The sequence below is a fragment of the Phymastichus coffea genome, unplaced genomic scaffold, assembly GCF_024137745.1.
Source record: "Phymastichus coffea isolate CEN01 unplaced genomic scaffold, Cenicafe_Pcof_1.1 PCOF00112, whole genome shotgun sequence".
Lineage (NCBI taxonomy): Eukaryota > Metazoa > Arthropoda > Insecta > Hymenoptera > Eulophidae > Phymastichus > Phymastichus coffea.
This window is the reverse complement of record NW_026706923.1, coordinates 657677-768325: the sequence shown is the minus strand read 5'-3', so window position 1 is coordinate 768325 and position 110649 is coordinate 657677. Positions and strand designations below refer to the sequence as shown.

The 110649-nt window shown below is 36.8% G+C and overlaps 5 protein-coding genes across 8 annotated transcripts; 2 read left to right on the top strand and 3 right to left on the bottom strand.

Annotated features, from left to right (window-relative positions):
* Positions 1-8771: 8771 nt before the first annotated feature.
* Positions 8772-10360, bottom strand: LOC131670618 (uncharacterized). The gene is made up of 2 exons (XM_058946339.1): positions 10160-10360; positions 8772-9971 (listed from the first exon to the last, which is right to left on the bottom strand). The coding sequence occupies exon 2, from the start codon at positions 9932-9934 to the stop codon at positions 9050-9052; it is 885 nt and encodes a 294-aa protein (XP_058802322.1). The 5' UTR covers positions 9935-9971; positions 10160-10360; the 3' UTR covers positions 8772-9049.
* Positions 10361-23498: 13138 nt separating this feature from the next.
* On the top strand, positions 23499-57535 carry LOC131670572 (laminin subunit alpha-1-like). The gene is made up of 30 exons (XM_058946279.1): positions 23499-24118; positions 44814-44920; positions 46757-46940; positions 47358-47701; positions 47979-48176; positions 48507-48677; positions 48751-48911; positions 48981-49115; positions 49187-49451; positions 49787-49958; positions 50143-50364; positions 50478-50731; positions 50817-50928; positions 51009-51153; positions 51227-51539; positions 51634-51933; positions 52007-52247; positions 52314-52487; positions 52551-52717; positions 52798-52956; positions 53040-53188; positions 53258-53545; positions 53620-53788; positions 53862-54284; positions 54626-54814; positions 54886-55217; positions 55301-55610; positions 55679-56117; positions 56221-56589; positions 56657-57535. Exons 1-30 carry the CDS (start codon positions 23713-23715, stop codon positions 56797-56799), a joined length of 7041 nt encoding a protein of 2346 aa, XP_058802262.1. The 5' UTR covers positions 23499-23712; the 3' UTR covers positions 56800-57535.
* A 423-nt stretch (positions 57536-57958) lies between these two features.
* Positions 57959-61921, bottom strand: LOC131670616 (aminopeptidase N-like). The gene is made up of 11 exons (XM_058946337.1): positions 61401-61921; positions 61169-61324; positions 60620-61091; positions 60123-60361; positions 59691-60058; positions 59308-59588; positions 58894-59075; positions 58591-58764; positions 58350-58496; positions 58193-58271; positions 57959-58117 (listed from the first exon to the last, which is right to left on the bottom strand). Exons 1-11 carry the CDS (start codon positions 61919-61921, stop codon positions 57959-57961), a joined length of 2778 nt encoding a protein of 925 aa, XP_058802320.1.
* Positions 61922-74489: 12568 nt separating this feature from the next.
* LOC131670599 (uncharacterized) lies at positions 74490-98098 on the bottom strand. Of its 4 annotated transcripts, XM_058946316.1 has the most exons (13): positions 87601-87701; positions 87221-87510; positions 86876-87130; positions 83852-85876; positions 82807-83577; positions 81433-81646; positions 80641-81066; positions 78527-78768; positions 76103-76154; positions 75964-76010; positions 74904-75078; positions 74740-74839; positions 74490-74672 (listed from the first exon to the last, which is right to left on the bottom strand). In XM_058946316.1, the coding sequence occupies exons 6-13, from the start codon at positions 81635-81637 to the stop codon at positions 74594-74596; spliced, it is 1326 nt and encodes a 441-aa protein (XP_058802299.1). In that variant the 5' UTR covers positions 81638-81646; positions 82807-83577; positions 83852-85876; positions 86876-87130; positions 87221-87510; positions 87601-87701; the 3' UTR covers positions 74490-74593. The 4 variants fall into 4 exon arrangements, 2 of the variants coding, with proteins under 2 accessions (XP_058802299.1, XP_058802300.1); XM_058946317.1 differs by lacking the exons at positions 75964-76010; positions 76103-76154; XR_009302463.1 differs by lacking the exons at positions 74490-74672; positions 74740-74839; positions 74904-75078; ... (3 more) ...; positions 80641-81066; positions 81433-81646 and having other exon boundaries at positions 82813-83577.
* On the top strand, positions 92290-93528 carry LOC131670615 (ankyrin-2-like). The gene has a single exon (XM_058946336.1). The coding sequence runs from the start codon at positions 92290-92292 to the stop codon at positions 93526-93528; it is 1239 nt and encodes a 412-aa protein (XP_058802319.1).
* Positions 98099-110649: the final 12551 nt, after the last annotated feature.

Here is a 110649-nt window from a genome sequence, read left to right as displayed (position 1 = left end):
CGATCCCTTTCGTCTCGCGCGAGAAACGTAACGCGGAGCCGCGCTCTTTCGGTACTGGTCGCTCGGCACGCGTAGGCCGAAGCCACTTTTTTTCCTCTCTCTCTCTCTCCGTTTTACGATTTTCTAGCGACGCGTTCGCGTGACGCGCCTGACGCGGCTTCGAGTTTATTGAACGCGCTTGAGTGATTAATTTCACGAAAGGCAGCTCTCGCAGCGAAAATGCACCGATACGATAAGTTGTTGCTGTTTAATTTACCGCTGGCGATTTCTCGCTCTGCCGCCGTGCGATTATACGCGTGTTAATAAATTCGCCTTCTTTTTACTTTGTCCCTCCGCCTGATTCGCTGAGTTATCTTATTAAGAAGCGATTGCATGATGAAAGTTTTAATTGATCTATTTGTGAGATATGATTACACGCGGTTTCATTTGCTGTAATTGCAGTGCATTTACTGTTATTGAGATCGTGCCATGAGTTCCGCGAGTGACAAGTTTATTTCTACGTTATTTATTACCCGACATCTACTACAATCGTGCACGGTATGCATTTACATTACTAATTATCGACGTGTCGTTACATTGCGACCTTGTGTGCAAAAACAAACTTGCGCTCGTTATAGGCATCTATAACTACAGCATTTCTTGTTGTCGAATAAACAGAGCAAACGTCAGCGTTGAGGAAACTAGCCAATGTCGTTTCATTTTTCTTCTCGTTTGGATTTCAATGAAATTTTAATTGATACTAATCCAATATCTCATTGACCTAGATATGTGTATGAAATATCTGACGCGAGCGCCAAGTTGATTTTTGCAACCGACCGGATAATATATGTATACGTAATCAACGCAGAAGCGCTAGCATCAGGATTCGTAGTGACTTAATCCTTCCGTATCAAAGTACACCTGTAATGTAAAACGAATTATCTGAGAGGATAGCGTGTCCTACTCGCAACTCTACGGTTATCGCTGCGCTACGTATCGTTACACGCGGTGTCGTACGACGTGTCACTCGGAAGCTCATTCGCAAAAATTAATTCGTACCCGGTCACTCCACCATTGATAATCTTCGGGATTAAATTTTCATACTTGTTATAGGTTGTTACTTCAGCAAAGTCAGATTTTATTCGTAAGCTCATTCAACATGGGACCCATAAAATATTTGTTATTAATGATAATGTTAAATTAATTGAGAGATAATACGACCATAGCAAAATTTACATCATACAGTGCATCATAAAGCACTGAAAATATCGACCGAGTCAAAACTGCATACCAACCAAGCCTATCGCAAGGCTTACTTACATCACGTACGTTTTACGAAAGAAATCAGCTATAAATGTAATACATTTAAATGAAATAATTTATTTTGTGAAAAAATACTTCATGTAATTCAATATAAACATTTGTATAGCTTGAGAAGAAAAAGATTTGCCTATAATTAGCAATTACGTAAATACGCCTACGAACCAAATCATGTTTCAAGTAAAAATTGAACTTTATCATACTTCCTAAGTTATGATAAAATTATGATCACGATTATGAAAATTCAACAATAACAGTGATTCGTGCTGCAATACCAAAGAGCTTATTCTACAGCATCGTATGAAACCTTGTGCGTGAAAGTGAAATAATGGCACAATACGCTACTATCGCGTCGCTCATGATTAATTTACATTTTTTATTTTACACATGTACTTGTTGTTTTAATCGTACAATTGCTCTTTTGGAATTATTAAAAATACCATTTGTAAGTCCAATAGAAGTCATGCTACAGACATTTATCAAGGTGTACATGCATTCGAACGCCCGCAAACGTTCAATTTTAATTAGATTCGCATAACACGTGGTCTTGATAATTTACAATGAAAGAAAACTTTTACTATGCAAATTTATGTAATACGACGCGAAAATATATTGTAGATAGTAAAAATAAATGCCATAAAACTATTTACAGCTCTTTCAATATCTAACCAATAGAAATGTTTCACATAATTTCTCACGATTCTTTATATATAAAATTAGCAAATTCTCTCAAAATCTTTCTCATTAGCATGGTTGCTGGTGCAAAAAAATGCTAAGTATATACAGAAATTATCAAATACATATATAACTACACAATTCTTAGATGTCGAATGAAGTTCATATCGCCTTTTATTGATAACCGAGGCGAAGGCTTTTCAACATATGCTGCGTCTGACAATTCGAGCGTGTCACCTTATATGCCTGATATAGATTGGTAACTTGTAAAATCGGATATCAATGTAGCAACACTGTAAATTTTTGCTTGGAGAACGGGAAGCCCGCCAAGTGCTCCAATTCGGGTTTTTTCATTGGATTAACGAAAGTAGCTTCGTCAGGTGTCTTCTCCCAAATTAATCGTGGTTATGTAGGAAACGTCATCGAATCCCTGACTATAACGTGCTTATTAAATGGCATTAACAAATCCACACAATATTGAAGCCATGTACCCTTGATTCTATTGATAACGGGGTTATGGATTTGACAAATAGCATTCAGCGACATTGCTTTGGATAGGGATATTTGTATATTTTAATCGCGCTCTTCAGACTTGTCATCAGTGTTTTTTTTGGACTCGATCACAACTTTAAACTTATTTTATTTATTTGCGATACAAATTTTAGAACTAATTTTATTTTGAACGGTTGATATATCGAATCTGCAAGGCCGATTGTCAATCGGCGGCAACGGATTTTTAAATATTGCATATATATTTAAAAATATCATATTGTATAAGTCTCGAAAATTTTAAGTCACTGAATAAAATGGTTTAGTTTTAGTAACAAGCATTGATACATTTTCACAATCACTGTCTTCAAATCGAAAAGCTAGTTAATAAGAGAAATATTCTTCGAAATCGTGCTTTGTAAATAATATTAATTATATAATAGATGTACTAGGGATACGTTTCAAATGAAAATTCTATACACCGGTTATTTCAGGAAAATAAGTCTGAAAATTAGATTCGATTCGACAATATTGATCCTGATGTTGTAAAAATATTTTCGACACTCCGTGCGCAAAGTGCGTCTTTCCCGCACGCTCGGCAGAAAACGTGCGTTGAAAATTGCACTTTCCACACGTCGTAAGTTTCTCGTCTCGTGTTCCCTTCCACCCTCGCTTCGCTCGGGCGTAAAAGCCACACGAGACAAGAATCTACTTTCCCGCACTTGTATCGTAATGTACTATTTCAGTGTTGAAGTCAGGCGTATAGTGTTATAGAATATTGTAAAATTAAGTGACTTACAGTTGGTAGTAAGCACAAAGGATCGTTTTATGTCTGCAGAATGAATAAAATAATAGTTTTTAATAATTTTCGACACTCCGTGCGGAAAGTGCGTTTTTCCCTCACGCTCGGCAAAAAACGTGCGTTGAAAATCGCACTTTCCACACGTCGTATAAAAAAATACGGTACGGCACATGTTCGGGAAAGAGTTTCTCGTCTCGTGTTCCCTTCCACCCTCGGTTCGCTCGGGCGTAAAAGCCACACGAGACAAGACTCTACTTTCCCGCACTTATATCGTAATATACTATTCCACACGAGGGAATATTCCTGTGATATTCTTATTCCGTGTGATTTTGCACTTCCCGAAATATTAGTATAGCTCATCATCGAACTTCCTATACATAATCAGTGGTTTAAGAAGTGCAGAAGATAGATGATGAACTGTACGAATGTTCCGGAAGGTACAAAATCACACGGAACAAAAACATCACAGGAATGTTCCCTTAGGGTGGAAAGGCTCTACACTACGAGCCGTGTTATGCAGCCGCTAAACTGAGGTCCAATTAGACCTATCCTATAAGTTTGTGTCTATCTTCGTTGGTGTCGCGCAGGTACTGTCTCCGGCATACATGCCGAAGTTCCTAATCGAGACCCTCAATTTTATCATTCGCCCATAGATTAGGCTCGAAATTGAAGTAATTTTAAGACGTTCTTCCCCAATAAAATGTTTTCGAAATATTTATACGAAACAAACGACATTCCTCTACGCAGGTAGAAAATTCATATTTCGTTCACCTTGGCGTTACTATTCTACTTCTAAGAGTCAAGTTGTTCGGCCACTGCTACTACTCGGCTCGAAAAAGTATTATCCTTGACAAATTTCTACTCTCCACTTATACTATAGACTCACCCGCCCCTATTTAGTCAGACGTTTCTCCATTGATCACTATACATAGGAACACTACCGTATCGACCACTTTATTTCTGCCCAAGTCAGCCCATGCTCATTAGCAATCTTCCATCAATTATCTAAATAAATAATTTTTCCTCTCTCAAAAAAAAATCAGTTAGATGGTATAATGTGAATGAGGCGAAAAGACATTCAGGTAGCAACGTTTTGGAAACTGCGAAATGAAAATAAAGATAAAGTAGGAAGGGATCAGCGAGAAATCTGGTTTTTTGTTCCATTTCTGCATTTTTCTGTCATGATGTCCAATCAAACCAGACTCAAATAAACTTTGATTAAACTGAATAAATTTGATTAATTTGAATAAATATTAATCCAAAACGGAAATGATTATGTTTGTACATACAATCGAAAGCTTTTAATTCAATAAAAGAATTATTTATTCGAGCAGTCATTTATTTGTGTTTAACTTGATTGGCCTTGTTGAAGCAAGTAATATACACATGTATTTTATGAATATTCAGTAGATGTGTACTTTATGAATATGCAATGAGAAGTCGACTGCCCTCGTTTCTTTTAATTCAAAACTTTTAATACGATGATGAACAAATCCCACAATATTATCACGAAGATAACCGCTTAAAAATCTATTTTCGTTAGTATTATTTTTATACTCATCGAATATTTGAAACTTTGCAAGTACGCGCAGAAAAAATAGGGACGGTAATTAGCATAAGTAAATGTATTATTTTGTCCTCTTTATGTTAATAAATGTCCTGTGAAATCATAAATGTGCTTTATTGCGATAGTAAAATGATGTGGCTTTTGTTAGCCTAAATGAATATTATATTTACGCATCTGCAGATAATCCGAAAAAGTGGTATTTAATAATATTCAAACTTTAGGTGAAATTGATGCCAATATTAGAATAATTGTATACAATAAAAAATTCAAATAATCAGAAACTATTTAAGCCTATGCAAGTCGTAGATACAAAAAAGATAATTTGACGTTTGTGCACTAGTATTCCTATTTACAGGCCGTGGTACTTGACAAAGTTTTTGTTCTCGGTAATGCCGTATTCGGTTTTCGAGCAGGCGACACTCGTACCGCGCAGCTAAATCTGTAGTACTATCCTGCTTGCAAACATAAGCTCTTCGAGGCTCGTAGTAAGATTACAGTAGGCCAAAATACGAACGAAGAGTGCGATGAGTCATTTTTCTAAAGTGTGATGAGTTCAACACAGCTAAGGAGCTACCGCCCTCCCCTTCCTCCTGAGTTTTAGTAGCTGCGAAACAAGTCGAAGCGTTCTTCACAGGTAAGTAACCCCATTACATATTGTGCGTTCTTAGCGCGAAAAAACACGAATACGGTCGCCTAGATCGGTATACGTTATGCTACTAGGGAGTACACGAAGCAAAGTACACACTGTGTGATGTTGCCGATCAAGTAAAGCGAGTTCGGCATTTCACATAGTGCGTGTTTACCTAATTGTACCCGTATTGCTTATCTTCGTTTTCCATACACCCCTATACAGGGATGATATTGCGCTGTTAATGAAGTAAACGATATCTTGCAACTATTGCACAGTTTTTGATATTGAGCGTTCAATTACCTATATTACAGGTTAGAATTGACTGTTTCTAACAGTGTCAAACGAGATGTCTAACACCTCCATGAGTTCTATGTTGCAACTGCGGACCAACCTTAGTCGGGCCCCTGCTAGGAGACCATTGTATGCGCAGCGTGGAGAAAACCCCAGTACTAAAATGAACTGTGGAAACCGTTAAACTTCGAAGCAAATAATATTTTGAAAATGTTCTAGTCACATTTTCTTTACAATTATAAATGTTATATATACCGATAATTCAACGAATTACATTGTTATCACTGTTATCAAAGACGCTAAAAAGACGCACTTACGCCCAACTTCCTCCTTTTTGAATTTCGCAAAAACTGCCTCCATTGAAATTAAGTTTGGCTGCTTTTAACGTGTCTATAGCAATCCTTTTTAAAATCCTCTTTAAAATAACGATTTGAATAAAAATTTCTATCATTGCATAATTATAGTTTACATTTTTTTGTATAATTGTAGTGTATAGAAAAATTAAATCATTATTTTCTTAATATTATCGCTCCTTTTGTTGCTTGAAAATGCAATCAAATAATTTGTAAAGTTTCGCTTGAGTCATCGTAGACAATATAGGTTTTCAACCACAGTGCTCACAAATTCCGTTGATTTCGGCGCAAAAGAATGAGCTTTAGGTAACAGTGAGTTTTAAATGTAAATTTTCTGTGTTCATTTGAAATACGCAGCTTAGGTAACTGCCAGATTGTGGAGGGCCAAAGTGAAATAATAAAAATAAATGATTTGGTATTTTACTATTTACATTTTAAAACTGAAACTCTTTCCGCGTCTTTTAAAAAAAGAATCATGTTCATATCTTTATTAGTCTTCGAGAAATCGAATTAATAAAAAAAAGTCCAATATTTTTTCAACAGTTGATAAGTCGGCCCCTTATCAATATTTTGATCTAAAACCCTGCACACATGTTAACCTCTGTATAGGTAATAAGTCTACCAACTTTGAACAAAATTGATGATTTGATGTTTTAAACTGTTTGAAATAGCCAAGAATTGCCCAGTAGCTATAAATCGGAGGTTCCAAATTCTTTTATAAACAAATGGAATATCTTCTGTAGTAAATAAGATTGTTATTGTCAACCGCAATTGTCATAAAGTTGGAATTTTTTGACGATTGTACAAAATAAAATTACTCACTTAGTACAATAAGAGCAAAGATAGAATTTTTTATTTTAAATCACCTCTAACATTAAGTGATGAAAATTTTATCAATATTTCAAACAAGAATTATCAAAATATAAACATCAATGGATTGACGAATCAAACTATTGATCATTACGAAAAATAAAAAATTATACTTTTCAATTCAACCCAACCACCAAATTCCAAAGAAGAGGCCAAATTCTGATTACTAAACTCAGGATGGGACACACACCACTAACTTACCAACACCTACTAAGCAAAGAAGAACTACCAACAAATAATATCAAATCAGACTAAGTATAGAACACGTCTACCATTTCATCACAAAAAAGATGGTAATACTGGAAAATATTCAGCTGATTCTCTCGTCAAAGACTTTCTGAAAACTTTCATGAACTGTAAAAGTAAAGCAATTTCTTTGAAACTGAAAATAATATTAATAATAATAATCCAAAATTAAAGGTAAATTATATTTTGAATATATATTAAACAAGGCCAAAAATCTTGGTTCCATAATCTGAATGTTAAAAGAGATCTAATAACCACAGTGAACAGTATTACAGTAGGTCAAATCATTATAACCTTGTAGCCTCCTTAGCTAGAGTAAATATTGTAAGCAGCCTCAAATATTGCAAAACAAACATGGTAAATATAAATCATGTTTTATGGCAATATGACCTGTACATTGAACAAAGAAACAAAATTCTCAGAGATTTGTGTAAAATGAAACAACATTCACCTTTCAATATTATTGGAGCATTTGTATCAACGCCAGATGTAAAGACACGTAAAGGTATGCTCGACTTTTTAAAGTGCAAATTCATAATTTATTATAATTGCACTGAAACACCGTAAATATTACGAATACACATCGTATGTAAAACTTATGTTCATATATAGCTGTATTAAGCCTAAATTAAACCTGTATTAAGTCTAAAATGCTCAAATAAAAAAATTATAATAATACAATTCTCCTAGAACTTAAATGTTTTAATTAAATAAATGCTGATAAAAATATACAGTGATGATCATCAAGTAATTGGTGTTATTAAATGAAGCAAACGATAATAGTTTATGTAACTGACATTGATTTGTCATGTGCATTAATCCTTTACTTATGAATATCTCATAAAATGACGCTATAGAAAATTCATTATCTATAATTGGGAGTACGCGCAATACGCATATAATAATGCCAAAAACAATGAAGGTCAAGTTTAATTAAATTATAAAACGAAAGTGCAAATGTCTAAATAATATCCCATCACAAGCTTATCTGAATTATATTGTTCTCGCTGTGCGTACGATGAACAGGCGTCGATTATCTGTCTGATTCCTGCAGGCCGAGTGTGTACCGGTGTCCGTGATGGTGAATTCCAATGGTGCGGCGTGCGCCTCAAAATATACTACTATCACAATAAATTTCTGGATTACATTACCGTTTGTTTTTACGGTTATCTTTTAATCGTCGAAATAAGTCATGTGGTTCTATACCAAATAGTGTAATACTAACTTAATTGAATCTCTAATAACTTCTAATTATCGAAATTTACAATATTTAAAGATGTTTTTTTCGCGACAGTACCCAAGGAAACTGTTGAAGATTAAACAACTTTTCTTTCATTTTATTTTGAAGAAAATGATGATTAACTGATTAGTATGGATTTTTGTGAGGAATATTCATAATAAAGGAACGGTCCTGTTTTTTGTTCAAAATTTTTATTAATATTTCCAAAGCCATAATATACATTTTCAAATAATACAATAAATCACACAGTAAACACACAAATCATAATCAAATATTTTATAATTACCACACCCTATGTACTAGAAACGCTTATGCTTTTCACTTCGCCGAGTACTTCTATCAACTTTATATTTATCTAGTTAATAGATATAATCTTAAAAATTTATAATATAAATTTAATCTTAAATTTAGAAATTCCAAAGAAACATGTAGTTCGCGGCATAGAACGACAACCAGTATACGTCCACGATTCAGAAAGTAAAATCAATTGAAAGTTATTCTAATGAATATTACGCCACAATGTACGTTATAGTATTAAATAAACAGTACTCGGATCTGGAAAAAGCAATCGCGTAATAACAATGTTTTAGATGCGCCATGTCATGTTACGCTTATGGCATTCTGTCTGATGCCATCTCTTCTGTATTACATCGTAAAACAACATTCCACATGAACTGCATCGTGACAGACCACGTCGAAGTTCGTCGTCGCGATGACGCTTCATGTGCATTAAAAAGACCGTAATCTTGTACATCTCGGAGGGACAGTAATCGCACAAATACCTAGTTGGTTTGAGAAATGGATTCCCATAAAGTTCCTGTTTTGATTTACCGAGGCCGTAGTTGAACCTGCGCCGATATCCAGTGGTGTCGATATGATAAGTTCGTCTGCGTATAACTTTGCCACATTGACTTCTGGAACAATAGTCCGGCATGAAATCAGGAATCAATTCATCAGGTACCATCGGTTGTACTGTAGTTTGTATTTGATGATTCAAGGATTGTTGCATCTGCAGGAACTCTTCAATTTCTTGAAAGAAATCCGTCACTTCAGAAGACTTAATCTCGGGAAGGGGAGCGTTGTCTTTAGGAAGTTCGGTCTTTTGCAATGGATTGGGGTTAATAGGTTGAAGGCATCCTGTAGGCGATTCGACATGTGGAAGGGGTTCATCGAATCCGATGATTGCAACAAATTCCGATGCTTCGTTGTTGATCTCCGGTTTCGCTGATTGTACTTCTGACATAGGCTCGACAGGAGGCTCAAAATCCACATTCGCAGGCATCGTGGCGTATGTGCGCGATACGCTAGCAGCATCGTTATTAATTATTGCTTCCATCTCCATCAGAAAATCAGGAGGAATTCTGTCGACTAATTCTTGCACCACCTCGTCGGTCAAGTATATATCGGAGAGCTGGTCCACCATGGCACTCGAATCTAATGACCGTTCGGAGGTCCAAGAGTCGTAACCCATATGACGATTAGGCTAGATACTTAAAGCTGAGACGTACCTAAACACACAAGAAACACAAATAAATTAGTTATCAATAATACAAAACGTTGTGTCTCAGGTGCGGCTAGACATGAATCGAATTTGAAAAAAAGAAATAAGATTTGAAAAAGAATAATTTTTTGACAAATTTTAAACAAAGGCAATTTTTAAAAAAATATATGCAATGTGTATTATGTAAATACTTACAATAGCAATCGGCTAATGTACGATCAGCTTGACGAATTGTCGTGGCAAGACAGGTTGAACGCCAAACGAATGCCCAAATAAAATCCTGTGTAGTAAACAAAAGCTGCGATGATCACTAGCACAGAGACCGTTAAGCACAAGTCAACGGAAGAAAAACTGTTCATCGGTCAAGGATGTCAGTGCTACTGCGAAAAATGCCGATGCGCCCCCAGTATACACTATCCACTGATTGTCGACTAACCAGTGAAACCAAATAACCAATAAGCTATACTTACAGTTTTGAAGACAACGGAAGGGCCTACCTTGTTGGGACAGCCTACTCTAGAAACTAGCCAATGATGTTGCGGCACAGTTTTCCGAAATGCAGAAGGGACAGTGGGGGTCAGTGTTGCAGATTAACAGACTTTCCCCCATCTCACAATTTGTTCACGTGGAAGGGGTGTACGTAGTTTCGTTTGATTTGTAATCGAAACTCCCATCCGAATTATTAACCAAATTGACGTTTATTTACTTAAAAATAAGGTTAGCACGTAATTTTTAAAAATGTTGCGCATTTACAATCTAGATTATTTTTAATTCTTAACCCAATTATGGAAAATACCATTTGTTACAGATTGACGAATCATGAGGGAAGAGATAAATAACTGAACAGACATCTTACGAATTTACAAAACTGCAATAATGTTAAAAAAAATACGAAGCGTGGATGTCGCCAAAGTTGGTTAGGTAATGAGTCACGTGCGGCACCTTTTTGAAGGCTTTTCGTTGCGCCAAGCACTATAGTCTCTGCAGGATATAATCCAAACATTTCCACGGCAAGGTCGTACTCGCTGAGCTTAACGGCCCTCCACGCTTACTCTTGTATTCAAATCAACAACGTACATCAAACGTTCAGGCAATTTCCGTAATTTGCAAATTGAATTTTACCGATCAAGCGACAATAATTGCATCGTGATAGATCAAAGAGCGTATTAATAATGCAGCAAACGGGGCTGCCATGAATTAGTGGACAATGGCAAAGAAAATAAAGCATAACGGGTAGAGATGATGGGTACACCTGTATTCATCCTCGCAAACGAAGTCCAGTGCGTGCACGTGTGTGCAGCTTCGTCGAGTCTCTCCTTCCATCTATATGTTCACAGAGTCGGCGAACCAGTGTATTCTCGCGCGCCCCTAGGCAGCTTTAAAAGAGATCTAGGAATGTTGCAGCTCATGTGCTTCGCGCACACGCGAGCCCCGCGAGAGAAAGAGAGAGAGAGAGCGATGAAGTGGCACGGATAGCACCTCTCAACCAGGTGGTCTTTACTCTCGCAGAGTCGCGCCAACCCGGTGACACATCCGTCTCGTCACGTTTATCTGCGATTTAAACTTGTTTTTTTTTTTTCGTGCGAAACTCTTCTGCATAAGTGGGTTATGCATCGTTCGCTATAATGATTGGCAAAATACAGCTACGCGAGCTTATCGAATACACACGTCGAATGATAAATATTCCACGTATAGCGTTTCTTTCTTTTTTATTCTGAACTTTAATGGGCTATCGAGAGATCGTCGGGAATCACGCCTTTCGCTTCGCGGCTGCAACAAAAGAGCCCTCCCGGCGGTATACTTTCAAGCGCAACGCTATCTTTACGCGCTTGTAATTGGAGGCTAAAAATCGGGCATTTGCGAAGGAGCGTGACCACGCGCGCGAACCGACGCCTAAAAAAGCGAGCGCAGCGCCGCTTATACGCGGGTAGGAGAGCCGTTCTTCGCACTGCGCACCCCCCCCCCCCCCCCGTAAACAAACGATTTCAAGTTACTCGCCTAAGGTCGCCTAAGGAATTGGTTGCGCGCCTACGACCGCTCCATTAGCACAAGCCAAACTCCACTCTGCGCTGAAAGTCAGACGGTCTGTAGATGGGCGACGATTTTCATTCGTTACAGATATCGATGTCGCACAATGCAACGACCATTGGTCCCCAAGCGCGCGATTGCCCGCGCATTGCGCGGTACGCGCACGATTTTCCAGCCAGCGAACTTATTAATAAGACGACAGCGTGTCGGAGATCGCGGCGATTTTCTCCCGCTCGCTCTCTGCAGCTGGGCGCGCCGCGCTCGCCGACGAGCGTCGTCCACTTCGATCGCACGATCTTACCCGGCGTTCTCGACAATTGTACTTATTGGCTAATGCTTATTGATCGTGCGTTCGAGTCTTTTAATTACAAACGCCGCGCATTACTACTACAGTTCATCAAGCGCAGTGCCTTACACTGCAGGCTGCAAATCAGATCTGACAATTAGTCATGGTAAGCTAATTTAGCGAGACATCAAACTGACTTGGATTTCGCTACGAATTAATGAATTCATAAATTTACCGGTTACGAGAAACCAGTTATTCGTTGACCAGTTCCTTGAGAAAATTAATTATTGTCTATTTACTTTGGGCGTTCTAAACAAGACTATTAATGCTTCGCGAAGATCAACTTCGCTTTCGCAGAGAATTTACGGACACGCTCTCTCCTGCGAGTCACTTCGGAGACTAGATTTTTAATTAGCTTATGTTTTGCGAGCCTGAGTCGCTCGCTCATGTGCGCAATCAAAGTGACTTTGGGAGAGAGTCGCGTTCGATCTTTGGTTGTCGGCCAATTGGATTCGCGTTGCGAACTGCACTTAAAATATCGGCCGAACGAGTCGAGTGCGTTTCCCTTCTCGACGTGCGCACGCGAGAAAATACGTTTCTCGGCGTGTTTCTATACGCACCAACGGCAAGCAGTGCGCATAGCGCGCGACTGCGAGCAGGTCCGCGCCGCGCTCACGCGAACCTAACGAGTCAGTTATCCATCGGCGCGTCATCTAGCGCTCGCGCGCTGTCCGTTGCGTTCGCGCTATCTGATCGACTTGGACAAGCAAACGAACGCCCGAGCTGGACCTCAACACCGCGCGATCGAGCGTGCGCGAAGTGCAAAGGCGGAAACGCCATCGGCGCGATTTGCCAATACGCTGCTCATTGTCTTACGCAACCACATCCAGTCGAATTTTTCTTTGGGTTGGGTTCGAATAGGAAAAAACCGTTTGTGTAATTTTCCTATTCGTAAAAGTGCGCTGCTCGAGGTGCACGTAATCGCCGCAGGACAACTACGTGGAATTTGTCGAAAAGAAAGTCGAGGAAGAGAGGCGCTGTTGGCGATCCAATTGCTCGCCATTGATAGGGTGAAAAGAGCGAAATGCCACACGCTCGGAGCCGTCGAGAGAGCGTTGTTTTGAACGACGGCGACGGGCATGGGCTCCCGGTCGGTTTGCGCTCATTATCGCCGGCGTATAGCTGCGTGGCGCTATCTCGGCATTCTCCAAGCGTTAGTCAGGACGCTGCGGCGCGCTGCTTGGATTTACATTGAGCTGAGTTAAGCGTATGAGCGAGCGAGAGCCAACAACCGCGTGAAAACATTGACTCTCCTCGGCCCCGACTTCCGGAGTGCGGCAGCGCGCTCTCGAAAGTTGTTGCGCTTCGAGCGCAGGCTCGTTTCGCTGAATTTTCCTCGCGCCGTTTAAGACGTAAACTTGAGGATCTTGAAAAGGTTTATTACCACCGCTGCGAGCTCGCGCTGCGCGGTTCCATTTTACGAGGCGCAACACGATCCACTTAGCTCGCGAAAAACCCCCATCCCGAGTGTCTATTGCTTATTTAAAGTTACTTCAATGAATTACTTTATTGCGATGTCATGAGAGGCAACGAGCCAACGAACAAAAAGTCAAGAAGCTATCAAGTTTTCCTCGTCTCTCAGTTATACACTTGCTGTCACTTTTACCCGTAAGCGGCGCATTTAATGTCCGCGCGGTCTCGAAATCTAATATACACGACTGTTTTGCGTGTATGCACATTAGAATCCAGGCTAATTTCTTAATTGCACGGTACTCGCTCAAATCGAGCTGCGGCCGCACATGCGCAGGCGCACGCGCAAATTCGAGAGAAAAAAAAAAACGGCACGAAGAATTAGCGCATCGGTGGGTCATTTATCGAGCGTAGACGGTGCACATTGACAGGCGGAAGCGAAAATGGCAAAACACGGATTTCTCGTTCTGCCAAGGTAGACACACACACACACCACACACGAGATAAGGCATATTAGGTGAGAGTTGTGCTGCGGCGAGGGCAGCGAACGTGACCACTTTGCCGCGATGAGTCGCGCGGGACCTTCGCGTAGGCGACACGGAGCCTCTCTCATCGTGCAGCGGCGTTACACGGCAGTCGTGTGCAGCACCCCGCCAGCCAGGAACGCTCGACCGCGGCGAGCGAGGAGATTCGATTGGCATCGCAGCTAGCTGCTCCTCCCGCGCTCACGAAATTAGCTCGAGATCCGTTATCCCGTGCATTGCCTTTTCATTGGCATCGCGCAGGCATCTGTTTCGGTGCCAATCTGCCGGCGCTGCAAATTCGACGATGAGTTTATTGCAAAGTCGGAAGTTAGGCGTATCCCCGTGATATTCGCGCTAGAAGTGCGCGCAATCTTGGGATCTCGTTGAAGAGCAGGCGAGATAACGACAAGTAAAAAGTAAGAAGGCGATGATGAGGATGATGAGGATGATGATGATAGGCACGCGAAATCAAAGGTCTTCGCACTCTCGCTCGCGAGAGTGGTACCGTAAAAGCGTGCTCGCGCGACGAAATCGCTATGACTACGAGGCCGTAAAGTGCTCCGGCGAGTAACAGCCAGATAAGCGATATATCGTCAGCGGCACTTGCAGCCAAGTGCGTAAACGATATATGTGCGCGTAAGTGGCAGGCGCGCGACCACCTGTTGAGAAGCTGCCGCTGTAACGCTTAGCTTCACTTCTCTCTGGGTCAATTTCACGCCGAGTGCCGTTCATTTCCCCGAGCGAAGATTCCAGATTCGATAGCCGATGCCAATTACCGGCCCGGATGGGATTAGACAAACACCGCGCGAGCAATTATCCATCCGATGTCGGTGAGTTGCGTAAGTTCGCGGAATAGCTCGTTGCTCGAATCAATCAACCGGGGCGGCGTCTGCGCGTTCCACATCGATCAGATCCACGCGCCCGTAAATAGATCAGCGCAACTGCGTGTAGGGCCGACGCAAAGAAAAGCAACTCGCGGGCCGCGGCGCGCAGACGCATTAATCGCGGCACCGAGCCGAATAAATCTCACGGGGAGGGAGGAACTTTGGATTTGAAGGATATCGCGGGCCTCGAAAAACTGGGTTCATGTAAATTGAGCGCGCGAGGCGCACCAATAAAGTCAGCACGCCGTATAGCTCATCGGAAAGAGAGAAACAATAAATCGCCGGGAATACACATCGAGAACAGCAACAGCAGCAGCAGTCGGCGGTAATGAAAGGCCTCGCCGCGATTCACGATTGAATGTATCTTCCTTCCCTCATACTAGCGTCGATGCATAATGTAACGGTGCGCGCGGGATTACGAAGATTTGTACAGCACCAGGGCTTCTATTTTTATCAGACGCCCGAGCGACAACACAATAACACTGGTAATCGATTGCTTTTCTACGGATACAAACATAATCGCTCGGAAAATCTGAAAGCTCGCTCGTATCGGACGAATGTATATGCACGATATCCATCGGCTATTTTATTGCAACATGAACAATAGGCGAATTTATCAATTGCTAATTCGCTTATCTCAGGCGATAAATAAAACGAATTGAGTGCTGAACGCTTGCGCTCGAGGTGCCCATAGAGAGACGAAATCGCTGCTTCAATATTATTCAGAGTTCCTCAATAAAATCCGTGATTTAAGCATGAGAAACTTGGAAAAGATTACGAGATTAAGCGGGTTTTCCGTGATCGAAATGAACCAGACTGTTCATATGAACTTTGATCAGCCAGGCCAGTTTTTCTGATTAAAAAACGCTTATTATTATACTTTTATATGTACTAATTATCAATTCGAACAAGAATTTATACGGATACGACTCGACGGACGTGGTTGCAAGTGCTTCAAAGAAAGCCAGTGGACTGCCGCAAGCATGCATTCAGCGATCCCTCAACAAATCTCTGCTATTACCTAGAGTATAGACGTATTGCAGATCAATGGCTACATAGTTTTGCAGAGAAAATGGAAAAGCGCCTACAAAACTCGTTATCGCACGCATGTCTAGGATGCTCTAGATAAAGCCTGATTGCCAGAGTTCCAAGTAGCGAGATTGGCTTCGTAACAAAGCCATGCGACTCTCTTGTGGTAGCGGCGGTTGCCGCTTTGCATGGCCAACTTTGTTGCCGCTGTTGCCGCTCGCTCGCTACGACGTCTTTTGTCGGCTTGATAACAGACTAAAATGCAGTTGCTCGTGTTAATTATTCCGCTGGGTGTGTATATCTGCGTATGCCGTTTCAAAATATTATGTGTGAAAATAAATAAAGTTTCGTAAAGTGCAGATGCAAAGAATTTCGGTCACCGAGGAGACGGAATATGCAATACAGCTAAACTCATTGACTACGGCAACAAGGTTTCCAGAATATTCAAATGAAGAGCATTAACAAAACTGTAGTACCAGGGTCTGTTTGGCAAGAGACAATGGCGAGCGCAGGTTATTTTCTTAACTTACTGCCGAAATACGTCGTAATTACTGTAATAGTCTGATGCTGACCTTTGGGTTCGGGTACTCCAAACTGCAGTTCGGAGGGTAGGCAAGTGGATTAGCGCTAAAGGCGTGGTTGTGTATTATGTTAATAAAGAAAAACCCACGAATCTCACGTAAAAATCGAAACAGGGGATTTACTTTCTCTCTCTGTCCGTCTGTCTGTCCCTCTCTTTCACGCACACACTCTCATTCTCTCTGTCTCCTGTCATAGATTTTGACCGTTGCTTTATGGTTTTACGATCTAGTAACACGCGCACGGGCACTTTAAGGCTGCCAAGAAGGGATTTTCCTGTTAATTCCTGACCGTTTGGTCAGAATAAGTCATAAATTTTATTTTAGAAATTCTTTGACATTTTTGAGTTTTACAACTGTCGTTATTGCCGTCTTCGGACACCGCGTAATCGTTGAGATCTTTACGTTTGGCATTGGACTCGACAGTCACCAGTAGCGTAATTTCTGAACCAAAACTCTGGTATTGCTCGCATTTCCGCAATAAACTCGATCAATTTCACTGACTGCCGGCGTATTTGCATCCGTTGGTCCTTAATCTTCCAAGATTCCGCGTTGCGGAGTTTGTTGATGATAAATGTGAAAGCGTGTGCGCCAGTTCGTTTGTCAATATTTTCTACGAATTATTCGGTGTTACATGACGTTGCCAATCCTCGAGATAAGACTCGTTTTGTATTTTAATAAGTGCACCCTGTAACCGGTATACCTCATTCGGGCACGTTTCAATTTTGATTTTTCCAGCGCGCAGTTATATTGCAGTAGCAAGTATATGAATCGTTTAAAGTGGAACGGCAGAGAGCTAAACGAAACGCGGCTCTTTAAAAATATAATTATCGCGCAGGAAACTGGTATTACTGTCGGATAATCCGAATAAATTACATTGTCATCTTAATTAGCAGAAATATCAGTTTTGCATTATGCAAGCGCGTATCGCACACCTCGCCTGGCGTTGGATAAGCAAAAATAATGCCGAAAAAAGGAAAAAAGAAGTGGCCCGCGATAACAGTACGCGATAGCTTGGGCGGCTGGCTAGTCAAGGGGCAATAGCGGAGATAAATCACGTCGGCGCGTCGTTGCAGCAAACAAACAAATTACATTATTGCCGAGCGCGCGCTCGCGTCAAGTATAAGAGCGCGACGGAGAGAGCAGGGCCTTGATTAGCCGGCGTATCGCATAGCCTCGGCGCTGCTGATATGCCTTATGGGCCTGCTTAATTGAATGGGCGAAGGCCGATGTGGGCGTTCTATTATTATTGCGCCTACTTGGGGGTCGCCGCCGCCATGCGCCACCTGTACACGTGTGGTCCGTTTCCTTTACCTCTTCTGTACTCCACTTGTTCTCTCTTTGTTCGTCTGTGATTTGCGCACGGACGCATGCCGAATGCTTTGATAGCATTATACATGTCCTGAAGAGAACGTATTCTATCCCTGGTATCACGCAATTATTAGCGTATTAAAATACAACGAATTTATAACAACAACATTGTAGTCGCTTGGCGTATTCAGAACAGAGTTGCTTACAAATCACCACTTGTTTGATTTTTATCAATAATAAATGAGACTTTATGGATGTCCTGAGAAAGAATTGAAGTTTGTTAAAAAAATATTTAACAAATTCAGCGTTTATATAAACACGACAGGCATAAAAATAAAGTTTTACGAAAACTCATTAAGCATGCGACGAACTCGTTAACGTACCCTGTCAAGTCAATCGGAAATTGCTACTTTCGGACCGCTAAGCAATAAATTCAATATTTTCCCCTACATATTCGGGGATAGAACCTTCTCTCGGTCATATTAACTTTGTACCCTCTCCTGTCCCTCTTATGTTTTTATCTCTCCGCCTCTCTCTACCTGTACAGGTACAGAACTATAAGGCACTTCGATCTCATTGTTTACCTTAGAGAATAATTAAGCGAATTTCTTTTATTTAATTAGTTGGGGTAATTTAACGCGATGATTATTTTTACGGTGGTAATTCTGTTGAAAACCCGCTTCTCACTGCAGCAATTTTCATGATTGAAAAACAATGAAATTAATGGAAATGGTTGTTAATAAAATTTATTGTATAATTAAGCCGTTTATTAACACTATGAGAAAAGATTAATAATATTGTTGAATAACAATTAAATGAAAAACAGTCATGACAGTTGCTACAATGAAAAGAGTTTATTTTATTTATTAGCCTAAGTAAAAGTTATTATTTCGTGAAATTACTCTAAAATAAAAACAAATGAAGACATTCCATAATTATTCCCTGAGATAATATAAATGTTTCACGTGATTTCATGCTCGACGCAGTAGACCTCCCCCCTGTTAGACTGCACTCAACATTTAGAAAATTAAAATATATTGTCTGGCAATTAACGGTGAATTTGTTAAAAATTTTTCAAGACAATATATACTTTTTTCTTAAAAAATTTTAGTTCTTTTTCAAAACGACCTTAAAAGTCTCATTCTTAATTATAATATATAATATATTATAATAATAACCTATTAATGACTGTAGATGTAACTTTTTGGAACGTAGATGTAACGTTTTTATTCGCAAAATTCACGTGTAAAACGAACTAATAAATTGATCCACGGTACTCTTTTTTAAGTTTTTGGGTACGTTAAATACCAATCCGGACTCAAAATCAAAAAATTTTGCTTGTAAAATTAAATATAGGTTTTTTACAAAAAAAATATTGAAAAAAATTTTTTCTTATCAATTATTTTCTAGCAATAAACGTGTCAATATCGAAATCTTTCTTGAACCATCGGTGCACAAAATTGTTTAATTTTAACAGGAAATGATTATATATGAGCTAATTTTCCAAAATGACAGATAAAATGCAAAAACTTGAAAAAAAATTCTTTTCTAGTTAACATTATTTTTCTTAAAAATTTGAGGTTTAGGAAAAAAATGTCCTAAAATTTACCAAGAAACACTCAAATTTTACCAAATTTTTTGGAGAACGTTTTTGACTTTTCAAAAAACCATAAAAGTGATATTTCCATAAAAGTTATCAAAAAAATTTTAAAATATTCAAAAGTATTCTTTGGCTAATTCTAAGACTTTTTATTCTTAAAAATTTTTTCCCAAGCTTATAGTTTTCAAACAAAATATTATTAAACATTGTGCTAATTTTTTCCAACTATATCAACATTTTTTTAAAAATCAAAAATTTTCTCTAAAAAATTTAAGTGTTCCTTGATAAATTTTAAGATATTTTTCTTCTACAAAACTTTTTCCAAAATCTTATATTTTTTAAGAAAAAAAAAACAAATTTTTTTTTTCGGGTTTTTGTGATTTATCCGTCATTTTGGAAAAAAAGTCATATATAAAAAGTTCCCATTAAAATTCAAGATTTTTGTGTACTGATGATTGAAGAAAGATTTTGCTATTGACATATTTTATGCTAGAAACGAATTGATAAAAAAATCATTGAATTTTTCACTATTTTTTTCCATAAAACCCGTCATGTTTAATTAGCAAGCAAAATGTTTGAATTTGGAGTACAGAATCTTATTCAGCATATCGAAAAACATAAGGAATGGTACTTTGGACAATTTATTATTTCGTCTTACACATTTTGCAATCAAAAACATGTCCAAAAAATCACATATGGTCGATAATAGGTTAATATCAATAATCAAATCAGCGGTGATTTAACGAAAAATAGAATCGTCTCTGTTCTTGATCTACTTAACAACTTTTTTTTTATAAATTTCGAGAAAAAATAAGAAAAGTTTATAACGTAATTCTCAACATTAAATATGTAACTATTTTTATGATATCAAATTAAAATTAACGATCACTTCAGTATATTTGTTTAGTTGCATCTATTTACGAAGCGATCACCAAATTAATATCTGTATAGTTCTCCCAACGGTAAATAACACAGGCCTATAAAATTCAGAATCTAGAAACGAAACAAAGTGTAACCGAAGGAATTTGGTGTGCCGAATTTTAATCCGGGCTCAGAATTGGCTGAAAAAAACACTGTTTTTCACAGTTTTTGGACTTTACTTACATCATGAATTTTGATTCGACTGTAAATCTGGAAACGACATCGGAAAGAGCAAATCTTCTATTTCGAAAAGCACTGTTTAATTTTTTAGACCGATTATTACAACTAGAAATATCATTTATTAAAAAGAAGAAAATTTAGATTTCACGTAATATATAGGAAAAAAGTTTTAACATTTGTTAAGCGCAGTTTGGCAGTTCACGTGATAAATTTAGATTCAGAGGTGCAAAATAAAAGTTTGGTCTGTTATTTCATTTCTGGAAAAATTTTTCTCATATGTTACGTGTAAGCTGAAACCTAAATTTTCTACTCGTAAATGATAGATATCTCTAGGTATAATAATCGGTTTCAAAAAATTAATTATTAAATTTCCACGAGAATAAAAATTCGTGATGTAAAAAAAGTCCAAAACTATAAAAAACAGTGTTATTTTCACTTTGTGGTTAAGATATCTCAAAAAAACTACCTCCGGTTTCTAGTTCTGAAAAGTGTTGGCCTGTGTAATAATAAATAAGATAACAGATGCTAATTAGCAAACAAATTTATTAATTTTTTTTTAATTTAAAGGATAATTTTTTTTGTAGAGATCATATTTTATTGTTTGATTTTGATGATTGTCAATGATTTTGACATATGTAAATATGTAAATGTAATATATAAATAAGAATCGTTTCTTAGATATTTTATTAATTGAAAAATTATGTATGTACCATTCTCTTACATACCAAGCTTCACTAACAAAGTTTGAAAAAATTACATCAAATTACGTGTTTACGAGTTTTTCTTTCATTGTTTATCCGCGCGGACTTATTTTTGATTAAGCATAAATTGATTAAGCATAATATATACATTTTTCTGTTTTTGATCACTGTAAAATTTAATTCAAATGCAGTTAAGAAAAGTAATAAGGTTACACTTTGTAAAAGCTTTCACATTCACATTTAACGAATAAATCGATATCAATAATAAGGCAGTACCCTAAACTCTCTGCAATTAAACCTTAATACAATAATGAAAAGCTAAAAGCCACACGAATCGGCATAAAAAGACGTATGAAAGCTGCAGTTCGGAAAAATTCTAATATTGCATGTCGTGCAACATAAACCACAGCCAATTAAAGCGTAGGATGTTTATGCGATTATCATATTCGTCCATGTGGATAAGCACAATTACAGGAATAATTGCTAATTACGCTCGCGGTGTGCTTACTGCTGACGATAAGCGTGGGCGGTCGATGTCATCGATTAACTAACCCACCTTCGGCACATTTGCAGCCCCCGGAGTGCACGCTTTATTTTTTTTACTGGAAGCTTCAACCGCTCATTAAAGTCATAAATGCCGATCGGAAAATATATACCTATTCTTTCTTTTTCTTTCTCCATTTGTTAAAATTACTCATGATGTTCATAGAAACGAAATTAGATAGGAAAATTTCGTTGTTATATTTTGAATGATTGATTATCAAGATTTGCAAGTGTTTCTGCAATCTATTAATTGGAATGCGAAACTCTTCATGGGCAATATCGACGAAGAGTTTCAATCATGGAAGGCGTCGAGCGGTGATCAAACATGCAGAGCAAAAGTCAAACAAATCTTGAATTACTCGCGGACCTCGACCGCAACCTTTTTTTCTTTTATATTCCTTCGCCCGAGGTACAAATAGAGCCAGCGCCGTACATGCACCGACGTTATCGCTCGAGCGATCGTGAAATTGAATCAGCGAGCGATAGACGTCTATCGAGCGAAGCGCATTTTTATGGGAAATCCATATAGCTGCGAGTATATTGCGTCGATTACGTAATTGCGACATCTTACTCGAATCATCCAAAACTTTTCGTGTAAATAACTCGTATGCCGCAGTGTTTGATTAATAAAGAGTTGTGGAATCGGTTCAGCCAATATAGCTACCGTAATTGCACATGTCAATCAAACTGTCAATAAAAATAAAAAACATCGAAGGACAAAAGCAATCCGCCAAATTCGAGCGGTTATATCGCCAGTACAGACCCATAATCGACTGTTGGTCGATTCTCAGAAACAAGTAGCAGCGAGTGTCTGCTGCCTCTGTAGCGGGTAGGAAATCGCCGTTAAAGCGGAGAGAGAGAGAGAGAGAGAGAGAGAGAGAGAGAGAGAGAGAGAGAGAGAGAAAAGCGGCGTGCACACCCACGTGTGTGCGTCGCCGGTAAACACAGCAACAGAGGAGCAAGCACAGCGAGGGCTCGGCGGTAGTGCATCTTTGCAGAAGCTGCAACAGGCGAGAGCGCAGCGCACACGCGAGCGAGAGAAGGAGCGAGAGCGCATGTGGGTATATAACGCGAAGTGGGGAATATAGGGCCGATGGCAAATGGCTTAAGCGCGCCGTCGCGGCGCAGTGCCTCGCGAGTCGCGAGCCGAGCTACATACGTGCTGGTGCGGACATCGGCTTCATATGTTCACTGCCGATCAGACTCCAGACTACCCTTTTCCATTCACTGTGTGCTTGATTTTTATCATTTTTCAATGTCTCGCAAGCTCATACGACAAGTTTTTCATCTGTCGGTCTTGACAACGCCGATCGTTTCATTGTTGCTTTTGCTGTAAGTTAAAAACACTGTAACGATTAAGCACTCGCTTGGAGCAAATTATTGCATTAAATGATAGGTTAGCTGCGACATTGTCTAGTTTAGTCGAATTGAAATTCGGCGATATTTAAAAGCCTCGTTCTGCAAAGAGGATGTTAGCAACGAAAGTCGTATTTCAAGTTCAGTGCAGTGAAGTTCGGTCCAGGTAGTGAGATTAGCCAACAAGCCATAATTGCCAAGTGGGAATTGAATAAAGTCGAGTAAGAAGCTGTCGGTTGATGAGCAAAGAGAAAGATAAATCAGTTCGTCCGTACTCCTAGAAAAATATGCGCGTTCGACGGAGAAGACGTAACGACGGCTAATCAGGCCGTATATAATGTGGCTTGGCAAGTTTATACTTTTGCTGTGGCTGCTGGTGTCGCGTTGCCAAGTCCTGCACGGCCGTGGTGGAAATGTCTCGTCGCCAGGAAGAACGCGAGCACGAGGCTTGGTCGTCACCACGACCATCTTCGTCGACGAGAGCAGTCGCGAGCGCCGCGATGCCGCGAGAAGTCGCGACCTCAACAGTATTCCACCCTCGGCCTTCATTTTCATCAAGCCGAGCAAGTACAACTCCGCGCAAAAGCAAACCACCGTCTACAGCCACCGGCGCAAGTGCACTTTGAGATGCGTTCTCGTGCTCGAGGAGCAAGAGCCATTTCGAGCCAGACCATGTCCCGGCAGCATGCCACCCAAGTATCAGTACAGAGCGCCGCCAATACAGTGGCCACCTCGAAAAACTGGTAAGTCGATATCGATCGCGCAGCTTGCGGAGCGCCTTTGTTTCGCTCGCCTAAAACTTGCTAAAGTTTTGCCGACTCGATTGCCTCTTGGCCTGCTGCTTTCTCCAACTTTCCGCTGAGCTCATAAGTTTATTAGGCGAACGTCATAGAAATCTGACGCTCATTGAAATGTTTTTTCAAGATCTCTTTTATATAAAGTTCGGACGAATTCGAAGAAACGTTTGATGAATTCCAGACGTATTATGCGTCCACGTATTGGTCACTGACGATTGACATTGCTCAACACGCGCGTAGAATTCGATGAATTTCGCTTGTTTAGGCTGGGACTCACTACGAGAAGAAGAAAAAAATTGCGCCCACGGAAAATTTCTTATCGCGAGTGCCATTTACTGTAGAATACATTTTTTTATGACTCGTGTGGATTCAATCAACGTTTACTCCGCACAAGTGTACACAAAGTTCTATGACGATTGTCTTTCTATGAATCTCGTGTGCAGTACTCTCGATCACTTGCCGCGAACGTGAATCCAACAGACTTTACATATAAAGATCATTCGTTTTCTTATTCTCAGCTTTCTTACACGAGCCATTTGACCACCCAAATATTCAATTGGGCTTCGATTACTGTTCGCGCGTATATTTCGCTGAGAAGTAAACTATATGCAAGGGCAAATATAAATTTTTCAGTAAAATTGCACGTCTCGAAAATCTCTATTTACTGTCGTAGAGCCAAGAGTTATGGGAAAATTTGTTCTCGAGCGGCTTTATGACCGTTGCCTGCGCACTAGTGCAAGTAGATATTCCTTTGTACTCTCGATCATTTGACATGAGATTTATGGGATAAGCACGAAAATATACGGAATTCATTTCTCTCTCGCTCTCTCTCTCTTTCTCTCTTCCCCCGTCTCTCTCTCTCTCTCTCTCTCTCTCACTCTGTTTGGCGGAATAAGCCTTCGTTCGGACATCGGTATAAACTTGTATTAGCACGTGCATATTATAAAGAACTTCATTCTAAATGGAAAAATTCTGTTGGATAGACAGTTTCCTGTCTCTCTCCTTCTCTGTTGTTCGTTCGTTATGCATTTACCGTCGCCTCGGGCGCTTGCTGAATGAATCGTTGCTCTCTCGCACTTTATCCTACAAATCCAATGAAAATACGCTTTTATTGGAGTTAATTAGATACTTTCGATTTTTTTTGTCGATTTTACCTACCGATTAGCAATCCCTTCCATGTATTTGATTTGTAACTGTCAACTTTTGAAATGTACAATTAGTAAGCTACTGCATTCATGAGTTCTTTTTTTTCCATAAATTTACATGTGATTGAAACGCAGAAGTTTCTTTTTTTATAAGTAGAAGTTAAATTAAAAATACATCGTTAAGTAATATTGGTGATAAAACTCACTTATAGACTAATAAGTCTCCAATTAATCAAATGACATATTGCTATTTACTCATCTCTACATATAGGTTAACGCGAGTCTAAGCCAATAGCATTCGCACACTGTGATGTTGCGACTGCAACGTCCTTGATTCCGATAAATTATCAGCGAAACAACGCCGACTGGTAATAATAATCAACGCTCTATGGCAATCAATGGTCAGCGCATCCGCACGCAAGAGGCATTAGAGAAAGCGAATGAAAGTAAAAGAAAATAGAGAATCTCTGTACGTGACTGGTACGCGCGACGCTCTAAAAATATATCGCGGTTATCGACACGCGCACGTATGCACCCCAAGATTCTACTCAGGAGACTCGTCGTCGTCGTTGTCGTCGTCGTTGTCGTCGTCGTCGTCTCTCTGCCTGTGTCATTCATAGACCGAGTGAAAGCAATTCGTCGCAGGATTTCGGCGCCAAGGCACGTATGCTTGTCGAAAATTGCCTTCCACGATTGAGTAATAAACGAGACTAAAAGATACTACTTATTCTCATCTCACGATAATATTGCATGCATGGCAAACGAGATTAACCGCGACGTTGAGTTATCACACGTATAACTGCTTATAATAGAACATTTGCATTTGGAGAAAATTATGGACGTTATTTATTTGAACTACTTCGCAATGTATAAATACATGTGAACAGATTTGCAATATTACGCAAGCTTCGACATTTTACCTTTGTACGGTACACGTATGCATTTATCGAGATGGAGAATTCGTTCGGAGTGATGAATGCGACGAGCATGCGAACAAACGCTCATCGAATTAATGAGAAATGCGCGGAAAAAAGATAGCATCGATGTCTCTTCGACGTGCGCTGCAAGCTCGCACGTGTAAGCTTCGGCCATGCGTGAATGCCAATAGCTTACTTCGCGTCCCATTTGTACCCCAGTCGTATCTTTATTTGTTCCTTTGATGAAAAAAAGAAAAGCGAACGTCTAATTTAGCATGGAAGACTTGCGCGTCAGAGCTGCACTCGAGGTCGTCATGCACCAGTTAACTGCTCATCTTGATCGTGCTACGCCCCGCGATGGTACACGCCGTCCTATGCCTTGATTGAAAATTCGAATACCCGAGCTTGGCAATACAACTTTTTCAATGGACTCACTGCTGTGGGATTAGGCGTACCTCAAAGACTGCCATTGAATAGAATAAGTATAGCCGTAAAGAATTTATTTTAAATTGTCAGTGTGAGGTGAGTTTTGAGAAAGAATCCATGGAATGATCATATCGTAAATAAGACGCCGAATGTTGGCTAGATTCATTCCCACCCGTCACGTCAAATAGTCCGCTCACTTTGGAAACAATGCAAAAATCTCGCTCCCCGCGAACAGCTCGCAAAAAACAATTTCTCCCGGATCCCCTTACACTTGAATCTCATTCTCATCGAGGAAGATGAAAGAAAAGGTTGAACGTAAAGTTATATAGCGGTGACCAAAGAATGGCGCGAAAGAGAAGAAAATGAAAGGCAGACCGACCATTCGAAATTCCCGGGCGTTGCGGCGTCCTTTGAGAGCATCCTATTGCGGCCCGATATCTCATCGCGCGCGTGCCCTCTAGCTTCCTTCCTGTCGGTATAGCATGTGTGCGTCCGCGACTTATGCAACACAAACTGACCGACACGGCGATAATTGCTGCGTCGCGATATGGTTTCTTAGAAAATTACGCGCTTGTATACCGACGTTTCCGTAGTTTTTTGTTTCGGCGATTGCTTCTTTCATTTTCTTTTCATCTGCTCTTTTTTTTTCGCCGTGGCGCTCGCTGAAAATGTCGATCGCCGTGCCGCTGCACTTTCGCACGCTCGAATCTCCATTGAATCCGTATCCTTGGCAGAATCAATTTTGAGGATGAATTGCTAAAAAATGTCGATTGAATGAAGCGCTGTTAACTGCTGACAAAGGCGAGAGCGCGAGAGAAAGGAGTTTGAGAATGCTAAAATAAACAATCCATTACGTGTCCATAGACGATGATGTCAACCTATGTGACATACTTTTTGTAAATCACGTATAGTGTACTTTGTAAAGAGCGAATAACAATGCCGGAATCTCGGAGACCGAGTTTATTCACAGATGAAAACCAATTCTTCCAGCCATATTTTTCACAACGAAAGGGACAAGTTTGAAGCTCAAGAGGCTGCTTGGCAGAAAACAAGTTCTCAAAGGAGAGAAAGAGAGAGAGAGAGAGAGAGCGTATGAATGAAACGGCGAGACGCAGATTGATAAGTCGCGCGGCTGCGCTGTGGTCGAATCCTTGAGCCGCAATCAATCGGGACGCGACGAGAGAGAGAGAGAGAGAGAGAGAGAGAGAGAGAATTGCAAATCTACCGCGGCGTGCGCAGCAGAATCTGTCGCTCGAGCGTAATGCCGCCGCTGGCCGGCGAGACGAAGAAAGGAGAGCGAAAAGCGCATACCGCGCTACACCTGTTATTGAATAATAACACGTGCGCACCCTGCCCTTCGCTTTTAAATGCCCGTTACTCTCTTTGTTGCAATTTCGATTCGCTGCGCCGCAGCGCGCGCTGATTAATGGTCGCTCTCCGCGCGAGAATCGCGCACAGGGCTGCGAGTTCTCTTTCCTTATCCGCCAGGAGTACCCGCTGTAAGTTTCTGTGTCGGCGGATATCGAAAGTCCCCGATCCCTCGTCTGTTTTCCTTCGCAGCGGGTCCGTCGCGATCGATTTTCATTTGAACTTTTTTTTCAGCCCGCATCAATTTTCAATTAGGCGTCTCGCGACAGATAATAAAACGGTCCGAATCTACAAGCCATAAAAATATACAGCGCGGCCCTGTTTGATCTCGAACGCGCTCTCTCGCGGCCTTTGATCGCGACCAAATAGAGACGTGAACTTGTATGCGCGTCTCCTGCTTGCTGTGTATCTTCTGCAGCTGTATTCGCGTTGCTTGGTTACTCGGTGACATTGTTTCGGCTATCGTTTGTCGAGTCGAACTGATATCTCCAATTTCCCTAGTTTCATCGCTGCCTCTTCCAATGATTGGTTGTATGCTTCCACAACACTTTACACAGAAATGATCAGGACAAGGGTGATGGAAATTACAAAGCGATTCGCGGTTCAGCTGTGTGACGCCGCTTTAATTGAAACAAATCGGAGTAAAGGTCTTCTGTAGCTCGAGTAAGCAGCTACGCGTGCGAGCGATCGAGAACGAGCAGGTCTACGTCGATGGAAATGCAAGAGCCGCAAGCGTACGCGAGTATTGTATATTCAGCGCGCCAAGCTTTTTCTTTAATTCAAATACAAAAAAAAACAGAAACAGAACGGAAAATACGGAACGCCGAGAGAGAGAGAGAGAGAGAGAGAGAGAGAGAGAGAGAGGAGTCTATTTTTCCGCGCGCTTTCATTCGACAAAGTAAGACGTATGCGTGCGGCCGCAGCAAAGCCTCGCGGAGAGCGAGCAACGCGATACGTGAAATCGCGCTCAAGTGTTGAATTACCGAGAATCCGCCGGTAAGAGTTTCGACCGCATTCAGCACAGGCTGCGTTTGACCGCGTAAAAATTTATAGCTACCGCGATTCACCTGCGCGCACAGCCACTCCGACGGCGGCAACGAAATATGGCATTCGTCCGCGCGCCGTGCGTCGTTCTAAGCCCGCGCGGCTTGCCGAACGATGCCCGATGCCAAAGTTGACTCTTAAATAATGGGACGTTTGTTGGATCAACAAAAAAGATCCTGTTTCGCCGGCGTAAATACGTTTGAAGTATGCTCCCGTATGTATACGCACGCGAACGCGCCGCACGCGAACAGCCCGCCGGCGAGATCGTTCCGGTGGCATGCGTCTTTTTTTTTTTTTTTGCACACACGGGCGCAAGAGTCTTCCATTTAGCGACAAGTTGTTTCAATTATTATTGTGACAGGTCGAGTTAGCCTGGCTTGCGGGTTTCCTTTCCACCACCTATCGCCGACTCGGACGGGGCAGCCCTTCCACGAACGATCGCGTCAAGTGATTTCTTTCATTAGTGGGAGCGTCGAGCCAACGTATTAAAAAACACTTTGGCTCGCCTTGGCGCGAAAGCACTGGTCTGGCGCATTACGCTCTGTCCGAACCGTTACTTTCAATTAGCGAGAATCTCACTGCAGTTGCAATCTTGCTTTTCTAAATTAAGAGACTCGAGTTGCCATTAAGCTCGTGACTGCTAGCTGAGAAAAAATAAAAGAAAAATAAAAGAAACGGCCGAGCTTGGAAGCCTTGGAAATCGTTGATTCGGCTGGCCGACTGTCACACTTTCCGCAATTAATGCGAAGCGCCTGCTCGCTGCGCACTAGCTCTATATAACCGAGCGCGGCTAAGTACACGCATACGCAGCGCAGCAGCAGCCTACGATGCGAGTTGATGCGGGAGCTTTTTCTCACGCTCGCGCGCATCTTCTACTTGCGCGCAGTGCCTTATCTGATTTGACTGGTTTCTCTTTTGTGGCTAGGCCAGAGCTGACAGTTGCCGAGAAAACCCCGGACAAGTGCCGCGCGCTCGTAATCGCGTATTTCCCGATTAAAAGCGAGCGCACGTAAGACGGTGAAATGGCAGGGTGGCGAAGCGCAGGTCGAATACGCGGTTCGGCCTATGATGCGCGATGCGCTGGCCAGCCGTATGTACACGTCAATCAAGCGGCGCGGCGGAAGGGTCGGCGTAACCAGCAATCGACGCGCGCGCGATGATCGAGCACCGCGAGGCGCTGTGTCCGCGCAGCCCTCGCGAGAGAGAGAGAAATCAATTAGCGTGGGCGAGCATCGCCGCGCGCGCGCGTCGGCCTCGGCTCCTCTGCTTATTTTAACGGGACTCCCGATCCGATCCGCAGATACTGTGGCGTGTCTCTGGGAATCAGGCTGTTCCGATGGCAGAACTGGGCGCGCGCCGGCGACGCGGACGCTTTTTCTTGACCCCGCTGCAGTATACGCTGATCGCTCTATCGGCGGCGTCGTTCGTCAAGCGCCGCGCGCTTGTCTTTTTATGCCCCGGCTCCAACGTGTTATTTAATCGAAATTTCGTCGCGAGCTCGCATCCATTATCGGCGATATATAATTCGTACCTGCGCGCCGCGCGCGATTTGGTTAAGTGCAGCTGGAACGCCTCTGCGTGCGCCGGAGCAAACTTCCTTTTCGCGTTACTCACCGTTGCCGGCTATCGATTGCCGCGGCGACGACGTCCACTGGAAAATCTCGTCGATCCTGATTTTCCGCCGTTCGCATGAATTATTAAATCACCGCCGCGGCAAAGCAGCCACGCCGGTGTCTATTGGGATAATGGTGGTTTCTTTTGCGACCGCGAACGAATCGTTAGCGCGCTATTCGTTAACCTCGCGCTCGCCGCCCACATCGCTCGTACGAGATCTTTCTATCTATCCCTCTCGGCGCAAATAATAAAAGACTCCGCTCATATATTCGCAGCCCGGCCGTGTATTTAATCAAAGCCCGGCGAGCTTGAATGAACTCGTGCGGGCGCGCAGGGGAGAGAAAACCATGTACCCATGGCTTCGGGTCACGCCGTGGATTTTGATCAGCCGCAGCTATTTTCTCGAACAACCGATTTTATCTTGTGTAGCTCGCCGCTGCTGCTCCGTGCAGCTACGCGAATTTTACGGTCACTTGTTGCTTCGCACGGCAATCCTTCCAGCTTCAGGCTCTCTCCCTTCTTTTCGACCGGTCGTCGTAAATCATCTGCTTTACGTATTGTCAGAGGCGATACTTTTAGAAAAATTAACGATACAAATTAACAGAAGCTATTTTGCGATAACTTTGTGTCTTTGATGTAGTTCAAACTCAAGAACTATTCCACTTTCAATAATCTGCTTCGCTGATTTACAAGTGACGTGACAGAAACGAATGGCCTGCAAGTGAGACTCATACAGGTGATGCATTCTGTACCGCATACTTTTCGCAGCTTCGTAAATAAGTTAGTGCAACCGAGACTAATATGATTACCCGAGCATGCGTATTTGTAAATTATAAGATTTATTTGTTATCGAGCTACATTCTAAATTTCGATTTTTCTGAAAATCGAACGCAACTATCGGCAGATATATTTCCAAGGAAGTACCAAGTAAAATATTTTCTGTAGTTCTGCGCAGCTAAAATAATTGTATTGATATCTGTAATAAATTATATGGAAGTTAAATCAATATATAGTAATTTGTCAAAATGCCAACGAATATGCGGGACAAAATGATAAACGAAAATAACACTCTTTGAAATCGAATTACCTTTCCATTAGAACTTTGTAGCTCATTCGGTTCTTCTCTTCAGGCGGATCACTTTTTCAAAACGCACAAATAACAAAATGTAAAATTCGTCGCAACTTACCGCAATGTCCGTCTGTGCGCCAAGTTTTCGCGCAGTGCCTGCTTCACATTTAATGTGACGACTGACCGGAACGCTTGTCAAATCAAAATAAGAGAAACAGATCTGAGTATCAGCAACGTAAACACTAACTGTATGAATTTGGGGCAAACGTCAAATTTGCGATAATTAATCGAAACCACGCAATTTTATACTCAGATGTCAGCGCTTGACGCCTGTTTATCAATCCACCAATTTAGAAGCGATCAAATTATATTACTTTTTTTACGTCAGCCATTTGGCAACGCGTCCGTTCAAAAGATAATTTAATAGCTACAAGTGTTATTGTTTATTGCTTGAAAATGAATGATACCGAGGTTGTGAAAGGCATAACGGCAACATGAATAATTTAATAAAACAGACATAAAACCGAATGACAGGGCTTCTGCCCGTATAGGCAGTAATCAACGATCTCTATCTCACTCGCTCTCGCTCTCTCTCTCCCTCTCTCTCTCTCTCTCAAGGATTGAACGATCAGCGAACGGCAAATAGCCCGGCGCAATAAATAACAGCGCGCGTCGATGTCTATCTCGTCGTCGAAGCAACAAATTTCAATCGAGCGCGGCGCAGACGGAAAAGAAGAAGCAGAAGGAAAGCGAGCCGCGGGTGAGCGGCGAAAATCGCACCTGCGCGCGGAGATCGAGCCAGCCATAACGTGATCGAGCGCACGCCTCGGGCGTGAATGAAAAACGAGCGGTTCCTCTTCTGCGCGCGTCGCCGTCGCCGCGCACGTGCAGCCATACGCGTGTCGGCGTGCCGCCAGGCGCAATCGCTCCGTCGTGCTACATACGACCCTCCGCCTCTCGCTTTTCTCGGCTCTTCATTCAACTGGAGGTTTTACGCGCGCGAGACCTTACGGAACTCACTAGCTGTGTCGGAGAATACTATCGAAAAAAAAAGGAAAGAACGCCACGTTGTCTTTGTTCCATTTGAAAACTGTTGATCGATCGTCTTTGAACTTTAATCGTTTTGAGAATTCATTATTTTCTCTTCGTTTCTTGTTCATCATTTCTGCGAGTATTAAAGAAAATTAATATATACACGCTTCATTTGAAAATGTGCTTTCTACAAGTTCAATAATTGAAATAATGATGTACCTCCCGAGAACGTAATTAAATATGCCGGTAAATAAATAAAAAGAGAGAAAACCCGACAGTCGCATTACCGCGGCATAATTATCATTGTGAATTTGCATTAGAGGACTAAACAAGCGTCAAGCGGTATATTTATGCAAACACGCAACTGGTTCTCTCTTTTCAATTTTTTTGTTGGGCCTCAGTGCGACTGCAGTTCCTCGATATACAAATGGACACGGATATTTTATCGACCGCAGTTACACGCGAAGGGCCTAGTGCAAAAGATCGTGAAAATATATACCTATAATTACCAACAACTTGTCATCGGCCATAAACATATATCGCATGCATACGTCGCGTGGAATTCTTTTGCTTATGGAGTTTTGAGAAGAATTGGCTTGCGCTACCCGACGATAAGTATTTAATGACTATTTTGCCGCAAGTGCGAACGATTTTTGTCTCATCGATATTTGAACGATCGTTGCGCCGATCGTCTCACTCTCTACAAATTGCTATGGCCAAAACCGTGCAATTTTCAAGCGAAGCACACTTCGACACATTGCTTTTGTGATGTTTTCGCGACTAAAGCCGATAAATTACTATCATCTGTATTCACATCCAATTTTTTTTATGAAGTGTTATTTTCCGTTAATTTAACGAACGAGTGTTAACTTTCGCGTGATATAGTCAAAATAATGACTTGAAATTTGTAGATTCACGTAATAACCTCATATTTTTACTTCAAATAGTTTAAATTGTGTACATATTTTTTCTCAATTTAATATTTTGATTAGATCCTTAAATCTTAATTATAGAAAATACTAAATTATTTATAAAAATATTTGCGACTGTTTCCATTAGGGTATTCGAAACTGTTCAGAAACTTGAAAAATATTTTTAGTAATAATTCAAACGTAAATATTTGATAGCAATACTAGTAGTAACTTGAAAAAATATTACTCCTGTATTTTAGTGAAGTTACGGAGGACATTTCTCATTGCGTTTGAAGAGCTTCGAGCTCCTATTTATTTTATACCAATTTATATTTTTTCGATGGCATACTTCAACATGCAAGACAGCTCACGCGTCTTTAACAAAATCAAAAGACAATAACTGCAACTACAATAATATTACAGGGTGAGTATGTCTCAATACCCGGTAGTATAACAGGTTTCCGATCAAGCTGTAATTAATAAGATTGATACATATACCCTACAGTTGAAATTTGAAATAAATCACTCTCAAGAAATGCCGAATAACAAAATGACATAATTTTTCATTAAAACAATACGGAAGTTAAACCGGCCTAGCTCGAGAGTACCCGACTACTTTTTGTATTTTTTCATTGATTCTTGTTTACAATACGGCCGCTTTAATTTTATCATATTTTAATCAAAATGATTAGTTTTGGTGACTTGTAATGATCACGTATAAAACGTGTTCTAGAATAAAAATGGCTGCAGGGGCATTAGCTTATGGCCGGATGTAGGGTTATTATTCGAAATACTATGAATTTCTGAAAGAGTTTTAAATTCCTTACTAGTCTAGTAATTTCAAGTATTTTTAAGTGTAGTTCGGCCAAATTTCATCGGTAATAGAACAAATAAATATTTTTAATTTTTTATCTAAGAAAAAACCTTGAATTTTCGTGACACGTCATTAACCAAAATCTTATAGCTTGTCAAATGGGAAAGACACCTTCACATTGTTTTCAATCACTTTGTAATCTTTTTTATGCATCTCAATGTTTCTGGAAAAGTCACGTACTTCCACATTGCAAAGTTAAAAATCATGAGTCGCGCGGCTGTAGCTGCTAGCCACATGCGAGTAGCGCGAGTACGGCAGAGGTAGACGTCTGCAGCGCGGGGTAGGCTGCTTCGCTAGCTTCCTCGGCCCCATGCCAAGGAAGTTAATGGTCTGACGAGGTGTCCGTCTTTGTTGCTTACAATACTATCCCGTGCTTCGTTTACTGCCAAGGCCTTATACTATCCCGAGCTGTAAACATCTTCCTCGATCGTACTCACACTTCTATTAGCTAAGGTACATAAATAACTATTTCCAAGTGTTGATCTGCTTAACACTCGATAGTTCGAACTTGTTCTACAATATTTCAAGGTTACTTTGCTTGTGAGAAATACTTACTTACAAGTTAATTCTCAGACGAGAACTTGTCTAGAAAATTAAGATTTTTCGATAAAAAAATTGATATTCACGAAGTATAATATTAATCTTTATATATCCATATATATACGAGGATAATACAACTAATATTTATCTATTATTTCTAGCAAAAAAACAAAGAATTTTACTGTTGGTGCTTTATAGAGTTCCATAGCTTGACTTAGAATAAGCTGAGTGTTCCTCTTCATAAAAGATTTTACCCATTTATCACCAGTAAAATTGTCTTTGAATTGATGTTCGATTTAATTTTTCTCTGCTAGATAAAGGACGATTTCTTTTGTTTCATAATACGTCAAACTATATAACGAAATTCATAATATATCAAACTATATAATATTTTCTACATATGTATCAGATGATTTGCCAGTCCTATCTCTTTTTCTATGGTAAAAATAGTACTAAAACGATCCAATCTTTTTACAACGACATAATTCACATTTTCTCTCGTCTTAGCAACGTGCTGTGCTAAAGTTGTTCGTAGCATATTAAAAAACATGAAGTTTTGTAATGAGCCATGGTTTCACTGATTACTTCATTTACAAATTTTACAAAAAATTGCTATCTGTAAATTATTACATACGATTATATACCCATAAAAGCTTGTTAAAACTTTTAAATATGCATGACAATCGAAATAATTAGAAAAAGATTTTAAACCGCTGGAGTTACGACTCTCTGTGTTTATGTACGCTAACGTTAACTTGGGGATATTTCTCGTAGCTTAGTGACATGATTATTTCTCATCAATTATTCAAAAACAAGATTGAAACTACAGTCAATATACATTTTTTTATGAGTTTAATTCATTTAAAACGAGATTAAAACTATATTCTTGAAACGGAGTTCTTCACCCTACTTTGCTCTACCCCGCTTCGCCCGAAAGTTATATTAATGTAGGTAGAATTTATAGAAATGAAAATCTAGTAAGTGTTTTTTAAAGCTCAAAAGACGTATTGAAAGGTGATATATGATAAAATTGTAATACCGACTAAATTTTGGTGTAAACAGCCGGAATTACACCCTTGAAGATTATTTGTAAGAGGATCGTTGGTCCGGTGAAGCAAAACTATTTCAAAAAAGAAAATTGTGGATTAAAACCCACTTTCTCTGAAACTCTCTTGTGTGTGTGTGTGTGTGTGTGTGTGTGTGTGTGTGTGTGTGTGTGTGTGTGTGTGTGTGTGTGTGTGTGTGTGTGTGTGTGTGTGTCCTTGACTGACACCTATAATTGTTTTAAATAATCTTTCTGCTTTCTGAAAAAATGTTGATAAATATTAAAAGGAAAAAATGAAAATAAAAAACCTTACTGTTTAAACATAAAGTTCAAGTTCATGATCTTGATATATTTCGAATTTCAGTTTTTAATATAATATTTGTCCCTTACATTAATGACTTCTCACGCTATTATAGTAATAAGTTAAAATAAAGTTAAAATATTGATAGAGTTTTCATAATCATCCTTATAAGTTGATTGGTATCTGCATTTGATAGGATGAAATGTTGCTTCTTTATAGTGTGTAATGATAGCGTGTATGAAAAAAACTTGAACGACATTATCGTTAGAGCAATTCAGTTCCACGCTAATTAGTAGATTACATAGCTAGGCCGGGAAAGTGTTGGTAAGTCCATAGCACGTGAGACGAAGCCTCGGTCGTCAATTCTCACGTGCTATGGGCTTGCCAATGTCCCGGCCGCGGTGAGTATACTATTTTCTTGAAAATGCCACTTTCGAGCCGCTGGGCGAAAAAGCTCTTTCTGTCACTCTTGCACGGGTGTGCTACTCATTGTTTCCGGCCGTAAAAGCATTCTCCTCGACGCGAAACTCGCTTGCGACTTGTTACGCAGCTCCGCGGCATATCAGAAAATCGATGCTTCGCGTCGGATTAACACAACGGAACATAGAAATGAACTCGGTCGAGCGCGAAGAAGAAAGTCAATAAAGCCCACGCGCGCAAAGGTGCATACGGCGAAATAGAGAATTTCCCTTAAAATAAATCTTGCTCTGTATCCTCCTCCTTCTCCTCCTCCGCATCTAATCGCGCGCCAAGGGCCTGTTTTTCAAGTGCATACATATACGACGGGACTCGCGCGCGCGTTTATATGGAGGATTTTCTTATAGCGCTGCTCGGCAGAGAAAGAGAGAGAGAGAGAACGCGTGGGCGTAGCGGAAGTCTTCCCTCGCAGAGGCACTCAACCCGTTTGGAGATCGCCCGGATACGCGTGTTCCCGTGTATTTAGAGGCGATCTGCGCCGTGTGCTTATTCTAATACATAACCGATAGCACATATAGATCATGTATTCGTTTGTCAGTGATTGCTGTTGTGATCAGATTTCAAATCAATTCAAGTAATTGCCTATTTATCAAATCTCCCGAATGGATCTTTGTTTTTTTTACAAGTTCATTGGTTCTAGTATTTTTAGTGCTATTCAATGCAAACTACTTACAGCGGTATTTACAACCTTCATAAGAAAAAGGTATAAGAATACAAATTGAATACTTATTGAATAGATGAATCAATTAAATTTCGCATTTGGAATTGTTTTCAATTACTTATTCTATTTCAAATAAATAACTAGTACGAGTTTTCGAAAAAAATGTGAGTGTTCAAACTCTATTTGAAGGAGACTGTATCCAACAGTGACGAGTCGATAGGTATACTTCAAAGATGAGCAATCACCTGTCGAAGTGCAGCTACTCGCTCATCTTATCAGTGACCTAAGAATATAGAAAGCGTGCATTTGCCTTTCTATTTTTTTTCGTCCGTCCTCGGGCGACTTTTGCCTACGCGCAGTTCAAGAGATGCTCAGTGGATGCACGACGACGGGCCCGCTGCACGGCAATGATGTATTCCGCGCACGTAGCAGTCAGCAGCGGCGCATCAATCAGCGCCTGGCGCTTATCGCCGCGCGACTCCTCGACACCGTGCACGCGCAGCTCTCTCGGAGTACCGCCGAGTGACCCCTCGACAGACCGACCGATTGTTTCGTCCATCGAGAAGCCCAATGGACTTCCCGCGGCTTCTATCGACATTGACGTATGTCTTTTTCAGTTGCTCAATTAATATGGCTTACCGCTATATCTTCCAATTAAAACTTCCGACTATCTCTCCGCATTTGTCAGGCTTGCGCGCTCGATTCCACGCCGCTTGCAATTTATAGCCTTTTCAGGATTCGCGGGATGAATTGGGCATTCAGTCGATATGCCGTATACATCGCCGAGTGAATTGCAGAAATACGTTACAGTCGATTCGATGAAGATGTAACTCGACATATGCAGTATAACGCAGTAGGAAAGCACAAATAATATTGATGGTGCAGGTATGATATTTGGAGGTATTCGAAAAAATCATGGACTCGTAAAACGACGAGAACGGTAGAGTCGAAAGTCTGCTCGGTGGACTCGTTGGCGCGGACGCCGAGGTCGCAAGAACAAGTCAAATGTTTTTGATTTTGGCTCTTCACCAACGAATAAAAGACTCACCGCGTTACTGACTCGAGACGCTCGCTTCTCTCGGGATCCTTCACGTTAGGCCGCTGCCGCGTGAAAGACAGATCGCTTTGCCGGAATTTCGCTTTCTCACGAGAGGTCTTTTCCCAAGGTCAATAGGCGCGGCCTTTGCGGGCTCGTTAGCGTCGCTTTTCCGCAGAGGGGCGCATCGAACTTTTTCAATTGCGCGCTGTCTCGGATCCTGTGATTTTTCATCAATAGCGGTCCACAACAACGACCGATGAGGAGGAGGTTGTACAGACATCGACGTTACAACTGAGAGGCTTATAAAAGAGCCGACGCGCACTGGAAGAAAAGAAAACGAGCCGAGATCACACTGGTAGCAAGGATAAACAGCGTTACGTCGTGCTCCTCGGCTGCGATAAGCGTAAACCTAATTTCATGCTTCGAACAGCTCGCAGGCAATGATTCGGCGAGAGAGAAGCCCGCAACTTTTATCTTGCGCACTGATGAAGCTGTAACTCATTCCACCATAACGCGCGCAAAGGAAAAGTCTAGTTTTATCGGGTTCTCTTTTGCTGTGTTACATAGCATATGCTGAAGTGCAGCCGTCACTTCGGAATTTCATTTATCATGTAGGCAAGCAGACGAATGCGGAAATCAGCAAAATACTTGTGCATCCATGGCTCTCCAACGATCATATATCATCATATCAAGAAGATCCGATGTATTTGTGAAAAACTGCCGGGAAAGACTGGACACTGTTTCGCACAACGCGCTCGAGAGCCGTGAATCTCTGAAATAGCATTTATACCTCTGATCGTTTCAATATCATTATTCAATATTCATTCGCGTGCGGCAGTGCATTGATCGTGCAATTGATGGTAAGCAATCGATCGTATACATTGGCAAGTCGAGCACGTAACAGAAATAGGCTAAATTACTATTTCATGCTGAATACACATGAACGCTAATTACGCGAAACCTTCATCTCCGAAATAATCTCCTTAACGTTAACCACATCAATGAAACCGCTTTATCTAAATGTCGATATTCCATTAAAACGAACTGCATCGGCGTAAACTCGATACAGCCGCAACGAACAAGCGTTGCGCGCGTAAATTAGAACTCGCCGAAGGAGAAGTAAAAAATATAGAGAGGTCTTCGCCTGCAGCGTTAGCATTTAGAGGCTTGGTCTTATACGTGAGACGGGGGGGAAAAAAGGCGAAACAAGAGCTAGGAAACTGAATCCGCGGATTGCGGATAATCGAGAGGTCGAAGGCGTGTACCTATTATGGTACTGGCGTGTGTGTAGCACTTCCGCCACTGACAAGGCATCACGCGGCGAAACTACTCCGACAAAGTGACGATAAATCTTCCCTCTCGGTCAGAGCTCGGCGGACGCTGCTGAACCCCGTTATCGAGCCCCCCTCGCCCGCCGTATCCGTGCGAAAAGCGCGCGCAGAGCTTTTTCTTCTATCCTCGCTTGTTTTTCCCGCCAAAAAAATAATTGCCTCGGAACACTGGCGATTGCTCTGGAATACCAATTAACCCGATGGAATCAGCTCGATCGAATGACTCGGAGTGTTCGGCAATTTTTTTTTCTCAATCAAAGTGTCGAGCGAGGTCCAGTTAATTTATTGGTATATTCAACTGGATGATCGGGAAGCTTTGTTCAACGAAACCTCGCCCCTAATTATAACTTCAAGTAGTACGTGGTCAATTAAGTATAGATTGATTGGCGCACAGCCGTCAAGTCGAGCGCGTATATAAAGCTGCGCGATGGCTAGAGAGAAGCGACGTACTGAAATTTAATGAATGAATTAGTCTGAGCGGAGTTGTTGGCCAACACGAAAATTCACTTGGTTAACGATCGGCTGTCGAAAAAAAAACGACTATATTCAAATGCAAGCATCTAACAGTTTCTCGCGTCGCGAGACGCGCGAAAATACTATGTTTTGAAACGAAGCCTGCAGAGCTGTGGAGCTCTAATGAATGGCGTAAAGAGAGTGCACTGCTGCGAGAGAGAGAGAGAGAGTCGAGGAATTTGCCGCTCGCGAGTGGTCGTAAATCAGCATATAAATTGTGCATCGACGCCTATATATGCGTGTGCAACGGTTGTATGTGTGTGTGTGTGTGTGCGTGCGCGCGCGTGTGTGTGTATGTGTGTGTGTTTACACGCGTGTACGCTGTCCACCCACTAAACGTATTCGCGCACGCGAGAGCGCGACGAGTAAAAGACACACAAAAAAAGAAGAAAAACAACGAGAGCATCACGTCTTCCGTCGGGGATAGAGACAACCGCGGATGTTGAAGTTTTCACTCCGGCCGAGTGATTTAAAGCGCTCACGAGGTTTAATTCAACGAGAAGGGCGCGCTGTGAATTTTTAGGCGGCACGCGTGCAGGAAATCCAAATGCGCCGTGAAATGGCTTTTAATTACGATCGCAGTTCTCACCAGCAGCTCGTGTTTCGTCACTTTCACGAGCGCAGGATGCAATTGCCGATCGATGCGGAGAAGCATATTGCAACGGACACGAAAGTGGCTTTTATCTTCTGAGATGGTGTTCTTCTATTTGGCTCGATAATCGTGTGTTTACTTAGGCGCTGCATCTTTCGCGGCTTTTACGGCTGCCTCGAAGAACATAAGCCACCAGTAAGAAAATTTAGCAGACGCGGGAGCGAGAGAGATCACTTCCCTCGGCGACCAGGGGGAGAGGAGGCTATGCCATTTTTGAGGCAATAACTTATATACGACCTCTTAAAACAAACCAGTTTTGCATATGCTTATGCTCCATAACTGCTTCTCCCGCGCATAACGATGCTACACTTTTATTTTTTGCTTTTCTTTTTTTTTCCTAATAGATTGCACATTTTTGTTACGTTTTTGCATTCACTCGAGAGTCTCGCGTGGGAGGATGCAAGTACCTTCTTGGGCAACTGTTATTTCACGCGAGTGAATAAACGATGATCGATAATTGATTTGCTGATTCTTCATCTTGACGTCAAACGCTCGTGTTTCTTATTTATTATTGAAATCGCTGGAGAGAAATCAACGGCATCTGACATTGATCAAAATTACGCAGGCGCTTCTTTTTGTGGCACAAGCAAGTTACACGAGCGTGTATTTTATCTTCTCGCTTTGAAGGTGCAATAAAATTTTTTTACTCGCTGTAATTGTATAAAGTGCGATGCAGCCTGCTCACTTAAAAATCAATTTTTCACCAATGCTACAAGCGAAATGAAGTGAGTAATGGCTCGAGGAGTAACAAACGTTATTTATGAAGTCTTGTACAAATGAAAATAACAGTAAGTGATAGCGTGGTGTTTTCAAAACAAAAGACCAAACTTTGCGTATGTAAAATAAAGTTTATCGTCTTCGTGTAGCAATAAGTTTGCGATTTGTTTAGCAGGCTGTCGTCATTTTCCCGTCGTCATTATAAGTACAAATTTAGTCGTGCGAATGTGCTTTCACCAATTGTGTGTAATGAAACTAAACACAACCGAATACTCAATAGTCTCGTGCACAAAGAAGTATGCGCAATTCACGCTTTAAATAGCTTGGAAGTGTCGATAAAAGCTAAAGTGAATTGGACGAAAGGCAGTAGGCACATCAGTTAGCAGAGCTTTTTCTCCGTGCAGTGAGCAACGACTGAATTCCATCTCCAACTGGGTCAGACGCACTCTCGTGAAAGCAGCAGCTCTCGAGCCGTGCAAATAGGTCCAAAATGAAAAATCCTCTCTCGGCTACTTGTGAATCGTAAAGCCGATAAGTTAAAGTGGTTACGCGAAGAAATGCATGTGCCAGCGCATGAATGACGGAAAAAAAATCTGCGCGCGCGCGCCGGCAAGTGATAGCATGCCTTCCGCGCGAGGGAAGCATAACTTTATTGCGCACGCTGTAATTTTGTATTTGCATGGACGACCTCGTTCCTCAAAATACCGTATCGCATCTCCCTCTGTATGTACAAGCGTAGCGTCTTCCTTTTCTTACCTTCGTTGCCGTCGGCTGCTGTACACGCAACGAGAGCAATTTTATTAAAGCTGTAAAATTTTGTACACAAGAATACTTTTTCCTGCTTCCATCACTGCATGCTAAGACCGATAATGAGATTCACGTCCAAGTCATTCGCAATAGAAGTAGCCAGAAATATTATTATAAAATAATAAAAAGCTTCAGAACGGCCTTGAAAATCCTGGTATTCATATGAAAATTTAAACAGGAATCGTAATATCTACTTGATATCATGTGTGACAACGAGTGCGTAATTCACGATTTAATCATTAAGTTATTTATGTATTGTTATTTATTAATGGTTATTCGCACAATAAACTATACGGCGTAGTATAAATACTTGTCAAGCATTTTAACATAAAAATCAAATTGTTTTATAGATAGGAACATCAACATTTCAATAGAATATGAATTCTACTCATAATAAATAATTAGTAATATAATCATTAAAAAAGCGATTTCGATTCTAGGTAACGGAAAAATTAAGTGGAGGCAAAAAAAATATTAAGTTACTGGAAATTTAAAGAGACACGCGGCTGCGTAAAATTTGTTGGGCCGGCAGATACTGCGCGTACGACTTAACGACAGTCGATTTATCGGGCAATAAATCAAAAACTGGCCAGGTATCACTTAGTGCGTAATGCTACCTTCAAATCATCCCCCACACTGTTTCGTTTAACTTATACGGTGCATCTGTCTATGTATAATGGAATTACGAAGTTAGTCAACTTGGAGTGAAAGAAAGCACAAGTACATAACAGTAATGATATGGAAATGAACAATACGTTTTACGTAATCGAAAAATAGAAAAATATTTACGAAGTCAATTTTATTATTACATATCATAGCTTTCTAAACGTTTTGTGACGATACACGGTAGAAGGAATAAATGTGATAAAACATATCACAGTCGATTTGTTAATTGTACTCTGTAAACAGTATTATTAAAATGCAACGTAAATCATACCATCGGTAAGACTTTCAAAATTTATGTGAAGAGAGCGACGACCTATAATTTCGACTTCATGAGAGAAATTTGCTCATTTTTCAACGTTAACTCCAATTCGGCATTCGTTCTGTGAAATACTTCCTAAATTTTTTGTCTCACTTTTTCCATCAATTCCGGAATGTCCTCAGTTGTCAGCTTTTCAGTTGAAATTGCCGACAACGCCGTAATTATTACTCGTCCTTGAAAACTACATAATATAAAGCTTATTTTATTCTTTTACGTCAATTATATTATTTTATGTTATATAATCATTACCTGGCTTGGTAAGCTCTTCCAATTTTGACATGAAATAATGTCTATTGAAAACATTTGGCATTATCAGAAATTATCTATTAGCAGCAATTTGTAAAACGCGCTTTTTTTCAAATCGCAAATATTACCCATATTCCATCCAGTACCTTCAGGGAACATTCACATATTCAACTACAAAATGGAAACGTCAGTTATTACTAAATTGAAAAATGAGTGACATGAATGTTTTAATCGTTAATATTTTTTTATTTTTCAAGTAGTTTTGCTAAGCTCACCTCTATAATATATCCAGCTGTTAAACGAATGGCCAAACATAGAAGAGTTCATTTTTTATTACAGTTGCGGATCTTTTCAAGTCAGTCAATGAATGATATAGTCACAAAACCTAGTAAGCTTTGATAGTTAGCTATCATAGAGGCCGTTCTTCTATGTTATGTTTTTTTCCCCGACCATTCATTTCACTTCGATCATCTAACTCGCGTTACGACCAAATTTGACTACTAATTTGTATTATTTTATGAAATTATGTTTTAATTCAGACAAAAACAAAAATCTATATCAAGACATAGTTGTTATGTATTATTATTGATATGTTAGATAATACTTTTATAACTGAGACTTAAAAATTGACTACGTATTTGAAAAAAAAGGTAAACAATATTTTGTATGAGATATGATATAATCAAGTAATTATTATTTTTTGAAAAGATTTTACCTTTGTGCAGTATTCAATTAGTATAATTCAACATAAAATTCTTCTTAACAAAATAATTATTGCAATATTAAAACATTCATCAAACAATGTAAAACTATGTTCTCATTATTTGAAATTTATTATTATTTTAATTACAATTATAATGTTTAATTATTTAAGTATCGTCTCATAAAAAGCAAGAAATTGAATCAATATTTATCTTTCTGTTACAGTGTGCGGATGTCATCCTCTAGGATCAATATCATCTTCTTGCGATCTTGTTAACGGCCAGTGTCAATGTAAAACAAACGTGATTGGCAGACAATGTGATAAATGCTTAGTGAGTATCAATACAATTGGTCAACTAATTAGGTTATTTTTATAAAATAGTTAGTCTAGTAGATTATATATTTGTATACCTACACGACAAATTTTAAATCCGAACTATTAATGCAAATACATTTGATTTCAAAGTAAATATGTCATTTAATGAAATTACGTAAAAAATAAGCTGTAAAAATGTGTGTTGGAATTCGCAAAGAAATTCCTTATCGTTCATGCACACATTGCTTATTTCTTATCTATATCCCGCAATTGAGTTTAAACGTAATAAACTCTTGAAGTAATTAATTCTTTTCGTAAGCCTATCATACTCAATAAGAGATTATACCGAAAATTAATAAGGAATTGTGAATTAACGTTACAATTACGTTCTTTTTATGTTTTAGTTTTGAATTTCTGTGCATAATCAAAGAAAAGACTTGGCAGTTAGCCAAAATAAATTTATTTGATCTAGTAATTAAAGTTAAAATATCAATATTTATCTTATTTTTTAAAAACAACGTTTAATTTGAACTATATGAGATATAGTAGGCTATTTAATGGTCCCATATTAGACCCACTATTTTTGCATACCCGAAACATGGGAGTTCGTTTAAAGTATAATAAGTCAAGCTGGCTATTATTAAGAAAATCTTGCTACGACACGTTTTGAAGCTGCTTATAAGCTTTAAAATGTACTGGCATGCGTCAAAATAGTTCATTGTTAATCAAAATTTACAGCAGCTTGCGTATAGTAATCTCATACATAGGGCCCAGCTATCTTAAATAATAAATATTTCTGAAATTGTTACGGACGAATGTTTACGAAAATGGCAATATTTACCGCGAGGTAAATTTTCAAGCCCGTGTGCAACGTTTACATGTGATAAAAATCCAAACTTTGGCCTTTGGCACGCCAAACTCAATCAATCTTAGTTATCGCTTTGACGCGAAATAATGCCAAAACTGTGAATAACTTTTCTTCTCAAATACTGTTCACGTTGTTTATAAAACGAAAACACTCAATTGTACGAATTTTGCTAAAACAACAAGCTGCAATTGGTGGCATTAAGAGCAGCCTGCAAGCTATTACAAAAATTATACTGAATCAACGCATGCGCAAATTATACTCATTCTTATTTTGCAACGCCTCGATGTTCATACACATGCAAATTGGCTGTACCCGGCTCTCTCAACCCGACGCCCAGTCGTTTGATACTTCCTTTTGTTTTTAGTTTTGTTATCGATGAGATGATAAATATTCTAGATACATTATATACTTGATGTATCATAGATTTTTGAGAATTCTGGAGTTCAATCGTACATTAACAAGAAAAATATATTTTTCACAGGAAAAATATATCAATTCGGCTTCGTTTTCTTCGAATGTTCAAATTCTTTTCATTTCGTTTCGTTCCGTTTCATTATTGAATAGATTAAAGCATAAATAAAAAAAGTAGTTTGAAGTTTTTTTAACTTATCTTGCTCAATTTTATTATTATATATATATTATTGACCATCCGAATAATTTGGCTCTTTATCTCGCATGTTTAGAGTTACATGTATACAATTACATTTATCGATCTATTATTTTAGTATATATAATTAGAGAACTTTAGTAGCGAGCTGTCCGTCTCATCGATGTTTTAAATGCAATAATTTCGATTAACTGGAAAAAAGTAAAAAATTTTAGTTTACCGGTTATGTCGGTGGAGATGCCGGTTGAAATGAGTCTGCGCGATACGATTATCCAAGTTACGTGAATGAAAGCAGGTGTATGCAAAGTCGATCGAGTTAACAGCTGTCAGACATGAATCCTAAATTACGTCGAAGCAAAAATACATTTTGATTGCAGCCGGATCATTGGGGCCTTGGTACAGGAGCCGGTTGCGTGAGCTGCGATTGTGACTCAGTGGGCTCGCACAATAATTCCTGCCACGACGCCGACGGTCAATGCCAATGCAAACGCGGCGTCGGCGGACCTCGCTGCGACTCTTGCCTTCCGGGATATTATGGATTCTCCCGCAGCGGATGTCAACGTGAGACTTTTAAACGTTTTGCCTTATTGTTCTCGCTCTGGCGAGCATTTCGCGTGTAGGATTATGACTGTTTGCTTTGTTTCGAGTACTCGTGAGGTAGAAAAAGGCCGCACATTGTGGGCTGATACCGTTGGAATGCAGTACCGCTTTCAGGTCATTTGAGTTTGCCACGATAATGAAAATCGTTCTTGATGACAAATACATTATCTTAACCGCACGATTGAACCTCGATGAATTTTATTTGCTTGTTATTTTTTTTTTTTTACGAAATAACTTGTGTGCACTAAGGTAAAAAAACCACGCAAGTTTTTTTCATTTTTAACGTGACGTCCAGAAGTTATCGCCCGGAAGCCCGTTTGAAAACAGCCAGACATTTTGTAAAACGACGTGTAAAAATGAAATAACAATTCCGTACAGCATGCGAGCCTTGTACGCGTGCCGGTCACATCTGCGACCAGGCGAGCGGTCGTTGCTCGTGTCCACACTTGAGTTACGGCGAACGCTGCGACCGATGTCGTCCAGGCAGTTACGACCTTCGGCCAGGTCTAGGATGCCGTGCTTGCGGCTGCAGCGCCGCGGGCTCTTTCAAGCAGCAGTGTAGTCCTGCGGATGGTCAATGCCCTTGCCGAGAAGGATTCACCGGGCGGAGCTGTGACAAATGTGCATTTGGATATTACGACTATCCGCGGTGTCGGCCCTGCAATTGCGATCCTCACGGCTCGCTCGGGCAGTGCGACGAGAGTGGACAGTGTCCTTGCAAGGTTTGTTCTTGTGATATGTTAATTGGTATTGTGCAAGCCCTCGTACGGCTGCTCACTTTTTTACCCACGTATCGCTCATTACTCTTGGCCTATCGAGTAAAGCCTATATCTGGCATTGCAAGCGTTGTCTGTCAAGAGTAACGTGATGGAGCAACGGATTTGAATTTGTTATTATTGATGAAATGTTAGAGTTCGACCAGTCACTCTTACTCTTATGAATTCACGCAAATATTTGTGAAACATTGGTTCGATTGAGAATTTATTGGATCGTCCACAGCCAAACGCGGTCGGTCGTCGCTGCGATGAATGCCGAGAGGGTACGTTTGGATTGTCATCGGAGAACCCTTTGGGTTGCACCGAGTGCTTCTGCTTCGGCAGGACGAGTGAGTGCCGACAGGCGAGCTTGAGTTGGGGACAACGCCGATTACCAAGGCCTCGGGTCCTCTACGTCAACGATACCGTTAACGAAGTCGTTGTAAGTCGACGCCTCGACGCTGATTTATCTACCGATAGCTCATAACATTCTATTAAGCAGCCGCCGTCACCTTTCCTTTCAATTAGCGCATTCTTACCCAGCTTTTCTTCCCCGTGCATGCGCAGCTCGTTAACTTGTTCTGCTCGCGAAGCCACACTCTATTTCGCCGCTGGCTACTTTGCAAGTCATGCGCTAACCTTTTCGCGCTTCTGGCACTTTTAATAATATTTCGAGTTTCCGGCTAAAATCTGTTCTGTCGAAAGCTATTTTGCCAGGCCTACTAAATCATTGCTTGTCAAATCTTTCGTTCACACGTACATTTTGTCACAGGTTACAAATTACGGATCATCAATTGTACTGCCATATTTCAATAGCGGATTGAATAAAACGAATACTCTGTACGCGATACCTGGCATCGACGGGGACGTGACGCTGCCTATGAATTTCTATCGCGAGTTTCCAGTTTATTGGCAACTACCAGATACCTTTCTCAGAGACAAGGTAACCAATCTGCACTTGGTTGGCCGACCTATTATCCATCATTTTCTGATAATATCCATGTATTTCTTCGAAGGTTGCATCATACGGGGGATTCCTTCGATTCACCACAATAACCGAGGGTGGATACGTGTTGCGATCAGGACACAAGTTTCCGCTCGTTCAATTGCAAGGCAACGGACTTATATTAGAGTATTTCCCGCCAAATTCAAATAACGATAGTTGTTACGTTATAAGGTAGGGGCTTAGCGCAATGAGAAACCTTTCGTATCGTGACCATTAATTTTCAATTGCTGATACGCGCAGATTCCACGAATCATTCTGGCAGTTCAGAAACAGACCAGACGTCAAAGTTACCAGGGAAATCCTAATGATAGCTCTACAAAACGTGCAGCACATCCTCGTCAAAGCCTCGGACTTTACGGACTTTTCGCGAGCGACGTAAGCCAATTACTCTCATCATGACCGTTCGATAGCAGCGATCTCAAACGAGTCGTCCACGCTATTTTCAGATTGTTAGAGGCGTCTATGGACGCAGCGGTGCTAATGGCAACGCACTCGCCGCCCTTGGCGATCGGCGTCGAGCAGTGCAGCTGCCCCGGCGAATACAACGGCACTTCTTGCCAAGACGCCAGCCGGGGCTACTACAGGTGGCACGAGACGAATGTCAGCGTCACCACGACGACGACCAGCTATATCGAGCTGGTGGGCCGAGCGAGAAGCTGTCACTGTAGCGGCAGGTCCGAAATCTGCGATCGCGAAACCGGATACTGCCTGGTAAGTGTTGTCTCGCCGTCGCGTCGATCGTGTCTCTTTGTGGTTTCCGCCGGCGGCTTAATCGCTTGCAGCAAAACGATTGCCTTCGTTATGCGCACCTTATTGACTTCCACGTACATATACATTATTTTCGCGGTGCGTTCAATCTTTCGACTCACCTCAGAAAAGTACAATTAATCCTCCGTGGAGTGAATACATTTGCACGCAAGAATGAATGTCCTGCACTATATAATCCGACGTGAGAGTGACTAGAAAATTGCACTTTTTTCCCCCAAGCGAACGACCGACGTTTGCGCAACAATGCATTGATTTGTAAAGAGAAATAATAATCGCAGGACTGCAGAGACAACACGTCGGGGCCACGGTGCGACGCGTGCGCGGAGAGTTTCTACGGCGACGCCGATTACGGCGGATGCAAGGCGTGCCCGTGTCCACAAACCGACAAGAAGTTCTCCAACACTTGCATCGTGCGGCCCGACAACGAGGTCGTTTGCGTCTGCAAGCCAGGTTGGTTGAAGATTTTTGCCAGCAACAGGGTGCGAGAGACACGACGTAGCTCGCGACTTACTTCGAAAGGAACACAAGCGCGCATCGCAGGCGGAAGAGCGCGGCAAGGCGGCGATAAATCGAAGGCGAGCGCGGCGAGATGCAAAACGAGCAATTTGAAAACAATGCTGAGCCTCTGTTGCAGGGTACGCCGGTTCGCGCTGCGAGCGCTGCTCGTACGGCCACTACGGCTACCCGAGCACACCGGGAGGCAGCTGCACGCCGTGCCGCTGCAACGCCGCGGGCAGCGCCAGCGACGAGTGCGACATCGAGACCGGCCAGTGCAACTGCCGGCCCGGCTCCACTGGGCGCGATTGCTCGCAGTGCACCCAGGAGCGACACGTTTTCATCGGACAATTCTGCCAGTGTGAGTACACGTTCCCTCTATGATGTGGTCGTGACCAACGGTACTCGCTACCTTTTCGAGCATTATCCCACGTTCGCATCGCAAAAGGCACACTCCATTTTTCAATATCGTAGCGTGCAATGACAACTGCACTGGTCTGCTCTTGGACGAGTTGGATAACTTGAAATTCGATCTGATAAACGCAACCACGCACATCTCCACCGGTTACATCGCGCCGCCGTGGGAGGAGTTGGCCTACATGGACGACAACATTACAATTTTATTTAACGAATTGGAGTCCAAGAGGGATATCGAGCAAAGAGTTCAACACTTGCCACGAGAGCATTACAAACGTTTAGCTAAACAGGCAGAAACCATGCTCAGAAGTGTGCGTAAACGTTATCTGTACATTAGTCAGTTATATTCATATTCATATATACGTATTCATATTCATTTATGATTAATTTATGCAGGCCATTGAACAAGCAAACGATGCAAGAATTTTGAAGTCTCAAAGTGGTGACATTGAAAATAACGTTTACAGTTTGAAAATGGAACTTGAAAGTTTAAGAAAGGAACTCAATGGTAAAAATTCATCGAATATTTCAAAAGATTTACAGACAATGTTACGACGAGCGGTTATTATGATTTTAAATGCTTTACAGGCACTGTAATGGAACTTTCCTCTTACGAGAATGATCACAAAAAAGTTGAAATTAATAAGATTTTGAAGGAAGCTAAAAGAATTTTAGGTGAAATAAAACAAATTGATATTCCAAAACAAACGAGAACGTTCGAAATTTTGATAAGGTGCGTAAAATAATAATATTACAACTTGTTAATCTCAAATTTCGCATAACAATACTTTATTACATTATAACAGAGAATGCACAGATTCGATCAAATGGCTGGATGAATTGCTTTTATCAATGGAACCTTTAGAACAGTGCAAAGGAGAAGCCGACAAATTTTCTCAGAAATTGAACGATTTGATGAAAATTATGGAAAACACAATGGAAACCATGTATTCTTACGATACTTTGTACAACGAGGTGAATTCTACTTATGAAATGTTAGCCTATCATCAAAATGATATCAACCATGAACATTCAGAGATCAATAGTGCTGTGGAGGAAGGAAAAACTTTGATCGATAAAGCGAAAGGTTGTATCCTTGATAGTGAAAATAATTTACAGGTAGGCTTCCGTTCTCTTCTTTGCAATTGTTTAAAAAATATGTTGCAATTGTTTTTTCTCATTTATTCCAAAATTGTTATTTATTTTGTTTCAGAACATTCCAGATATGAAAGAAATATTACTGCAAGCTACGAATGAGCTCGCTACTAAAGAAAAAATTCTGTACCGACTGAATTACGAATACAAACATAAATATGTTCTTCCGGCAATATTCCACGCCCAAAATCTCTCCGATTACGTAGATCAATACGTATCATTATTTTTTGAAACGAGAGCTCAAGCAGCCAACCCTTTGAAAGCTAGTCAAGCTTACAAAAATATAGTGGACGGTTTAACCGAAGCAAGAGACTCTGCCGAAGATGCTAACGTGATTCTCGACAATGTCAATAAAGAAGTGAGTAATGCAAATTATTTTCACTTGAGTCAACCTGTGTAGTGAGAAAGTTTACAATCGAATTTTCTGAAAGGTATTTCCTAACGGAGCCGATTCGGAATCACTGTTGGACAAAACCTTGGCCATTGGTTTAAAATCCGGCGAGCAGTTAGAACGAACAAAAAACCATAGTGGATTTATCGTGAGTGCGAGAGATCAACTAGAAGATCAGAAACAAGCTGTTGCGGATTTGAAAGATTCATTAAACAGTACCGGTAACAAAGATAATCAAATAAACGTTAAGCTTCGGGAGTTACAGAGTGATAGTCGAAAATGTAAGTATTTGCAAGATTGTAAAGACGTAACTTTTGATAAATCGGTTCGTTTTCATTCATCGGTAGTGGAAGAGAGAATACATACTATATTGCAAGAAAATGCAGCAACGGCGAGTTCCATTTCCGAAACAAGACAATTGATCGAAGACTATCAGCAAGGCATCGCCGAGATTTTGAATCCTCAATTATCGGAACTGAAACGCGAAGGAGATTCTAGAATAAGCCTTGCCAGTGAGAAACGTAAGGGTCAAATATAAGTCCAATAAAATATGAAATTTCGTGACAGTTGTATATTTGTTTTAGTTGCGGAAGCACAAAGTAACATCAAACGAGCAGATGCCAAGTTAACAAGCTTAGCCACAGCTTCGGTGAAACGACAAGTGGAGTTTGATAAATGGAATGGAACTCTCGCTGCAAAACTACAAATTCTCAAGAACAAAATTGCTGAAGCAAGAAATACTGCCGATGGAGTGAGTGCTAACTAGATATATTTTCAAGCTTGACCCTTAACGTAAAGATATGCTCAAAATAATGTTATTCGTATTTCCAGATTCGAATTTCCCTAAAGTCTGCAGAAGGCAAACGGTGTACAAGATCATATAGACCGAAGCATATGCAACCGTCATCTACTACATCTATAGTGATGACACTTGCCATTCCTCATTACCAAAGAGAAGGTTTATTATTTTACCTTCCAAGTAGTACAAACGTAAGTATTGCTTATAACTTCTTATGAAGCATGTTTCAAAAGTTTTAATAAATAACACTTTGTTCAATTTCATGAATCCACAGGATGATTTCGTAGCTCTCGAAATGTATAATCGTAAGATAAGGTTCGTATGGAACGTCGGGGGTGGTACTGGCGTAGTCACCCATCCTGAAATCCTGGATGCAGGAAATCCTAATAACGAGACATTGTGGTATCGCATCGAAGCCGAAAGGTAAAATTATACTTTTATCCTTTGTAATCGTCTAAGAATATCGACTAATCGTGAAATGATTAATGGCAGGATAAGAAACTTAGGAAAACTAACAGTGAGCAAGCAGGTTGCAAGGTTTAGCAAGGTCCAATCTGTAATCAATGCAACGAGTCCCGAGTTTGGACGATTTGACGTTACGATGGTGGATCGAGTATGGTTAGGTGGACTACCCGAACTACAATTGAAGCCACCAGAACTTTTGTCGTCGAGCGGTTTACCAGGTTGTGTGCACCAGGTCATATTGGATAATCAACCCATCGGCCTGTGGAACTTTATTACCAATTCACCTGACGATTCATGTCAACCATGTGTCGAAGGGTAAGTTAGCTTAATTTATATTTAGATTAATAATACATGGCATTCAATCGACAATCTACATCTTTTATATACAGATTTGAAAAGTTATCAAGCGACGTGACCTACAGTTTCAATGGTGAAGGTTACGCGGTGAGGAGTCGTGTGATGTCTGGTCCCTACAATAGATACATTTTCGGCGTTTCTATAAACTTTAGGACATTCGATGAAAATGCCTTACTTTTCTTAGCAATCGATCCGATCCGTGTACGTTGCATATCAATCTGTGGTAATAATAAAAATTCATGAATCTTAAAAAGCTAATTGATATTTTTTACAGCCAAATGGGCATATAATAATATTCTTACGAGATGGACATGTTGTAATGCAAATAATATACGGCGGTAACGTGAGCTTGGAAATGTCCTCTACGTTCCGTTATAACAACGGCAATTGGACGAAAGTGGATGCTTTCCGACAATACCAACAACGGAAAAATATCGAAAAGTGCAGTTTCAGTGTCGACGGCGAGAACGACAAGAAGATCGGTGCACCCACGCCACAGCCTCGAAAGGAGGATATACCCGACTTATCAAATGCCAAGTACTTCATTGGTGGTGTACCACCTAGTTTCCAAGTGGAAGGACTTGATTTACCAACTCGTGTATCGTTCCTTGGATGTATGTCCAATATTTTCGTGCAGGAGGGTTACGATCCTATGGCTGAACACTACTACGGAGTTGATAATGGTTGTCGAAATAAGGTACAATTTGTGTTCACTAATGACAATTTTTAAATAAATAAAAATACTCAGATGACTTTTCATCAAATTACTTTATTGACTATATTCTGAGATACACGTCTTTGGCGGTCTTTTTCTCTGCAGACATTAAACTCTGATTACGTTGCCAAATCCTCGATAAGCTTGAAGGAGCTCGAAATATGTATCTCAGAATGGTCGCCAAAATTGCTATTGCTATTTTATAGTCAATAAATTGAAATGATGAAAAGTCATCCGAATTTTTTGATTAAGAGGTTTCCACTATCCGTCATCAATATCGATTACAAATTTAACTAAAATTAACTGAATAATTTTCTTTTTAGCCATTGTCGATCGTAGGTCTATACGGGGACGGATACTTAGAGATGCCAGGCCTCGAGCTTCGTAAAATATCGTCATCTATTGGATTTTCATTTAGAACGTTACAAAGCAATGCCATGCTATTGCTTTCAACCTTCCAGGGACCTGAAGAGAGACTTTTTGGCATTCCTGATCAAGAGTCTGAACTAATTGTATGTATTCTTTAAATATTAATACTGTGAACGACAGAAATAATATAATTACTCGATCTGTACTTTTACAGAAGGATAATTATTATTCTGTAGCTGTGATCGAAGGCCGCGTAGTAGTTTATCTGAATGCTGGCAAAGGCGAAACTGTACTTCAATCGAACGGCACGTTTAACGACGGAAAGTATCATACAATTATGCTAACGAAGAAGCGGAAAGACGTTGAGTTGTGGATAGATGACGTTTATCAAGCTAGTGATAAAATGACGACCGGTGCAGCAATCAGATCTCCTAAATCAGGTGGCCTGTACTTTGGCGGTCTGCCTAGTTTGATCAACAAAACCAAACTAATTGCAACCAACGTTCCTTTAAAAGGCGCTATTAAAGACGTTATTTACAATGACCAGTGCGTTCTATAATTTCAATAAATAATTTGCGACAGCGATGGTCCGAATAAATCATTATAATTATCAAATTTTTACTTCACAGGAAAATAGTGAAATTTGAAGATGCTGTAATATTTGAACACGCTTACATTGGACGACCGGGTCCGAATATGGGTAAAGATCCACCGGCATCTTCACTGTCCGCTTCATTGTCTAGAGGCCTATCAACTCAACCCGAGGGTTGCCAAAAGATTCCGTACTACTCGTTGGAACCGGGCGCGTTGAAATTTGGCGACAAACCTCAAAGTCACACTCAGCTCTATCTCAACTTCGAGAACTTCTGGCTTCAAAAGAAAACTATTGAGTTCGATTTTCGAACTTATTATCCTAATGGCTTACTTTTCATTACTCCCGTAAGCTTAATCTTCTACCGGAATATTTAACTTTTTCATTTTATAACCCTACAAATGTAATTTCACAGGGTATCAGATTAAAGAACTATTTATCAGTAACAATCAAGGACGGTCAACTATTACTCACGATCAAGAGCAAGCAGAAGAAAGAAATTCTTTTCAAAACACCATTCAACGACGGAAATTGGCATCACGTTACTATAGGCCACAGCGGCAGAAAATTAACAATGATCGTCGACACGCAAGCTCCAATGTTCATCAAAGTGCCGAAAAAGATTGGATTAACGAATGTTATGTACATAGGAGGAACACCTGAGAGCGGAACACCACTACCCGAACAAGTAGTTGTCAAGCTTCAAATACTCAAGGGCTGCATCAGAGGCTTGAAGGTCAACGGCAATGTCTACGATATGGTCGGATCGACTAGCCGCCCTTACAACGTTGGCCAATGTTTCCCAAATGTCGAGAGTGGTGCTTACTTCCAAGATGAAGCTTACGCCGTATATAGTAAGTTACAGAATTCCGTATCCTAAGAATTTACAGATACTTATTTTTCAAACATTTATTTTCTCTCCATTCGTAAATAATAAAACTTATATGTATATTGCAGAAAAAGATTTTGAATTAGGCGCTTTCCTGGAGTTACAACTGGAATTCCGGACATCGGAAATAACCGGTGTACTTCTTTCAATAACTGGCCCAGAAGGCTCGCCTTCTTTATCGTTAGAATTACACAATGGCAAAGTGGTTATGTCTAGTAACTTCGGATTTAATCAAGTGCTTCGTGTTGAACAAGAGTTCAATAATCCTTACACAGTGTGCGACAACAGGTGGCATAAGATTCAAGCGATTTACAAAGATGACGAGTTGTTCCTCAAAGTTGACGATTTAGATCAAAAGTACGGTTTACCGGATAATGTTAATGGACATTTCATGGGATCGTCCATTACTAATACTATTTACATCGGAGGAATACCCGGTAACTAACACACGATCATTGAATTCTTTAAAAATTTCCAATATACTAATAAAATATTCTTATGCAGCTTCAGCTCTCAAAGGCACACTCATGACTAGAGATCATTTCAATGGATGTATTCGAAACGTCATGATTGGCGGTGAAAGGCGAGATTGGACGGACATGGCAGAGCTATACAATATTCATCTAAACTCTTGTCCTTTACAATGAAAAAATGATATAGCTCTAAGCGATGTATAATTTATTACTTCATCGAGCAAATCCAAAGACGGCGAATTAAGGTTGCGCTCGAAAAATGCTTTTGTCGATTTCTGTTATCTGCATTGAAAATGTGTCAAAACGGAAGAGCTATATGCTTCTTAGTAAACAGTTACTGTTACTTTAATTTTGATGCGTTGTATAAAATATGTTTTATACGATTTTTTAAAGACTTATCGAAGCCAAAAGATGCTAATTGATAATGTTTATTAGTCGAGCTTAAAACACTTGATACTTAATTCAACCGCGGCAACGGAAATGCAAGTCAAGCAAAGACATTTTTCTTATGTCAGTAGAATCGCGTAGATTTTAATGTTTATAGCTATATATACTTTTTGTGTAAGTAGTTTAAGCTACACTGCCATATTAAATTATGACAATTAAACAAAAGGCAGATTTTTGTATGTACATCAGTATTTAATATTATTTATTCTTGGTAATATAATTTATACTGACGTTTAAACAAGAGTCTAGAGTAATAGCAAAGAGACGTTATGTTTTATACTTTAGCCTTATAATAATAAAGAGTTTACGTGTTTTAATTTTAAGTAATTATGTAAAGAAAAGAATATTCCAACAATGATTGGAATTGTGTATGTATTAAATATAGTTATAGCATCGAAAAACGATTTGGAGTTCTGTAATTACACAGTCAATAAATTCAATTAATGTGCTAAAATAAAAATAAATAAACAAATTCAAAGATGAACAGCTGTTTTATTATATTTTCGGAAAAATTTTCAATTTTACTTAAAAAGTTTTACAAAAATACTTTTTTCCAATTATAGATATACCAGTATATAATATAGTGTAGCCAAAAATCGTACTTTAAATTTCTACAATATGTAAAAGGACAAATGAAAGTGAAAGTAGTTAAACATTAAAAATGTAATGAAAAAACTGTACTTATTTATATATTTATTTATATTTAATATTTTACGTGAACTAGTCATCCAACCTTACTTTTTTATATTAACATAAATCAATCATGTATATAAACAGAGTAGTAAACAAACAGATTCGATCATTATCTGAAATAGACAATAAAATGAGAATTGATTTCATAATATCTTTGGAGTATAATAACCTAACCACAACTATAGACATTTCTCTATATATGCATCTCAATATTATTTGTCAGCCAGTTTAAAATCTTAGGAGAGTAATTTCGGAGTCGGTTCAGTTCATAAATCGTATTCTCTAATAAAAATTGTAAAGACTTTGAAATATTTGATAATTTTTCCTGATTATTTTTCAGAATAGCATCCAACTGAAAATATCCGAGTACATGTATTTTGAAGAAAATCATCTCAAAGAAATATTATTTTCTAAATACTAAAATTACCTGATTTACTTGATCTTTCGTTGAGAGTTGTGTAGAAATAAATTTTATATAATTCTTTACGTCATTTTCATCATCAATGCTAGAAATATAAAATAATATTTAGAAAAAATCCATTTCCAGTATATACAAAAAAATTCCATATGATTTAGTAGCTTACTTTTCAATAAAGTCGTCAAAATAATGTTTTATGTAACTCAAAATTGTTGGAAGCCCAATTTCATAGTTTTTCGCTATTGATTTAATCATCTCCGACACTTGTTCTTGCTTAATTTTATGTTTAAGCGTAAGTACATCAATTAAAATTCTAGAAAAAAAAACATTTCAACAAATAACGGTACCAATTAAAAAAGAAGAACGAAATGAAAAATGTCAACATGAATAACGTCATCGCAGTTTACTTTTCTATTTGAGATGAATTGCGTGAACAAGTCAGAGCAGTCAAAATAGTGTGCCTTTCACTAGAGTAAATTGATTTTTTGAATTTCTGCCACAAATAAGTGATTTCTTTCATTGAGCCATGTTTTATCACGGTGCAATATATGAACCCTTGTTGATTTGGTGATATCACAGAACTACAAAAATAACCTTTTTTCAACATGAGATTTCCTAATTTGTATATAAATTTAATACTTTTCTAATGAATTATTTCATAATAATATTTTTTTAAGTAATAAATAAGCATGATACATAGTTGAACATACATTTTTTTCTGCTGTAAATTATTAAAAGTATTCCAAGCTCTGCTGATACATTCTTGATAGTCTAAACTACAAAGCCATTCTAACATGTTTTTCCTTAGTAATGTATCAAAATTACTTTCATCGTTCTTTTCATCGAATCCTAATCTTCGATATATTGGCTCTAATAATGATATTACATAAACCTATAAATATGTCATTTATAAGTCAAGCTAAGTTTAGGATAAAATTGAAAGCTTTTGATACTGTTTTCTGCTAACAGATTTCAAATTTTCAGCCCTCTATAGCCTATAATTTTAGCGCTGCAATTGATTAATTTTCGGATCCGAATCTCTTGCGTTGGTTGTGGAGAGCGCAATAGCATCAAAATCGCACTATATAATAATTTTAAATTCATTTACTAATAAAGAACTGTACCTTTAAACGATTATAAATTTCGGCATGTCCAACCAATCGAGTTTTCAAGTAAGATAAACCAGAAAATGCAGCTCTCCACGGTATGTAATTGGTTTCTTTTTTAAGATACTGGGTGGCGTTAAAAACAATCTCATAATCGACTTCGCCTATTCTTCCTAAATTGAATAAGTCATCGATCAAAGATGCTCTATTGATTTCGTGAATTAGCTTATAGTCATTGGATTTCAGCGCATTAATTATACGCTGCCACATTTGACTATCGTAGTTGACTCTGTAAAAACCTAAATATTTTGACAATTGATAGATTTAGCACTATTATAAATATTTATTATAATAGAAAATTTAGGAAAGGTGGATGACTTATTTGAAAACAAAAGCCTCACCAGTTTGCTGGATATTGAATATGACCCACTCTTTGGAAGCGTTTTCAATTGATATCGATGTAAAGTTATCTCTGATCCAAATCAATGTTTTGTTATTACTAAAATCTGGTTTGCTTTGTGTAACCCAATTGATAGGCACACACCAAGCTGTATTGAAAGTGTGATTCCTCGGTGGATGTAAGAAAAATCTTTTTTGCCTTATTGCAACGGTATCTCCACTGGTTTGGACGTTGACCACTGGAAATCCGGGTTGGATAGTCCAGGTATTTATAACTTCAGCCATACTAGCATGGAGTATGTAGTCATTTGCTTTGATTTCGTCTTCAAATGCCTCAATTAGTAATTCCGGAGTTCCAGTAGAGTATTTGCTGTGAAATAATTAGATGTAAGTGCATACTGACTAATTGCAATATTTCTTAAAGTTGTACAAACTTCTTCTTGATGTATCTTGCCAGAGCTCCGTAAAATATTTTCGGTCCTAAAACTTTTTCAAGCATTCTTATAATGCAACCAGCTTTATTGTAGGAAATCAAATCAAACATGGCTGCAATTTCTGAAGGACTGTAAACTCTATTGGTAATAGGATGGATATCTTCTTCTGCGTCAACGGTAAACGCCTGGTGCATTATATCCACAACAAATTCTGATTCCAAGTTCCAAGACGAAATTTCCTAAAACAAAACAACAGAATTCGAATCTATATATATAAAAGTATACTATTTATTAAAAATATATTGTGATTATTATTGTAATTTCAAGAACTACGTTGGCTTTTTAACACTCCAGAAGTACACTGCGTATATGTTCGCATTAGTGATGTATGCGATTAGATTCCCCCATCACTTTTGGAATGATGCAGAAGGAAATTTTTACATGCATCATAACTGTATCTACAGTTTAAGATGAATAAGATAAAAAAACACACTTACATCTCCATGAGCGTGATACTCAAAATATTGTGCGAATCCTTCTTTCAACCACAAATAATCCCACCATTTTGGTGTGACCAAATTGCCGAACCATTGATGGGCATTTTCATGTGTCACAAGATTTCTGACATATCTTTTTAAAAGTAATGGAGTAGTGGTGGGTTCATTAAGCATCAGCATTTCGGAATAAATCTGCAGTCCCCAATTTTCCATAGCTTCTGCAGTAAAGTCGGGCAAAGCGACCATGTCAACTTTAGGTAGAGGATACGGTTCACCCAGCCGTTTTTCAAAGAAACTCAAAGCTTTAGGTATTACCGCCAGAGAATAAGGTAACTGATGAACAAGCTCAGATTGTGCCCAAACTCTGTAAGTACGATTTACGTCATTTATTGTCAAATTCTTGAAGTCTGTCACTACAAGGGCTACCAAATAAGTTGGCATCGACGGCGACATTTCAAACTCATAAATATGTCTGAAAGATGATTAATTAATATTTATGACAAAGTAATTATCGTAATTTTTACTTTATTAAATTTCAAAAGCTTTTACCCCTTAGTGATCGATCTGACTGGCATGTTACTAATTGCTGTGTAATTTTGTGGAACAACCACACTTATTTGAAAAACTGCTCTTAGCGCAGGTTCATCGAAGCACGGGAAAACATTTCTTGCTCCTGTTGCTTCCATTTGAGTGCTAAGTATCCATCTGTAGATTATAAAGACATATTATGAATTATTCTTTGTAAAAAAGGAATGTAATTTAGGCGAAAATCGATAATGACCTAGTTTTGTTATTAATTGTAGTATATGAATTTTTAAATAGTCCTTTCATTTCCTTGTTAATAGTACCGGTGTAAGATATTGCAATGGTAATGTTCGTGTTAGCATCAATCGGTTGATCCATTTCTATATTTAAAAATTGATACCTCATTTGCTCAGTGACATTTTTTATTGGAAGCTTCGATAAACCAGTTTTTTTGTTGACACTCACGATAGTCACTTTATGAATTTTGAGTTTTTCTGTATGAAGAACAATATTTGAAGTTTTTTTTGTTACGTTGGCAATTATACGTATTACACCATCAAATGTAAAATTATCGGTTGTGATAAATGGCGTAAGTCGAATATAATATGTTTCAGGCACCACGATCTCTGGTAATCGATAAGCTGTGGTATTTTCTGCTGCTAATAGTTGTTTTTCTGTATGAATCACGACATCTCCATTTTTCAATGAACGGGCTGTACTTAACACTATTGTTGTTAAAATAACAACATGTTCTAGCCGTTTCCAAATCCATATCATTCTGCAATTTCAGTTAGATTAAATTATGTATTATTTACGTATATTAAATAGTATGAATCCGTTTACTAAAAAAGTACAAAATGTTTTGAAAGCAACATTTTCTCATGCAATGTTCATTGTCACCTTTTTATTTTGCGAAATTCAAAACGAAACTCATCAGGTTTTACTTTTAATGTTTAAAATCTCGAGTAATGTCTCGTGCCAGATTAAGGCAGTATGAAAGATAAATTAACTTGTTTGTTGTTTGACTTTTTTCTGTTATAATCATGTATTTTGATAATTTTGAATAGAGAAGCGATTTTCCTTCATTGCAAATGCACTTACTTTTGAAAATAAGCCCCGTATTTATTTATACATTACAATTCGCTAAATGAAGTACAATAATTTCACAAAAAACAAAGATCGTAACAAATAACAAAAAATTGAAAAAGTAATTTTGTTTAGAATCATTCATTTACAACAATAACAAATAAAGTAAATATGGTGTTAGATAGTTCTGCAATATCATTCAAATTTCACACGAAATATTACTATTGAAAATTCAAACAAACGTTCACAAAGAGAATATTCGTCATTCATAATATGAGTGTATCACATTATTTTACATAAACTACTCTATAAATTTTACGTTCAATCGCTTTAAAAATAATTATAGTCTAATATATAAATTTCAAGATTTCCCTTAAATAAACAACTTACGTATACTTTGTTCGTCTCGAAAGGTTTAAAAGTAAGATACTATAAGAACCTCTGTTGCAAGTGTATGTGGCTCGAAGTTATTAAAAGCAGTGATGTGACGTTCATCAGACAGTTGGAGATAATTTTAATTCTTAAAGTGCAGTCAAGTATCTGACTATGGGTGAATTTTCACATAGTTCGTTGCGTAATCTTGTCGGCGTAAGTGTCGACGCATATACGCGTCTGCAGTCGACACTTCAAATTTTTATAGACAGAATGAATTGTATGTATATTTTAACATTGTGTTTTTAACATTATGCTTTTAAATTATTTTAACACGAAATTTGAGCCTACAGAAATATCAAAAAGTTCAAATTATTAGTTTTCCAAGTTTATTCAATGTTTTTTTATCGGTACGCGTAATTATCAGTATATTAGTAGATAATTTACTAAGCATGAGTTTGTACATAAAATATACAGCATAACTAAATATTTTTAGTTAGATCTAATAATCGAAAATAATGAAACTTGATTTCATTAAACTATCTGTGATGAACAAAAAATATACATTCAATTAAAAAAAACATGCTAGATATTCAAATATGTATATAAATTTATACATAAGGCCATTGCTCTTACTTTGTAATATTTAAACTTTTATGTATATAAAATGAAAGATAAGATGATTTTTTCAAAGTAAAACTGTAGTAAACATTGTTTGATTTATCATCCGGTATTCAAATATAAACTGATATCACTTTCATATTTGTTGACGTCGACTATGCCTTCTTATTTTAAGTTGTTATAATTACATACATTTTTTTATGTATGTACTAGATTAATCATTTTTTTACATATAGCATATCGATATTACAGTGCGATCACTCGCTTTTGTTTAACTGATATGATATATTTTTAATAGTAAATAATTTGAACCACTTGTAATAGAAATGTGATTTTTCAAACAATTCAAAATTCACGGAGAATATATTTCAAATCAATTGCCTTTATAGACTATATTATTGCATAAATGCTATAGAGTCTGAGCGAAGTTTGGATACTTCTTTTGGATTTCTTTTCGTCATAAGAAATTGAGTGACGTAAATTACCATGTTTATTGATTCATTACAAAAATTGAAAAATAAGAAGTAATTTAATTAAAAAAATAAGCTTGACGTGCGCTCGGGGATGAACGTGCGAGTGTAACGTTCAAGGTCGAGAGGTAAGGTGCTGAGATGCCGCTCGCTCGCGAACAATCGGGCCGACCTGTCAATTTTCACTGCTGGAGAGACGAATCTCTGTTTATACGTCCGCGGGCGCGTGGCGAATGGGACGAAGAACAAACAGTGGCGCGGGCCTGTTCGCGAGGCTTCCGCAAGGCTTCCGCAAGGCTCAGCCGTGATTTATGACTTGGGGCGCACGTTTCGAGGCGCCGAATGTCTCTGAAATCTGCGTCTTGGAGTTTACTCACTTCAAAACGGTTGAGAAAGTTTAAGCACGTGACTTCACTTTAGGAATCCCATAATTTTTCGTAGCTCAAAGTTTTTCATGCCATAGCTCTTTTGTTCAGAAAATAAACTCGTCTTCTTAAATAAGTAACATTTCAGGAACAAACCAAGGCTAATAGAATCGCGAATTTTTCAAGCGATCCTTTATTTTTTTTCATCCTTTATATTTTTTCCGTAAAAACTTTCACTCTTTCGCAGAACCATGTTTTATAATAGTACAGTAAATAATACTTTGTTGATTTGCTAATGCAGCAGAATTAAAATAAAAATGTACTGTTTTATTAATTTTGAAAAAGTTAAATTCGAAATAGTGCTTACGTTTTATTTTTTCGTTGACTGTCAAAGGTAATCTTAGGTTGTACTCAAAAGTATAAAGCCAAGTTAGAATAAATTTTCTAAGTATCATGTTGAAATAATTGTACCTCCATTTCTCATGAATTCTCATTCATTGGTACAGCGGGTCTAAGCAAGAGATCAAATAAATCTAAAAAGTTGTTCTTAATATCATCAGAACTATTAGTTTCGATATATCGATAACACCTTTTAAAGAAATAATAAATAATAATATGTCAAACTCATTTACTATCTAACAATGCTCTGATTAAATTCAACTGGTTATAAAAAGCATGATGACTTCTAAATCGCGTTTTCAAATCAGTAAACCTACTGAACGTAGTTTTCCATACAATATAAAAAATTTCTTTACCAAGATATTGTTCAGCATCGAAAACTACCTGGTATAGTCAACTAAAGCAATTTTTCCCAAATTAAATAATTCGTCTATCAAAGCTGCTTTAGTAATTTCATATATCGCATCATATATGTAAGATTTAAGAGTATTTATAATATGTTTCCACGTGTTATTGTTATAATTGACTCTATGAAAACTTACAAATTCAATGAATTAATGAGATTATCCGAGTAAAACGGAGTTCTAGGCAAAGCGAGGTACTCCCATGATATTCTTTTTTGAAATACTTTCGCATCACTTGACCAACAGCCCTCTTATATGAGTACCCTTCAAAAATTCAATTTCGGCTCTTTGCACAAAAGCTCAGTCGGTATTACAAGTTAAATGAAAACCGTCGTTATTTTAATTATCAAAATTGCAATATTATCGTTTTTTCTGGCAGTTTGAATAGTGTCGACAAAATCTAATCATACTATCTTTAGTACTTCTTTAAGCATGCCAAACACGTATCAGATTTTCATATTTGTCAACTATATACTTTTTATTATGTTAAAAGTACGTTAATATCACTTTTGAGCAAAGCGGGATACCCTTTTAACATGATAATTTTTCAATTTCATTGTAAATAAACTAAATACATAAATAATTAGTGGATAATAATCACGATACTAAGCTACGGGAAAGATCTGCAAGTTGGCGTCCGTGTAGGCAAACAGAAAAAGTCGTAGCTCCAGAGTGGTTTCAAATCTTTTTAAATCGATATATTTTTTAAGAGGAACAAAAACCTGTCGTCAGAATTTGGTTCGCATGCGTCTAAAGGAAATTAGTGCCGATCTCGTAAGAATGAGTTTTTGACATTATAAAATGTTGAACAAAACATATATAGATTTTTCTTAGGTACCTTGTTTTGTTGTAGTCCAATCATTCTGGTGCAATTTATTCTATAGAAAACAGCAAAGTTTCAAAATTGGCTTATCACTCTCATCCTAATTATACTTTGGAAAAAATAATCATGGCAATACTTGTAAAATTATTATAACTATCAATAGAAATTTGTTCAGAATTTTTCTATAATTGTGTAAGAAAAATCAAAAACTGCAAAATTGTTCACTTACAAAATAGAATGAAACCACACGATAATCAAGATATCGTAATCACACGATAGCGATTCAATTGACAATCTTTAATTTAAAAAACCAAATTAATGTTGCTTTCATTTTCAATGTGTCATCTTGTTATATGCAGGGCAATTCTTGGCTATTTCAAACAGTTTAAAACTTCAAATCACCAATTTTGTTCAAAGTTGGGAGACTTGTTACCTATACAAAGGTCAACATCTGTGCAGAGTTTTAGATCAAAATATTGATAAGGGGCCGACTTATCAACTGTTGAAAAAATATTGGACTTTTTTTTATTAATTCGATTTCTCGGAGACTAATAAAGATATGGACATGATTCTTTTTTTAAAAGACGCGGAAAGAGTTTAACTTTTAAAATGTAAATAATAAAATACCAAATCATTTATTTATGCCATTGTTATAAACAATTTTTTCAAAAAATCGACGATATCTCAAAAAACGATATTTTTTTTTTTTAATTTTTGTACCATCGTGTTCCTTGTCATTTTTTACACAAGAAACCGTTGAGGAAATCGAGTGCCCGCTATTAGGATTAAGATAGGACTAGAATGAAACGAACCACGCGCTAGTCGCTCGGCCGCTCGGCCGCTCGGCCGTTTGCTACTTATGCGGTTCCAACGTTGCTTGCTGCAATTGCCTCCTTTAAAGAATAAATAATTTCATATTCTAACAGTCTATATGTATTTATTTAAATAATATATAGATGTATTAATTAAGTAAGTAATGTAAATGAACAATTTTTTTATACAATCTGATATAATATTGAAATTAAACATTCGCTCTCTGCGTTTGAGCGGGCTTGAGACCGACGCATATTTAGGATGCGGCCGCATTAAAAATGTTTTTTTATCAGACCTACACCATAATATTCTTAATAAGTTGTTTACAAGTAATTTTACAAAAAAAAAAACCCTTTAAATTATGCGTCTTATTTCAAATTCAGAAGAGTATGAAGTTTTTTTTACTTTAATTTCCGTTGTATTGTCATCACTAACTGGAATGAATGCATGCAGTGATTGTGTTCCTTGTATAGTAAGAGCATCTTTTAATTGACTATACATGCTACTTTCAAAAATTTCATATTCTTCTTGACTACAATAAATAAACGTTATTTTAGGCATAGCTTGCTTCGCCCATTTGTAAAATTCTGCAGAATTACTTATAATTTTACCGAGCAAGCTTTCTCGTCGAGCTAATCTTTTTATACTTCCACCAATTCCATCACATGGACTTTTAACATGATAACTTGCAAAAAAATGCCACTCTGCTCTAAATAGAATAAATGCCGTAATATCGAACTAAGTTTAAAAAATTCATTCTATTTTTATATTGGCTTCCGGCACCATCACTAACATAAATCATTTTTTTTACAGTATTTTGAAATGTATTTTTGACGAATTCAATTAAATTTTTTTGATATTTAGCATAAATTCTTTTTCGTAAGAAATTCAAAGACTTTTAAAGACTTCTAGAAGCTATTACAAATTGGTGTTTATATTTTCTACCACATATTTTTGCATATACGTCATTCTCACGCCCGATCTAACGCACAGAGCAAATGTTTCACTCAATGTTGTTTCAGATTTATATTACTTATATTACTTTACTTATATTACTTTATAATACGTTATATTAAGTAAATAAGTCATCAAAATTTAATTTAAATTTAATTACTTATTTAATTAATTTATTTATATATTATTTAAATAAATACATATAAACTGTTAGAATATGAAATAATTTATTCTTTAAAGTAGGCAATTGCAGCAAGCAACGTTGGAACCGCATAAGTAGCAAACGGCCGAGCGGCCGAGCGGCCGAGCGACTAGCGCGTGGTTCGTTTCATTCTAGTCCTATCTTAATCCTAATAGCGGGCACTCGATTTCCTCAACGGTTTCTTGTGTAAAAAATGACAAGGAACACGATGGTGCAAAAATTAAAAAAAAAAAATATCGTTTTTTGAGATATCGTCGATTTTTTGAAAAAATTGTTTATAACAATGGCATAAATAAATGATTTGGTATTTTATTATTTACATTTTTAAAGTGGAACTCTTTCCGCGTCTTTTAAAAAAAGAATCATGTCCATATCTTTATTAGTCTCCGAGAAATCGAATTAATAAAAAAAAGTCCAATATTTTTTCAACAGTTGATAAGTCGGCCCCTTATCAATATTTTGATATAAAACTCTGCACAGATGTTAACCTCTGTATAGATAACAAGTCTACCAACTTTGAACAAAATTGGTGATTTGAAGTTTTAAACTGTTTGAAATAGCCAAGAATTGCCCTGCAGTTTTTTTTAAAACAATCAAAGGTTTCTATATAAAAAGAATATTTTTGTAATAGGAACCTTGATACGCTTAACCCACTAACGCCGATAAGACACTTTTTCCAGAGCTATGTTTGAATAGTTGCTATGCAATGAATTCGAACAAAAAAAAATTCAGGAGACCCTGTGCTCTTTGTTTTCGAGGGTACTCTTTTCAGTGGTGTTGGTTAAAAGGCTCGCAAAAAAATTTCACCATCAAAAAGTCAAAAATAAAAAAAAACTAGATTTTTCAGTTGAATTCTTTTTTTTCAATCGACTGTTTATTCCCTTAACATTTTTTTATATGTTCAAAACCTTTCTAAATCGCGGACTCGATATCTAAACTAAAAATAAGTTCAGTCAGAGTTGATGGGCTAATTATGATCAAGTTTTTAATTTTTTAAATTTTCTCTATGTTTTCATGCAAAGTCATGCATAAATAATTTGAATGTAATTTAGTTTAGGGTTGATAGTTTAGTAAGCTTTTATATTATAATAAATATTATAGTTAATTTTCATGTTGAGAATTAATTATTTATTATCAACCATAAATATCGCTATTTATTATCCAAAATAAATATCGCAATGTTTTATATTTTAGATGAAAAAAATATATACTTTATTTTTATTAACAAAACTGCCAATAATTGTTAAAATTAAAATATACTTTCAAAAAATAAGTTTACTATTTATTAAGGAATATTGATTGTATTCACAACTTTGACTAAAATAAAATAATAAATAACTATAAAATTTGCGCATTGTTATGTCACAAGCAACCTTTTTAATTGCACAGTTTTACAAACAAAATTTTTTTGTGCATGGAACAAAACCACCATATGTTTTTAGGGTCACCAAATCCGATGTCCGTTTGTCTCGATCAGATCAATTTCAAGGTTATTTCAAGGTCAGATATCTTTATTCTACCAAAAATGAATTTTTAACCGCAGATTCTGAAAGAACGGAAAATGTCCAGATATGTCTTTTAGTTTTTTTATCTTGACCCCCAAGTTATTTGAAGGGTGCTTTATGTTGCTATATAGATGATTTGTGATGATGCGTCATCACACGAAAAAATATACACTACCGGCACTATGCGGCAGAACAGCCACGACCGCATACACCCACCCTAGCACGACCGGATCTCGCGAACTATGGCCCCCAGAAGTCTCCCTGACCGATTCGCACGACCCTTACGCTCGCGTACAACCCCTCGCGCACGAACGACCCGACCCGACACTCCTCCGGGAAGCTGGAAGCCCTTAAAGTTTCCAGCCGCGATCAGCTGATCGCAAGCCCCCGTTAACTAAGGCAGACCTAGTTAGACTAGTAGTAGGGGCAACCGAGCGCACGAGAGCGAGCGAGACCGCCGATACGAGACCGATCGGACGTGAGTGAGGGGAATCGGCAAGACCTTACGAGCAATAGATAGAAAAGGATAGACAAGCGACGCTAGTTGACCAGCCAATCGTTATCGGCTTAGGGGTGGTTAGGCTAATGAGACGAAACCGACGCTATCTCCGCGACCACTAGGCAAATTAGGCGCGAAGGACTGACCAATGAATAAATTACGCGGGCTGGAAAGATCGGTATAGACGGCGCTGAGACCCGGCTTAGCAACAAGCCGACCAATCAACAAATGGTTAATGGGAGGTAAGCTAGGAGAAGCGACGCGTCGCCGAAAAACGGCGCGCCAGTACCCGTTGAGCCCTGTTGACGAGCGGTACTCGTCGAACCGCTGACGAGCAGTGCCCGCTGAACTCCGGTGCCGACCGGTGTGCCGCTGAGCCCCGGAGCCACAAAGGAATTTCCGCGCGAGTGCTCGAACATAATTGAGAATAGTGAAGCAGAAAAGTAGTGATAGAAGCAGAAAATAGAAGCAGAAAGAAGCAGAATTGTGAAGCAGAAAAGTAGTGATAGAAGCAGAAAGAAGCAGAAAAGTAGTGATAGAAGCAGAAAATAGAAGCAGGAAGAAGCAGAATAGTGAAGCAGAAAAGTAGTGAAAAGCAGTAATAGAAGCAGTGATAGGAGCAGTGATAGGAGTAGTGATAGAAGCAGTGATAAAGACAGTGATAAGGAAATAGTGATAGGGGAGCAGAGTAATAAAGTAGCAGCGACAGCACCCGCAACAGTAGCAGCAACGGCGACGCCAACGACGATCTTAGCGACCGCTACAGCGGCCTTGGCGGCGGTGGCCGCAACCGCGATCACCCTTAAAATCTACCGGAGTAAGTACGCTTTTCTTCCATTAGTTCTTGCATGACCAACGAACGCGAAATTGCCGCGTAGTTGCCGACCGCTGCGTTTCGGGAGTGCCGCACGACCTTCGCGCGACCGATGATACGACATTCGTGCCTACTTGTTGCCGACCTTTTGAAAATCTCTTTTGTCGAGCCGTCGTAGTATCCATTATCCGGAAGACAAAGTCGCCCGTGATTGCCGAACGTCCGCGGTACGGGAGTGTCGTACGACCTTCGCGCGCCTTACGCTTCGCGATCATACATGTTTACCGCCGATTTTCCGAGCTTTCCCTTTGTTGCGTCGTCTCATTGTTCCGTATCCGAAAGGCGAAATCGCCGCGTGATTGCCGAATGTCCGCGGCGCGGGTATGTCGCATGACCTTCGCATATTCGTCTGCGTTGTTGGGCGTGTTTTCGCCACCGACCTTCCGAGCATCGTCCTGTGCGTCGTTATACCGTTGATATCCGAGAAACGAGTTTTCTAAGTGTGCACGTCTATGAATTCCTTTCCCAAAGCCGGTTGAAAACATTACGCGAGTCGCGCCAGACCTTCGCTTGACCGGCAAAGTTTCGGTGCACATTGTTGTCTTTTTTTCGTTACGCGATCGTCGTTCTGAAGTGCTAACAACATCGCGAGCAGTGACTAGCCTTCGCGCGACCGACCGAATTCCTAGGCGTATTTACCTCGAATGAGCTGGAACTTTAGCCGCGAGTAAACAACTCAATATTGCGTAACTATATCCGAGACCCAAAATTATTCATCCGAGCTATTGTCTGCCTAGATTGACTTCGCGTCGTAGTGCGCCACTCGTGTCCCCCATTAACCTAGACCAGGCTAACCATCGCGAGGGATAGATCACTGGGTTGCCCTGGGAGATCTTGGCCTAATAAATCTGTTTTTTCGGGAGTGAGAAATAAATCTATTTTAGAAAGATTAATTTTCATTTGGTGTAAGGCTTTCTGCAAAGATTTTAGGTTGCTAGAGTATAGTGCTATGTCGTCTGCGAATTGAGATATAGAAACCCGATTGGAAATGTTTTTAACAATGTCGGCTACAAAAATGATATATAGGAGTGGACTTAGAACACCTCCTTGTGGGACGCCTTTATATGTAATTTTAGGCTCTTTGAGTTCTTCAGCATAAACTAGCCCCCTAAATGTGATGAACTTTATAAATTTAATTAATACTAGCGGGCAGCCTATTTTGGCAAGTTTATCAAGTAATATCTTTATATTTACATTATCAAACGCTCCTTTTACGTCAAGGAATGCTGCATACATATCTTTGTTTTTACATAAGGCTGTTTGAACCGTGATCGTTAAGTTCAGTAAGTTGTCTATACACGATTGGCCTTTACGAAAACCACTTTGGCTATTCGGAAGAATGTCTTGGGTTTCTATCCACCATTGAAACTTATTTTTAATCATGGTTTCAAATAGTTTACATAGAGCGGAAGTAAGAGCGATGGGTCTATATCCTTTGTTATCTGGCTTCGGTATGAGGTGTACATATGACTTTTTCCAATCTGTGGGAAAATCGCTATTCTTGTACATTTCGTTGAAAATATCGAGTAGTGTAAGTTTGAACTTAATCGGGAGCTTTTGCAAGGTGAAATAGTCTATGCCGTCTAAGCCGGGAGACGAGTTTATGTTCCCCCACACAGCATGCAATATTGCTGCAATATTGCTGCAATGTTTCATGAAAGGTTTGAAACATTTCTGCAAGCTTGCATTGAAATATTTCTAAAATATTGCTATGTCCGCGAAATTGTGGCTGCAGCAATGTTGCAGGAAAGGTTGTAGCAACTTTTTTCGCAATATTTCTGCAAGGTTTTCATGCAATCTTCCTAAAATATTTCTAGAAACATTGCAGCAACCGTTCTTGCAATATTTCTGCAAGCCTTCACTGAAATATTTCTAAAATATTGCTATGTCCGCGAAATTGTTGCTGCAGCAATATTGCAGGAAAGGTTGTAGCAACTTTTTTCGCAATATTTCTGCAAGGTTTTCATGCAATCTTCCTAAAATATTTCTAGAAACATTGCAGCAACCGTTCTTGCAATATTTCTGCAAGCCTTCACTGAAATATTTCTAAAATATTGCTATGTCCGCGAAATTGTTGCTGCAGCAATATTGCAGGAAAGGTTGTAGCAACTTTTTTCGCAATATTTCTGCAAGGTTTTCATGCAATCTTTCTAAAATATTTCTAGAAACATTGCAGCAACTTTTCTTGTAATATTTCTGTGGATTTCCATGCAACCTTTATAAAATATTTCTGGAAACATTGCAGCAAGTTTTCTTCAAATATTTCTGCTGGTTCCCATAGAATGTTTCTAAAATATTTTTAGAAAAATTCCTGCAATTTTTCTGACAATATTTCTGCAAGGTTTTCATGCAATCTTTCTAAAATATTTCTAGAAACATTGCAGCAACCGTACTTGCAATATTTCTGCAAGGTTTACATGTAATCTTTCTAAAACATTTATAGAAAAATTGCAGCAACTTTTCTTGCAATATTTCTGCTGGTTCCCATGGAATGTTTCTGAAACATTTATAGAAAAATTGCAGCAACTTTTCTTGCAATATTTCTGTGGGTTTCCATGCAACCTTTATAAAATATTTTTGGAAACGTTGCAGCAAGTTTTCTTCAAATATTTCTGCTGGTTGCCATGGAATGTTTCTAAAATATTTTTAGAAAAATTCCTGCAATTTTTCTGACAATATTTCTGCAAGGTTTTCATGCAATCTTTCTAAAATATTTCTAGAAACATTGCAGCAACCGTACTTGCAATATTTCTGCAAAGTTTACATGTAATCTTTCTGAAACATTTATAGAAAAATTGCAGCAACTTTTCTTGCAATATTTCTGCTGGTTCCCATGGAATGTTTCTAAAATATTTTTAGAAAAATTCCTGCAATGTTTCTGACAATATTTCTGCAAAGTTTTCATTCAATCTTTCTAAAATATTTCTAGAAACATTGCAGCAACCGTACTTGCAATATTTCTGCAAGGTTTACATGTAATCTTTCTGAAACATTTATAGAAAAATTGCAGCAATTTTATTTGCAATATTTCTGAAAGACGTTGACGCAATTTCACTGAAAAATTTCTAACAATATTGCGAATACTTTACTTGCAATATTTCTTTAATTTTGCTTGCACGAATATTGAAATATTTCAGTTGAAATATTTTAGTTGAAATATTTTAATATTCGTGCAAGCAAAATCACAGAAATATTGCAAGTAAAGTATTCGCAATATTGTTAGAAATTTTTCAGTGAAATTGCGTCAACGTCTTTTAGAAATATTGCTATAAAAATTGCTACAATTTTTCTATAAATGTTTATAAATTTTTCTAGAAATATTTCAGTTGAAATATTTTAATATTCGTGCAAGCAAAATCACAGAAATATTGCAGAAAAATCACATTGATGAAAAGTTTCCAATATTATAGACATTTTCAAGACGCAGTATAGAATTGACTATCAGAAATATTTATACTATACCTTGCAATGTCTTCGTGACTTTTAGTTATATATGTGTATAAACAAAAGAAATGTTATAGGAAACATTTAATAATTCTAAATTAGTGGTTACGTCAACTTTATTAAGAAAATATTTATTTTTTCATTATATTATTTTTAAATATTTATTTACGTTACACCTAATACGATGTTTTTTGTAATGACAAATTAATAATTTTATGGTATAATTTAAAAATGTTTTTACAAATATTGAATCAATTTCGCAATGAAAATCGCAGCATTTTTTCCGTATTATTTCTAAAGCTTTAGTTGAAAAGTCATATAAATGTTATTTAGAAATAATTAAGAAATTTACGATATAAAAACCTAGGATAATTAAAATATATGATACTAAAATAGTGATTTTTAGAATATTTATGTTAAAAGAAAAATTGGTAGGAGTGGGTAACGTTTAGGAATAATTATTTATATGTACACATACACAACAATTAAATGAAAATTATGAGGTCCACCAAAATGACCTTTGCTTTTATTATAAGTAATAGTTATAGATTTTTACAGTTTGTAATTTATATAATAAGTCAAAAATAATTTAGTGAAAAAGTATGTCATTTTTCTTCTCTACGCATGATCAGATTTATCATCTGTTCCATCCAATTGTAGTGGCAATATAAATGAGTCAGACTTCCGGTTAGATTTTCTACAACAATTATATAAATTATATTCATAACTCATACACACCTATAATTTTGTTTTTTGATACTTACTGACTACGTTTGAATCTAGTGGAGGCTTGATCCAAGAAACTACATAGCGATTTCTTTATATCGTCGTCCGTAGCCTTAGGGAATGATAACTTTGAGGCCGCTAAAAATTATAATAAATTATAGATTTTAAATTACGTTACATTTATATATACAAAAAAACTTACTGTAAATGCATTTGCAGATGTAAAGTTCCGAGAAACATTTATTCTTTTCTTCACCCCTGGATTTTCTCCCGTAGAAACTATAGTTTTGTAAAACCTCATCGTTGATCAGCTTTGGTACCATGTTGTATATCAAGTCATGTACATTGACACCTCCAGCTCCTTGAAGATGTTCTACCTGAAATTTCGTTCAACAAAAGACAACAAACATATGATTAATTTAGTATATTTTTATCTTTACATGGTTAAGCAAATTTAAATCATAGTATCAAATCGTAACATTAAATTGAATAAAATGTATACGGACAAATATATAATAATGATGAATCATGCTATGGAATGTGGTGACGTTTCAATGCCGAACAAAAATTGTTACAATCTTAGAAATAACCATTACCAAAAAGTCAAAAAAATAAACATGCAGGTATGATCACACCAATACAAATATAATAATGTGTAAACATTTTGTCAATACAAATAGAACTCTAGTTATGATGCCCATAAATAAATTAATCATCATTTATAATAGTATGTGTTAAAAATCTGTTGCATATCTCAACACACAAAATAAATACAGTCTAAAGAGGATAAAGTTTTTTTTACTTTGCTAACTTATTTTCCCATCGTGCAAACTTTCATGTTCCCTTTCCAAATCGAATAAAAGGTACCATTTCCCTATAAACGGAAATCAACAGAAAATGGAATACCATTTAACAGAACCATCGATTACAAATATAGTATTTTACCTAATTTAATTAATCTACAAATAAAATAGTTATAATAAATAAATTACGGGACATAGTAAGAAGGTATTTGTCAAGAAGAATGTTTATCGAGTATATTGTTTAGGTAGTTATAGATTATCTTTGAGTTGCGTAGTTATGGTTTTAGTCAATAAAAATGTACGTCTTTCATATAAGAGATGTACTTATATCTGTATTAGTGATAGGTATGTTACTATATCGTCGTAGCCAAAGTATTATGAAAACCTGATAGTGAAAATATCCAATGTTACACTAATGAATACAATTTCTACCACTGCAATCTATATTTAACTACTTACGTCGAGCAATATTTGATTTCCTTGATTGCAGCATTTATCCAAAATTCCTATGACATATGCAATGATTGAGTCATTAATTATTATTATTATTATTACATATCTCGAGATATCCTGTAGGAATATGCAAAACAGATCGAACCGTTCAACGATAAAGTTTTCTCTCTTCCTGTTGCTGCACTGCTGCACGGCATCTACTATGTATGTTCAACCAATTAAGGTGACTTTAAATTTTGTGGTTATCGTACATTCGATCATCGATTTTTCCATTTACTTATGTTGGTACACGCGCCAGGACCATACGAGCTGGTCTTTTCAAAGTGTCGCGAATTTAGAATTTCCGCGGACTACGTATATTCGATTTTTTTTGTGGTGTTATGTTGGTACACATGTCCCTAACTTATGCTGGCAAGGTCGGCTATTTTGAGCGCTCAATTAGTTTTTTGACATCTGTTTTGCAGTTTTGATGTGTTTTGGCTCGTTGGCGAAGTTTACCTATCCCAAAAAATGGATCAAAGAATCTGTATTCAGTTTTGTGTGAAATACCAAATTAAGTGCGCAGAAGCATGTCGAATGTTGACTGCGCCATATGGCGAAGCTCCCTTAGACCAAAGTAATATATATCGTTGGTACAAAATGTTCTCAGAGGGCCGAGAAGATGTAAACGACAAAGAGCGTGCCGACGCCCGAGTACGTCAACAACAATCGAAAATAATAATGGGGTGAAGAAAATAGTATTGGCCAATCGCCGAATAACCGTTAGAGAAAATACTGAAGACCTAAGCATATCGATTGGTTCGTGCTATTCGATTATAACCAATAACTTGAGCATGAAACGTGTGGCAGCGAAATTTGTTCCGAAATTGCTAAATTTTGACAAAAAAGAGTGTCGCATGAACATCGTTAAAGTGCTGTTGAATGACGTCAATGACGATCCAGATTTCCTTAAAAGGGTCATAACAGGTGACGAAGCATGGTTATATGGTTATAGCGTCGAAACAAAGACTCAATCGTACCAGTGGAGGCACACTGAATCACCAAGACCAAAAAAAGCACGCCAAGTTCGATAAAGAGTGCATATAGTTGCAAGAACTCAAGGCTAGATCGAAAAGTGCTTTGAAGATTAGAAGGAGCCCTGTAGATTCTGCACGAAAAAATTCTACACAAGCCGATTAGAATAGCGTTGACACAGGTGTATTGTACTTGGGAAGGGGTGTGAGGGGGTCACTTTTAAGGTTACAACATAAATATCGATGAATATAATTCGCGCCTGCCTCTACCTTTTTCCCCTTGCAACCCATTGACTCTAGTCAATTTATTCGCGTTGTTATCTGCCTACGCTCTATGCGGGCCATGAGGCATAGTTGCCTTCATCGGCGTCCTGTATTACCGTGCACTAAGTTTGACCTTGAGGACCATTGCACTTGCCTTACGGCGTCGTTATACTCACCAATTACCAGGTATACAAGATTTTATTACAGAAGCGAGCTCTAGTATTCCCGAAGGATTTTGGTGCGCTTAATCCAAATCTGGCCTCAGAATTATTTCATCACGTCCGGTTTTTAAGATATCCTAACCTAAGAATGCAAAAAACACTGTTTTTTTGACATATTTATGGTTATGTAGCATCGTAAATAAATTTTATCACAGAAAACTATTAAGAGCATCTTAAAATATAAATCTTCCCCTTTAAAATGCTGTTGAATTTGCCCAAATATCTTGTTTTTTCACCAAGATATCTCATTTTGAAATTTTCATATTTATGAATTTCTCAAAATTCGAAAATCCATTAACTGTTTGTTCCTGGAATTTTTCTGTTCAGTGAATTTACTTGAAAATTATTACTTGGGAGTCTCTGGGGTTGCTGATCATGAATCTGAAGTTAGAATTTCAAAATTTTCAATTCAAGATTGGGTGTTCAAGATAGCGGTTCCCAAAATTTTGAAAAAAGATATTCACGAGTTTGAACGAAAGATCAGACAATTGTACGTCAGAAATATCAATTCCTAACAAAAGATCCTTTTATTCCTGACAAAAGATCAATTGAAAAGAGTAAATGAAAATCATCCACTTGGGTCTTCATGGGTTAGTGGATTTTCGAATTTTGAGAAATTCATAAATATGAAAATTTCAATATGAGATATCTTGGTGAAAAAAAAAATATTTGGGCAAACTCAACGGCATTTTAAAGGGGAAGATTTATATTTCAAGATGCTTTTAATAGTTTTCTGTGATAAAATTTATTTACGATGCTACATAACCATAAATATGTCAAAAAACAGTGTTTTTTGCACTCTTAGGTTAGGATATCTTAAAAACCGGACGTGATGGAATAATTCTGAGGCCAGATTTGGATTCAGCGCACCAAAATCCTTCGGGAATACTATAGCTCGCTTCTGTAACTGAAAATGACCTATTATTTGTATACTTGTGAATTATTTTTCTTCCAATCAATATTTATAACGAAAAATTAATCCCGACGATAACACATAATGATTAGGCAATTAGAATCCGGAAATTTCTATTTCACATACATACACATACACACACACACACATATACTCACCACAGCCTTTGCAAATTTTTTATGTAGTAATTGGGCTTCTACTTTATCAATTTTTTTCTTTTCATTATTCACATCTGCATCAATTGGAAAATGTTCATTCAACATTTTTAAATGATCTTGCGAAAGGACATTAGGTTTCGATGAAACCTGAAACTGTCTTCTTTGATTTTTTAATAATTTTTCATTACTTTCTTGCTTCTTGGTAAGATAATTGACTTTTCTAAGAATGAGTTTCTGCATATCTACGTAAAATTAATAAAAGTTTTATTAAACACTTCGTCTATTTATCATATCAGTATTTAACGAATACATTATACACAGGATGGATAATGAATACGAAACTCCAATATCAAATGAGTTATATGTTTTAAAAACGTGCGATTTCGAAAAAAAAAAAATATTCCTAAAAATATTTACGAAACTAAACCTAAAAGTTTGAATACATATGGGAAAATCTCACAAGTTGTTGCAATTTGATGAAAAAAATTTTTTTTTTCCAAAATGATGGCACATTTTTTTTTTATGGTTATTCGCTATAAGATAAGCTTCAGGAACGAGAATTCGTAGGTGTACCTCGTTTTTAAAAAATGTTCAAAAAGTTACACGCAAAAAAAAATTATAGTAGATTATTTCATTCTTTATTACGTAGATAATCAAAATTAAGAAGTTATTCAAGAATTTTCATGGTTGTGGGATAGCCTTATGTAAATGTGTTACACTTTTGCCCCTATCATGTTGGTTTCCTTTATAAGCATATAAAAAACCCTAAAAAAATCGTAAAAATGACTTTGTTTTTTAATAGTTAAAAAAAGAAAACCTACTAACAGGAAGTAATACAGGAAGTAATAAATAGAACTAGTTGTTGAAAAATGAATGACTGCGATTTTTTCATTAAGTAGCATATAATTATTGAATTATTTATTTTACGGAAAATGGAATAATATTAACGTATACCCATTTTTACGTGCATTCAACCTTGTGGATATGATAATCAACATAATTTTTAAATCTTAATCAATTTTGAACGTAAAAACTGAATCGGATGAAATATACAACTTTTTGATTTTAATGAAAATGATGAAAAAAAAAAGAAAATGTAGAAATTATTATGGAACATTTTTATACAGAACAGATTATCAACCTTTTTTAATTCAATAGGTTGATGTGCTCTTCAAAAATCATAAATTTTTTTTCCAGGAAACAAATGGTATGCTTTATACATAGTCGTATATTTTTTTCATTATCGTGAGCACACTCTTCTGTAAAAGCTAGAACGACTTGTCTTGAAGAGAAAAACAAGTTTTAGTAATAAAATATCATGTATAAAATATGTTCAAGGTTCCAGAATCGAAATCGCCAAATTTTGAAATTTTTGTAATTAGTGACAGTCGTATTATAGGTTGCCATATCCTCCATTTTGATGGCACAGTCTTGAAACTTCACAGTAATACTAGTTTTTAGTCCTTCTTTCATTACCTCAAACCATGAAACTGTACTTTCAATGTTCACTTAGTTATAAAATAGACAAGATAAAAATTTTTTCGAGTGACAGATTTAAAATGTTATTTTTCAATCTTTTTTTACTTTTATGATTATTATATTCGACAATACTTCAAATATTTCACTTTATACTTATACGACCTACTTCTTTGAGCTTTATACTTGAAATAAAAAATTATTGGCACATGGGAAAAATGTTAGTTTTTCCTACACAAGCGAGGGACCAAAAATTAACAACTTCTGAGATTTGCACATATATGTAGATAATTTTACGTTAACTTAACGGATCAAAAACGTTTTCTACTCGATACCGGCCGCTATAGATGAATAGGCTAGTAGCAGCCGACAAGAAAAATAGTATACGACACTCGACTAGATTGCTGGATACCCTGGCCGGTATGGTTTGACGCCCGAGGCGATGCCTCCAACTTTCTGGCCACGTATCGTAATATACTATTTTATCCGTTAACTTTACATAAAACTACCCATACATAAATATACTCGTGTTATCCATTACAAAATCCAAGATGATAGCACGATAAGCTGTTAAATTCAAGTGCTGATATGAAATCTACAGACTTTTTAACGATTGATATTAAGGAAAATTTAATTACCATAAATTTTTTGTAAGCTTGGTGCGGTTTCCCTCCCCATCTCCTCAATTTCATCTACATCTGAATCTTGAAACTGATTACAAGATATTTGTTTGGTTGCAACATTAGATACTGACGATTTGTTCGGTTGTAATACATTGACCTGCGCTGATATTCCTTCCAAGTTCAACGTAGCATACGAAGGAGACTTCTCTATAGCTAAAGGATCTTGTTGCAAAGAATCATCGTTTCCATCAGTATCATTTGATTCACTATTGTAATTTACTTCTTCAAGAGGATTGCGTTTCTTCGGGATTACATAATCATTTGACAAACGTTTCTTGTTCCGTCGTTTTCTAGTTCTTTTCAAATTTTCAGCATCACTTGGGTCCGTTACATTTTCAATTCCATGTAAATTTTTCTCTTCCACCGCAGTTGGGTAGTCCACTGAAATATTTCAATATATATATATATATACACACACACACACACAAAAGTGATTTCACTTCAACTCCTGGAGTCCAAAATTTTATTGTATAATGTTAATTCATGCTATAGGTCTTTTAAGTATGTTTATTTTATATATTTTCTATATATTTTATATATTTTTTCATATTTTTAAAATAAAAATAGGATTTTTAGTACATACACATCAGAATACCTGTAGCACACATTGGCGTTTAAAAAAAAAAAAAAAGTTTTTGACTCCGCGAGTTGAAGTGAAATAATCCGTGCGCGCGCGCGCGCGCGCGTGTGTGTGTGTGTGTGTGTGTGTGTGTGTGTGTGTGTGTGTATAGATATATTAATCCTTACAACAGAATTTCACTACTTTTTGGAGAGGTTTCTCAACGTAATTTTCATCGGGATCAGTATCATCTACTATAGCTTGTTTAATATCGGCTGTTGATACGTTATTTGGAGGAAAACTGTAGGATTTTCTATCATAAGAAAGCCAGCGACTAGGTATGATAATTTTGTTACTTTTTTCGTCAACGATTATTACGTATTTACGAGTCATCTTTGCACTCTGTAAGTTCAAAAATTAAATGAATAAAGATTATAACGATTATAATTATCAATAATGATGTACAACTTATGACACGTAATGGATGAATAGAAAATTTTACAATTTTCATTTTCAGTTGGTTCATATTTTATATTGCATTATTGACAAACATTCATTAAACTTTGAATAATTTAAAGAAGATATTTCATCACTTTGTCTAATAAATCCCGATAAAATCTGGTCATTTAGTTATACAACAATATCAGTATGCTTTAATAAACATTACAACTTGTATGAAAAAAAGCATTAATAATGAATTGAAATATTTTTTTATTGTTGACAGGGCTAACAGGGACATGCTCCTTATTGAAGTATAAAAGTCGCCATATTAAGTTATTGGCCTCCCTTTTTTTATCTTGTAGTACTCGGTAGTAGCTTTCGTTTACTTTATTTTATGTCGAAAAGTTTTATTTATGCGCCTAATACAGGCATTATGTACGTATAGCCACTTATTTTTTGAAAATATTAACTTTCTCACGCGTTTTGTGCGTTAGTGTGAACGATAATCATTTTTGGAGAGCTCACTGTTTTTCTTAACATCGTTTCTGTGAATAAGCAGAGCCGATTTTTAAAAGTTGATGTTTTATTTTTAAGTACATATGAAAAAAAAATTTTATTTTCTAAATTATTTTCTTTCAAACTGACTCAAAATAATCTAAGAATCAACTTTTTCAAATAACTGTTCCGCTCATTGTAGATTAGAGATCTTAACAAATAAGAGCAAAATCTACAAAAACGATTTCCCCTTATTACTTTAACACCCAAAGTGGTAAAGTAGATTTTTTTGTCTAAATAAGGTGATACGTAAATCGTGGCTGTATTGGACGGAGAATTAGAATTTTCTGACCTATAATAAAGCAAACAAAGGCTTTTATCGAGTAACTTAGATAGTAAATGTTTCAGGTCGATCCCTTTATTAGGACGATTTTTATACGTCAATAATAATTCTCATGTTGAAAAATGACACTTTTCTTAGACAATATCAATTTGATAGAATCTACGGAAAAGAACGTTAGTTAGAAATGAAATTAATTAAATGAAGACCCTAACATTTTATTATTACAACAATTAGGTCGTCTTATGTTCCGGATGAATGTGTCATAAAAAATAAAAGTATTTACCACTTGGCAAACCAAGAGAGTCGGTGTGGACTGGTTCGGATCAATTCAGTTGATTAATTAGTAGTAGAGCAGAGAATGAAGTAAAAACAAGGACGACCCCTTCACAAACTTCATACTCATACCACTACTAACGTTTTAGATCCGATTATCCATTTTTATTAATGATTTGATGTGTCCTCAATTTCTTCGATTGTAAGGGTGTATGTATCATCTGTAATATCTACCTTCGAGCGTCGCCCTAGCAATAATGTACGAACTTCTTTCATAAAGTAATCTGAGATTCGACATTTAACTGCTATCAACCGGAACCTTGTACCATGAACAATAATGCTTTTTAAATATGGTAGCCTCATTACCTTCGTTTTCTTCTTTCCACGTTTATTTACAATCAATATTTTTTCCAGTAATTGACTATTCAAAGTCAATAGGGAATTCTCTAATTCGGAATCGTAACTAATATCCAAGGATATTAATTTTGTTAGCGCTGAAAAGTTTAGACGACGGTCTGAATCTAGTCCAATGATATTAAGTTTTCTCAATGATGGCGCATTATCAATCATTACTTGCACGAATTCTTTAAGACATATGTTGTTAGAGACATCAAGCTCAGTTAAGTGGTTTGTAACTTGTATTCTCATAAGTGGAATATTTTCAATAGTTTCTACGCTATATTTCAAGTTAAATATTTCTACATTGTTTTTGGCCGAAAATATTAGTGGCACCAAATCATTTATGCTGTGCTCATCATCCATACAATGCGAATCTTCTGACCTATAATAAAGCAAACAAAGGCTTTTATCGAGTAACTTAGATAGTAAATGTTTCAGGTCGATCCCTTTATTAGGACGATTTTTATACGTCAATAATAATTCTCATGTTGAAAAATGACACTTTTCTTAGACAATATCAATTTAATAGAATCTATGGAAAAGAACGTTAGTTAGAAATGAAATTAATTAAATGAAGACCATAACATTTTATTATTACAACAATTAGGTCGTCTTATGTTCCGGATGAATGTGTCATAAAAAATAAAAGTATTTACCACTTGGCAAATCAAGAGAGTCGGTGTGGACTGGTTCGGATCAATTCAGTTGATTAATTAGTAGTAGAGCAGAGAATGAAGTAAAAACAAGGACGACCCCTTCACAAACTTCATACTCATACCACTACTAACGTTTTAGATCCGATTATCCATTTTTATTAATGATTTGATGTGTCCTCAATTTCTTCGATTGTAAGGGTGTATGTATCATCTGTAATATCTACCTTCGAGCGTCGCCCTAGCAATAATGTACGAACTTCTTTCATAAAGTAATCTGAGATTCGACATTTAACTGCTATCAACCGGAACCTTGTACCATGAACAATAATGCTTTTTAAATATGGTAGCCTCATTACCTTCGTTTTCTTCTTTCCACGTTTATTTACAATCAATATTTTTTCCAGTAATTGACTATTCAAAGTCAATAGGGAATTCTCTAATTCGGAATCGTAACTAATATCCAAGGATATTAATTTTGTTAGCGCTGAAAAGTTTAGACGACGGTCTGAATCTAGTCCAATGATATTAAGTTTTCTCAATGATGGCGCATTATCAATCATTACTTGCACGAATTCTTTAAGACATATGTTGTTAGAGACATCAAGCTCAGTTAAGCGGTTTGTAACTTGTATTCTCATAAGTGGAATATTTTCATTAGTTTCTACGCTATATTTCAAGTTAAATATTTCTACATTATTTTCGGCCGAAAATATTAGTGGCACCAAATCATTTATGCTGTGCTCATCATCCATACAATGCGAATCTTGCACATAAAGAGCTTTCAAGAGATTCTCATTTTTTTTTTCGTAAGACAGAAAATTTACCAAATATTTAATAAGAACTGAATTGCAGTTAACTATTGACAAGGTTTGGAGACTTTTAGTACATGGTTTTTCCAAGAACCGGAGTCTTGTTTTTTGACTATTCAAATACAAATGTTTCAAATTACACATATTGTAGTCATTTTCCAAATTGTCACGAACTTTTAAAATGCGCAGAGTATTTATCTCAAAATATTCACTTAAAATTGTAAATATTTCTTTAGTTGCATCAACTCCGGACAGATCAATGATATCCAAATGAAGTTTTCCGTGTTTACCTCTAGATTTAGCGAGCGTAATCTGATTTTTCAAAAGTGCTGTTACGATGTGAGGACCAACATTTGATAATAGGCTAATTGATATACTAGAAAATCTAAACGTTTTAGAATGTTGAAGCATTTTTTTCAAACCATCTTGGAACTTGTACACAAACCATGTAGAATCAAAGTGCAACGACACATTTATACGCTTAAATATTAATTTTTCTGGCTGATTTAAAGCTTCGTAAAAGTGTATGAAATCCACAGATGACAAGATCTTTGATAAAATGAACAGTATATCGAAATTTTTCATTAATCCTTCATATAATATGGAATTATTTGTTTCTTCTGTTATAATTTCATCGTTATTGCATAAATCTTGTATATTTATATTTTCATGAGGCTGTTGAGATTCTAATCGAACACGAGCGTAACCAACCACTTCAACTGACTTTTTTTGGCTATAAAAACTCCACTCTAACTTGTTCATCAAGGCTTTTACCTGTAAACGGCAAGCCGTCTCCATATTGTGGCAATAGATACGTGCCATACATCCTTTTGCGAACGAGTAGCGAAACATAGATATTGAAACATCGTTAATTGAATGATCCGATAACATTTTTATCAAATCACACTTATTCATTCGTTTGTGTATATTGTAAATGAAAAAATGTTGTGCTACGTGATCTTCAACAAAAAGTACTGGGAATGGAGTTGATGTTGGCTCTCTGAAGGTATTACCCCTATTTACATAACGTATAATTCGTCTGTTCATACTTCTACAATGAGTTTCATATCTTTTTGTAAAATATTCTTTATATTCATCCAATAACAGTTCTACCATAATACATCGACTACGTTCCTTGCATTGAGTTTTTGGTAAGTTATTCCTGTAATTTCTTAGTGACTGGTATAAGCGTTCAAATTCTTCCATGTTTTTGTTCCTGAATTGTTAACAGAAATGTAAAATATATTGTAAGTATTTTTGAATGTTTTTATGAAATATAAAAATATTTTTTTTATTTAATTCGAAGGGAAAGAAAGCTCTAAGCCGGTATTGGTATTGGAAAAGTTGCTTCGCTTCGATTTTTTTTTGTTCACTAACCTCCCATAGAGATTAATTACCGAGATAATACAAATAGTCCAAGAGCTACCCAACAAAATGTGATGTCAAGATATACACACCATTTTTTTATGTGCGGTAGATCTTTTTCTGCCGATGCTAAATTATCCTTGCTATCGGCAGGTACGTGGGGCATATAAAAGTTATGGATTTTCCAAACAATTACTAGCGACGAAAGCCGCGCTTCGCGCGATTATTTTTTGACTCATTCACGTGCTATTCAAGTAAAAATTTTGGATATATTTTGAAATTCAAAAGGAATTCGACATTCTATATTTATTTATCAAACAATCAATCAAACTATTAATTCAATACATTATTGGACCCATATTTTTAACCGTGACGCATGCAAAAGTAACGAACTATAATCAAAATATTATCTCACGAGAAATGAAATTTGATGAAATATACACTTCCAATTAATTTATGACACCTATATCAAGAAACAAATTACATCTTAGAATTAGAGAATTAACAACGAACCGCAAGTCGCACGACCCACTATTTGTGGCTATTCCACGAGGATATGCACTGATGAAAACGTATGCCCTTTTGAATTTAAGCTATTCTTGCGATTTAAAATCGATATGCGAAAGGGCATACTTATATGTTATCGCATCATTATGAAAAAAAAAAAAAAAAAAATTCTTTGAAAATTCATAACTTTTGTATGCCCCAACTACCTGCCGACAAGAACACGGTGCATTAGTATCGGCAGAGAAAGATCTACCACATAAAAAAACGGTATCTTATGACACCACATTGGGGGGGTAGCTCTTAGATTATCAGTGTAGTGTCGGTCGAGAATGAAAATATTTACCTAAGACTTGTAAATGAAGCATTGACTAGATTGACTAGCAGTATCAGAGAATGAAGTGAAAACAAGGACAACCCCTTCGGTAAACTTCAATCTTTGTTACAACTAGTTATTGAAACGTATGAAGTAGTGGATAAACGATCAATTCTTCAGGACATTGAACTGTAAATACTTTAGCATGTATTTTATCGCAACGCCATTCTTCTAAATTATTGGTTTCCTCTACAATTTTAATGCCTAGTGAACTGCTCTGAATTCCTGACGCAACAAATGAATCTTTCTTCATTTCACATGTTTTTCCAGTGATATACATATATATATATTCTTATTAGGTTTGAAAATACTAACAACATTAATGACGGTACCATAATTAAACATAACGCAACTATTTCTGTCTCGTTGTAAATGAAGCATTGACTAGCAGTATCAGAGAATGAAGTGAAAACAAGGACAACCCCTTCGGTAAACTTCAATCTTTGTTACAACTAGTTATTGAAACGTATGAAGTAGTGGATAAACGATCAATTCTTCAGGACATTGAACTGTAAATACTGTAGCATGTATTTTATCGCAACGCCATTCTTCTAAATTATTGGTTTCCTCTACAATGTTAATGCCTAGTGAACTGCTCTGAATTCCTGAAGCAACAAATGAATCTTTCTTCATTTCACATGTTTTTCCAGTGATATACATATATATATATTCTTATTAGGTTTGAAAATACTAACAACATTAATGACGGTACCATAATTAAACATAACGCAACTATTTCTGTCTCGTTGTAAATGAAGCATTGACTAGCAGTATCAGAGAATGAAGTGAAAACAAGGACAACCCCTTCGGTAAACTTCAATCTTTGTTACAACTAGTTATTGAAACGTATGAAGTAGTGGATAAACGATCAATTCTTCAGGACATTGAACTGTAAATACTGTAGCATGTATTTTATCGCAACGCCATTCTTCTAAATTATTGGTTTCCTCTACAATGTTAATGCCTAGTGAACTGCTCTGAATTCCTGAAGCAACAAATGAATCTTTCTTCATTTCACATGTTTTTCCAGTGATATACATATATATATATTCTTATTAGGTTTGAAAATACTAACAACATTAATGACGGTACCATAATTAAACATAACGCAACTATTTCTGTCTCGTTGTAAATGAAGCATTGACTAGCAGTATCAGAGAATGAAGTGAAAACAAGGACAACCCCTTCGGTAAACTTCAATCTTTGTTACAACTAGTTATTGAAACGTATGAAGTAGTGGATAAACGATCAATTCTTCAGGACATTGAACTGTAAATACTGTAGCATGTATTTTATCGCAACGCCATTCTTCTAAATTATTGGTTTCCTCTACAATGTTAATGCCTAGTGAACTGCTCTGAATTCCTGAAGCAACAAATGAATCTTTCTTCATTTCACATGTTTTTCCAGTGATATACATATATATATATTCTTATTAGGTTTGAAAATACTAACAACATTAATGACGGTACCATAATTAAACATAACGCAACTATTTCTGTCTCGTTGTAAATGAAGCATTGACTAGCAGTATCAGAGAATGAAGTGAAAACAAGGACAACCCCTTCGGTAAACTTCAATCTTTGTTACAACTAGTTATTGAAACGTATGAAGTAGTGGATAAACGATCAATCCTTCAGTACATTGAACTTTAAATACTTTAGCATGTATTTTATCACAAGGCCATTCTCCTAAATTATTGGTTTCCTTTACAATTTTAATGCCTAGTGAACTGCTCTTAATTCCTGACGCAACAAATAAATCTTTCTTCATTTCACATCTTTTTCCAGTGATATATATATTCTTATTAGTTTTGAAAACACTAACAACATTAATGATGATACCATCATTTAACATAACCCAACTATTTCTGCTATCTGTGATATCAATTCGAAACGTGTCTGATTTTAAAATTTTATAATAATATGCATTTGGGTGGTCATTGACAATTACAGCGTTGGATGTCAGTTTTTCAACATCAAACTTACTATTCTTAAAAGCATATTGACTTTTTAAATTACTTGTTGACTCATATTCAGACAACCTTCTAGAAATTTGTTGCAACGGTTTCTCACCTTTTCTTATATATTTCTTTATAGAACAAATATAATTCTCGAATGGAAATGCGCTAAAGCTTTCAACTGTACCAAATTTTTCGACGTCTTTGCATAAATGTCCTATATTGTGGACATTGTAAGTAACATTGTTTTTCCCATACAATGTTTGAAATCCAAAAATAAATTTCATTGCTAAGGTTTGACATAATTTTATATTATTTTTATCACGAACCAATATTTGATTGCTGAGTATTATCATAATTATATGAAGTGTTAAAAAATTTTCATATACTGATGGATGAAGTACATCTTTGAGTATAAACGGACCAAAATACAGCAAAAAATGTCTAAATTCAGTTGCCTTCCACTTTTTCCAGTAGTCCAAAGATCTTGAACGTCTATTAAATTCAAATGGTAACATGTTCTTTAAATATTCCAGTCTCTTTGAAATTTTGTTAATCTTATTAATATTGAGTCTACATATTTTTCTTATTCTTTCTTTGTCACCAATCCAGTGTCTAATTAACTGCTTCATTATACCTAAATACACTAAGTGCATGACATCTAAAACTACATTTGAAACAAGACCAAAGTAACGTAACCGTCGAAAAATCGTTTCCCCACGTTGATAATTGTCAATATAATGCATGCTATTAAATTCATCATCATTTCTCAAGAAATCGTTGCAATATCTGTTTAATTCTTCTATGTTATCTGTGGGAAAGCAAACTGATGAAATATATACACCTTCAATAGTACATTTACTACAACTATAGTAACCCGAGTGACCTTTAGTACATAAAACGAAAGATTTAGCTGGAGCGTCCAAAATAAGTCTATCTAATCTTATTTTGTATAGCTTATTATTATATGAAAATCCATTGCTTATTAAATTTTCTAATTCATCTACAGTATTTTTTAAAAATATATTATGATCTTTCGGCTTTTTAGTACCACAATAGATGCCAACTCCATATACAGTATCTAGTTCAATATCTTTCATCGATATGATCCACAGACCTCTCTCAGATGAACTGCCAACAAGTGGAGCCCCATCTATATTCATTGACACTTTTACAGTATCGAAAACATCCTTACGCAAAAGACGAGCTTCGATAATTTTTTTAATTCCATTTTCAACACCTAGATGACAATACTCGCCACTATCCATATCGATAATATTAGTGGATTTTGGAGTTTTTAACAGTGTACGCGGATCTTTAGGGAACGGAGTACTAGTATTCTTATTTAATATCGCTAATAATAATTTCAAATGATCATGTTCAATTAGACAATCCTTGGCCCACTTAATTATTTCCTTCCGAAAATTTTCATCGTCATTAGTTGTAGGATTTGGCATTGTTACATCAAAACCATCATCCGAATGTACGTCTGAAATGGATTCCGCATCACTATTGCTAAACCGATATGCATCAGAAGAAGAGTATGAGTTAGTATCACTGTCGGTGGCATCACCATCGTCATAGTTATCGTCATTCTCATCACTTGAAAGAACATATTCAGGCTGAACTTCAAGTGCGCTTGTTGAGAAGTTGTTGTGCGCGAAAAATTGACTAAACAAATTTTCGTGAGATTCATCGCTATCATTTTCTCTGGTTTCAGGACATTCACTTGTTAAAATATCTGGTTCAAATGTTTGATCATTACATGGGGTACTACAACCCGCCTTAGCATTTGGAATAGAAGATGTAGAACGAAGGTATTCAATATTTTGAAGGTCGTACTCAGTTGTTTTTTTAGATAACCTTCTAATATGACGGTTGCTTTCTGGAGGGACTCCTTTTCTCTTCCTTGGCATTTGGTTCAATTCAACTAAATAAAAAAAAAATCAATAACGCTTTTATGCTTCAACGTTGGATATAAACATTCAAGAAACGTAAGTTACTTTAAGGGGACCAGAGGGTGTCTCGTAGTGAAAAATTGACACTTTGTTTATTGCCGCGTAGAAATCGTTCTACTAAAGATATCGATGTAAGACTTTTTTCAGCTGAAAGAATTCTATATAAGCTTTGATTTTTTTGCTACAAGTTCCAGAATAATCATTGTACACCTAATATGGACACAATAAAGACCAAGCTCTATTTTTCAAAAAATGGGGCTTTGCCACGCCTTTCTGAACGCCATAGTGGACAAAAATCGTTTTGTGAGAGCTCATTTTTTTTTGTTATGAACCGGACTACAGAATGAGCGGAGCACTTTTCTAAAAAAGATAATTCTTCCCATTTTTTGAGGATAATTTGCAAAAAAAATTTTTTTGAAAAATTAAAATTTCATATATTGGCTCAAAAAAATAGGAAGAATTATCTTTTTTATAAAAGTGCTCTGCTCATTCTCTAGTCCGATTCATAACAAAAAAAAATGAGCTCTCACAAAACGATTTTTGTCCACTCTGGCGTTCAGAAAGGCGTGGCAAAGCCCCATTTTTTGAAAAATAGAGCTTGGTCTTTGTTGTGTCCATATTAGGTGTACAATGATTATTCTGGAACTTATAACAAAGAAAATGAAAGCTTATATAGAATACTTTCAGCTGAAAAAAGTCCTACATCGATATCTTCAGTAGAATGATTTCTACACGGCAATAAACAAATGTTAGCGATTTACACGTATAGAACAAGTGTGCGTGCGTGTGTGTACGACCGGCGGGCGAGAGAGAACGATACAGTTCCAGGGACGATTCCGAATTGCGCTGATAGAGCGTGCGAGCGAATCAAGCCAAGAGAGGGTAGTCGGGATGCGAAGGCATTTGGCCGAGAAGCGCGAGTTATCCCCCCTCCCTCGAGACTCAAGCGAGTTGGGCCGTTGGCGTGGGTCAGAGAGGTCTGAGACGCGACAAAGGTCGGATGCGTGTAGGACTCGACGGCTGAGTGCCGAATAGTTGTAAGCCCTTGTATTCATATCTTTTAATTATTCATTAAAACTACTTAATTCAATTGATACATTTGATATATTGTGCAAAGGAAGCTAAAATCTATCGTAATGCAATGACTGTAGCACATTTTTTTATTTCGTCGAAAATTTCTTTTCATTCCCATAAAAATATGTAAAAACATCAGTTTTTCGGATATTTCAAAGATAAATCAATGTTGTAATTGTTTCTTCAACGTACAACTAAGAATTATCCTTACAAGGCAAATATGATGAAAAATATATTGGATAAGGAGGATACTGTAAATCAAGTAATTCTAACCAATGTTTTCCAAGACTTCTCTCAGCCTGACATAACAGACTACACAATTCTACATTGCAGCAATCAAGAGAGATGTTGAGGCATTCAAAATCTTAATAGACAATAGAGCTGATTTCACGATGCAAAATGCGCATGAATGTACAGTGCTTCACTACCTTTTTGAGTGCACAGCTGATAATAGCAGAATTGAACTGATAAATTATGCATTATCAGCCCATTTAAAATTAGCAAATTCAAGTAATCCTTGTAACAACAATGGTATTACCCACTTTCACATTACGTGCATGGTCAACAATACCCAAGCAGTGCAGTTCTTTCTGGAAAATGCAGCATCTGTGCGTCTAATTGTGAAAATGGACTCGCCTAGATTTCCAGGCTACAGCTCTTTACACTTCGCTTCTGAGGGTTGTAGCATTGAGACAATAAAACTGCTTTTAAAGAATGATATAGATATAAATGTAAAAAATGCTCAAGGCAGAACAGCTTTCCATATTTTTGTACAACAAAAAATTAATTCATGTGATTCTTTGAGATACAGCGAAATAGATGCCACCACAGTGGTTTTGGACAAAATTGATTTGATGGATAACGCAACCAATCTGTTGCTACCAGACAATGGTATAGATAACGTGGGTTTTTCTCAGTTCCATAGTGCATGCATAATGCGAGAATCTACAGTAGCTGAAGATCTTATAGAGCAAGTGACAGACATTAATCGTTGTGTTCTGTTTGACTCTCCAGTATGGCCTGGTTATACAGGTCTTCATTTTGCTGCTCATTGTAACATGAAAATCTTTCAAATGCTTGTGCAAAAGGGAGCATCAATTGAAATGAAAAATGCAAAAGGCTTCACCCCATTAGACATTTATTGTGAAAAGTGCAAACCCCAGGACCTGTTAAAAATCTTGAGATTAAAATCAGAGAGGCTCGATTCAAAATTTATCAATGACAAAATTAAATTGATTAAATTGATTGATGCCATGTGTGCAGAACCAGTACAATTTCGTTTTTATCTTGAAGTAGCTGTAGATGACATCAATGTACAAGTGCTTGAAAATCCACCATTTTGGGTAGGTTTTACGTCTCTTCACTTTGCAGTTCTCACATCCAGATACACTGACACCCACATGATCCAATTGTGTCTCAATTGCCAGGCGAATGTTTCCATTCAAGACGCTCACGGCCGCACAGCAATCCATCTAGCCTTTCGCCTCAACAAAATCGAATCAACTATTTTACTTCTGAAGTATTACCGCGCCACAGAGGATGTCATCGACAAAGACGGGCTGTCACTTGATCATATTGTTAAGGTGGTAGTCGGAAACATGTCAGCAGAGAGGTGGCGCACCGGACGATAAGTGCTCTCCCTATTCTCGTTCTCTCCCACCACCAGACCTTCACGCTCGCGACGATCTCCGCGGCGCCGCTGCCGATATTTATTCCAGTTCGGACCGCGCTCGCGCTTACACGTATTTCTATTATAGTTAAATAAAGGCGATCACTCGACGGAGTTTTACGAATATGTAAAACAGTGTATTTATTTAAATCAACCTCATATCTAACCAAACAGAATCAATATTACCTGGAGACCGGTATGTTGGGACTATATTGTCAGTAAGAGCTGATAAAATTGCAAAGCATGGCGTGAAGATTGATGTGCTATGAGAATAGGAGGTACGAAAGCAAACTTTGATTCGAACGTAAATGCAAAAATAAATTTGGAAATTGCACGAAGGCCAAGCCAAACGTTTGAAAGGGTTAGACACTGATTTTGATGAAAAAAAATCGATTTTTTTTATTGACTTTTCTTTTAGGAAATGTAACGTATAATAAGAAGCTGTTTTTCCATTTTTTTTAAATTTCAATTCATTAGGAAAAGCACAGATAGACGTAAAAAGAGGGAGTGGGAAAAGAATAAAATATTCGATATAGAAGCACATAGGAAAGAAAATAATCCACGCGAGATGTGCCGGGGAATCAATTCTATGAGAAAAGGTTTCCAAAGTAGAACAAAAGTAATGAGGAATGAAAATGATAATTTAGTTGCAGACGCGACCGAAAGCCTAAATCTATGGAAAAATTATTTTGACAAGTTGCTGAACGTACGCAAAACCCCAGTTGAAGGAAACTTTGGCGAAATTCACACTTTCAACCTCCAAGTAGATGAACCTAGTGTTGGCGAAATAGAATCAGCGATAAAGAAACTGAAAAATAATAAAGCCGCTAGTATCGACAACTTGCAGTCTAAGCTGATAAAGAACGGGGGCCCTTCCCTCACAGAACATATTTGCAAATGAATACGCGCTATCTGGAGAACAGAACACTTACCGAAAGAATTGAATACTTCTATCATTATACCAATTTACAAAAAAGAAGATAAAACTGACTGTATCAACTATCGGGAAATTTCAGTTGTCCCTGCATGCTATAAAATCTTACCCAATGTCATATCAGCTACATTAACCCCTTATGCTGAGGAAATTATTGGAGATTACCAGTGTGGATTCCGCCGAAATCGATCTACAAGCGATCAAATGTTCACGATAAGACAATTGCTAGAAAAAAATGGAAATTCTTAGGATCAAACAGAGTATCCACTCAAATGTTTTTAGAATATTTCAAGCAATTTTTCAATTGGGCAGAAATTGATAACTACCAAAATTTTTTAAATATTTAAAACGTTCTGCAAAAATCCTTAAGTATTCTTTCAGTAGTTCTAAGAACTTTTTCTTCTTTTCCACTATCTATAAATATTGACAGTTTTTGCGAAAAAAATTAACCAATGTCTTAGCACAAATTGTGTATCAATGCGCCATTTTGAGTATACTAAGAAAAAAAATTGTTCCCTGAACCGTGTATTATAAAAGCTAAGAAATTTATTCCATCGATTATTGAGGTTGCAAGCGGGTTACAGGTTGGAAACCATTCTGAAACAACGAATTTATAAAAAAAAAATATGAAAAGTAGTTTTTTGGTTTTTTTAAACAAAATTTTTTCGGATTTCACAACCCAGTCGAACCTGCCGCACTGCACAGAGTCTGACCTGCCGCAAATTAAGTACTTTTAGAGCATGATACCTTTTGACAAAGTCCAAAATCAAAAGACTTTTAAGAAAGAACCAGTAAAAATGAGCCTTTTCTAAAAGCCTTTCGATTTTAGACCCTGTAAAAATACATTTTATTTTTAAAAGGTATTGTCTAAACTCATCAGATTTGAACTCTTTATATATAATCAAATTTGTCAACATGGCATAAATCAAAATTGGTCAAGATCGAGAAAACTAAGAACTGTTCACGCTGAATTTAATAAGAAGTATATAAAAAATAATTTATTTCAGAATAATAATTATGTGCAAATAATCACCTTTTATTTTATCATTGAATATTAAACTCTCCACAAAAATATCGAGTTAGGAAATATTTTGTTCGTTGTCGATTTCGAATCTGTTTACAAATAATTTTATTTCGATATGCATAAATGATCTAAATAATGCAAATATCATTAAGCCTGATATTATTATGGAGAGCTTAGCAATTAATAAAAAATAAATAGTGAATATTCGTACACAATTTTTAGTCTTTTATAATTTATTCTTTATGTTTTTTTTATTAAGTTAATTGTGGACAGTTCTTAATTACCTTCGTTATTTCCATGGTCAATTTATTTCTTCGAGAATAATTATTTAATAATGCGTAGTTCAAATCAAACATTACTTATACGACAATATTGACTTCATGAGTAATTGAAACGTAAACCATAAACATATAACTATATGTACATACATATCAATTTTTCAGCCCTATGCACTTTCTCAGATCATTTTAAAAGTTACAATACGTACCTCCGTTAAATTTGCATGATCGAATATTTTCTAAACTATCAAGGCTTCAAGTTATTCTAAAAGACAAATAAAGAGGAGGAAATGTTTTCAAGACTTATATATCTGTAGAGTTTAGCATGGCATGAAAAATAGTTGAATATTTTTACCTTATTTTTGTTCTTTAATTCAAATTGTTTTCACGTACTATTTGTTCAATTAAGAATTAAAAATTTAATTTATCTAATATAAAGTCATTTTATAATGTAGAGTTCAAGTCTGGAAAGCCTAGATGTTCTCGATAATTGGCTTATTTAAGGAGGCTCCAGCGTGGGAGGGTGTTGAAAAGTTTCAAAGTAAACTATAGTGTTTTTAATAGACGACGATGCGCTGAATCCAACGGTATAATTATTTACTAGGGTAGCCGTTGAAATTTTTGAGATATTTCGTCTTAAAGTTTGCGACTTTTACACAGGCTCTTATGGAAAGACGCGAAATTGTGTTACAATTTGATTATTCATGAATCGTATTCAAAGAGTTGCGAAACATAAAACCAACATTCTTATAGATAAAAGCTCGAACTTTCAGATGTTACGTTGAAAAATATGGGTAGCCGTGGAAAACTTTGAGATAATTTCAGAAAACCACTGAAAATGACCACTTTCTAGGTTATGTACGTTAAACAAACTCGCAGTTATTACTCTATACGTCATAATACAATATTTTATATGTTTGGAAATTGCATTATTCGATAATACGTTGCTTTGAAAACCGTTGTAACATTATTGTAGCAGTTGATAAAAAAGTTTATTGTTCGGTTGTGCCTTTGATTTCGGTGGTAGTCGCTGGAGCCCCCTTAATTGAAACCGTATAAAAGAAAAACAAATAGTCAACTGTCAGCTTAGGCCTGAACAATTTTGGGTTACTGATAATCATTTTTTTCACATAAACATTGAACTACGATTGTTCAATTGTTTGTATTGTTGAGATTTTCTTTGCATTAATTACGACCCCGTGAATTGCAATAGATTAACAGTGATTTTATTAAAATATTCTTCTGAATTAAGTGTAGAGATCAAAAATATTGATATTGGTGTACTTAACAAGTCTATGTACTTTATTTTGTCTCAACTTCAAAATTGAGAGAGTTGATTTTTGACGTTAAAAGCCACATAGAAAAATCATACAAAACTTTGAATTACAACGTCTTGCATAAAAGAGAGAGAGAGAGAAATAGAGATAGAGAGAGGAGGGAAATCCCAACCTCATATCTTTTATGCAAGACGTTGGAATTCAAAGTTTTGTATGATTTCTCTATGCAGCCATTAACGTCAAAAATCAACTCTCTCAATTTTGAAGTTGAGACGAAATAAAGTATATAGACTTGTTAAGTGCACCAATATCAATATTTTTGATCTCTACACTTTTTCATCACTGAATGGGGACTGAACTCTATTGACACACACACACACACACACACACACACACACACACACACACACACACACACACACACACACACACACACACACACACACACACACACACACACACACACACACACACACACACACACACACACACACACACACACACACACACACACACACACACACACACACACACACACACACACACACACACACACACACACACACACACACACACACACACACACACACACACACACACACACACACACACACACACACACACACACACACACACACACACACACACACACACACACACACACACACACACACACACACACACACACACACACACACACACACACACACGCACGCACGCACGCACGCACGCGCGCGCGCGCACGCACACCCACGCACGCACACACCCAATAGTTAAAAGATTTATTGCGTCATATTTAAAAAATTAAAAATTTATAAGGCGACATCTAATGTATCAGGTAATAAATCGTATTAATAGAAATATGTATACACATATACAAATATATACACACACATTTATATAAATTATATAAATAAATAAAACTCACCAAAATTTGTAAATATGAGATGCGTTTTTTAAATATGTAAATATATATATTTGTTATATAATCTGTTATTATTATTATCTATCTATTATATTATTGTTATTATTATTATCTGTTATTATGTTATTATATATATAATCTGTTATTTCCAATATATTAGTTGTAATCCTTGTTTTCTTTGTAAATGGCAATCAAAAGTTTTTATCACCACAATTTTCAAATATGAGATGCGTGTTTAAATATGAAAAAATATATATCTGATATTGTATCCTTTTTTTTAATTGTAAATGGCCAACGAAAGTTTTTTATTAATTTTTGCAATCTGCAATGGAACTGAAATATATAACAGATTATGCACTTGAAATTCACAATACTAACCATAATACAAACACCAAAATCAGGCAAACAATTTTCAATTCGAATGATATTCCAATCATTCAAATTTAAATTACTTAACATATTATATCCACTGTAAAACTAATAAATACTTTATTTTTTCAGCTCTGGTTTCTTATGAGTGCCAAGAGCTTCTTGGTGCTCCTTAGCAGAAGAGAAAAGAGAGTCAAAACGATTGAGGGGGGGGGGGGGAGAGGAGAGAAATAGAGATAGAGAGAGAAATAGAGATACAGAGAGAAATAGAGATAGAGAGAGAAATAGAGGTACAGAGAGATAGAGAGAGAGGAGAGAAATCCCAACCTCATATCTTTTATGCAAGACGTTGGAATTCAATGTTTTGTATGATTTCTCTATGCGGCCTTTAACGTCAAAAATCAACTCTCTCAATTTTGAAGTTGAGACAAAATAAAGTATATAGACTTGTTAAGTGCACCAATATCAATATTTTTGATCTCTACACTTTTTCCTCTACAATCAATAGTTTTTTAAATAAAGCCAAAATAAGGTTTTCCAGTTCGTAATGACAAAACTGGATATCCAGCTATTTTCAAGGAAAGTGACAATTATTAATGGGAGCTAATTATAAATATTATTTTATTATGGTATTTTCTCATACTAATTACCATGCAAAACCTGATTGAAAAATATTAACTAGTACTAAAGTTATAATGAAAAAGAGATATCATATTTTTAATCAGTCTGTGGTAATTATATCACCCATTGGATATGATATCTCTTTTTAATCATAACTTTAGTACTAGTTAATATTTTTCAATAAGGCTTTGCATGGTAATTAGTATGATAAAATACCATAATAAAATAATTTTTATAATTAGCTACCATTAATAATTGTAAATTTTGTTGAAAATAGTTGAACATTCAGTTTTGTCATTACGCACTGGAAAACCTCATTTTGGCTTTATTTAAAAAACTATTGATGGTAGAGGAAAAAGTGTAGAGATCAATAATATTGATATTGGTGCACTTAACAAGTCTATGTACTTTATTTTGTCTCAACTTCAAAATTGAGAGAGTTGATTTTTGACGTTAAAAGCCACATAGAAAAATCATACAAAACTTTGAATTACAACGTCTTGCATAAAAAAGAGAGAGAGAGAAATAGAGATAGAGAGAGGAGGGAAATCCTAACCTCATATCTTTTATGCAAGACGTTGGAATTCAATGTTTTGTATGATTTCTCTATGCGGCCTTTAACGTCAAAAATCAACTCTCTCAATTTTGAAGTTGAGACAAAATAAAGTATATAGACTTGTTAAGTGCACCAATATCAATATTTTTGATCTCTACACTTTTTCCTCTACAATCAATAGTTTTTTAAATAAAGCCAAAATAAGGTTTTCCAGTTCGTAATGACAAAACTGGATATCCAGCTATTTTCAAGGAAAGTGACAATTATTAATGGTAGCTAATTATAAATATTATTTTATTATGGTATTTTCTCATACTAATTACCATGCAAAACCTGATTGAAAAATATTAACTAGTACTAAAGTTATAATGAAAAAGAGATATCATATTTTTAATCAGTCTGTGGTAATTATATCACCCATTGGATATGATATCTCTTTTTAATCATAACTTTAGTACTAGTTAATATTTTTCAATAAGGCTTTGCATGGTAATTAGTATGATAAAATACCATAATAAAATAATTTTTATAATTAGCTACCATTAATAATTGTAAATTTTGTTGAAAATAGTTGAACATTCAGTTTTGTCATTACGCACTGGAAAACCTCATTTTGGCTTTATTTAAAAAACTATTGATGGTAGAGGAAAAAGTGTAGAGATCAATAATATTGATATTGGTGCACTTAACAAGTCTATGTACTTTATTTTGTCTCAACTTCAAAATTGAGAGAGTTGATTTTTGACGTTAAAAGCCACATAGAAAAATCATACAAAACTTTGAATTACAACGTCTTGCATAAAAAAGAGAGAGAGAGAAATAGAGATAGAGAGAGGAGGGAAATCCTAACCTCATATCTTTTATGCAAGACGTTGGAATTCAATGTTTTGTATGATTTCTCTATGCGGCCTTTAACGTCAAAAATCAACTCTCTCAATTTTGAAGTTGAGACAAAATAAAGTATATAGACTTGTTAAGTGCACCAATATCAATATTTTTGATCTCTACACTTTTTCCTCTACAATCAATAGTTTTTTAAATAAAGCCAAAATAAGGTTTTCCAGTTCGTAATGACAAAACTGGATATCCAGCTATTTTCAAGGAAAGTGACAATTATTAATGGTAGCTAATTATAAATATTATTTTATTATGGTATTTTCTCATACTAATTACCATGCAAAACCTGATTGAAAAATATTAACTAGTACTAAAGTTATAATGAAAAAGAGATATCATATTTTTAATCAGTCTGTGGTAATTATATCACCCATTGGATATGATATCTCTTTTTAATCATAACTTTAGTACTAGTTAATATTTTTCAATAAGGCTTTGCATGGTAATTAGTATGATAAAATACCATAATAAAATAATTTTTATAATTAGCTACCATTAATAATTGTAAATTTTGTTGAAAATAGTTGAACATTCAGTTTTGTCATTACGCACTGGAAAACCTCATTTTGGCTTTATTTAAAAAACTATTGATGGTAGAGGAAAAAGTGTAGAGATCAATAATATTGATATTGGTGCACTTAACAAGTCTATGTACTTTATTTTGTCTCAACTTCAAAATTGAGAGAGTTGATTTTTGACGTTAAAAGCCACATAGAAAAATCATACAAAACTTTGAATTACAACGTCTTGCATAAAAAAGAGAGAGAGAGAAATAGAGATAGAGAGAGAGAAATAGAGATAGAGAGAGAAATAGAGGTACAGAGAGATAGAGAGATAGAGAGAGAGAGAGGAGAGAAATAGAGATACAGAGAGATAGAGAGAGAAATAGAGATAGAGAGAGCGAGAGAAATAGAGGTACAGAGAGATAGAGAGAGAGAGAGAAAAATAAAGGCTAATCAAAGCCATATTTACATAATTTAAATTACTTACCGGTTTGAATCTTGAAATCCAAGTAGAGTTTACGAAGCCATAATTAATTCCATGCACGTGAAAATTCTCAGAGTGGAATCACAACCTGCAAAATTGTAGAAAATGAAATCTTGGTTTAGTTTTATCTACATTTTCTATTAGACGACATAAAAAATTATATGAAATAAAGTAGCAAAAGCAATGAAATAAAGTAGCAAAAACCACGTGCACATGCAATTAATTGCATGTGCACGTGGTTGAAAGAGACCGAATTGAGAGCGAAAAAAAAAAATATTTCACAATGATACATGGATATTATTAGATAAATTATACCTATTCATACCTGTTAAAAGATTAAAACTTGAATCTGGTCCAGATGCCTCTTATAGCAGGATGATTACACGGATTATGAAATTTTTTTTTTGAAAGATTAGATAACGTAAAAGTCGGCGTCGCCGGCGTCAGAGTTATCACCATGGAGACTGTATAAATAGGAGAGTTAGCGTCATGTATAAGAATTATAGTCTCGAGCATCAGTCAAGCATGAATCCTCTACCAGTAGCGCCTCTCTCGGTGATCAAGCAAGAGCCCAAGTTACCGACTCGATGTATGCCCCAAAGCGAGTTATATATATAATATATAGATATATAACTCGTTTATATAATATATATATATATATATATTAAATACGTGTATATGTGTGTGTGTGTGAGTGTGTGTATAGATATTATATACAACGATTAGTCCACCATTAAAAAAATTTTTATTTTATACCTGTTGTTTGGAATCGGATATTTGGTGCATGTTGCATGAAGCAACGTTTATCGACGACTTGGAATCTATGGCTTCGCACCCGTGTAACCCTTTAAGCTTTGAATACGCTGCCAGATATTTCGAAACTTAACTTTTAAGTAAGTTAACTTACTTAAATTTAATAACTTTTTATTAATAACTTTAATAACTTGTAACCTGTGAATCAAATAAATTATCACATATACTATAATCATCATTCAATATCACGTTACAAAACAAATGGAATAACGTACGACTTGTAATTATATTTTATAATAATATACAATGCATATAATTACCTAAAATTGCGGGCTTGGGAGGACTAATAACATTTCTAGCTTGGCTCGGACATGCACCTACACAGCACTGAAACATTGCATGGGAATATTCAATGGAATATTTTACAAAAACATTGTAAGAATATTGCAGGTAAGTTTCTGAAACAATTTTAGAATGTTTCAATGAAATATTTCGAGCAATATTTTTGGAATGTTTTGACAATGTTTCATTGCAATATTACTTGTGGGCTTTGGAAACATTCCATTGAAACTTTTCTGAAATCTTGCAGCAACGTTGCTAGATTCATTTCATGAAATGTTGTTGGAGAGTTCTGTTAACTTTGCTTGAAATATTGTGGGAATATTTCCAGTATCATTCGGGAACGTTCTCATGGAAAATTTGAAACAATATTTATGAAATGTTCTGAAAATGTTCCATATTGCAATACTTCTTTTATGCTTCGAAAATATTACATTGAAAGTTTTCTAGAACTCTGCAGAACTCAGAAATGAGCATAGTTCTTGAAGTAAAATAACAAACAAACATCCCTACATTTACGAAATGTTAAACCACATGTACCCCGTACCCTGCGAATATTACGCTCTGTATTGTTTCACTTTATTTCTCTTTATAAAAAAAAAATTATCATCGCACCGACGTTACGTGACAGATCTAACTGAAAATCTAAATCTTCAATTTGAAAAAATAGGTGACTTCAAAACCGTAACTTATTGTTCATGATGTTGAAATTATAAATGAACAATCAAGTATTATGATGATTACCACAATGAAAAATTACAGTTCAAATTTTGCATCCAATAATTTAAATGAGCTTTAGCGCAATTCAATATAGCCATCGGAAGCCACTATCGAGCGTTCGTGTTCAGAAAAAAATTATGTACTGCATAAAAAAAATAGCAAAAACAAATGGCAAATGAAAAAAAAAAAATTTTTCAACCCGAGCGAATCTCGAACCCAGGATGCAAAATTAGGAGGCCGACACGCTGCCACTTCAGACACCGAGCTTCGTTATTGGGAGCTATAAAGCATCGGAGGTATCTGATTAACTCATTGGCGGAAGGGCTTATGTTAGGTTATGGTCCTGTAATAGGAAGCTTGTGATATGATAATGAGCTGTACAGACATTACATAAATCGGGATGAGTTTCAGTTATAGCGAGCGAAGAGATTATACTCGCCGCACGAAAAGTAATATGAAAAATTGTGGAACGATTGGGGTAACATTTCCAGGAAGTGTTTCAGCCACTATTACCGAAATATTTTAACAATAATTCTACAAATATTCCCACAAACATCCCTGTAATCTTTCCTGAAATATTACTTGCAATGTACCTGCAAGTTTCCCGCAAGGTTTCAACTATTCCCGCAAGGTTTCAACTAGATATTTTGGATCGTGAAAAATAATATTCCAGAGAAAGGTTTCTGCAAGGTTTCATAAATATTCCTTGAAACTTCCTTGAATTAAATCTTAAATGAAATATTACGTGCAATGTACTTGCAAGTTTCCTGCAAGGTTTCACCGACATACTCCGAAACTTAACAAATAACATTCCCGTGAAAGGTTTCTGCAAGTTTCCTGAAATATTTGTCGAAAAATCGCACTGAAATATTTCAAGTGACTTTTCGAAACCTTCCTGCAATATTTTCGCAAGGTTTCTTTGAAATGTTTCATGTAATCTTTCGAAACAATCCTGCAATGTTTCAACTTTAAAAATAGAATTGGATTTTGTACATCATTAAGGTATAATAAATGCGGAACTTGAGAAAAATTTCCATGACCAAATATTTACAAATGGAGTTTATTTATTAATTATGTGATGCAAGACTGGGATAATATTTATGTTTTATATAAAAAAAATCGCATTTGGTCTGTAATCCAAAGTTTCAGATTTTAAATAATAGAACTATAAAAAATAAAAAAAAGAACTTAAATTATAAAGAAATTTGTTAATTTAAATTGTAAGTTGTTTAGTTATTAGTATAAAATCACGTAATTGAACATGTCTCTCCCAAACAGAAAATATTTCCAGCAATGTTACAGCAAGTTTTCTGCACGGTTTTAGTGCAGCATTGCCAGAAATATTTTATAAAATATTGTGGCAATGTTTCATGTAGCATTACAGGCAATGCTGCTGCAATGTATCAATGAAATATTTTCTGCAATGTTTCAGCAAGGTTTCTGCAAAGTTTCCGTGAATCATTGCCAGAAATAATTTTTAAAATATTGTGGCAATGTTTCATGTAGCATTACAGGCAATGCTGCTGCAATGTATCAATGAAATATTTTCTGCAATGTTACAGCAAGGTTTCTGCACGGTTTTAGTGCAGCATTGCCAGAAATATTTTATAAAATATTGTGGCAATGTTTCATGTAGCATTACAGGCAATGCTGCTGCAATGTTTTGATGAAATATTTTCTGCAATGTTTCAGCAAGGTTTCTGCAAGGTTTCCGTGAATCATTGCCAGAAATAATTTTTAAAATATTGTGGCAATGTTTCATGTAGCATTACAGGCAATGCTGCTGCAATGTATCAATGAAATATTTTCTGCAATGTTTCAGCAAGGTTTCTGCAAGGTTTCCGTGAATCATTGCCAGAAATAATTTATAAAATGTTGTGGCAATATTTCGTGAAACATTGCAGGCAATGCTGCTGCAATGTATCAATGAAATATTTTCTGCAATGTTTCAGCAAGGTTTCTGCAAGGTTTCCGTGAATCATTGCCAGAAATATTTTTTAAAATATTGTGGCAATGTTTCATGTAGCATTACAGGCAATGCTGCTGCAATGTTTTGATGAAATATTTTCTGCAATGTTTCAGCAAGGTTTCTGCAAGGTTTCCGTGAATCATTGCCAGAAATATTTTATAAAATATTGTGGCAATGTTTCATGTAGCATTACAGGCAATGCTGCTGCAATGTATCAATGAAATATTTTCTGCAATGTTTCAGCAATGTTTCTGCAAGGTTTCCGTGAATCATTGCCAGAAATAATTTATAAAATGTTGTGGCAATATTTCGTGAAACATTGCAGGCAATGCTGCTGCAATGTATCAATGAAATATTTTCTGCAATGTTTCAGCAAGGTTTCTGCAAGGTTTCCGTGAATCATTGCCAGAAATATTTTTTAAAATATTGTGGCAATGTTTCATGTAGCATTACAGGCAATGCTGCTGCAATGTATCAATGAAATATTTTCTGCAATGTTTCAGCAAGGTTTCTGCAAGGTTTCCGTGAATCATTGCCAGAAATAATTTTTAAAATATTGTGGCAATGTTTCATGTAGCATTACAGGCAATGCTGCTGCAATGTATCAATGAAATATTTTCTGCAATGTTACAGCAAGGTTTCTGCACGGTTTTAGTGCAGCATTGCCAGAAATATTTTATAAAATATTGTGGCAATGTTTCATGTAGCATTACAGGCAATGCTGCTGCAATGTATCAATGAAATATTTTCTGCAATGTTTCAGCAAGGTTTCTGCAAGGTTTCCGTGAATCATTGCCAGAAATAATTTTTAAAATATTGTGGCAATGTTTCATGTAGCATTACAGGCAATGCTGCTGCAATGTATCAATGAAATATTTTCTGCAATGTTTCAGCAAGGTTTCTGCAAGGTTTCCGTGAATCATTGCCAGAAATAATTTTTAAAATATTGTGGCAATGTTTCATGTAGCATTACAGGCAATGCTGCTGCAATGTTTTGATGAAATATTTTCTGCAATGTTTCAGCAAGGTTTCTGCAAGGTTTCCGTGAATCATTGCCAGAAATATTTTATAAAATATTGTGGCAATGTTTCATGTAGCATTACAGGCAATGCTGCTGCAATGTATCAATGAAATATTTTCTGCAATGTTTCAGCAATGTTTCTGCAAGGTTTCCGTGAATCATTGCCAGAAATAATTTATAAAATGTTGTGGCAATATTTCGTGAAACATTGCAGGCAATGCTGCTGCAATGTATCAATGAAATATTTTCTGCAATGTTTCAGCAAGGTTTCTGCAAGGTTTCCGTGAATCATTGCCAGAAATATTTTTTAAAATATTGTGGCAATGTTTCATGTAGCATTACAGGCAATGCTGCTGCAATGTATCAATGAAATATTTTCTGCAATGTTTCAGCAAGGTTTCTGCAAGGTTTCCGTGAATCATTGCCAGAAATAATTTATAAAATGTTGTGGCAATATTTCGTGAAACATTGCAGGCAATGCTGCTGCAATGTATCAATGAAATATTTTCTGCAATGTTTCAGCAAGGTTTCTGCAAGGTTTCCGTGAATCATTGCCAGAAATATTTTTTAAAATATTGTGGCAATGTTTCATGTAGCATTACAGGCAATATTGCTGCAATGTTTCAATGAATTATTTTCTGCAATATTTCAGCAAGGTTTCTGCAAGGTTTTCGTGAATGTTTCCCAGAAATCTTTCATGAAATGTTGTGGCAATGTTTGAGAAATATTGCAAGAAACATTTTACTGAATGGTTTTTAAAATTTTTCCGGAATATTGTAGCAATATTTCTGCAAACTTTCCCTGAAATATTTCATTTAATCTGTCAGTGAAATATTTCATGCTGTGTGGGCCGTGAGTCTAATGCGTGATTGAATTCTACAAAATCAAATAGGTTTTCAAGAAAAGCGTTCGTTTGGCATGTTGGCAAATAATCGGTATCGGGTTTTGTTTTAATTTTCGGACATAGTTTATTGAGTGCTTCTAACTTTTTGTCAAGTTGTAGGTTTTCCGGGACGTGCAACACATTAACCTTTATCCATTTATTCTTTAAAATTTTGCTGGTATTCCAGACATACCTGCTATCAATTAGTAGGTTTAATGTCTTTACAAAATTTTGGTAGTTTTCTTTTTTTTTTCTCTTGAAAGTCTTTTTCGCTAGAGCTAACAGTCGCTTGTACTCAATAAAATCGTCAATATTCTTAGTTTTTTCCCAAGTTTTGAATGCGGCTCTTCTTAGCTGTTTGGCGTTGGAACATTCGTCGTCCCACCATTTAACAGGGTTACGGTATATTTTAACATTTACTATTTTTTTTTTCGGCGTGTTACTAATGATAGCTTTGGATACGTGATTAACAAAAAATTCATATTTGTGGCTTGCTTTGAGGTTGCAATATTCGTTATTTAAAAAATTATCGTAAGAGTTTGATAATTTTTCAATAACATTATCCTAATTTGTACGCGTGGATCTAATTTTGTGGCTTTTTTTATGATAGATACTTTTTTCTGTACAAAAGTTTACATATATAGGGTAGTGATCGGAGCCCCAGGTCTCGTCATTCACTTGCACGTCTATCTGGTCAGCTATATTTTTAGTTGAGAGAATTAAATCAATATTGGAGCAAGAAGTCGAATCAATATGGGACTGGGCGTCTGAGTTATGTATGAAAAATTGATATTTATTAATGCAATCCAGTAGGTTTTCTCCATTTGTATCAGTTTTTTTACAGTTCCAATCTAAATGGTGAGCATTGAAATTTCCCGTAAAAATGCAGCTTGTTTCATTTTTTAAGTTATTAAAAATCGTGTCCCATTCATCTATCGAAAAAACAAGACCTGGAACTCTGTAGCAAGCAATTATACTTAAAGTAGGAATAGTATTTGTTATTCTAACTCCGCAAATTTCAAATGCTTCATCAGGTATTTGTAAGTTTTTTATTTCGTGAAAGGCTATGTTCGATCTAATTAATAATAATATACCACCGCCGGTCGTATTAGATCTGTCTAGTCTGTAACTGACGAATCCTGGATATTTTATGTTTGTGATGCCCGCATGTAGCCAACTTTCTACACAGATGAGAATGTCTATATCATCTAGAACCGTCTCAATTTCTTCTTTGCGTTTGAGAAAGCTTCTCGCGTTCCAGTAGAGTATTTTGATTGTTTTTTTTGCCGTCGCATCCATTTTTATTGTAGAGTATTTAATGAACGCGTCGAGTCATATCGGTCCGAGTCTTCGTTTAAACTGGGAATTTCCTCTGTATCGTTTTTATTCAGCTTGTTAGCAATTTTAGTTATGCGAGCTTTGAGCTTGCGTTCAACAAAGGGGTAGGTATCTTTGAGCATCTTAATAAGACCTTGTATGTCACTAGTATATTTTACAGCTAAGTCTTTAACATTCGAGGAGCCATACGATTCCTTAAGAAAGACAGCTAAATCAACAAATTCTATTGGGTATTCGTTTTTGTTGACTAGAAAGAAATTTTTAGCCGGAGCGATTTGTGAATTAATATCTTCTTGAGAGCATTGTAAATTGGACTGTTGTTTTAGTCGTTTACCTTGAGTCTTCGTTGTATTTTTGTTTTGAACAATAGGAGGTATTGCTTGGTCAATCTGCGAGTGGTCGGGAGTCGATATCGTAGAATCGGAGAGAACGCTCGCGATTCTCTTCATTCCCGGATTATTCAGTGAGCTCAGTGGGAGAATTTGTTTTATATTGTTCTCGTTATCTTTATTTACGTAAATTTTATTCTTATTATTCGCTATATCCTTGTCTGCGTTCGGACCATTCGATGTGTTGTCACATGTCTCGTCGGTCACTTGAGTGTTTACTTCTTGTTGTGTTGGACATTGCTTAGCTAGATGCCCCTCTTCCTTGCAAAGGAAGCAGCTAGCTTTGTCAATGGAAAAATAAATTCTGTATGTTGTGTTATCAAACTCTATTTTGGTATCTTCTAATTTCTCGACGTCTTCCGGGTTTATGTACACTTGGCACCTAAAACTCATGACGTGTGTATACTCTGGCTCGTTAATGCCTGCTTTAATGCAAGAAATTTGAGAAACAGGAGTGATACCGAAAGAATTAATCGTATCTTCTATTACGAAGTGTGGGATAATAGGGCAGACGTTGGAAATAATAACTCTTACGGCTTTGGATATTAGAGGTTAGAATGATAGTGTGTGGGATTCTATAGTTATTTCTTTGTCCGGTTCGGTGAGCATGTCTACAAGTTCTTGTGAGCTCAAGTACACACATACCCTGCTGTTTGAGATTCTTGATACAAACAAGGTATTAATTGGCTTGACAATTCTACTAATGGCGAGAGTATAATCTTTGATTGTTAATCCTTCTACGGCGTCAGTAACTACAGCTTGCTCTTTTTTAGGGAATTGAATTTGCTGCGCAATTTTAGAGTATGATAACCTTGGTTTGCTCTGGTTCTGTGGTAAATTTATTTTTTTCTGTGAAGAAGTAAATTGAGAGGGACCACTCCTGTAGTCAGAAGTTATCCTTGTGGATTGGGAGTGCGGAGATGTGATAGTGAACTCGCCCTATCTAATAATTCCACACTGACACAGCGCAATTAATAACTTTGCACTCGCGGAATTTGCTATCATACGAAGAGGTATACACTCGTTCGCGCTCCGATTTATAAACACGTCTTACCTCTACGAAGGTTTAGACCGGACTCAGGGCATATATTTATTTACTTAAAATATATTTATTATACATATATTATACATAATATACATAATATATATAATAATAATTATATATATAATATTAATATATATTATAATTATAATACATACTTATAATTATGTTATTATTAGCACTCTCCATTTTGTTCAGCAACGTTAACGGGTTGGCTCTAAAATTGGATTAAAGAAAAAATTTTTGCTGAACATACTTATAATATAATATATAATATTATATATATATATATATATATATATATAAAAATAATATTTGTTTATTTATTTATTTATAATATTTTTTTATTATATATATTTATTCGTTATATACATATTTATATATTGATTCATTTGAATGCTTTTAAAACATAAGAGTGGAAGTGATCGAGTGGAGGGGAGAGAGACAAGCGTAACCTCATGGGGTAGTTCTAGCCACGCCTACTACATTAGGATGTATGCTGTTTGGTCGAGTTGCCCGGCCTCGCGCGACTCGAGCCCAAGCTTCCCCTTTCCTCTATCCCTCCGACGAGGGGACAACGACGCGGGCCCTGAAGTGGGGGCGAGACTGGAGCCCCCCCCCCGCCAGATAACGCCATCGCCGCTTCCAAGCTCAGTTTGCCTTGAGCCTTCGGCCAGCATCGACCTGCGTTCTCCACCGCCAGAACTATCTTTAACGCGACCTTATTGTAATCTCTGCTTGTTCTGTCACCCCAAGTGGTG

Bases quoted from the DNA above. Each gene is read 5' to 3' on its own strand.
- LOC131670618 (XM_058946339.1), bottom strand. From the start codon at position 9,934: ATGGGTTACGACTCTTGGACCTCCGAACGGTCATTAGATTCGAGTGCC.
- LOC131670572 (XM_058946279.1), top strand. From the start codon at position 23,713: ATGTGGCTTGGCAAGTTTATACTTTTGCTGTGGCTGCTGGTGTCGCGT. The intron at 48,912-48,980 runs GTAGGGGCTTAG...TGATACGCGCAG, and splicing joins GATAGTTGTTACGTTATAAG to ATTCCACGAATCATTCTGGC. The intron at 52,718-52,797 runs GTGAGTGCTAAC...TCGTATTTCCAG, and splicing joins CAAGAAATACTGCCGATGGA to ATTCGAATTTCCCTAAAGTC.
- LOC131670616 (XM_058946337.1), bottom strand. From the start codon at position 61,921: ATGATATGGATTTGGAAACGGCTAGAACATGTTGTTATTTTAACAACA. The intron at 61,092-61,168 runs GTAAAAGCTTTT...ATCATCTTTCAG, and splicing joins GTCAGATCGATCACTAAGGG to ACATATTTATGAGTTTGAAA. The intron at 59,589-59,690 runs GTGAGGCTTTTG...CAAAATATTTAG, and splicing joins ATTCAATATCCAGCAAACTG to GTTTTTACAGAGTCAACTAC.
- LOC131670599 (XM_058946316.1), bottom strand. From the start codon at position 81,637: ATGACTCGTAAATACGTAATAATCGTTGACGAAAAAAGTAACAAAATT. The intron at 76,011-76,102 runs GTTCGATCTGTT...CATATGTCATAG, and splicing joins GAAAACTTTATCGTTGAACG to GAATTTTGGATAAATGCTGC. The intron at 75,079-75,963 runs GTAAGTAGTTAA...ACGAAATTTCAG, and splicing joins GAAATCAAATATTGCTCGAC to GTAGAACATCTTCAAGGAGC.
- LOC131670615 (XM_058946336.1), top strand. From the start codon at position 92,290: ATGCAAAATGCGCATGAATGTACAGTGCTTCACTACCTTTTTGAGTGC.